At 39.3% G+C, this 127,705-nt stretch overlaps 6 protein-coding genes, 1 long non-coding RNA gene, 3 pseudogenes and 4 gene segments (V, D, J or C); 11 read left to right on the top strand and 3 right to left on the bottom strand.

Annotated features, from left to right (window-relative positions):
- The first annotated feature begins 11,539 nt into the window (after positions 1-11,539).
- On the top strand, positions 11,540-17,555 carry LOC119901611. Its single transcript, XM_038717188.1, has 4 exons — positions 11,540-12,114; positions 12,198-12,357; positions 12,445-12,592; positions 17,379-17,555. Exons 1-4 carry the CDS (start codon positions 11,766-11,768, stop codon positions 17,553-17,555), a joined length of 834 nt encoding a protein of 277 aa, XP_038573116.1. The 5' UTR covers positions 11,540-11,765.
- Positions 17,556-17,939: 384 nt separating this feature from the next.
- On the top strand, positions 17,940-18,988 carry LOC119902657. The gene is made up of 2 exons (XR_005444348.1): positions 17,940-18,175; positions 18,268-18,988. It is a non-coding gene; the product is annotated as an uncharacterized LOC119902657 (long non-coding RNA).
- Positions 18,989-22,653: 3,665 nt separating this feature from the next.
- LOC119901610 lies at positions 22,654-26,318 on the top strand (annotated as a pseudogene).
- Positions 26,319-28,518: 2,200 nt separating this feature from the next.
- Positions 28,519-29,661, bottom strand: LOC119902650 (the record flags this gene model as incomplete). The annotated part of the segment is given in 2 exon segments: positions 28,519-29,282; positions 29,370-29,661. Coding segments are annotated over 2 exon segments (525 nt in total), but the record flags the coding sequence as incomplete, so codon positions are not given.
- A 1,021-nt stretch (positions 29,662-30,682) lies between these two features.
- Positions 30,683-31,698, bottom strand: LOC119902648. The segment is given in 2 exon segments: positions 30,683-31,407; positions 31,500-31,698. Coding segments are annotated over 2 exon segments (381 nt in total).
- Positions 31,699-32,689: 991 nt separating this feature from the next.
- Positions 32,690-41,747, top strand: LOC119902654. Its single transcript, XM_038718980.1, has 5 exons — positions 32,690-33,447; positions 33,540-33,857; positions 39,324-39,377; positions 40,487-40,795; positions 40,879-41,747. The coding sequence occupies exons 1-5, from the start codon at positions 33,405-33,407 to the stop codon at positions 41,142-41,144; spliced, it is 990 nt and encodes a 329-aa protein (XP_038574908.1). The 5' UTR covers positions 32,690-33,404; the 3' UTR covers positions 41,145-41,747.
- Positions 41,748-49,796: 8,049 nt separating this feature from the next.
- On the top strand, positions 49,797-61,659 carry LOC119901609 (annotated as a pseudogene).
- LOC119902647 lies at positions 53,756-54,494 on the top strand. The segment is given in 2 exon segments: positions 53,756-54,009; positions 54,102-54,494. Coding segments are annotated over 2 exon segments (384 nt in total).
- Positions 61,660-67,587: 5,928 nt separating the features above from the next.
- Positions 67,588-75,877, top strand: LOC119902655. The gene is made up of 5 exons (XM_038718981.1): positions 67,588-67,851; positions 67,944-68,261; positions 73,748-73,801; positions 74,918-75,226; positions 75,310-75,877. The coding sequence occupies exons 1-5, from the start codon at positions 67,809-67,811 to the stop codon at positions 75,561-75,563; spliced, it is 978 nt and encodes a 325-aa protein (XP_038574909.1). The 5' UTR covers positions 67,588-67,808; the 3' UTR covers positions 75,564-75,877.
- Positions 75,878-84,278: 8,401 nt separating this feature from the next.
- On the top strand, positions 84,279-93,247 carry LOC119902652. The gene is made up of 5 exons (XM_038718979.1): positions 84,279-84,627; positions 84,720-85,034; positions 90,087-90,125; positions 91,614-91,922; positions 92,031-93,247. The coding sequence occupies exons 1-5, from the start codon at positions 84,585-84,587 to the stop codon at positions 92,282-92,284; spliced, it is 960 nt and encodes a 319-aa protein (XP_038574907.1). The 5' UTR covers positions 84,279-84,584; the 3' UTR covers positions 92,285-93,247.
- Positions 93,248-98,099: 4,852 nt separating this feature from the next.
- On the top strand, positions 98,100-105,620 carry LOC119902651 (immunoglobulin lambda-1 light chain-like). Its single transcript, XM_038718978.1, has 5 exons — positions 98,100-98,336; positions 98,429-98,746; positions 102,524-102,562; positions 104,403-104,711; positions 104,802-105,620. The coding sequence occupies exons 1-5, from the start codon at positions 98,294-98,296 to the stop codon at positions 105,089-105,091; spliced, it is 999 nt and encodes a 332-aa protein (XP_038574906.1). The 5' UTR covers positions 98,100-98,293; the 3' UTR covers positions 105,092-105,620.
- Positions 105,621-107,684: 2,064 nt separating this feature from the next.
- LOC119902656 (immunoglobulin lambda-1 light chain-like) lies at positions 107,685-111,009 on the bottom strand. Its single transcript, XM_038718982.1, has 5 exons — positions 110,820-111,009; positions 110,415-110,727; positions 110,025-110,065; positions 108,689-108,985; positions 107,685-108,601 (listed from the first exon to the last, which is right to left on the bottom strand). Exons 1-5 carry the CDS (start codon positions 110,860-110,862, stop codon positions 108,369-108,371), a joined length of 927 nt encoding a protein of 308 aa, XP_038574910.1. The 5' UTR covers positions 110,863-111,009; the 3' UTR covers positions 107,685-108,368.
- Positions 111,010-112,408: 1,399 nt separating this feature from the next.
- On the top strand, positions 112,409-113,236 carry LOC119902649. The segment is given in 2 exon segments: positions 112,409-112,563; positions 112,656-113,236. Coding segments are annotated over 2 exon segments (378 nt in total).
- Positions 113,237-120,945: 7,709 nt separating this feature from the next.
- LOC119902646 overlaps positions 120,946-127,705 on the top strand; it is a 13,206-nt pseudogene continuing 6,446 nt past the window's right edge.

The following is a 127,705-nucleotide window of genomic DNA, read 5'->3' as shown; positions in this document are numbered from 1 at the left end:
GCCCATCTAAAGGTGACAACAGCAACAAGCAGCACAGACACACATTCACACAGTCATCAGCAGAAACACTAAAAACATTAGTCTTGTAAAATAACAGTATGTTTACCAGAATATATTTTAATATAGACATTAAATATACAGAATGTTTCTACTATTTTGTCTACCCCATGTATTTCAATAAATGTAGATACATATTAATAAAACACAATATATATATATGACTTTCCCATGTTTTTGATCACAAACAATTCACTTTGTAATTGAAATATTTTCCTGTTGCCTTTATATTTTCCACCATATATCATATACAGATAATCTAAAATGTATATCTGGAAATTTAAAAAAGTTATGTAATGTTTCCTGATATATATCTGATATATCATAATTAGTGGTAAAAATGATTTGTATATGATTCCATGATTGTAAAAATATTTTGTAAAATAATGAAATAATAAACCCTCATAAAAACTCATACAATGTTTTTCACAATATAAAATATATTTAGAACACTAAATACAGTTTGAATCATACAAACAATATATCTATTTATCACCATATAATATTTACAATATATTTACTATAAATCAAACATGTTAAAATCATATACCACACAAATAAACAACAGTAAGAAACAAATAACACAGATTCACTGATATTACGAAATACTTGAAATTTGTAACATTAATTCTGCGTTTGAATTTGAAAATTTAGATCATCTCTGGAGAATCGTGCTCGTCTCTTAAATTCACTTTGATTTACTGGAGATTTAAAAAGTCAACTGATTAACAGAAAAATCCTCCACAATCATTCATCCAGAATTTCCTCAATGTAAGTTTGATTAAACAGCAGCTGATGAGAACACAGGGCAGAGTTACAACATCGACCCTGAGTTTATCTCATTACTTTAAGGTTTTAGGATGACCAAGAAAATGATCGACACCAAACTTAATGACCTCTACAATAAAACAACAGAAGGAAAATTTATGTTTAATCTTACATAGAGTTCAGTTCCAGAGCCAAAGATGAGGTGTCTGTTGGATCCTACCACAAAGAAACACACAGAGAAAAACCTGTCTGCTGCTGAATGAGTCAGCTGAGACCAAATTATGAACCAGGAAGCTCGATGATGTGTTTTTTAATGTTCACATGCAGTCTACACTGTTTAAAGATATTATAGAGATGATTCAAATCAGCTTTATGGGCATGAATGTATCAACAGTATTGCCAAAGCTATATATAAATTAGATAAGGACAATTAATTTCATACATTTCATTAATAAGGAACTAAAACAGTAAAGGATGATCACATCATCCTTCAACGGACAGTCAGGACTGCAGAAAAGATCATCACTGCCAACCTGCCTTCCATTCAGGACTTATACATTTCCAGAGTCAGGAAACAGGCAGGAAACATCACTGCAGATCCATCTCACCCCGGACACAACCTGTTCCAGCTTCTCCCCTCTGGTAGGCGCTACAGAGCACTGTACACCAAAACCAACAGACACAGAAGCAGTTTCTTCCCACAAGCCATCTCTCTGATGAACAGCTGATTTCTGACTCACAGTGCAATAACCCAGTAACTCTGTCTCTAATCAGCCACCTGTATACTGGTTACTGGATTATTTATTCATCATTCTCTATTGCACACTGATCAAACTGTTATATTGTCATATTGTATATACTGTTTACCAAACCCACCTACCTCAAGTACATAACACCTGCACATAATACTCATTCATTCCAGTATCCTTTGCTGTATGCTGCATTGCACTGTGTACATGTGTACATGTATGTATGTATGTGTACCTGTATATCACATCCACCTCTGACAAGTCGCTTTGGATAAAAGTGTCTGCCAAATGAGTTAATGTAATGTAGTGTGTAATGCAATTAAATCGAAAAAATAAGTGTATTGTATTATCATGATTTGTCACGCTTTGCTGTGTCTTCAGGCAGGAACAGGTTTTTGGACCCAAACGCAGGACACAGAGGCAGAACAGGTACAGTTTCTGAGTACTTATTAAAGGCAACAAAACTTATGGCAGCGTCCAAAATTCAACAAAGGTAGTCCGCAAACAAGAGTAATCCAAAACGAGCAAGAAAAATACTAAGTCCATGGAACAGAAAGCAAAGTCCAAAACAATCCAGCAGGTCATACTCCACAAGCAATAGGGATCAGGAACAGATAGGTAACAGGCAGACACAGGCAAGAATACACACATTTAAACACTGGCTAACGAGGAGGGCGGGAGCACAAACGGGTGATACTAATAATGACAGCAGACGACACAGGCAGGCAGAGAGACAGCAGGGGAAAACAGACAGACGCTAACAGGTTGCAAAACACAAGGCAAGAATCTAACTGCAGCACAAAACACAGAACAGAGAAGACAGACCAAGTAATTGAGAAACACAGGCAACTCCACAAGACAGAACAGACTAAGATAACTGAACAGAACAGAACAATATAACACAGAATAATCATAAACAAATTTACGACTAATCAGGCAGATATTACAATAAACACAAAGAAACCAAGCATGAAACAAACACTGGATAATAACAGATTAAGACAGGAACTAAGGCAGGCACAGATCAAAACCAAACTAGACAGGAAACAGACCAAACAGCTCTAAAGGCACAGCGTTGACTACAAACTAATACAGATGGACTGCAACATAACAGGGAAAACAGACTGAAACAAGAAAACACAGAACTAGGAACTAAGACACAGAACTAAAATGCAGGGCTAAATTTAAGATACAAGACAGACAAAGTACAAAGTGAGCTAAACAGAACCTGCAAGTGAACAATGAAATAAAGAAGGCTAAACAGAGAACACAGGACAAGGAAGAAAAGCCCAAACCAACTGTAACACAGAACGGGGTAGGAACAGAGACAGGACCAACCAGGAAACTGGACAACACTAAACATGGAACAGAACAGAAATGAGGAAAATACCAAAACACCCTAATCACTAACTGACAGATAATAACCAGATAAATAATAACCAGAATAAATAACAGATAACGAACTGATCATAAGTAAACACAGAACAAACTCAACAGACAGATGACAGGACTAAAATGCCGACACAAAATCAACCTTAGAATCAAGAACCAAAACCCAGAAACAGAGAAACAAGAATCAAGATACAGAACACAGAAAACCTCCGGACAGGATTGTGACATGATTTCTGTTGTGTTATAATTAATATAATTATACTGGAAATAGATAAATGGAAATTAATTGCAGGTCAGTTATAACTGACATAGATATGAATACACCCCTCACATTTTTGTAAATATTTGATTATATCTTTTCATGTGACAACACTGAAAAAATGACACTTTGCTCCAATGTAAATTAGTGAGTGTGCAGCTTGTATAACAGTGTAAATTTGCTGTCCCCTCAAAATAACACATCACACAGCCATTAATGTCTAAACCGCTGGAAACAATTACACCCCTGAGTGAAAATGTCCAAACTGGGCCCCAAAGAATCCATGTTTTGTGTGGCCACCATTATTTTCCAGCACTGCCTTAACCCTCATGGGCATAGAGTTCACCAGAGCTTCACAGTTTACATTACATTACATTTATTCATTTAGCTGACGCTTTTATCTAAAGCGACCTACAATTGCTATACATGTCAGAGATCCCAATAGTACACAGCATTGTATGAGATCTTTCTCAGAAGGAATGGATCATTTGTCAGAACAAGACTGACTAATGATTTTTCTTTGTTTGAAGTTCTTTGTTTCTTGCTGTAATGGAACCCACAACTTCTGATGCTCCACATACTCAACTAGAATAAAGAAAGCCAGTTTTATTGCTTCTTTAATCACAGTTAATAAACAGTTTTCACCTGCTTTACCATGATTGCAAAAGGGTTTTCTAATCATCAATTAGCCTTTAAAAATATAAACTTGGATTAGCAAACGCAACGTGCCATTGGAGCACAGGTCTGATGGTTGCTGATAATGGGCCTCTGTATGTAGATATTTCATTACAAATCAGCTCTTTACATTTACTACATTAACAATGTCTACACTGTATTTCTGATCAATTTCATGTTATTTTAATGGACAAAAACTGTGCTTTTCTTTCAAAAACAAGGACATTTCCAAGTGACCTTTTGACCGGTAGTGTATGTCTCTGGTAAGAAAGTTCATCATGTGGTGGAGTTCTTTTTTTGCTGGTGCTGACATTATCCATCACAGAGAAACACCACCACGCTGTGGTGAGTCAAAGGAAGTGCACAGGTATCCAGATGATGCTGATCATGGTCGTAATAACAACATGATGATGACGCTCTCACCTCTTATTTTACTGGCAAAAAAATACAGTGAGATCTATGTATAAAACACAACAGTAACAGTATTACTGGCATTATTGGTACTATTTGTATTGTACTAGTATTGGAGTAAATAGTGTTAATGCTTCTATAATACTGCATTTGTTCTTTTATATTCCTTTGCGCTGCTATGTCGACTGAAATTTCCCCTGTGGGGGATTAATAAAGTTATATTCATCTTATCTTATCTCACATGTACTATTTCTACTGTAGGTAATACAATACAACTACAGCAGATATTAGGCCTGCCACTACTTCCTCTAGCTCTGATAGAATCCTGAGCCCTCTGGTGGGAGAAATTAACACTTCTTCATCTTCCATTTTGCGCTTCACAGAAACGTAGCTGTGCAGATTGATACTGGACGTTTTGCTGCAACTGGCAGCCTTCCAGATTTGTAGAGTAGATCATGACACAGAACTCTAAGGCAAATATTTTTTATCAACGATAAACCTTTCTACTCCCCAAATACAAAGAGGGTTTTTACAGGCAGAAGCACAGTTGTGGGGCTTTACAAGTCTCTCCCATTGTCGCTTAGCTCTACATGGATGAAGTAGAGAGCAGAGCTCGTCCAGAGAACAACACATAACCACTGCTTCAGATATGAGACTATGTAGTGGAGATCCCAAAGTTTACAAAACTACCAGATTTTTCAGGCTGGATTTTGGGGAAATGTGTCTAAAATGATGCAGCAGACATGTAGAAATGTTCCATCTGATGGAGTTTTGGGTTTGAATATTTCACTCAATGAAACATCATGTAGCTTTAATGAAGAGACTGAACAACAGAACACAAAACGGGTTCTGTTCTGGGTTAAATATGTCTTTGGAAGAGGTTTCATGTGTTATGAAATGAAGAAATGTAATGACCGAAATGTGACAGGACATTTAAGGGTTAAAATCAGTTTGTAGTTTTGTATTTTCATCCCAGCTGTTAAACAACAGATAACAGTCTGTGTTACTGAATTCAGCACCAACCTGAATGTGTTTGTGGTAACAGGAATGTTTGTTTGTATTTCTGCATCATCGTGAGCCAGATTTTTTATCTGCTGTCAGATTCAAATCAAGACGAAGAAACTTCTCAGTGAATCAGTTCAGAGAAACAGAGAAGTCTGGGAAACAAGAAATAATTCAAAAGAGGAGATGAACTATAATGAAAGCAGAATGATCTTTGTTTTCACATTAACACCTGTGTACAAACAGTGATGTGTCACAGATGTGCATCTCTATGGTAACTATGTGCTGCCTTTTGCTCCTTGTCTCCACCTCCACTTTAAAACCTCCGACTCAGCAGAAAACCACACAGCAGCTTCAGCTGAGCTGTCAATCAGCAGCAGCAGCCTTATCTGTCCACCGCAGGGGCTGATGGGAGGTCTGAGGACCCGTTAGAAACCACGCGGCCCTCGTCTGATCTCACAGCTCGTCCTTGTTTGGCCTCAGCTGCATCAGAGCGCCACTTCTCCCCAGGTTCACCAGAGGAAACACCACTGCACACAATGCTTTTCCTCCCAGCTGCTGCTCTGTGCTGTCTGTGTTCAGGTGAGTGTTTCCAGCCAATCAGGAGCCAGCAAACTCCACCTGGAACAAACACTGTCACACTGACCTTCATCTATCTGTCTGTGTCTCTACAGCGCTGGTTGCCATGGCAGCAGACCTGATTCAGGATTTAACATGGACCAGGGAAGCTGGTCAAACTGTTTCCTTCAGCTGTCGAGGAACTGACCAGTGTTACTATGATGATTTATTCTGGTACCAGAAGAAAGACACAGACACATTCAGAGTGATTCTAGATATAAACAGAAATACTGGTAGCATAGATTCAGGTTACAATCATCCTCAGAAAAATGATTTCTCAGCTGTGAGAAAACAGAACGGCTGTGAGTTGCAGCTCAAGAAAGTTACCATCTCTCATTCAGCCACCTACTACTGCTCCTGTTATAAGAGCGGCGGCCACAGTGAGAAATGATCCGTGCAGCCTGAACAAAAACCTTCAGATGTCAAACAGTGTTTGTGACAGGAAGAGAGCAGTAAACCACAGCCCAGGTTCACATATTTCACCTCCATCTCAGCCAGAGTCACAAACATACTGAGCTGAGGGATTTCTTTAATATTCTATTGATTTCTATTTGATCAGATATTCCAGCAGGTTTCTTGTTGTTCCACACAGTGAGGACAGACTAGCAGCACAGAAGCACAATGAGCAAACAAGATAAAGAGAAAACATTAAAAGTACAAAGTAAATCAAAATGTAATACAGATGAAGGCAAAGCAAATTTATTTAGCACAATTCATACAATTCATAAAAGACTCGGGCCGTTCCCCCTCACTTTAAAAAACTTGTCGTCACTTCAAAAATTAGATTAATTTGTTGAACACACTCAAAGTGTTCCAAACATTGTTCTAAATTAACTTCATAAAGCAATGAAATGAAAAATCCATTGATGCCATAAAATGTTCTCAAAGAGTGGCTGAAAGACTGAATCTCAACATTTAGGCTACTGAAAAGTCACTGTCCCACCTTTTGCGCCCACAAGGTGGGGTGGAACATGACTACAGTCTCTGTATATAGGCCTAAGAAAGCTACACTAACCTGAATAGATAGCACACGTTCATACAATATAACATTTAGTATTTCAATATCCCTACCAAACTGCTCATAATATTCAGCCTCACATAAGAAAAATAAAACCTATTTATTTTAACGGCTGCGTCACTGGGAGCAAATGCAAAATATTAAACACATTTCAAAGCAGTAAGTAGGCTGATCCTGCTGTACTGTAAAAACCTGTAGGCAACAATAGCCTGAGGCTTTTAATCAGTCTCTGTATGATTATATCGTTATAGTCAAGAGTTTCTCCACATCACCGCTGCAAACATAAAGCAGCTTATTGGCTAAAACAGTCTGTGGGGTCTCCTACAGATGGTGTTGTCATTTTCCAAGAGAGCTGATTGGTCAGTAGGCGGCCTTTTCACAGAGTTGATCTCTTCTCTGGAACATAACCTGCTCCGGAGCAGGTTAGCCGTTCAGCATAAGTTACCATGGAGATCTATCCCGGTAAGAAGTGAACCACCTTTGTGGTACTGAATATACTGGATAAGCTCAATTTTGAAATACTGGCAGGGATGGCAGGCAGAGGAGGTGGCTGACGAGGTGCAGGTGTTGATTGTCAGCTGGGCTCAGGAGCAGAGAGAGAGGGAGAACACAAGCAAGGGGAGCAGAGGAGACACAGACAGGCCAAAACACGAGGGGAAACAGAATCACAAGAAAAAAGGAAAAATAAACAGGACACTTTCATTCATATTCTATAAACATTTCAGTGATGTATTTTGACCCTAAAGCTTTTAGTCATTTATAGGTGAGCAGCAGTATTTAGATATTAATTCTCTGACCTACTGGGAGCAAGTCCAGGGATATGAGAATTGGTGTAATGTGTTAAAATGTTCAGGCCTTTATTAGAACTCTAGCAGCAGCATTCAGAACATGCTGTGGCTGCCTAAGACCTTTTTAGAGAGACCTGAAAAGAGACCATTACAAGTCTAACCTACTAGTACTTAAGGGATGAACATTTTTTTGTTGTGAAGTTAAATAGAGGTGGCCCTAGGATTGAACCTTGTGGGACTCCACACGTCATGTTAATTAGCTCAGATACATAGTTGCCAATGTAAACAAAGTAATTCATCTCTTCTATGACCTAAACCAACTAAAGGCTGCGCTGGAAAGCCCTACCCTGTAGTATTGGTGTTCTTCCTGGATCTTGTTACTGTTTTCCCAAAGGTCCATTTGGGGTATCCACAGGCTGTAAGTGCCCCCTTCAGGTGGTTCTGTTCCCTCTCTCTGGCTTGAGCACTTCTTGGTATGTTCTCAGCTCCGTGGTGCCGGGGCCTGATGACCCCTAACTTTTGCTCTAGTGGGTGGAGAGAATCCCAAAGTAGGTATTGGTCTGTGTGTGGGGGTTTTCCTGTAAACACCAATTTGCAGGCTCCTGTCCTCTTCAATGTGTACAGCACAGTCCAGGCAGGCCAAAATGTTGTTGTGAACATCATCTCGTGTAAACTTGATGTTACTGTTCACGGAGTTGATGTGTTCTGTGAGGGATTGAACTTCCTGGGTTTTAATTTTGATCCATGTGTCATCCATGTACTTGTACCAATGACTGGTGAGCCCATGGCACAGCCATGCTTCTGTCTGTAGAAACCTGGGAATCTGGGATACTTTACAACCACTACACAAACGCATTGGCTCAACATAGGGCCAACTCCTCAGGTCAACACACTTGTTTGAGGACCCCCAGGTGCACATTTTAGACAGAGAGGATGGATGGTTTGAAAGGTGTCAAAGAATCCATTTACACCCGAGTTGAGAAGCCCTCACTTAACAGAGGAGGTGGTCTGCGCCACCACTTATCCTCCGCTTACAATGCCGTCCTTTCATCACTTCCCAGGAAACGTAACAAGCATTCACTTTGGGCCTCAGGTGAAGATGCCAGCAATGGTTGTTCAGACCTCTAACGACCATAACGACTGTCATTACAGCCAGGAGCACTATCGAACCAGCGGTATCGATGATCTTGGCAAATGACTCCATAGAGGTTAAATAGCTGAGTTTCCCTATCAGTCAGTCAGAACTGAAGAAGTTTCTTGGATGAGGGTGAAACGTCTAGTATCTTCAACCAAGTCCAGTTGCCCTTGATTTTAACCATCCTTGAATAACAGGACAGTCAACACTAAGCATCTCATTCGTATCAGAGGAGTATACCTCATGATCAGGGTCCTCAAACACCTTTGACAAAATTTCATTGACAGAAAACCTTTCCATATAGGTCATTTTCAGTTTAGAGAGAGAACACACAGAGCACGAAGAGAAATGATTTAGAAGACAACTGTGCAAGCTTTTCTACCTATATTTCTTTGCGGACCCATATTTGTGGGGGGCGCGGAAATATGGTTCATTTTGTTTTTGATCGTGCTTCTTCATATCGTTGTTGAACTGCGCGAGCTCGGCCTACGGTAATGTTTTTGGTTCGAAATACCTTGTTTCTATAAACATTCTTGTGACAAGAACAACTTCCTCTTCTTTCAGCAATTTTTTAGAGAGCAAATTTGCTTAGAGGTAGTGCAAAGTCAACTTTAAAAACAGGACACTGAATTTCAGAACAATGGTGTCTTGCAAGGGACAAATGGAAAGAATTGCTGAATTTTCTGGGGAAGAGACCCCTTCGTGGTTTATTCAGGCTACTGCCTTACCTTTCCTAATAAGCACTGAACACAAAGTAAAGCTGAAGCTGATGGGAATGTCAAGTAACCTCAGGAAAAGCAACAGAGGATCGCTCTTCCAGGACGACACATGCTACAAATGTCATGCACCCAATCAACCAAAATAGCAAAGATGTAAGATGTAAGATGTAAAATTAGGATGACAACATTATAGAGAGACTGTAAATAAAAAAACAATATAAATCAGGGAGGACATCGAGCTACTTCAGGTGCCACCAAACAGTCAGAATGTCATTGTTTCTGAAGGTATTTGGTCATGAACCAAAGCACTGGACAAATTAAATGTTTGACTTGATGGTGGTGCTATATGAAAAGTCAGATGATCACCAAAGTTCATTCCGAGGGAACGTCTGAACTACATTAAATAGTAATCCATCTAATATGTTATGAGATATTATAGTCTGACCAAAAACATCATCCTGCTGGTGGCTCTAGATGAGAAGTCAGAATCAACAAAGTCATATAATGAAGTGAATCCTCTGGGGACCAGGAATGTCTGAACAACATGTCAATCCATCTTTTGGTCCAGGTCCAGTCCATCTGGACCAAAGTAGTGGACCAGCAGACATCAGCATCCACAGAGCAACACTGCTAGTGTGTCTAAAAAGACAAAAAAAGAAGAGACAGTCATGTTGATATGAACATTAGAGAAACTCATCATGCAGCTGGATTTTGATCCTGGTTCATCATTTGGACTCGTTCACCTCAGCTGACACATTCAGCAGCAGACAGGTTTTTGTATTACTCTGTTTCACTGTGGGAGCACCTCTTTGGCTCTGGAACTAAACTGTATGTAACAGGTTCTTGCAGCCGTGCAGCTATTGTTACATAAAAAGGTTCATAATTCCTGAAAAGATGTTTAAATCTCACTTCACAACTGAAGTTATTATTTATTTCTGCACGAGATAAAACTGATTCAGAAAGAAAAAGGAAGATATTGACAAAGTTACAAATATATTCGGTCCTCTCAGGGATTCAGCTATGTCTCTTGTATTTTATATAGCATATAACTTTAAACAAGTTTAAAGGATAATTGATGAAAAATGTTTGAACGTTAAAATGTACTGCGTGATATTTGTATTTTATTTGATTATACATGATAGTCTTTTAGTGGAAAATTTATACGTGGAGGCAAATATTCACATTCATATTCAATGAACATGATATTACAATGAACCGAATTCAGGAACAAACTATTGTTTAAAGTTTAACATGATTTAAAATATTTTTAACGGTTTCATTTCATTCCATAACCTTGTGTTACATCAGATACTGCAGATATTACATGAAGAAATTAATAGTCCCTCTAAATAATCTAATCTTAATTTACATTTGACATAACTCAACATATTGGAAGAAAATCCTTGTAGTTGTGTTTAATTGTGTGAAAGTTTAAATTGATCTATTGAATTGTTTCTTTAGTAATTATAGTAAAGATTTGTTGGTAAAATACAATATGCTGCACATATTGTAGTTATTGAAATGACAATTGTATTATATGTCACAGTATGTTTATTATATTACGTATTGTATATTAACCATAACATTGAGACAAGGTACCTTCAGCATCCACAGGAGACGGCTTTTTAACATGTGGTATGAATGCAATTTGCTCAGCTGCTGTCATAAAAACCAAAAGATCATGGTTTGGTTAGGTTTAGTAAAAGATCATGGTTTAAGTTAATGTAATATATGAAGGCAGATGGGTGAGTTACAAGAAAGCTTATCATGCGGACGCCGAAGTGTATGTTGTGTGTCAAAGCCGACACCTTGTTAGGCTTTCTCAAAGCATCAGTATTTGACACCCTGGGATGAGACCAGGCTTTTCTTTCATATCTCATATTTGAACATTACATGTTAATTGGGTTTTTAAATGATCAGATAATTGTTGTGAAACTATAGTAGCTTTTTAAGTTCTAAAAAATAATTGCTAAGAAAGAAATTTTCTATTTTTTCCTCATATAACATATTATTATTAAACATTACATATATAGATATGTGTCTGTGATATGAAGGTGAATCCAGTACATGTAGTGAACTGTGTGCTGTATTGATGAGGAGCTCAGTGATCAGAGTCCATGTAGTTTCCAGGATCAGACTGAATGCAGTGCTGGAAGCTGCTGTTGACTGTGTGAATGTGTGTCTGTGCTGCTTGTTGCTGCTGTCAAACTTCAGATAAGCAGGTAGTGAAGCCCGTGGTGAGCGTGTACCCAGCAGCATCCAGAGAAAACCAGGAGGAGAAGAAATTCCTGCTGTGTGTGGCTGTGGACATGTTTCCACCTCTGGTCCGATTCTCCTGGAAAAGACGAAAGGAGAATGGTCCTCTGGAGGAGCTGCCCCCTACTAAGGAGGAGCAGCAGGAGCTCAAAGATTCGGAATGCATTGCCGCCATCAGAGTGACTGATCAGAACGCTCTCTACACGTATGAACACATCTGTTACGTCCAGCATGAGACGGGCAGAGAGGAGGCCCAACTACAACAAGGTAATGAAGGCTTGGTGACTGTGTTCAGCAGATATTTAGCTTCAGAGGACTGACATTTCTTTCTGACTCCTTTTCTGTTTCAGAGGTTCCAGCAAAAACATCACCTCCACCATCACTTCCACCATCAACTACACCGTCACTTCCACCATCAATTCAACCATCACTTCCAACATCACTTCCAACATCACTTCCACCATCAATGTCCTTCCAGTCTCAGTGCAAGGTGAAGCTGCTCTGCTTGCTGTACACAGTGCTTAATGTGGAGACGCTGTCAAAGAGAGCAGAGGAGCAGAGGACTGACATTTCTTTCTGAATACTTTTCTGTTTCAGAGGTTCCAGCAAAAACATCACCTCCACCATCACTTCCACCATCACGTCCACCATCATGTCCTCCGTCACGTCCACCATCATGTCCACCATCACTTCCACCATCAGTGTCCTTCCAGTCTCAGTGAAGGGTGAAGCTGCTCTGTCTGATGTACACAGTGCTGATAGTGAAGAGTCTGGTGTACTGCTGTGGACCCTCTCTGCTGAGGATCCTCGGATACAAGGGACCGTCCACCTGCTGCACACATGCAGACTGACTGTTTCCTGCTCATCTTTTCTCACCAGCAATCATCTCATCAATTCATCTCACTGATCACTTTGATCAGCAGTCAGAAAAGTTTAGATGTGTAAAATATATCTTTTATGCACAGGTTATAAACAGTCATCCTAAAATCTGTCTTAAGGCACATCAAAAGACTGAAACCAAACATTCTTCCACGGCTGGCTCCATCCACAATTGGCAATAACTTGGCACTGTTACACCGATCACACATAAGTTACTTCTTATTTGCAACCACACATATGCAGGACAAAGACACACACACACACACACACTATTCTTATCACACACACTCATCCCTTTTCCTTCATCTAGTTTTAGTTTAGTGCTTTTTACTTAGTTTGGTCTTGTGTGTTTTGCTTTAATTACCTTGTAAAATAAATGCTTGGGTATATATTTGTTGGTTTGTTTTAATATAGAGTGAATATATTGCCAACCTCCTCCACGTAGAAATCCAGATCTTTCAACCCACGATCTATTAATAGAATGGTCTTTCATGAGACTGAAATAGGTAATTGGCAATCAAGGTATCTCTTATTTAGGAGGGGTGCCCCAAGAATTTTATAGTATTAACTATAAAGTCATGCCATTTAAACCCTGATCCCCAACAACAAACATATGTATCTCTCTCTCTCTCTCTCTCTCTCTCTCTCTCTCTATATATATATATATATATATATATATATATATATATATATATATATATATATATATGTATGTATGTATGTATGTATATATATATATATATATATATATATATATATATATATATATATATATATATGCAGTTACTATGTGTATAGTGTTATTTTGATGCTCTAGTTTATTTCCACTACTTATAATTGTTTGTATAATACTAGAAAATGAAGCTGAATCATTAGCTGTCTGCTAAATATGTTATTGTATACAGTATTCTTCTGTTCTTGTGTCTCTTTTTAATATATTATGCAGAGTGTGGCAGGTGTGTCAAATTCTTTCAGTCTAACTTTCTAAATAAACTGAAAAATCACTGTGTCTGTGTTTTATAAACATCCTTATTTTTGAGATGAGATGAGTAAACATATAGCTGTTATATATAAGTCAGCAGGTGTATGTTTCTCACCAAGTTCTGCTGATGCCGTTTTATAACTCTGTCAGTGTGGATGTAAAGCTTTACGCTGATGACACTGTTGTTTACACACATACACAAACTGCAGAGCTGCCGTGAAACTACAACTGCTATAAAATAATCCCACAGCGGCTCCATCAGTCAGGCTGAAGTCTGAATGTTGGCAACATGATGGCTGTGTTTTTATCTTCTAAACCCATAAAATGTAACTTCACTTTGTATTTTTTATTTTTGCTGTGGTGTTGAAGCGAGACAGTGAGTACTGAGCGCTGAAGTCAAACTTAACTTCCTAGAATGATTCTTTAGCCAGAGTCGACGGTTGTAACTGTCATTGTGTTATTGATGTGAAAAAGTGTAGCTAGCGGTGAGGAGCCTGCAAAGGAGAAACCCACACCGCCCGTCTGCTGCAGGAAGTAGGTGTTGATTGGCTGTCAACAGTCCTAATAACCACTGAGAACAGATTCATATCTGCTGCTGTACACACTCATCAACTCCTCTACCCTCTGAAGCTGGTTGTTTTTTCTCTTGTTGTCAGGAAACCTTTTTTCCACTGAGCCCTCCACCCACACAGAGATGAACTGAGCCCAAAGACCAACAATGTTGACCATACTCGACATAGATTAGACAGCAGCACAGACAGTAAACAAAAGAAATGAGACTAAAGATTGAAATAAAGTCTAATGTTAAACTTGTCCTGAGAACAAAATTCATTCACTCACCACCAGTTCTAAAGATATTGAACAACTCAATCTGACAGTGTTTTTATTAACTCGTTTTTTTCCTCTATTTAATATGTTTTTATATTTAGCGCTATGGCCTCACAGCAAGAAGGTTGTGGGTTCAAACCCCGGTTGCCCCAGCATTTCTGTGTGGAGTTTGCATGTTGTCTGCGTGGGTTCTTTCTGGGCGCTCCAGCGTCCTCCCATCGCCCAAAAACATGTGGCCTAGGTTGATTGGTGACTCTAAATTGTGTGAGTGTGACTGGTTGTTTGTCTATGTGTGGCCACATGATTGGCAACCTGTCCAGGGTGTACGCCGTCTTTCGCCTGATCTCAGCTGGGATTGCCTCCAGCCTCCCGCGACCCTGTACGCAGTATAAGCTTTGACGAAGGATGGATGGCACTGCATTTTTCAGAAAATATTCAGTATAAATGAAGAACAATGCAATATTAGAAAAGACACGGCCTTAAATATTTTGCAATGTTAATCTTGTTTTAAAATGTCTCAAGAAAACAACAATATAATTTTAGGTGAGTTAGGGTAAGGTAAAAAAAAATATATGATCCACTTTTAATAGCCACCACAATCAAGTGATATAAAGCCATTGAAAAGAAAAGTTAAACATAGTCCAAAGTTAAATGTTACTTAAGTTAATAAAACTGTGCGTTAATTCAAAGATTAAGACAAACTGAAAAAATTATAAAAAATTAAAGGAACAGCTGCTATTTATACTACGATTTAAAAAACTGAACTTCATGTATAAAACAAATTTTGCAAGAAAACAGTCAATGAAATAAAAGCAAATCCACCATTTGTATAACAAATCTGTAACCTGAAGACAATCAACGTAAATATTCAGTATTATGTATAAAATAAGCATTATATTAGAAAACCACTGACCGTTGTTGTTGGACTTCTTAGTGAGCTTCTCATCAAAAGTAGATTTTTAATGAATTTATCCTGAGATAACACTTTTCATAATATTATTGGTATCATCAACATTTCTTTTCTCTAGATAATGAAATAATTAAGATGTTATCAACAAGAAATGGATTGAAGGATGATGTTGGAGTTATGGTCTTAGTTTTCTATTTTTTTTCAACAAAATGACTGATTGTTTCTGCTAACCAGTCATTTGGTGAATTTCTGTTTGCTGTTGATGCTGACCATCACAGAAAAACACCACCACCCTGTGTTCAGTCAGATGAAGTTCACAGGTCTGGAGGAAGAGAGGAGAGGCACAGACTCCACGTTGCTTGAAGTCCAGTGTAAAGTTTCCACAGTCAGTGATGGTTTGGGGTGCCATGTCATCTGCTGGTGTTGGTCCACTGTGTTTTCTAAGGTCCAAGGTCAACGCAGCCTTCTACCAGGAAGTTTTAGAGCACTTCATGCTTCCTGCTGCTGACCAACTTTATGGAGATTTTCCAACAGGACTTGGCACCTGCACACAGTGCCAAAGCTACCAGTACCTGGTTTAAGGACCATGGTATCCCTGTTCTTAATTGGCCAGCAAACTGGCCTGACCTTAACCCTATAGAAAATCTATGGGGTATTGTGAAGAGGAAAATGTGATACGCCTGTGTGAAATGAATGAATATAACATCCAAGTTTCACTTTTTGAATGGAATTACTGAAATAAATCAACTTTTTGATGATATTCTAATTATATGACCAGCACATGTAGCTTTAATGAAGAGACTGAACAACAGAACACAAAATAAAGATGTGATGCTGTGTGTGGAAAAGGTTTCATGTGCCGTAGAAATGAAATGATGAAATGTGAGGGGACGTTTAAGGGTTAAAGTCACAGTTTGTAGTTTTGTATTTTCATCCCAGCTGTTAAACAACAGATAACAGTCTGTGTTACTGAATTCAGCACCAACCTGAATGTGTTTGTGGTAACAGGAATGTTTGTTTGTATTTCTGCATCATCGTGAGCCAGATTTTTTATCTGCTGTCAGATTCAAATCAAGACGAAGAAACTTCTCAGTGAATCAGTTCAGAGAAACAGAGAAGTCTGGGAAACAAGAAGCATTTAGAAACAACGTTAAAATAATGAGAAGAACAGAAAGATAAATAGTGTCAGTAAGAAATGAATCTGCTGGCTGACAGTAACCTTCATCTTCTTTTTCAACAACAGATATTTGAAGATTGAACACAAACAGGATTTTGGAGAATGAAGGTCTCAGTGTGACGAACCACACAATGAAAACAAGAAGCTGGTTCGACTTTTTATACTGGAGAGATACAGTATTTTACAAAATGACACTTTGCTACAATGTAAAGTAGTGAGTGTGCAGCTTGTATAACAGTGTAAATTTGCTGTCCACTCAAAATAACACATCACACAGCCATTAATGTCTGAACCGCTGGCAACAAAAGTGAGTGCACCCCTAAGTGAAAATTTCCAAATTGGGCCCAATTAGCCATTTTCCCTCCCCGGTGTCATGTGACTCATTAGTGTTACAAAGTCTCAGGGGTTAAATTTGGTGTTATCGCTGTCACACTCCCTCAAACTGGTCACTGGAAGTTTAACATGGCACCTCATGGCAAAGAACTCTCTGAGGGTCTGAAAAAATTATATTTTATTAATTTCTATACGTAAAGATGGCCGAGGCTATAAGAAGATCTCCAAGACCCTGAAACTGCCCATACAGCAGTACAACAAGACAGGTTCCACTCAGAACAGGTTCCACTCGACCACGTCGACCAAGAAGTTGAGTGCACATGCTCAGACAGCATGATCCCCTCCATTCGTAGACTGGGCCACAGGGCAGCATTCCAACATGATAACGACCCCAAACACACTTCCAAGACACCACTGCCTAGCTAGAGAATCTGATGGTAAAGCTGATGGACTGGCCAAGCATGTCTCCAGACCTGAACCCTATTGAGCATGTGTGGGGCATCCTCAGACGGGAGGTGGAGAAGCACAAGGTCTCTAACATCCACCAGTTCCGTGATGTCATCATGTCACATGGTGAACTTCATGTCAAAGAGGGTTAAGACAGTCCTGGAAAACAACGGCCACATAAAATTCTGACACTATGGGCCAATTTGGACATTTTCACTTAGAGGTGTACTCATTTTTTCCCCCAGTGGTTTAGACATTAACGGCTGTGTGATGTGTTATTCTTAGGGGAAAGCAAATTTACACTGTTATACAAGCTGCACACTCACTATTTTAAATTGTAGCAAAGTGTCATTTCTTCAGTGTTGTCACATGAAAAGATATAATCAAATATTTACAAGCATCTGAGGGTTGTACTCACTTTTCTACTGTAATACTACATGCTCCTGCCTTATGTACCTGTTGTGATTTGAAATAGTTCAATAGAGGAGATAAACTGTAATAAAGCAGAATGAGCTCCGACTCAGCAGAAAACCACACAGCAGCTTCAGCTGAGCTGTCAATCAGCAGCAGCAGCCTTATCTGTCCGCCGCAGGGGCTGATGGGAGGTCTGAGGACCCGTTAGAAACCACGCGGCCCTCGTCTGATCTCACAGCTCGTCCTTGTTTGGCCTCAGCTGCATCAGAGCGCCACTTCTCCCCAGGTTCACCAGAGGAAACACCACTGCACACAATGCTTTTCCTCCCAGCTGCTGCTCTGTGCTGTCTGTGTTCAGGTGAGTGTTTCCAGCCAATCAGGAGCCAGCAAACTCCACCTGGAACAAACACTGTCACACTGACCTTCATCTATCTGTCTGTGTCTCTACAGCGCTGGTTGCCATGGCAGCAGACCTGATTCAGGAGGATTTAACATGGACCAGAGAGAGTTGGTGAAATGGTTTCCTTCAGCTGTCGAGGAACTGACCAGTGTGACAGAGATAATGTATTCTGGTACCAGAAGAAAGACACAGAAACATTCACAAGGATTCTAGATATTAACAGGAGTAATGGTCGAGTTTTTTCAGGTTACAATCATCCTCAGGAAGATGATTTCTCAGCTTTGAGAAAACAGAAAGGCTGTGAGTTGGTGATCACAAATATTAAACTCCTCCATTCAGCCACCTACTACTGCTCCTGTTTGGTCTCCACAGTGAGAAATGATCCGTGCAGCCTGAACAAAAACCAGCAGATGTCAAACAGTGTTTGTGACAGGAAGAGAGCAGTAAACCACAGCCCAGGTTCACATATTTCACCTCCAAAAGCCTTACGGGATGTGTGATTCATAGGTGTGTGTATAGTTAATATTCACCTGTAAGACTTTTCTATCTACTTACATCTCTATAATTTCTATAAACACTGTACACTGTATGTGAACATCATTGAGCTTCCTGGTTCATAAGTTGGTTTCAGCTGACTCATTCAGCAGCAGACAGGTTTTTGTATTAGTGTATTTCACTGTGGGAGGATCCAGTGGGTCCAACAGATACCTGATATTTGGCTCTGGAACTAAACTCTTTGTAACAGGTAAGATTAAACATCAGTTTTCCTTCTGTTGTTTTATTGTAGAGGTCATTAAGTTTTGTTGTAAACCATCTTCTTGGTCATCCTGAAACCTTAAAGTAATGAGAGAAACTCAGGGTTGAGGTTGTAACTCTGCTCTGTGTTCTCATCAGCTGCTGTTTAATCAAACTTCACAGTGGGAAATTCTAGATAAATGATTGACTTTTTAAGTCTCCAGTAAATCAAAATAAATTTAAGAGACGAGCGCGATTCTCCAGAGATGACCTAAATTTTCTAATTCAAAAGCAGAATCGACGTTATAAATATCCAGTATTTCATAATATTAGTGAATATGCGTTATTTGTTTCTTACTGGTTGTTTATTTGTGTGGTATATGATAATAATATATATTAATATATTTTGATGTTTGAGAAATATATTGTAAATATTACATGGTGGTAAATATTTGTCTAATATTGTTAATTTGTATGATTAATATTTAGTGTTCTAAATATTTATTTTATATTGTGAAGAACATATTCTAAGAAATACAAATTGCATCAGGGTTTTTACAAGTTTCACTATTTTACAATCATGGAATCATATACAAATAAATTTTTACCACAATGTATGTACAATATACATTCTACACATCAAGGTACATTCAAAATCTGAAAACATTATATACCGTATATAAATATCTAGATATACATTTTAGATTATCTGTATATGATATATGGCGGCAAATATAAAAACTATATAAAAGATATATTTATTACCAAGTGTATATTTTGTGATTAAGTTTTTTTTTAAATAAGTGAAACATGGGAAAGTAAAATATGTTTAATATATTGTATTTACCTTTATTGAAATGTGTGGGGTAAACACAATATCAGAAACAGAAAGCTGGTCAAACTGTTTCCTTCAGCTGTCGAGAAACTGACCAGTGTAACACTTATGTTTACTGGTACCAGAAGAAAGACACAGAAACATTCAGAGTGATTCTAGATATAACTAAGAGTAATTGTCGCATAGATTCAAGCTACAGCAATCATCCTCAGAAAAATGATTTCTCAGCTGTGAGAAAACAGAACGGCTGTGAGTTACAGCTCAAGAAAGTTAAACCCTCTCATTCAGCCACCTACTACTGCTCCTGTTATAAGTATGTTGCCCACAGTGAGAAATGATCCGTGCAGCCTGAACAAAAACCAGCAGATGTCAAACAGTGTTTGTGACAGGAAGAGAGCAGTAAACCACAGCCCAGGTTCACATATTTCACCTCCATCTCAGCCAGAGTCACAAACATACTGAGCTGAGGGATTTCTTTAATATTCTATTGATTTCTATTTGATCAGATATTCCAGCAGGTTTCTTGTTGTTCCACACAGTGAGGACAAACTAGCAGCACAGAAGCACAATGAGCAAACAAGATAAAGAGGAAACTAAATAAAAATATAATCCTGATTCACTTTATGAAGTAATACTTAAAGTAAATGATATATAATAGATAAAGTTTCCAGCCAGATGTTCCAGATGCAGATTAAAGTCGTCCTCTTTGTTCTGCTGCTGGAATAAAGTCCATTCCTCCCTCACAATACTAATCTGCTCTGAATGAAAACCCTTCCAGCAGCACTTGTTGTTTAACAGCTTTCAGTAGATTTCAGCAGATCATTTCACTTTCTTCCATTTTAAAAGCCAAATCTTGGACACATGTCAGGTCAGGATGTTGCCCTTCTAGCAGCGGCTTATTAGGACGCTGGTTCTGTTGCCAGGTTTGTATGCTGTAAATGTCCTGGGAATGTTTCTCGTTGCATTTATGGTGACCTCCTGACCTTTCCTCGTGCACCACCATCAGGACAAAGAATTTCTGTAAACCACCACTTAAGCAACTTGAAAGTTAATGTCTTGATTTACTTACTGAAACTTTAACGCTCCCTGGAGAATTAAACACTATTACATTTAAAGGTGGAGTAACAGATGATGGAAAAATCCAATTCCATGAAAAATACAAGTTGTCATCAGGGGTGGATTAGTAATCTGGGATACAGGGCAAATGCCAGGGCCCCCCGATGTAACGTAAATTTTTTATTTATTTAACTGTTTTAAAAAATGGACCAACGATTGGACCATAGAGCACGGACAGCGGCCCATTGGGTAATTTTCTATACTGACACCGGGTTGGAGAGGAAAATCTTTTCAGTGTTTTAATGGCTTGATATTATTTCTATGTACATCTTTTTGTTATTTATAACTATTTATATATATATTTCTGTCATAAAGGATAGGAACGTATATTATGTAGGGGATCAATTTGAAGTTATGTAGTCACCAAAATGAGTTGAACAGCATAAGGTACAGTCTAGCCTGCCTTTTTCTGCATTACTGTGCACATGATACATGCACATAAGCTACATAGATCTCAGTGTCGTCCGCATGACTTTGGCAGGCGATATGGTTATTATGCATGATTTGGCCTAGCGGGAGTATGTAGAGTTTGAATAGAGACTCCACACGTCACAATATTTAGCTCAGATACATAGTTGCCAATGGAGATATGTAGTCATGTAGATATGACTTAAACCAACTTAAGAGCTGGAAAGCTCAACCCAAATTTCCAACATGTCTAGCAGTATTGAGTGGTCATCAGTGTCGAATAACACCAGTAATGGAATTTTGCCAGAATCAGTGCCAAGACAAATCTCAGAGCAGTTTTGGTGCTGTGGAGGTGTTGAAATCCTGTTTGGTTGTTATCTAACCTGTTGAGAGTAAGAAGTAGTTCTGCTGCTGCTGGAAGACAGTTTTTCCAATGTTTTTACTAGTAATGGGTAGATTTGATATCGGACTGTAGTTTATAGAAATATTGAGGCTCTGCTTTTTAGTGATAATGTTACAAAGAGCTCATGCAGCGCTAATTCTTCCCTGTCATTTAAGGAGAGGGACCATAATAATTCTATAATATTGGAATGAAACATTTCTGCTGATGGTTGAGAAACAACAGAAGGATCTTTGGATTTGCTTCCTTTTAGATTTATTTTTGTTTGTGAACTGCTTTAGCTGGTTTTGCCTGACTAACCTCCTAAACCTCTGTATATCCCTTGTTTTTCCTGTCTGCCCTTGGCCCTTGTGATGAAAACACCAAAAATTTCCTGTTCTTTCAGCAAGGGCTATGTGATAAATGTCACTGTCAAGCTGGGCCAATCAGAGGCAGAGTATTACAGCTCATGCCTCCAACATAGCAGAATTTGCTAATTCGCTTACGGATAGTGCAGTCAAACATTGTACTTAATTTAGACTATGGCATCCCTGCAAAATTTTTGGGGGAATAGATTTGCATCCTATTCGTGGTTCATTCAGGCTGCTGCTTTAGACTGACATTTGCTGCTTAGCACTAAACACGTGTTACAACCGAGGCTGTGGGAACGTCACGGTAGTTTTATTTATTAAGGCCAATATCACAAATCCCACATTTGCCTTAAGAAGCTTTACAATCTGTACAGCAAACTCCCTCTGTCCTCGATTCAGATCAGGAAAAACATCCCTAAAAGCCCTTTAACCTCTTGATGCCTGAATTAATTTATAATAAAAAATTTTTTAATTATTTCTGTTTTCATTTGCTTTCAGGTTGATGTTAAATTAAGTGGAAATTGTTGATTTGTCTTTAGAAAATATATAAATTCAGGTATGATGTTGTTATGATTCAAATTAACAGGCATAAATGAGAAACCAGTCCAATCCAATAGGTCTGATATTTTGGCCTCAACCAAAAAGACCGACCTGCTGGTGGCACTAGATCAGAAGTCAGAATGAATAATTATAATAATAATAATAATAATGCATTACGTTTATATAGCACTTTATCATGGAAACTCAAGGCACAACAGTGAAGTGGGGGGAGACTCACCTCAACCACCACCAAAGTGTAGCACCCACCTGGGTGATGCATGGCAGCATTTAGCGCCAGAATGCTCACCACACATCAGCTTGAGGCAGAGAGGGCGTGAAACAATAAACAAAGTGAATTAAAGAAGTGAATCCTCTGGGGACCAAGAATATCTGAACAACATGTCAATCCATCTTTTGGTCCAGTCCAGTCCATCTGGACCAAAGTAGTGGACCAGCAGACATCAGCATCCACAGAGCAACACTGCTAGTGTGTCTAAAAAGACAATAAAAGAAGAGACAGTCATGTTGATATGAACTTTAGAGAAACACATCATGCAGCTGAAATATGATCCTGGTTCATCATCTGGACTCGTTCACCTCAGCTGACACATTCAGCAGCTGACAGGTTTTTGTATTACTCTGTTTCACTGTGGGAGAAATCATCTTTGGCTCTGGAACCAAACTGTATGTAACAGGTAAGAATAAACATTTTACTTTTGCAGCTTTTTATTGAACAAGCTGAAAATGTGTTTTAATGAGTCTCTGCTGCTTCAGGCTGCAGATGTTAGTTTTTTCATAATTTGTAGAGAGATTCATTATTCCTGAAAAGATGTTTAAATCTCACTGCACAACTGAAGTTAGTCTTTGTTTCTGCACCAGACAAACTGATTCATATCAAAAAACTAAGATATTGACAAAGTTACAAATACACAGCATTTGATCCTCTCAGCGTCGTCTCTTAAATGTTACAACATATTTTGTATTAAACAAATTGTCAGTAAACATATTTTAAATAGCATAAAACTTTAAACGTGTGTTATAGGATAATTAATGTTTAAAGATTAAAATATACTACATTATAATTGTATTTTATATGATGATACATGTCTTTTAGTAAAAGATATATTTATACATGAAGGCAAACATTCATATTGATATTGAATATTATATTACAATAAACCCATTTTAGAAAAAGTAATATATGATGTTTAACATGATTCAAGATGCATGTATGTAAGATCTATGTTAATAACTTTGATTTAAAACTTTGTTTTATTGTACAACCTTTACTTACTAAAATCTATTTTTATATCAGATACTGAAGCTATTTTATTAAAGAATTATATTATATTTAAATATTTCCTGGGGAATATCTAAAGTTTTACTTTTTACTTATGTTATGAAAGTAATCTTTATTCACACTTGAAATATCCGAACGTTTCAGAACAAACCCATGTAGTTGTGTTAAATTGTATGAAAGTTAAAAAGAGATTTTATTTGTTTCTTTAGTGATTATAGTAAAAGTTTTATTGTAAAATATATAATATGCATATTGTAATATTAAAATGAAATTTTATTTATGTCAAGGTCTGTTTATTAGCCTATGATAAGTAAATTAACTGTGACAATGGGGAAAACCTTCTTTCCACACGTTCTCATCTCAGGGTGTCAAATACCGACGCTTTGAGAAAGCATGACAAAGCGTTGGCATTCGACTCACAAAGTGCCCTTCAGCATCCATATGATATGCCTTAATAGTCTTGATATTCAGACTGTGAAAAACCTAAAAGCATATCAGACACAAGGATAAAGTTAAACAGTTCATTTAACAACAGAAATGTGCTAAGAGGGAGGTTAGGCCAGAGTAGGGCTTTCCCAGTCCCGGGCTGGGGAAAGAGGAGCTTGGGCGGCCCTAACTGGTGAGGCTGAGTTGGAGATTTGTCTGGGCGGCAAGAGGGTAGCAAACGGAGAGGCAGAGGCAGCGGCTCAACAGAGGATGCCTGTGGCTGAAAAGAAGTTTACGCTAGCTTGGCAGAAACAGAGCAAGACACGTCAGACAAAACAAAACACACCAAGCTCCCAGCATGCAACCATAGAAAACAATCAAAAACACAAAGCACTCAATCGCATACTGTGACATTAATATGTATTTATGCAGTTAGGTTACAAAAAACTCCTTCGTGTTTGGGTTGAAATCAGTACATTCTTGATGGCGGAGGGTTACACCAGAGTTACTTAAATGCCCAGTGTCATACAGCTGCTGAAGGCTACCTCCAGGCTTTCATTTCTTTCCCATATAATTCATTAATATTATTAAACATTACATGATACGTTTGTGTGATATGAAGGTGAATCCAGTCCATGTAGTGAACTGTGTGCTGTATTGATGGGAGCTCAGTGATCAGAGTCCATGTAGTTTCCAGGATCAGACTGAATGCAGTGCTGGAAGCTGCTGTTGACTGTGTGAATGTGTGTCTGTGCTGCTTGTTGCTGCTGTCAAACTTCAGATGAGCCGGTAGTGAAGCCCGTGGTGAGCGTGTACCCAGCAGCATCCAGAAAAGGACAGGAGGAGAAGAGCTCCCTAATGTGTGTGGCTGCGGACATGTTTCCTCCTCCGGTCCGGTTCTCCTGGAAAAGAATAAAGGATAATGGTCTTCAGGAGGAGCTTGCACCTGGTGAGGAGGAGCAGCGGGAGTTCAGACAGTTGGGATGCATTGCCGCCATCAGAGTCATTGATCGGACGCTCGCTACGCATATAATTACCGCTGCTACGTCCAGCACGAGGGGGGGGGAGTGGAGGCCAAAATAAATCAAGGTAATGAAGACTTGATGACTGTGTTCAGCTGAGATTCATTCTCATAGAGCTGAGGAATGATTTTTCTTTCTGACTCCTTTTCTGTTTCAGAGGTTTCTGCAAAACATCACCTCCACCATCACTTCCACCATCACCTCCACCATCACTTCCACCATCACGTCCACCATCACTTCCACCATCAACTACACCATCACTTCCACCATCAATTGAACCATCACTTCCACCATCAGTGTCCTTCCAGTCTCAGTGCAGGGTGAAGCTGCTCTGTGTGATGTACACAGTGCTGATAGTGAAGAGTCTGGTGTACTGCTGTGGACTCTCTCTGCTGAGGATCCTCAGAAACAAGGGACCGTCCACCTGCTGCACACATGCTGACTGACTGCATCTGACTGACCTGCTTTTTGTTACCATCAAATCTCATCAGTTCATCTCATGCTTTGATCAGCAGTCAGAAAAGTTCAGATGTGTTGTGGTTAGTCGTAAAATATATCTTTTACGCACAGGTTAGATACAGTCATCCTAAAAACACATATATACAATGTTTGGATCACAGGGAACTCACGATAGAGTTGTTCATATTTGATCAAAAATTTTACTTTTATCATGTGTCATTGAACTCAATTAGCCAGCAGCCAACTCTAAGGAGAACAGACAGAGTGGCCAGACCCTCTCATCTGTAGCACAACACAGTAAAAGACTGCAACTGATCAATTCTTCCACGCCTGGCTCCATACACAAAAGACAATAACAGCACCATTACACAGATCACATAAACATAACTATACTTCTGATTCTGCCATAAACAAAACATCTAGTCTTAGTTTAATGCAGGTTTAATTCAGTTAGTTTGGTCTTGTGTGTTTTGCTTTGTTTACCTTGTTAAATAAATGCTTGAGTATGTACATGCTGGTTTCTTTTAATATAGAGTGAATATATTGCCAACCTCCTCTACATAGAAATTCAAATCCTTCAACCCACTATCTATTATTGGTAATTTTGTTACACTTAATTTAATGTTATATTTTAGTGCATATAATGAGACTGAAATAGGTAATTGGCCATAAATGTATCTCTTATTTAGGAGTGGTGCTCCAAGGAGAAGCTTTAGGTTATATTCTATTATTCATCATTAAATATTACTAATAGTAATCATTAATTTTATTAACTATAAATGTCATGTCATTTAAACCCTAATCCCCAACAACACATACATATTTCCAGTTAGTGAGTGTAAATTTTGTGGTATACTGTTATTTTGATACTCTAGTTTATTTCCACTTTTAATTGTGACTTGTATAATAATAGAAAATTAAGCTGAATCATTATCCATCTACTAAATATGTTATTGTTTACAGTCTCATTTTAATACATTATGCAGAGTGTAACAGGTTTGTCAAATTCTTTCAGTGGATCTATAAATCAATAAACTGAAATATCACAACTTCTGTGTTTTAAAAACTTGTTTCTTGTTCCTTCTTGTTGGATTTCAGTTTGGCTTAATAGTTAAAAATCAGGACCAGAATCAACTTCATTGGCCATGTATGTTAACAGCTACAAATCATTTGACTCTGGTTGTAAGTAGCTCTCAATACACTATCCACAGTGCCAAGAACAAAAGTACAGGAAGATACTGTATGAATAAAAGCAAACAGCTAAACAATAACAACAAAGCTAAACAAAGATGAGCAAACATAAACATGACAGCTGTCAAGTCAGCAGGTGTGGGTGTGCCATCAGGTGACCCCCTTTTATAATTGTGTGTTTTATAATTGTGTCAGTGTGGATGTAAAACTCTACGCTGATGATAATGTTGTTTACAAACATGAACAAACAGAAGCTGCTGTGAAGCTACAACTGCTATCAAATGATCCCACAGCGACTCCATCAGTCAGTCGAGTGTTGGCAACATGATGGCTGTGTTTATTTCTTCTAAACCAACAAAATTCAAAACTTTTATTTTGCCTGCTGCCATTTTGAAGCGTCATTTAATTATTATTAAATATTATTAAATTATAAAGTGGGATCAGATCAGACTGCAGGTGGTTGAACATATCTCCTTTTATTTCAGCTTCTCAGCTCGGAGTTCAGGATTCAAGCTTTTTCTCATATATTAATAACACAGATCAAAGCCATGACATGTGAGTACTGCGCGCTGAAATCTTACTGAACTTCCTGGAACGATTTTTTAACCAGAGTCGACACTTGTAACTGTCATTGTGTTATTAATGTGAAAAAGTGCAACTAGTGGTAAGGTGGCTGCAGAGCAGAAACCCACACAGGCCATCTGCTGCAGGAAAGGAGTGTTGATTGGCTGTCAACATTTTTTTACGAGTTCTATACAATAACCACTGAGAACAGATCATATCTGCTGCTCTTGTTGTCTTGAAGACTTTTTTCCACTGAGCCCTCCACCCACACAGTGTTCATCTGAGCCCACAGACCAATAATGACAACCTTACTCGATATAGATTTAGTTTTCCTGTTTGTTTCCTGTTTGTTAGTTTTCCTGTTTGTTGCAGCAAACTGAGAGAAGTTGACAGAAGGGATACAGTAAACTAAAGAAAAGAGTCTGAAGACTAAAATAAACTCTACTGTTAAACTTGTCATGATAACAAAATTCACTCATCTTTCAAGATTTTAAATTATTGAAGAACACTATTTGACAGTGTTTTTATTGTCTTGTTTTTATATTTAAAGAACAAACGGAGATTTTGCACAAAATATTCAGTATAAAAAAAGAATAATGCAATATTTGAAATGACATGACCTTAAATATTTTGCTAGGTATTTTGCTATCAAATTTTAAAATGTCATCTGAAAACAATATAATTTTAGGTGAGTTTTTAAAGGTAAAAATAATTATATCATCATGTTTTTAATAACCGACACATAGATGTTCAAGCAAGAGATATAAAGTTTGTTTAGAAAAGAAAAGTTAAACATAGTCCAAAGTTAAATGTTTTAGTTTCATTTATTAAAACTGCGCATTCATTCAAAGGTCAAGAAAAACAGACAGTCAAGAAAAATAAAAGAACAGCTGACAACAGACTGATCTATGTATAAAACAGATTTTTCAAAAAAACAATCTGCAACATTGATAAAGAACTGTAACTAAAGCTGATAACATGGATAATATCAACAGACATACTCAGTATTATGTATAAATTACGCATTATATTAGAAAATAACTGAACGTTGTTGCGGGAGTTCTTAGTGAGCTTCTGATCAGATGTAGATTTTTTATGAAGTTATCCTGAGATAACACTTTTCTTGATATTATCTGTATCATCCACATTTATTTTCTCCAGAAAATTTAATAATTTAGATGTTATCAACAAGAAATGGACTGAAGGATGATGTTGGTGTTATCAACAAAATTACTGAATGTATCTGCTAACAAGTCCAGTGTGTGTTGTTTCCACCATTGAAAACAATAAACTACATTGAACCACATTCGTCATAATGAAGGAATGTGTCACCCAAATGATGGACAGTATGTGCAATTCAGATGTTGCCTACACAGACAGAACTTGTTAATCGATCAATTCATTGTTGGTTTTAGAAGAGGGGTCGGCTCTAGACTTTATCTTCAGGCTTTAGCAGACGTTGAGCGTTAAAGCTGCAGTAGGACAGTCAGTCAGTCACTTGTGTGAGGTCGGTGGACGGTCCCTTGTTTCTGAGGATCCTCAGCAGAGAGAGTCCACAGCAGTACACCAGACTCTTCACTATCAGTGCTGTGTACATCAGGCAGAGTAACCTCTCTCTGTGCCAGGACTGGACGGGCGCGGATGGTGGAGGTGATGGTGGAATAAATGGTGGAAGTGTTGGTGGAGGTAATGGTGGAAGTGTTGGTGGTGCAGAAATCTCTGAAACAGAAAAGGAGTCAAAAAGAAATGTCAGTCCTCTGCTCCTCTGCTCTCTTTGACAATGTCTAGTCACCGAGCCTTCTTTACCTTGTTCTGTTTGGGCCTCCACCTTCCCCCCCTCGTGCTGGACATTACAGCGGTATTTATATGTGTAGAGAGCATCCCGATCAATCACTCTGATGGCGGCGGTGCATCCTGAATTTCTCTCTCCCTCAGCTAGGGGCAGCTCCTCCAGAGGACCATTCACCTTTCGTCTTTTCCAGGAGAAGCGGACTACAGGAGGAAACATGTTTGAGGCCACACACAGCAGGGAGCTCTTCCCCTCATGGTGGGCTCTGGATGCTGCTGGGTACACGCTCACCACGGGCTTCACTACCGGTTATCTGAAGTTTGACAGCAGCAACAAGCAGCACAGACACACATTCACACAGTCAACAGCAGCTTCCAGCACTGTTTATTAACCAATCTATCCAATTACTCTGATATAACATATCTTATGCTAAAAACATTTGTTTACCAGCATATATTTTAATATAGACATTAAACATACATATGTTTCTGATATTGTGTTTACCCCACACATTTCAATAAAGGTAAATACAATATTATTAAACATATTTTACTTTCCCATGTTTTACTTATTTAAAAAAAAACTTAATCACAAAATATACACTTGGTAATAAATATATCTTTCTCTTGTTTTTATATTTGCCGCCATATATATACAGATAATCTAAAATGTATATCTAGATATTTATATACGGTATATAATGTTTTTAGATTTTGAATGTACCTTGATGTGTAGAATGTATATTGTACATACATTGTGGTAAAAATTTATTTGTATATGATTCCATGATTGTAAAATAGTGAAACTTGTAAAAACCCTGATGCAATTGTATTTCTTAGAATATGTTTTTCACAATATAAAATAAATATTTAGAACACTAAATATTAATCATACAAATTAACAATATTAGACAAATATATTTACCACCATGTAATATTTACAATATATTTCTCAAACATCAAAATATATTAATATATTATTATCATATACCACACAAATAAACAACCAGTAAGAAACAAATAACGCATATTCACTAATATTATGAAATACTGGATATTTATAACATCGATTCTGCTTTTGAATTTGAAAATTTAGGTCATCTCTGGAGAATCGCGCTCGTCTCTTAAATTTATTTTGATTTACTGGAGACTTAAAAAGTCAATCATTTATCTAGAATTTCCCACTGTGAAGTTTGATTAAACAGCAGCTGATGAGAACACAGAGCAGAGTTACAACATCAACCCTGAGTTTCTCTCATTACTTTAAGGTTTCAGGATGACCAAGAAGATGGTTTACAACAAAACTTAATGACCTCTACAATAAAACAACAGAAGGAAAACTGATGTTTAATCTTACCTGTTACAAAGAGTTTAGTTCCAGAGCCAAATATCAGGTATCTGTTGGACCCACTGGATCCTCCCACAGTGAAATACACTAATACAAAAACCTGTCTGCTGCTGAATGAGTCAGCTGAAACCAACTTATGAACCAGGAAGCTCAATGATGTTCACATACAGTGTACAGTGTTTATAGAAATTATAGAGATGTAAGTAGATAGAAAAGTCTTACAGGTGAATATTAACTATACACACACACCTATCACACATCCCGTAAGGCTTTTGGAGGTGAAATATGTGAACCTGGGCTGTGGTTTACTGCTCTCTTCCTGTCACAAACACTGTTTGACATCTGCTGGTTTTTGTTCAGGCTGCACGGATCATTTCTCACTGTGGAGACCAAACTTCCAACAGGAGCAGTAGTAGGTGGCTGAATGGAGGAGTTTAATATTTGTGATCACCAACTCACAGCCTTTCTGTTTTCTCAAAGCTGAGAAATCATCTTCCTGAGGATGATTGTAACCTGAAAAAACTCGACCATTACTCCTGTTAATATCTAGAATCCTTGTGAATGTTTCTGTGTCTTTCTTCTGGTACCAGAATACATTATCTCTGTCACACTGGTCAGTTCCTCGACAGCTGAAGGAAACAGTTTCACCGACTCTCCTGGTCCATGTTAAATCCTCCTGAATCAGGTCTGCTGCCATGGCAACCAGCGCTGTAGAGACACAGACAGATAGATGAAGGTCAGTGTGACAGTGTTTGTTCCAGGTGGAGTTTGCTGGCTCCTGATTGGCTGGAAACACTCACCTGAACACAGACAGCACAGAGCAGCAGCTGGGAGGAAAAGCATTGTGTGCAGTGGTGTTTCCTCTGGTGAACCTGGGGAGAAGTGGCGCTCTGATGCAGCTGAGGCCAAACAAGGACGAGCTGTGAGATCAGACGAGGGCCGCGTGGTTTCTAACGGGTCCTCAGACCTCCCATCAGCCCCTGCGGTGGACAAACAAGGCTACTGTCTGACAATAGGTCCATTTCACAGCAAACATGTCCCAGTGAAACATGACACCAACAGTCTGAAACTGAAGCAGCTTAATGGAATTCAGCCCTAATTATTTTCTTGTTTACACCCCTAACGTGTCAAAATGTCTCTCTGAAAAGGGCCCATTATAATGACAGTTTTTAACAGTTTAAAGCTAGTGTACAACTTGAATGTTTTAGTTTTGGTACAATCTGAATGCTTTTATTAACTTCATTTGATGCATAACAGCTTAAATTAAATTAATAATAAGTATTATGAAGTACTTTCTCCATCATTCATTTTTTGGAGTTGCTCCTAATTTCATTAATTAAAAGTATAAACACAAGCAGCAGCTTATTTGCTTCTTAAACTCGTTCTGAAAATATTTATTGAAATATTAATGGAATAACACGGTCGAACCAACCTGATAAATGTCTGTTCCTTTGAAAAGCTTAAGGAACGGTTACAATACATTTAATATTATTTTAAGGGATGTTTGTTAATAACTATGATAAAATGACTAATGAATATTTCCTGTCACAAAGGTGTGACATCAATAAATAAGCTCCAAGACCAAGGCTGTGTGATGGATTTCTAACTAAGGTTCATCATTTGGTGAATTTCTGTTGATGCTGACATTAACCAACACAGAGAAACACCACCACCCTGTGTTCAGTCAGATGAAGTGCACAGGTCTCCAGATGCTAAAAATAAAACATAGTGATATCTAGCGGATAAAAAATAAAAATAGAATTTACACTATTTAACAGTATTACTGGCATCATTGTTGTTAGTATTCCCATGATACTAAATGTATCATGCCAATACAACACAGTAAATTTTTTCATGTGTCGCAGAAATGAAATGATAAAATGTGAGGGGACATTTAAGGGTTAAAGTCAGTTTGTAGGTTTTGTATTTTCATCCCAGCTGTTAAACAACAGATAACAGTCTGTGTTACTAAATTCAGCACCAACCTGAATGTGTTTGTGGTAACAGGAATGTTTGTTTGTATTTCTGCATCATCGTGAGCCAGATTTTTTATCTGCTGTCAGATTCAAATCAAGACGAAGAAACTTCTCAGTGAATCAGTTCAGAGAAACAGAGAAGTCTGGGAAACAAGAAGCATTTAGAAACAACGTTAAAAGAATGAGAAGAACAGAAAGATAAATAGTGTCAGTAAGAAATGAATCTGCTGGCTGACAGTAACCTTCATCTTCTTTTTCAACAACAGACATTTGAAGATTGAACACAAACAGGATTTTGGAGAATGAAGGTCTCAGTGTGACGAACCACACAATGAAAACAAGAAGCTGGTTCCACTTTTTATACTAGAGAGACACAACTACATGTTCCTGCCTTGAACTGATGATTTTCACTGTTAGAATCAGCCGAGTTTGTAGTTTTCCTTCTTTCTAATGTAGCTGTAGTGATTTGAAATAGTTCAATAGAGGAGATGAACTGTAATAAAGCAGAATGAGCTCCGACTCAGCAGAAAACCACACAGCAGCTTCAGCTGAGCTGTCAATCAGCAGCAGCAGCCTTATCTGTCCGCCGCAGGGGCTGATGGGAGGTCTGAGGACCCGTTAGAAACCACGCGGCCCTCGTCTGATCTCACAGCTCGTCCTTGTTTGGCCTCAGCTGCATCAGAGCGCCACTTCTCCCCAGGTTCACCAGAGGAAACACCACTGCACACAATGCTTTTCCTCCCAGCTGCTGCTCTGTGCTGTCTGTGTTCAGGTGAGTGTTTCCAGCCAATCAGGAGCCAGCAAACTCCACCTGGAACAAACACTGTCACACTGACCTTCATCTATCTGTCTGTGTCTCTACAGCGCTGGTTGCCATGGCAGCAGACCTGATTCAGGAGGATTTAACATTGACCAGGGGAGTCGATGAAACTGTTTCCTTCAGCTGTCAGAGAACTGACCAGTGTGACCAGGATTATGTATTCTGGTACCAGAAGAAAGACACAGACACATTCACAAGGATCCTTTATATTCAGAGGAGTGATGGTTATGTATACTCAGGTTACAATCATCCTCAGAAAGATGATTTCTCAGTCATGAATAAACAGAACGGCTGTGAGCTGAAGATCCAGAAAGTTAAACCCTCTCATTCAGCCATCTACTACTGCGCCTGTTGGAAGGATGGTGGCCACAGTGAGAAATGATCCGTGCAGCCTGTACAAAAACCTTCAGATGTCAAACAGTGTTTGTGACAGGAAGAGAGCAGTAAACCACAGCCCAGGTTCACATATTTCACCTCCATCTCAGCCAGAGTCACAAACATACTGAGCTGAGGGATTTCTTTAATATTCTATTGATTTCTATTTGATCAGATATTCCAGCAGGTTTCTTGTTGTTCCACACAGTGAGGACAAACTAGCAGCACAGAAGCACAATGAGCAAACAAGACAAAGATGAAACAATAAAAGTGCAACCGTTACAGACAGAAATCATATGTTGTGTCATCAACAACTTACCTGTGTGCTTTATCAATACCAGGTGTTATCTAAAATGTGGAATGACTTCAGATAATTTCACTTTGAAGAAAAGGTGCACATTGTTTCATTCGTCCCCACTGTGTGGGACGGATGAAACACAGGGGTGGGACAGAAGAAACAAAATGATATACATTTAAATAGTTGTTATTCTTGTATTTATTTAGATAGCTTGACACTGCCCTTCTCAATATGTAATTGCAAACTCAATATGTACTTTTTCTTAATAAAAAAATAGTATAAATATAGCTAACTAGAATATTCAACAGCTAATTCGCATTTGGATTAGATATTGGCTGACCTTTTTCTGCACATCTGCAGCCTTTTTTCCTCGTCTACTGTAAAGACAATGTTATTTGGCTGTGAGCATCCTGGTGGTCCAGCCTACAGCTGCCACATCATGGCTTAAAATAAATTTGTCGCGATGTCTGACTTATTTGCCGACCCCTGCTGTACATTCTGATTAAATGATATTTCAGTTTTCAGTCTGACAGCTGGTTGTTAAAGGAAGGACGCTGGTGACCACGGAGGAGCTGAGCCTAGTAAAGTAAATTAGGGATGTAAACTAGTCCTTTCAAGCAATTGAGGAGATGTTTCTTTTGGATTTTAATGCACATATTAAATGCTTAGTAATAATACAGAAATCATATAGAAAAAGAGATGCATCAAGATGGATCGCTCTCTGAATTCTAATCAAATGGTGAGGTGCCAAAAGATTCTCATCCCTACTGCCCAACCAGTATTCCCATTCAATTACTTTAAAATGTTATTTAAAATGTTTTGTGGAGCAGTTGCCACAATGTCTCCAGTTGTCCACTGCATCTGTTAGGGCCTGTCCATAGGCTCGCCATTCATCTGTGACAACATCTGGGCCTCTTCTTACATGATGTTATATTGGTCAGCAACAGGTCTTGAGCCATCTCTCACCACGCCCTGAGAATGAGTTTCCTTGATTTAGCCTAACTAATTTGTGTTTTTTGCTAAATTGCAAAGTGTTCAAAATTCATAAAGATTGTTCATAAAGTGAAGAAACATAAGTAAAGTTTTTTTTCCTGCTTTAAGTCACTTTACTTAAAACAAACAAATACGTGTTATAAGGTCTTATAATTTGTTCATGTGGTATTTGTTACGGTTAGTGGTGTGGTGGCAGGTTGGAGGACCCAAACACAGGACGCAAGGCAGAGGAGGAACAGTTGAATGGAGTTTATTTACAAAGGCGAGCACACTTACAAGCAGAGTGGCTGATCAACAGAGTCCAAAAACAGGTTATCCAAACAGAAATCCAAAAGTACGGGGTGACAAGACAAGCAAGGCTGGTTACAGGAAGGCAGCGAGTATACACACGACAGACTCGGGGGTAACATGAGCAATGACCGGACAAGGGCTGAACAGAAAGACCACATATATAACCAGGGATAACGAGCAGGGCGGGAGCAACACAGGTGGCAGACATGAGGCTAACGAGGGAGGCAGAGAGACAGCAGGAAAACAGAGAGGCAGGCAGGCAGAGACAACAGAGAGAGCACTTTAGACAAGCAGACATGGGGCAGAGTGAATAACCAAGAATGCGACAGAGCTAAACAGAACCAGTAAAAGAACAAGGGAATACACAAGACTAAACAGGGAACACAAGACCAGGAGTAAACACAAAAGATATTAACTAACGTACAGGACTAGGAACTAACTGAACAAGACTACAGAAAAACATAGAAAACAGACTTAAACAGGAAAGACATACACAAATACCACACTCCTAACAGTATTATGTCCACCTATAAACAGGGATGGACATTTTAACACTTTACTTAAAAAAAGAAAAGATAAAAGTACAATACAAATGTATTACCAACAAGTTCAGCTTTAAAGGTCCATTACAAACAACATGTTTTCTAATTTTAATCTAAAGGACTTTTTGGCCCCAGTTTCTGCCTGAATACAGACAATATAACATTAAACATTACTATAAGCTATTATTCCATTTTATATCACTAATTCTAAATTGTGACTAAAGTCTATTTATAACGAGGCAGAGTGGATGGTTATAATGTACTTTAGAACATGGTAGGAGAGTCTTGGTGTACAGTGGTAAAAAGTGATATTACTATTAGTTATAAAACATTAAACCAAAAGGTCATAATGACTTATAAACTTTGCTATAACACCTAATGCATGTTTGTAAGTGATTATAACAATTGTTATAATGTCTTACAGAAGCATTATATCATGTTGTAAACATGCATAAGTCATTATAGAGATGACCTTCATAGAAAGTAAGTCTCTAATCTTCTGGAAGTTTATTCTAGCTATTTGCTGCATAGTAGCTAAATGCTGCTTCTCCATGTTTTGTTATGACTCTGGGGACAGTTAACAGATTGATCTCTGATAACCAGAGGGGACTAGAGGGTTCATATTCTAAAAACATTTCAGTGATTTATAGGTGTGGTCAAATTTTCAGGTCTTTGTTAGAACTCTAGCAGCAGCATTCAGTACAAGCCATTACAAGTCTGACCTCCTAGTACTAAAGGGATGAACAATTTTTTGTGGTGTTTTTTGGACATAAGTCATAGTAGGTGATAGTAGGCTGACTTTATTACTGACTTAATGTGGCTGTTGAAATTTAGGTATATAAGAGTCCATAATAACACCAAGATTTCTAGCTTGGGTTTCATAGACAAGGTGTGAGATGTGAGATAAATTTCACCCTTCCTTCTTTGGCACCAAAGATAATTATCTCAGTTTTTTCTATAGGATGATAGTCATTTGATGATAGAGCTAAATGGATCTGAGTGTTGCCTGCATGACTATGGTAGGTGATATTGTTATTTTGCATGGTTTGGCCTAGCGGGAGCATGAAGAGGTTAAACAGAGGCAGCCCTAGAAATGAACCTTGTGGGACTCCACATGTCATGTTAGTTAGTTCAGATACATAGACGTATTGAGTGGTCAACAACGTTAAATGCTGCACTAAGATTGAATAACACCAGTACTGAAATTTTGCATGAGTCAGTGCTAAGACAAATATAATTTAGAGAGAACAGTTTACTATTTTTGCAGTATGTCTTTGGAGGCAGCAGGGAGATGGCTTAAGTTGTCTTACCATTTCCTCAAGAGTTTTGAAGTCTTTTCTCTTTAAAACAGAACATCATCATCATCATTAGAACATCAGTAGGGAAACATAACAGTTCAAGATGATCAATACTGATGGTTCATTAGTGCTCCTAGCTCATTATGGTTATTAAGCGACCTGAGGCTAAGTTTGAACAACCATCGTTGGCGTTATCAGCTGAGACTCCAAGTGATCGTTTGTTAAATTTCCTGGGAAGTGATGAAAGGACAGCATGATAAGTGGTGGTGCAGTAAGTAACCTCAAGAAAAGCAACAGAGTAGGATCTCTCTTCCAGAACATGCAAAAAATGTCATGTACTGTATCGGCCAAAATAGCAAAACAACATGTAAAATAAGGATGACTATACAGATAGAATCTAAACATATGCTGTGGTGTCACAATTAAAAATCCAAACCTACATGGCCCTGTGAGAAAAAGTGAGAGCCCCCTAAACATAATAACTGGTTGGGCCACCCTTAGCAGCAACAACTGCAATCAAGTTTTTATGATAACTGGCTTTTACGTCGCTGTGGAGGAATTTTGGCCCACTCATCTTTGCAGAATTGTTGTAATTCAGCCACACTGGAGAGTTTTCGAGCCTTAACTGCTTTTTTAAGGTCATGCCACAACATCTCGATTAGATTCAGGTCAGGACTTTGACTAGGCCACTCCAAAGTCTTCATTTTGTTTTTCTCAAGCCATTCAGAGGTGGACTTGCTGGCATGTTTTGGCTCATTGTCCTGCTGCAGAACCCAAGTAATTTTTTGTCTTGGAACTCCATTTTTCATATCATGAACACTGACCCTAACTGAGGCAAGTGAAGCAGTTCTTTGGATGTTGTTGTGTGTTTTTTCTGACATTGGATGAGTGGTTGCTGTGCTCTTGGGGCAATTTTGGTAGGCCGGTCACTCCTGGTAAGGTTCACCACTGTTCCATGTTTTTACCATTTGTGGATAACGGCTCTCACTGTGGTTTGCTGGAGTCCCAAAACTTTGGAAATGGCTGTATAACCTTTTTACTGACTGATAAATCTCAGTTACTCTGTTTCTCATTTGTTCCTGAATTTCTTTAGATTGCAGAATGAAGTCTAGCTTTTGAGGATCTTTTGGTCTACTTCACTTTGTCAGGCAGGCCCTCTTTAAGTGATTTCTTGATTGAGAACAGGTGTGGCAGTAATCAGGCCTGGGTGCGGCTAAGGAAATTGATCTCAGCTTTCCAAAGATGTGATAAACCACAGTGGATTTATGTTTTAACATAGGCCATGTAGGTATGGATTTTTCCACGTAATAATAAAAACCTTTGTTTTTAAAACTGAATTTTGTGTTTACTTTTGTTATCTTTGTCTGATATTTCAATTTGTTTGATGATCTGAAACATTTCAGTGTGAAAAACATGCAAAAAAGTAATAAATCAGAAAGGGGGCAAACACTTTTTCACATCACTGTATAAAGAATATCAATCAGGGAGGACATCGACAAAATTCAGGTGCAACCAAATACACAGTCACAATGTCATTATTTCTGCAGGTATTTGGTCATAAACCAAAGTACTGAACAAATTATAAGTTTGACCTGATGGCGCTAGATGAAAAGTCAGAGGTTCACCAAAGTTATTACCATTCATCCTGAGGGGAACATGAACGTCTGAACTGCATTTAATGGTAATCCATATAAGAGTTGAGATGTTATAGTCTGGACCAAAAACATCAACCTGCTTCTGGTTCTAGAGTCAGAATCAACAAAGTGTTGAATTTCTGAACAACATTTCAGTCCATCCATCTTTAGGTTCAGGTCCAATCCATCCATCTACTAAAGTAGTGGACCAGCAGACAGCAGAATCCACAGAGCAACAATGCTTGAAAATAAAAAAAACACTCATGTTGATATGAACATTAAAGAAACAAATCATGCAGTTGGATTATGATCCTGGTTCATCATTTAGACTCTTTCACCTCAGCTGACACATTCAGCAGCAGACAGGTTTTTGTATTACTCTGTTTCACTGTGGGAGGATACGCATACTCCTACTTGATCTTTGGCTCTGGAATTAAACTGTATGTAACAGGTAAGAATAATCATTAATGTTCCTTCTGTTGTTTTATTGAATAAGAATCAAAAATGGGTTTTTAATTTCTGCTGCTTCAGGCTCCACATGTTAGTTTGTTCATAATTAATAGAGCGTTCTTGCAGGCGTGCAGCTATTGTTACATAAAAACATTCAGAATTCCTGAAAAGATGTTTAAATCTCACTGCACAACTTAAGTTATTCTTTATTTCTGCACCAGATAAAACTGATTCAGATAGAAAAAGGTATTGACAAAATTAGAAATATATTTAGTCCTCTCAGTGATTCAGCTCTATCCCTTGCTTTTTTAAAACTGTGATATGGAACATGATTTAATACATGTCAGCAAATGTATTTTATACAGCATATAACTTTAAAATTTACTGCACGACATTTGTATTTTATATCATGGTACATGATTTTTATATATATATATTCCTCTTTCCAACACGTTCTCATCAAATTGGTATTTGACAGACAAGGTACCCTTCAGCATCCACAGGAGACGCTTTTTAATATGTGGTATAGATGTAATTTGGTTAGCTGCCATCATAAAAACCAAAAGATCACGGTTTGGTTAGGTTTAGTAAAAGATCATGTTTTAGATTAGGTCAAGGAAAAAATCATGGTTTGTGTAATAATGTGAAGGCAGATGGGTGAGTTACAAGAAAGTCCAGGGCTTATCATGCGGACGCCGAAGTGTATGTTGTGTGTCAAACGCCGATGCCTTTTCAGGCTTTCTCAAAGCATCAGTATTTGACACCCTGGGATGAGATCAGGCTTTCCTTTCATTTCTCATATCTGAACATTACATGTTAATTGGGTTTTAAAATGATCAGATAATTGATGTAACTTTTAAGTTCTAAAAAAGAATTGCTAAGTAAGTAACTTTGTATTTTTTCCTCATATAACATATTATTATTAAACATGATACGTGTGTGATATGAAGTTGAATCCAGTACATGCAGTGAACTGTGTGCTGTATTGATGAGGAGCTCAGTGATCAGAGTCCATGTAGTTTCCAGGATCAGACTGAATGCAGTGCTGGAAGCTGCTGTTGACTGTGTGAATGTGTGTCTGTGCTGCTTGTTGCTGCTGTCAAACTTCAGATGAGGAGGTAGTGAAGCCTGTGGTGAGCGTGTACCCAGCAGCATCCAGAGAAAACCAGGAGGAGAAGAGATTCCTGCTGTGTGTGGCTGCGGACATGTTTCCACCTCTGGTTCAGTTTTCCTGGAAAAGACGAAAGGAGAATGGTCCTCTGGAGGAGCTGCCCCCTGCTAAGGAGGAGCAGCAGGAGCTCAAAGAGTCGGAATGCATTGCCGCCATTAGAGTGACCGATCAGAACGCTCTCTACACGTATGAACACGTCTGTTACGTCCAGCACGAGACGGGCAGAGAAGAGGCCCAACTACAACAAGGTAATGAAGACTTGATGACTGTGTTCAGCAGAGATTTAGCTTCAGAGGACTGACATTTCTTTCTGACTCCTTTTCTGTTTCAGAGGTTTCTGCAAAGACATCACCTCCACCATCACGTCCACCATCACGTCCACCATCACGTCCACCATCACGTCCACCATCATGTCCACCATCATGTCCACCATCACGTCCACCATCAGTGTCCTTCCAGTCTCAGTGCAGGGTGAAGCTGCTCTCTTTGATGTACACAGTGCTGATAGTGAAGAGTCTGGTGTACTGCTGTGGACTCTCTCTGCTGAGGATCCGCAGAAACAAGGGGCCGTCCACCTGCTGCACACATGCTGACTGACGTTTTCTGTTGGTTTTTGCTACCATCAAATCTCATCAATTCATCTAATATATCTCTTTGATTTGCAGTCAGAAAAGTTCAGACATATTGTGGTTAGTTGTAAAAGATATCTTTTATGCACAGGTTAGAAACAGAAACATCCTAAAAATATAAACACATATACATTGTTGGGATCACAGGGACCTCACAGATAAAGGTTGTTAATTGGTGAAAATAAGTGAACCATTATCATGTGAGCCATTGAACTCAATTGGCTATCGGCCAACTCTGAGAAGTGTCACCGTCCAGACCCTCTCACCTGTATTATGGCACAACAAAAGACTGAAACTGAACAATTAGTTTAGTTTAGTCTTGAGTGTTTTGATTTGTTTATCTTGTTAAATAAATGCTTTGGTTATATATATAGCAGTTTCTTTTAATATAGAGTGAATATATTGCCAACCTCCTCCACATAGGAATCCAGATCCTTCAACCCACTATCTATTAATGGTTAGTGTATTTCATGAGACTGAAATAAGTAATTGTATGTATCTCTTGTTTAGGAGTGGTGCCCCAAGGAGAATAGCCTTAAGTTATATTTTAATAATTTATTAACTATAAACGTCATTTATATATATATATATATGCAATTACTGACTGTTATTTTTGTAGTATACAGTTATTTTGATGCTCTTATTTCCACTTTTAATCATGACTTTTATAATGCTGAATCATTAGCCGTCTGCTAAATATGCTATTGTATACGATATTTTTCTGTCTCTTTTTAATACATTTTGCAGAGTGTGTCAGGTTTGTCAAATTCTTTCAGTCTAACTTTCTCAATAAACTGAAAAATCACAGCGTCTGTGTTTTATAAACATTCTTATTTTTTATGGATTTCAGTTTGGCTTCACAGCAAATAATTAGACCAAGGATAACAAAGCTAAACAAAGATGAGTAAACAAATAACTGTCAGCAGGTGTGGGTGTGCCATCAGGTTCACTGCTGTCCCCCTTTTATAATTGTGTCAGTGTGGATATAAAACTCTACGCTGATGACACTGTCGTTTACACACATGAACAATCAGTCGGGTTTAAGTCTGAATGTAGGCAACACGATGGCTGTGTGTTTATTTCTTTCAAAACGCAGCTTAACTTTTTATTTTGCCTGCTGTTGTGTTGAAGCGTTGTTTGGTTATTATTACAATGTGATCACTCTGCTGACTGACTGACTGTTACAATCTGTGCGGGGTAATAAAGTAGGATCAGAGAAGACTGCAGCGGGTTCAACATATCTCCTTCTATTTCAGCTTCTGAGTTCAGGGTTTCAAGTTATTTTTCTCACAGATTAATAACACAGATCAAAGCTGAGACAGTGAGTACTCAGTGCTGAAATCAAACTGAACTTCCTGGAATGATTCTTTAACCAAAGTCGACCGTTGTAACTGTCATTGTGTTACTGATGTGAAAAAGTGCAGGTAGCGGTGAGGAGGCTGCAGAGCAGAAACCCACACAGCCTGTCTGCTGCAGGAAAGGAAGTGTTGATTGGCTGTCAACAGTTTTTTTATGAGTCCTAATAACCACTGAGGACAGATTCACATCTGCTGCTGTACACACTCATCAACTCCTCTCCCTCTTTGAAGCTGTTTGTTTTTTCTCTTGTTGTCTGGAAGTCTTTTTTAAACTGAGCCCTCCACCCACACAGAGTTGAACTGAGCCCACAGACCAACAATGACGACCATAATCGATACAGATTCAGAATTCCTGTTTGTTACATTGCACAATACATGATTGCAGAACAAGCACAGACAGTAAACTAAAAGAAATGTGACTAAAGACTGAAATATACTGTAATGTTAAACTTGTATTGAAAACAAAATTTATTGAACAACTTAATCTGTTTTTATTAACTCATTTTTAAGTCTAGTTTATATGTTTTTATGTTTAAAGGAACAAACTGACATTTTGCAGAAAATGTTCAGTATAAATGAAGAAGAATGCAATTTTAGAAATGACAGGGCCTTAAATATTTTGTGATGTTAATGATATTCTAAAATGTCTCAAGAAAACAACAATATAATTGATAAAAAATATATTTAATCAAAAATAAAAATGTGAGTCATTTTTAATCAAGTGATTTATTGACTGTAAAAAATAAAATACCTGTTGTTATTTAAAAAAACTGAACTTTATGTATAAAAAAATAGCAAAAAACTGTCAATAAAATAAGAGCAAAAACCAAACTGCAACATTTGGATAAAAAAATCTGTAACTTAAGCTGAAGACATGAAGAAAATCAAATATTCAGCAAAATATTAGAGTAAAATTTTTAGTATCATGTACAAAATAAGCATTACATTAGAAAACAACTGAACGTTGTTGTGGGAGATGTTATCAACAAGAAATGGATTGAAAGGATTGAAGATTGAAGGATGATGATGATGTTAGTGTTATGGTCTTATTTTTTTGATTTTGTTTCAACAAAATGACTGATTGTTTCCGCTAACAAGTCCAGTGTGTGTAACAAGTATTGTTTACACCAGTCAAAACAAAACTACACTGAACCAGGTTCTTCATAACGAAGGAACGTGTCACCTAAATGCAAAACATCTTTTTTAAATGTTATTGGTCAACAGTTATGTGAAGTTCAGGCTTTGGCCATGCAGACAGGACTTGTTAGTCAGATTGATTCATTGTTTGTTTTTGAAGAGGTAGATAAGATTCTTTACTTCAGAGACCGGCTCTGGACTTTATCTTCAGGCTTTAGCAGCCATGAGAAGTTAAATCTGTTGGGATATAGTCAGTCAGTCTTTTGTGTGATGACGGTGGACGGCCCCGTTTCTGAGGATCTGAGAGAGAGTCCACAGCAGTGCACCAGACTCTTCACTATCAGCACTACAGCAGACAGAGCAGCCGCTCTCTGTGCCAGGACTGGACGGGTGCAGCTGGTGGAGGTGAGACCACACACAGTGGGGAGCTCTTCCCCTCCAGGTGGGCTCTGGATGCTGCTGGGTACACGCTCACCACGGGCTTCACTACCTGCCCATCTAAAGGCTGACAACAGCAACAAGCAGCACAGACACACATTCACACAGTCATCAGCAGAAACACTAAAAACATTAGTCTTGTAAAATAACAGTATGTTTACCAGAATATATTTTAATATAGACATTAAATATACAGAATGTTTCTACTATTTTGTCTACCCCATGTATTTCAATAAATGTAGATACAATATTAATAAAACACAATATATATATATGACTTTCCCATGTTTTTGATCACAAACAATTCACTTTGTAATTGAAATATTTTCCTGTTGCCTTTATATTTTCCACCATATATCATATACAGATAATCTAAAATGTATATCTGGAAATTTAAAAAAGTTATGTAATGTTTCCTGATATATATCTGATATATCATAATTAGTGGTAAAAATGATTTGTATATGATTCCATGATTGTAAAAATATTTTGTAAAATAATGAAATAAGTAAAAACCCTCATACAATGTTTTTCACAATATAAAATATATTTAGAACACTAAATACAGTTTGAATCATACAAACTAACAATATTTATTAACACACAATATTATCTATTTATCACCATATAATATTTACAATATATTTACTATAAATCAAACATGTTAAAATCATATACCACACAAATAAACAACAAGTAAGAAACAAATAACACAGATTCACTGATATTACGAAATACTTGAAATTTGTAACATTAATTCTGTGTTTGAATTTGAAAATTTAGATCATCTCTGGAGAATCGTGCTCGTCTCTTAAATTCACTTTGATTTACTGGAGATTTAAAAAGTCAACTGATTAACAGAAAAATCCTCCACAATCATTCATCCAGAATTTCCTCAATGTAAAGTTTGATTAAACAGCAGCTGATGAGAACACAGGGCAGAGTTACAACATCGACCCTGAGTTTATCTCATTACTTTAAGGTTTTAGGATGACCAAGAAAATGATCGACACCAAAACTTAATGACCTCTACAATAAAACAACAGAAGGAAAATTTATGTTTAATCTTACATAGAGTTCAGTTCCAGAGCCAAAGATGAGGTGTCTGTTGGATCCTACCACAAAGAAACACACAGAGAAAAACCTGTCTGCTGCTGAATGAGTCAGCTGAGACCAAATTATGAACCAGGAAGCTCGATGATGTGTTTCTTTAATGTTCACATGCAGTCTACACTGTTTAAAGATATTATAGAGATGATTCAAATCAGCTTTATGGGCATGAATGTATCAACAGTATTGCCAAAGCTATATATAAATTAGATAAGGACAATTAATTTCATTAAATAAGGAACTAAAACAGTAAAGGATGATCACATCATCCTTCAACGGACAGTCAGGACTGCAGAAAAGATCATCACTGCCAACCTGCCTTCCATTCAGGACTTATACATTTCCAGAGTCAGGAAACAGGCAGGAAACATCACTGCAGATCCATCTCACCCCGGACACAACCTGTTCCAGCTTCTCCCCTCTGGTAGGCGCTACAGAGCACTGTACGCCAAAACCAACAGACACAGAAGCAGTTTCTTCCCACAAGCCATCTCTCTGATGAACAGCTGATTTCTGACTCACAATGTCAGGAACAATTCCTGTGCAATAACCCAGTAACTCTGTCTCTAATCAGCCACCTGTATACTGGTTACTGGATTATTTATTCATCATTCTCTATTGCACACTGATCAAACTGTTATATTGTCATATTGTATATACTGTTTACCAAACCCACCTACTTCAAGTACATAACACCTGCACATAATACTCATTCATTCCAGTATCCTTTGCTGTATGCTGCATCGCACTGTGTACATGTGTACATGTATGTGTACCTGTATATCACATCCACCTCTGACATGTAAGTCGCTTTGGATAAAAGCGTCTGCCAAATGAGTTAATGTAATGTAATGTAATGCAATTAAATCGAAAAAATAAGTGTATTGTATTATCATGATTTGTCACGCTTTGCTGTGTCTTCAGGCAGGAACAGGTTTTTGGACCCAAACGCAGGACACAGAGGCAGAACAGGTACAGTTTCTGAGTACTTATTAAAGGCAACAAAACTTATGGCAGCGTCCAAAATTCAACAAAGGTAGTCCGCAAACAAGAGTAATCCAAAACGAGCAAGAAAAATACTAAGTCCATGGAACAGAAAGCAAAGTCCAAAACAATCCAGCAGGTCATACTCCAACAAGCAATAGGGATCAGGAACAGATAGGTAACAGGCAGACACATGGCAAGAATACACACATTTAAACACTGGCTAACGAGGAGGGCGGGAGCACAAACGGGTGATACTAATAATGACAGCAGACCGACACAGGCAGGCAGAGAGACAGCAGGGGAAAACAGACAGACGCTAACAGGTTGCAAAACACAAGGCAAGAATCTAACTGCAGCACAAAACACAGAACAGAGAAGACAGACCAAGTAATTGAGAAACACAGGCAACTCCACAAGACAGAACAGACTAAGATAACTGAACAGAACAGAACAATATAACACAGAATAATCATAAACAAATTTACGACTAATCAGGCAGATATTACAATAAACACAAAGAAACCAAGCATGAAACAAACACTGGATAATAACAGATTAAGACAGGAACTAAGGCAGGCACAGATCAAAACCAAACTAGACAGGAAACAGACCAAACAGCTCTAAAGGCACAGCGTTGACTACAAACTAATACAGATGGACTGCAACATAACAGGGAAAACAGACTGAAACAAGAAAACACAGAACTAGGAACTAAGACACAGAACTAAAATGCAGGGCTAAATTTAAGATACAAGACAGACAAAGTACAAAGTGAGCTAAACAGAACCTGCAAGTGAACAATGAAATAAAGAAGGCTAAACAGAGAACACAGGACAAGGAAGAAAAGCCCAAACCAACTGTAACACAGAACGGGGTAGGGAACAGAGACAGGACCAACCAGGAAACTGGACAACACTAAACATGGAACAGAACAGAAATGAGGAAAATACCAAAACACCCCTAATCACTAACTGACAGATAATAACCAGATAAATAATAAACCAGAATAAATAACAGATAACGAACTGATCAATAAGTAAACAGAACAGATGACAGGACTAAAATGCAGACACAAAATCAACCTTAGAATCAAGAACCAAAACCCAGAAACAGAGAAACAAGAATCAAGATACAGAACACAGAAAACCTCCGGACAGGATTGTGACATGATTTCTGTTGTGTTATAATTAATATAATTATACTGGAAATAGATAAATGGAAATTAATTGCAGGTCACTTATAACTGACATATATGAATACACCCCTCACATTTTTGTAAATATTTGATTATATCTTTTCATGTGACAACACTGAAGAAATGACACTTTGCTCCAATGTAAATTAGTGAGTGTGCAGCTTGTATAACAGTGTAAATTTGCTGTCCCCTCAAAATAACACATCACACAGCCGTTAATGTCTAAACCGCTGGAAACAATCACACCCCTGAGTGAAAATGTCCAAAACTGGGCCCCAAAGAATCCATGTTTTGTGTGGCCACCATTATTTTCCAGCACTGCCTTAACCCTCATGGGCATAGAGTTCACCAGAGCTTCACAGTTTACATTACATTACATTTATTCACTTAGCTGACGCTTTTATCTAAAGCGACCTACAATTGCTATACATGTCAGAGATCCCAATAGTACACAGCATTGTATGAGATATTTCTCACAAGGAATGGATTCATTTGTCAGAACAAGACTGACTAAAGATTTTTCTTTGTTTGAAGTTCTTTGTTTCTTGCTGTAATGGAACCCACAACTTCTGATGCTCCACATACTCAACTAGTATAAAGAAAGCCAGTTTTATTGCTTCTTTAATCATCACAACAGTTTTCACCTGCTTTACCATGATTGCAAAAGGGTTTTCTAATCATCAATTAGCCTTTAAAAATGATAAACTTGGATTAGCAAACGCAACGTGCCATTGGAGCACAGGTCTGATGGTTGCTGATAATGGGCCTCTGTATGTAGATATTTCATTACAAATCAGCTCTTTACATTTACTACATTAACAATGTCTACACTGTATTTCTGATCAATTTCATGTTATTTTAATGGACAAAAACGGTGCTTTTCTTTCAAAAACAAGGACATTTCCAAGTGACCTTTTGACCGGTAGTGTATGTCTCTTCCAGGTGTTAGAAAGTTCATCATGTGGTGGAGTTCTTTTTTTGCTGGTGCTGACATTATCCATCACAGAGAAACACCACCACGCTGTGGTGAGTCAAAGGAAGTGCACAGGTATCCAGATGATGCTGATCATGGTCGTAATAACAACATGATGATGACGCTCTCACCTCTTATTTTACTGGCAAAAAAATACAGTGAGATCTATGTATAAAAACACAACAGTAACAGTATTACTGGCATTATTGGTACTATTTGTATTGTACTAGTAGTATGGAGTAAATCGTATGTTAATGCTTCTATAATACTGCATCTGTTCTTTTATATTCCTTTGTGCTGCTATGTCGACTGAAATTTCCCCTGTGGGGGATTAATAAAGTTATATCTCATCTTATCTTATCTCACATGTACTATTTCTACTGTAGCTAATACAATACAACTACAGCAGATATTAGGCCTGCCACTACTTCCTCTAGCTCTTCATCTTCCATTTTGTGCTTCACAGAAACGTAGCTGTGCAGATTGATACTGGACGTTTTGCTGCAACTGGCAGCCTTCCAGATTTGTAGAGTAGATCATGACACAGAACTCTAAGGCAAATATTTTTTATCAACTATAAACCTTTCTACTCCCCAAATACAAAGAGGGTTTTTACAGGCAGAAGCACAGTTGTGGGGCCTTACAAGTCTCTCCCATTGTCGCTTAGCTCTACATGGACGAAGTAGAGAGCAGAGCTCGTCCAGAGAACAACACATAACCACTGCTTCAGATATGAGACTATGTAGTGGAGATCCCAAAGTTTACAAAACTACCAGATTTTTCAGGCTGGATTTTTGGGAAATGTGTCTAAAATGATGCAGAAGACATGTAGAAATGTTCCATCTGATGGAGTTTTGGGTTTGAATATTTCACTCAATGAATCATCATGTAGCTTTAATGAAGAGACTGAACAACAGAACACAAAACGGGTTCTGTTCTGGGTTAAATATGTCTTTGGAAGAGGTTTCATATGTTATGAAATGAAGAAATGTAATGACCGAAATGTGACAGGACATTTAAGGGTTAAAGTCACAGTAGTTTTGTATTTTCATCCCAGCTGTTAAACAACAGATAACAGTCTGTGTTACTAAATTCAGCACCAACCTGAATGTGTTTGTGGTAACAGGAATGTTTGTTTGTATTTCTGCATCATCGTGAGCCAGATTTTTTATCTGCTGTCAGATTCAAATCAAGATGAAGAAACTTCTCAGTGAATCAGTTCAGAGAAACAGAGAAGTCTGGGAAACAAGAAATAGTTCAAAAGAGGAGATGAACTATAATTAAAGCAGAATGATCTTTGTTTTCACATTAACATCTGTGTACAAACAGTGATGTGTCACAGATGTGCATCTCTATGGTAACTATGTGCTGCCTGTTGCTCCTGGTCTCCACCTCCTTTCCACTTTAAAACCTCCGACTCAGCAGAAAACCACACAGCAGCTTCAGCTGAGCTGTCAATCAGCAGCAGCAGCCTTATCTGTCCGCCGCAGGGGCTGATGGGAGGTCTGAGGACCCGTTAGAAACCACGCGGCCCTCGTCTGATCTCACAGCTCGTCCTTGTTTGGCCTCAGCTGCATCAGAGCGCCACTTCTCCCCAGGTTCACCAGAGGAAACACCACTGCACACAATGCTTTTCCTCCCAGCTGCTGCTCTGTGCTGTCTGTGTTCAGGTGAGTGTTTCCAGCCAATCAGGAGCCAGCAAACTCCACCTGGAACAAACACTGTCACACTGACCTTCATCTATCTGTCTGTGTCTCTACAGCGCTGGTTGCCATGGCAGCAGACCTGATTCAGGAGGATTTAACATGGACCAGGAGAGCTGGTCAAACTGTTTCCTTCAGCTGTCGAGGAACTGACCAGTGTGGCAGTGATTATGTATTCTGGTACCAGAAGAAAGACACAGAAACATTCAGAGTGATTCTAGATATAAACAAAAATACTGGTTACATAGATTCAGGTTACGATCATCCTCAGAAAGATGATTTCTCTGCTGTGAGAAAACAGAACGGCTGTGAGTTGCAGATCCAGAAAGTTAAACTCTCTCATTCAGCCACCTACTACTGCTCCTGTTATAAGAGCGGCGCCCACAGTGAGAAATGATCCGTGCAGCCTGAACAAAAACCTTGAGATGTCAAACAGTGTTTGTGACAGGAAGAGAGCAGTAAACCACAGCCCAGGTTCACATATTTCACCTCCATCTCAGCCAGAGTCACAAACATACTGAGCTGAGGGATTTCTTTAATATTCTATTGATTTCTATTTGATCAGATATTCCAGCAGGTTTCTTGTTGTTCCACACAGTGAGGACAAACTAGCAGCACAGAAGCACAATGAGCAAACAAGATAAAGAGGAAACAGCTTTCAGTAGATTTCAGCAGATCATTTATTACATTTTAAAAGCTAAATCTTGGCTCTTGTGCATGTGTCAGGAAAGAGGCCTTTTGATCTGCTGGTCTTGTTGCCTCTTGGCATTTTGTGTTATGTTCTTGTGTTTTTAGTGTTCTTAATTTATCGTCTAGTTATGTTAATAAATTCCATTGATTTGGTTGTTTTAAAGGTGTTTATATGTGTCAAGTTTGGGTCAGTGTTGGAGTGTTGTTCGCCCATCATGTAGCCACCAAAGGCTGGGGCGTAACAGCATCCCCTCAGACAAAGCTTTGTCCTCAGGTATTTATTAGTTTCTGACTCGGATGGGGGGAAAACAGCTGTTTGTCTGAACTCTCACACATGTAGACTATTCTATGTGATCTCCTTTTTATAACTAATTCAGTAAGTAATGTAATTGTTTCACTCCCATTCACTGAGACTCCCTGTTAGGAGCCCCCTTATGGAGGCCCGCCTCACACTTTGAAAACCCCAGTTCTAGACCAGCACCTAAGCATCTTGGTTTTCGATAAACATACTGAAGCTTTAACGCTCCTCAGAGAATTTAACACTTTGTAACATTTAAATGTGGAGTAAGTGATTTTGGACAAATCCCGACCCATTGTCACACCAAAGTCGTCACACATGGATGCTTGATCAAGACCCCTGGGTGTCAGTTTTTAAGGCAATGGGGGAAGTCCTGTAGCATCATTTATAAACACTGAAAGCAAGTGTAAGCTATGAACAGAAACATCCAAGTAAGGAGGTGGTTTGGTTGGACGGGTGGGCCAGAAACCGGACTTTCACCCAGGAGACCTATGAAACAAAAAGTCAACATTCATTGTTTTAGGTAAGTTATGTATGTTAACGTTTCCTAAAGGTTCAGTTTGTACGTTTTAGTGGCATCTAGTAGTGAGGATTGCAACTAGCGGCTCATGATGCATTCATGTGCTCCTTGGATAGTTCCAATTCCTGAGTTGTGAAGCAGAAAAGCTCACAAGTGTTTGAGTTAGAGTCCAAATCAAGTCTCAAGTCACTTATCGTTATAATGAATGTTGTATCACCTGCTGCGTTCAATTCAGGCAGCTTATAAAACTGCATAGCTATAAGATATTCTGTAACTGTAACCTGTTTCTCACTTACAGAGCACAACCATGTAATATGCAATGCAATTAATGACAGCTGATTAACTACTGTCAGTCAACAACGCGCTGACCCTCAAACCAGTCGCTCATTAATGAAATCAACACTCTTCAGGGCAGAAACTAGCTTTCAGTCAATAAGTAGAGGCTGCAATCACTTTCTGCCAAGTGAAATAGTGCATGTTATGGGTTGTATTGACCATTTAAATGTATTTTAACAAGTAAAATAGACTGGATTGGTTGGTGGACAGCAAGTTAAATAATGTAGAGTCATAAGGATAATTGCAAAAGAGATCATGTCTTTATTTTATATATAACTCAGCAGTAAGTCATGTTCATTACATGGCTACAGTCTGTTTTCCAAATATAGACAAGGATATTAGACATCCTACCAAACACATAATCCATCAGCAACAACCGGCTTCTATTATTGATAATCACGTAAACGTCATGCCTGATTAACTCATTAAACTGCAAACACTTATTTAAAGACAAACCTTTGTTATTAAACTGGGCGATTCAACTTTAACATTCTGTGCGCGCTCCACACCTGTGTTTGTTGTCCTCTCTCACGTGTGTCCTTGCAGTAGATACGTAATTGTGTTACGTAGGCAGGTTAAAGGTAACACAGGGAGTGAATAACAGCACGCTCATCAGACATTTCCTAAAAATAAACATTGTTCACGAGTCCCGCACCTCGAGTCCGAGTCGAGTCTGAAGTCACTGTGTGTGCGACTTAAGTGCGACTCGAGTCCAAGTCTCAAACTTCAGTCCTCATGTCTGTTGTGAAATCGTTCCTCCGACTTCAGTGTGTGTTCATGTGCTCTGAAGTCTGAATGTAGAATCAACATGGAAGCTACTACAAAGATGTGTAGGATTAGCATTAGAGTGTAAACAACACGCAGACATCTAGTTCACTCTACATGGACAGCAAACTACCCGTTATAACCACAGTACAAATGACATGTTTGCAAAATATATAAATTAAACAAATGAATAAAATTTTTAATACTTGAAAAAGCAACTCTGGACAAAAGACAAGAAGAAGTGAAGATAAGGAGATTACAGAGATAAACACACATTCTTTTAAAACACATTTATTTATTTTTTGTATCAAAGCATGTGGAACAAGTTTAAATTATACCCAGACATTCAGCAGTAAAATATATATTTTTTAACAATACAACTTGCAGAAACATTACTTTATTGTAATACTGAAAATATCCTTAATATATTTTCATAACTAAAATATTTTAGTGACAAAAATATTCAGATTGGACCAAAATAATTTTGAACACACTGAATTGTAATTTTATTGTTATTTATGTCTTATATACTAATACTGAAAGTTTTTTGAAAAGAACAGGGTAAATGTTCCTGATGATTTTTAATGTGCTTGTGGTACATTTTAAAACTAAGTGGAAGCATAAGTGGGATTATTAGATACATTTTTCTGAACCATCTGCTGGCTTCATCTTTACAAACTAAACCTCTGAACTTTATTTTACGTTCTAGCGGAGAGTTTACAAAAGTTTACAAAACTACCAGATCTTTCAGTCTGGATTTTGGGGAAATGTGTCTAAAATGATGCAGCAGACATGTAGAAATGTTCCATGTGATGGAGTCCTGTTGTGTGGTTTTCTGCTAAATATTCAAACCCAGGACTCTTGAATGAAGAGACTGAACAACAGAACACAAAATAAAGATGTGATGCTGTGTGTGGAAAAGGTTTCATGTGTCGTAGAAATGAAATGACTGAAATGTGAGGGGACGTTTAGGGGTTAAAATCACAGTTTGCAGTTGTGGATTTTCATCACAGATGTTAAACAGATAAGAGTCTGAGTTACTAAATTCGTCTCCTCTTTAAAACCTCCGACTCAGCAGAAAACCACACAGCAGCTTCAGCTGAGCTGTCAATCAGCAGCAGCAGCCTTATCTGTCCGCCGCAGGGGCTGATGGGAGGTCTGAGGACCCGTTAGAAACCACGCGGCCCTCGTCTGATCTCACAGCTCGTCCTTGTTTGGCCTCAGCTGCATCAGAGCGCCACTTCTCCCCAGGTTCACCAGAGGAAACACCACTGCACACAATGCTTTTCCTCCCAGCTGCTGCTCTGTGCTGTCTGTGTTCAGGTGAGTGTTTCCAGCCAATCAGGAGCCAGCAAACTCCACCTGGAACAAACACTGTCACACTGACCTTCATCTATCTGTCTGTGTCTCTACAGCGCTGGTTGCCATGGCAGCAGAGCTGATTCAGGAGGATTTAACATTGACCAGGGGAGTCGATGAAACTGTTTCCTTCAGCTGTCAGAGAACTGACCAGTGTGACACTGATTATGTATTCTGGTACCAGAAGAAAGACACAGACACATTCAGAGTGATTCTAGATATAACTAAGAGTAATTGTCGCATAGATTCAAGTTACAGCAATCATCCTCAGAAAAATGATTTCTCTGCTGTGAGAAATCAGAACGGCTGTGAGTTACAGCTCAAGAACGTTAAACTCTTTCATTCAGCCACCTACTACTGCGCCTGTTATAAGAGTGGTACCCACAGTGAGAAATGATCCGTGCAGCCTGAACAAAAAGCAGCAGATGTCAAACAGTGTTTGTGACAGGAAGAGAGCAGTAAACCACAGCCCAGTTCACATATTTCACCTCCATCTCAGCCAGAGTCACAAACATACTGAGCTGAGGGATTTCTTTAATATTCTATTGATTTCTATTTGATCAGATATTCCAAAGCAAACAAGATAAAGAGAAAACATTAAAAGTACAAAGTAAATGAAAATGTTATCCAGATGAAGGCAAAGCAAATTTATATAGCACAATTCATACAATTCATAAAAGACTCGGGCCGTTCCCCCTCACTTTAAAAAACTTGTCGTCACTTCAAAAATTAGATTCATTTGTTTAACATACTCAAAGTGTTCCAAACATTGTTCTAAATTAACTTCATAAAGCAATGAAATGAAAAATCCATTGATGCCATAAAATGTTCTCAAAGAGTGGCTGAAAGACTCAATCTCAACATTTAGGCTACTGAAAAGTCACCGTCCCACCTTTTGCGCCGACAAGGTGTTGTGGAACATGACTACAGTCTCTGTATATAGGCCTAAGAAAGCTACACTAACCTGAATAGATAGCACACGTTCATACAATATAAAATTTAGTATTTCAATATCCCTACCAAACTGCTCATAATATTCAGCCTCACATAAGAAAAATAAAACCTATTTATTTTAACGGCTGCGTCAGGGTGCGTGAAACGAACTGGGAGCAAATGCAAAATATTAAACACATTTCAAAGAAGTAGGCTGATCCTGCTGTACTGTAAAAACCTGTAGGCAACAATAGCCTGAGGCTTTTAATCAGTCTCTGTATGATTATATCGTTATAGTCAAGAGTTTCTCCACATCACCGCTGCAAACATAAAGCAGCTTATTGGCTAAAACAGTCTGTGGGGTCTCCTACAGATGGTGATGTCATTTTCCAAGAGAGCTGATTGGTCAGTAGGCGGCCTTTTCACAGAGTTGATCTCTTCTCTGGAACATAACCTGCTCCGGAGCAGGTTAGCCGTTCAGCATAAGTTACCATGGAGATCTATCCCGGTAAGAAGTGAACCACCTTTGTGGTACTGAATATACTGGATAAGCTCAATTTTGAAATACTGGCAGGGATGGCAGGCAGAGGAGGTGGCTGACGAGGTGCAGGTGTTGATTGTCAGCTGGGCTCAGGAGCAGAGAGAGAGAGGGAGAACACAAGCAAGGGGAGCAGAGGAGACACAGACAGGCCAAAACACGAGGGGAAACAGAATCACAAGAAAAAAGGAAAAATAAACAGGACACTCATTGTCAGCCGGGCTGCCACCACAACACATGGTTTGGGTTTAAATAACTTTGTATATCAGTTAACATGTAAGTTAACTAACGTCACTTGCGTCGTAACCTGCCAAAATAAAATATTTAATGTTGACTTTTTGTTTCACATGAGACACGGACCCCAGTCTCCTGGCTCAAAGTTGTGGTTCTGACTCTCCATCCAACCGGGGGTGGCAATAGCGCAATGGATAAGATTATGCCTTTGGTGTGAGAGACTCGCATTCAATCCCCCACTGTGACCCATCCACCATTGTGTCCCTGAGCAAGACACTTAACCCCTAGTTGCTCCAGAGGCTTGCGACCTCTGACATATATAGCAATTGTAATGTGCTTTGGATGAAACCGTCAGCTAAATGAAAATCCAACCTTACTTTGTCTTTTCTGTTAAATATCATATACCTGCCTTTACCGTTAAAAACTGACGCTGCAGGGCTTCCCCCAATACGTCGCACTATGACAGAAAAGGGATTCCCAGTGCGTCACAAACTAACGACTATGGCTCTTGACCATGCGTCCATATGTGACGACTTGGGAGTGAGAACAGGTTCAGTTTACGCAAGGTTTTTTAGTCTAGAAGAAGGCAATGGGGAACATAAATGTTCTTGGTCTGGATTTAAAAGTAGTCAGATTTGGAGCAAGTCACAAAACTTCTGGATGTTTATTCTAGCTATTTGGTGCATAGTAGCTAAAAACTGCTTCACCATGTTTTGTTTTGACTCTGAAGACAGTCAACAGACCGGTCCCTGATGACCTGAGGGGACTAGAGGATTCATATTCTATAAACATTTCAGTGATGTATTTTGACCCTAAAGCTTTTAGTCATTTATAGGTGAGCAGCAGTATTTAGATATTAATTCTCTGACCTACTGGGAGCAAGTCCAGGGATATGAGAATTGGTGCAATGTGTTAAAATGTTCAGGCCTTTATTAGAACTCTAGCAGCAGCATTCAGAACATGCTGTGGCTGCCTAAGACCTTTTTAGAGAGACCTGAAAAGAGACCATTACAAGTCTAACCTACTAGTACTTAAGGGATGAACATTTTTTTGTTGTGAAGTTAAATAGAGGTGGCCCTAGGATTGAACCTTGTGGGACTCCACACGTCATGTTAATTAGCTCAGATACATAGTTGCCAATGTAAACAAAGTAATTCATCTCTTCTATGACCTAAACCAACTAAAGGCTGCGCTGGAAAGCCCTACCCTGTAGTATTGGTGTTCTTCCTGGATCTTGTTACTGTTTTCCCAAAGGTCCATTTGGGGTATCCACAGGCTGTAAGTGCCCCCTTCAGGTGGTTCTGTTCCTTCTCTCTGGCTTGAGCACTTCTTGGTATGTTCTCAGCTCCATGGTGCCGGGGCCTGATGACCCCTAACTTTTGCTCTAGTGGGTGGAGAGAATCCCAAAGTAGGTATTGGTCTGTGTGTGGGGGTTTTCATGTAAACACCAATTTGCAGGCTCCTGTCCTCTTCAATGTGTACAGCACAGTCCAGGCAGTCCAAAATGTTGTTGTGAACATCATCTCATGTAAACTTGATGTTACTGTTCACGGAGTTGATGTGTTCTTTGAGGGCTTGAACTTCCTGGATTTTGATCCATGTGTCATCCATGTACTTGTACCAATGGCGTGGTGCTGTTCCTCTAAAGAAGTTCAGGGCTTTGCTCTTCACTTCCTCCATGTAGATGTTGCCCACAATGGGGGATACTGGTGAGCCCATGGCACAGCCATGCTTCTGTCTGTAGAAACCTGGGATACTTTACAACCACTACACAAACGCATTGGCTCAACAAAGGGCCAACTCCTCAGGTCAACACACTTGTTTGAGGACCACCAAGTTCACATTTTAGACAGAGAGGATGGATGGTTTGAAAGGTGTCAAAGAATCCATTTACACCCGAGTTGAGAAGCCCTCACTTAACAGAGGAGGTGGTCTGCGCCACCACTTATCCCCCACTTACAATGCTGTCCTTTCATCACTTCCCAGGAAACGTAACAAGCATTCACTTTGGGCCTCAGGTGAAGATGCCAGCAATGGTTGTTCAGACCTCTAACGACCATAACGACTGTCATTACAGCCAGGAGCACTATCGAACCACCGGTATCGATGATCTTGGCAAATGACTCCATAGAGGTTAAATAGCTGAGTTTCCCTATCAGTCAGTCAGAACTGAAGAAGTTTCTTGGATGAGGGTGAAACGTCTAGTATCTTCAACCAAGTCCAGTTGCCCTTGATTTTAACCATCCTTGAATAACAGGACAGTCAACACTAAGCATCTCATTCGTATCAGAGGAGTATACCTCATAATCAGGGTCCTCAAACACCTTTGACAAAATTTCATTGACAGAAAACCTTTCCTTAAAGTTAATTTTCAGTTTAGAGAGAGAACACACAGAGCACGAAGAGAAATGATTTAGAAGACAACTGTGCAAGCTTTTCTACCTATATTTCTTTGCGGACCCATATTTGTGGGGGCGCGGAAATATGGTTCATTTTGTTTTTGATCGTGCTTGTTTATATCTTTGTTGAACTGCGCGAGCTCGGCCTACGGTAATGTTTTTGGGTCGAAATACCTTGTTTCTCCTGTGTCTGCGCTTGGCACTTGTGACAAGAACAACTTCCTCTTCTTTCTGCAATTTTTTAGAGAGCAAATTTGCTTAGAGGTAGTGCAAAGTCAACTTTAAAAACAGGACACTGAATTTCAGAACAATGGTGTCTTGCAAGGGACAAATGGAAAGAATTGCTGAATTTTCTGGGGAAACTTCGTGGTTTATTCAGGCTACTGCCTTACATTTCCTAATAAGCACTGAACACAAAGTAAAGCTGAAGCTGATGGGAATGTCAAGTCAATTTTATCAGTAGTTTACAATCCAAAATCACGAATGGAAAATTCCTCAAGGGGCTTTATAATCTGTACAGCATACGACCTTAGAGCCTCCAGACAGATCAGGAAAAAAAAACCTTCAAAGGGGAACAATTATGAAAGTAACCTCAGGAAACGCAACAGAGGATCGCTCTTCCAGGACGACACATGCTATAAATGTCATGCACCCAATCAACCAAAATAGCAACGATGTAAGATGTAAGTAAAATTAGGATGACAACATTATAGAGAGACTGTAAATAAAAAAGAATATAGACATTGAGCTACTTCAGGTGCCACCAAACAGTCAGAATGTCATTGTTTCTGAAGGTATTTGGTCATGAACCAAAGTACTGGACAAATTAAAAGTTTGACTTGATGGTGGTGCTATATGAAAAGTCAGATGATCACCAAAGTTCATCCCGAGGGAACGTCTGAACTACATTAAATAGTAATCCATCTAATAGGTTATGAGATATTATAGTCTGACCAAAAACATCATCCTGCTGGTGGTTCTAGATGAGAAGTCAGAATCAACAAAGTCAATTAATGAAGTGAATCCTCTGGGGACCAGGAATGTCTGAACAACATGTCAATCCATCTTTTGGTCCAGGTCCAGTCCATCTGGACCAAAGTAGTGGACCAGCAGAGATCAGCATCCACAGAGCAACACTGCTAGTGTGTCTAAAAAGACAATAAAAGAAGAGACAGTCATGTTGATATGAACATTAGAGAAACTCATCATGCAGCTGGATTTTGATCCTGGTTCATCATTTGGACTCGTTCACCTCAGCTGACACATTCAGCAGCTGACAGGTTTTTGTATTACTCTGTTTCACTGTGGGAGGAAACTACTACTACATCTTTGGCTCTGGAACTAAACTGTATGTAACAGGTAAGAATAATCATAAATGTTCCTTCTGTTTTATTGAATAAGTTGGAAATATGTTTTGAATTTCTGCTGCTTCAGGTTTCATGTTAGTTTGTTCATAATTAATAGAGTTCTTGCAGCCGTGCAGCTATTGTTACATAAAAAGGTTCATAATTCCTGAAAAGATGTTTAAATCTCACTTCACAACTGAAGTTATTATTTATTTCTGCACCAGATAAAACTGATTCAGAAAGAAAAAGGAAGATATTGACAAAGTTACAAATATATTCGGTCCTCTCAGGGATTCAGCTCTGTCTCTTGTATTTTATATAGCATATAACTTTAAACAAGTTTAAAGGATAATTGATGAAAAATGTTTGAACGTTAAAATGTACTGCGTGATATTTGTATTTTATTTGATTGTACATGATAGTCTTTAAGTGGAAGATTTATACATGGAGGCAAATATTCACATTCATATTCAATGAACATGATATTACAATGAACCGAATTCAGGAACAAACTATTGTTTAAAGTTTAACATGATTTAAAATATTTTTATCGGTTTCATTTCATTCCATAACCTTCAGATACTGCAGATATTACATGAAGAAATTAATAGTCCCTCTAAATAATCTAATCTTAATTTACATTTGACATAACTCAACATATTGGAAGAAAATCCTTGTAGTTGTGTTTAATTGTGTGAAAGTTTAAATTGATCTATTGAATTGTTTCTTTAGTAATTATAGTAAAGATTTTTGGGTAAAAATACAATATGCTGCACATATTGTAGTTATTGAAATGACAATTGTATTATATGTCACAGTATGTTTATTATATTACGTATTGTATATTAACCATAACATTGAGACAAGATACCTTCAGCATCCACAGGAGACGGCTTTTTAACATGTGGTATGAATGCAATTTGCTCAGCTGCTGTCATAAAAACCAAAAGATCATGGTTTGGTTAGGTTTAGTAAAAGATCATGGTTTAAGTTAATGTAATATATGAAGGCAGATGGGTGAGTTACAAGAAAGCCCAGGGCTTATCATGCGGACACCGAAGTGTATGTTGTGTGTCAAAGCCGACGCCTTGTTAGGCTTTCTCAAAGCATCAGTATTTGACACCCTGGGATGAGACCAGGCTTTTCTTTCATATCTCATATTTGAACATTACATGTTAATTGGGTTTTAAAATGATCAGATAATTGTTGTGAAACTATAGTAGCTTTTTAAGTTCTAAAAAATAATTGCTAAGAAAGAAAATTTCTATTTTTTCCTCATATAACATATTATTATTAAACATTACATATATAGATATGTGTGTGTGATATGCAGGTGAATCCAGTACATGCAGTGAACTGTGTGCTGTATTGATGAGGAGCTCAGTGATCAGAGTCCATGTAGTTTCCAGGATCAGACTGAATGCAGTGCTGGAAGCTGCTGTTGACTGTGTGAATGTGTGTCTGTGCTGCTTGTTGCTGTTGTCAAACTTCAGATAACCCGGTAGTGAAGCCCGTGGTGAGCGTGTACCCAGCAGCATCCAGAGAAAACCAGGAGGAGAAGAAATTCCTGCTGTGTGTGGCTGCGGACATGTTTCCACCTCTGGTCCGATTCTCCTGGAAAAGACGAAAGGAGAATGGTCCTCTGGAGGAGCTGCCCCCTACTAAGGAGGAGCAGCAGGATCTCAAACATTCGGAATGCATTGCCGCCATCAGAGTGACTGATCAGAACGCTTTCTACACGTATGAACACATCTGTTACGTCCAGCATGAGACGGGCAGAGAAGAGGCCCAACTACAACAAGGTAATGAAGGCTTGGTGACTGTGTTCAGCAGAGTTTCAGCTTAATGTGGAGAAGCTGTCAAAGAGAGCAGAGGACTGACATTTCTTTCTGACTACTTTTCTGTTTCAGAGGTTCCAGCAAAAACATCACCTCCACCATCACGTCCACCATCACTTCCACCATCAACTCTACCATCACTTCCACCATCACGTCCACCATCACTTCCACCATCAGTGTCCTTCCAGTTTCAGTGCAGGGTGAAGCTGCTCTGGCTGCTGTACACAGTGCTGATAGTGAAGAGTCTGGTGTACTGCTGTGGACTCCCTCTGCTGTGAATCCTCAGAAACAAGGGACCGTCCACCAGCTGCACACATGCTGACTGACTGTTTTCTGCTCGCCTTTTCTCACCAGCAATCATCTCATCAATTCATCTCACTGATCACTTTGATCAGCAGTCAGAAAAGTTCAGATGTGTAAAATATATCTTTTAGGCACAGGTTATAAACAGTCATCCTAAAATCTGTCTTAAGGCACATCAAAAGACTGAAACTAAACATTCTTCCACGGCTGGCTACATCCACAATTGGCAACAACTTGGCGCTGTTACACCGATCACACATAAGTTACTTCTTATTTGCAACCACACATATGCAGGACAAAGTCACACACACACACACACACACACACACTATTCTTATCACACACACTCATCCCTTTTCCTTCATCTAGTTTTAGTTTAGGTCTTTTTACTTAGTTTGGTCTTGTGTGTTTTGCTTTAATTACCTTGTAAAATAAATGCTTGGGTAAATATTTGTTGGTTTGTTTTAATATAGAGTGAATATATTGCCAACCTCCTCCACGTAGAAATCCAGATCTTTCAACCCACGATCTATTAATAGAATGGTCTTTCATGAGACTGAAATAGGTAATTGGCAATCAATGTATCTCTTATTTAGGAGGGGTGCCCCAAGACGTTTATAGTATTAACGATAAAGTCATGCCATTTAAACCCTGATCCCCAACAACAAACATATATGTATCTCTCTCTCTCTCTCTCTCTCTCTCTCTCTATATATATATATATATATATATATATATATATATATATATATATATATATATATATATATATATATATATATATGCAGTTACTATGTGTATAGTGTTATTTTGATGCTCTAGTTTATTTTCCACTACTTATAATTGTCGCTTGTATAATACTAGAAAATGAAGCTGAATCATTAGCTGTCTGCTAAATATGTTATTGTATACAGTATTCTTCTGTTCTTGTGTCTCTTTTTAAGATATTATGCAAAGTGTGGCAGGTGTGTCAAATTCTTTCAGTCTAACTTTCTGAATAAACTGAAAAATCACTGTCTGTGTTTTATAAACATCCTTATTTTTGAGATGAGATGAGTAAACATGTAGCTTTTATATATAAGTCAGCAGGTGTATGTTTCTCACCAAGTTCTGCTGACGGCGTTTTATAACTCTGTCAGTGTGGATGTAAAGCTTTACGCTGATGAAACTGTTGTTTACACACATACACAAACTGCAGAGCTGCTGTGAAGCTACAACTGCTATAAAATAATCCCACAGCGGCTCCATCAGTCAGGCTGAAGTCTGAATGTTGGCAACATGATGGCTGTGTTTTTGTCTTCTAAACCAATAAAATGTAGCTTCACTTTGTATTTTTTTAATTTTGCTGTTGTGTTGAAGCGAGACAGTGAATACTGAGCGCTGAAGTCAAACTTAACTTCCTAGAATGATTCTTTAGCCAGAGTCGACAGTTGTAACTGTCATTGTGTTATTGATGTGAAAAAGTGTAGCTAGCGGTGAGGAGCCTGCAAAGGAGAAACCCACACCGCCCGTCTGCTGCAGGAAGTAGGTGTTGATTTGCTGTCAACAGTCCTAATAACCACTGAGAACAGATTCATATCTGCTGCTGTACACACTCATCAACTCCTCTACCCCTCTGAAGCTGTTTGTTTTCTCTCAGGAAACCTTTTTTCCACTGAGCCCTCCACCCACACAGAGATGAACTGAGCCCAAAGACCAACAACGTTGACCATACTCGATAAATATCAGAACAACTCAATCTGACAGTGTTTTTATTAACTCGTTTTTTCCTCTATTTAATATGATTTCATATTTAGAGCTATGGCCTCACAGCAAGAAGGTCGTGGGTTCAAACCCCGGTTGCCCCAGCATTTCTGTGTGGAGTTTGCATGTTGTCTGCGTGGGTGCTTTCTGGGTGCTCCAGCGTCCTCCCACCGACCTAAAACATGTGGCCTAGGTTGATTGGTGACTCTAAATTGTGTGAGTGTGACTGGTTGTTTGTCTATGTGTGGCCACATGATTGGCAACCTGTCCAGGGTGTACGCCGTCTTTCGCCTGATCTCAGCTGGGATTGCCTCCAGCCTCCCGCGACCCTGTACGCAGGATAAGCTTTGACGAAGGATGCATGGCACTGCATTTTTCAGAAAATATTCAGTATAAATGAAGAACAATGCAATATTAGAAAAGAGACGGCCTTAAATATTTTGCAATGTTAATCTTGTTTTAAAATGTCTCAAGAAAACAACAATATAATTTTAGGTGAGTTTTTAAAGGTAAAAAAAAATATATGATCCACTTTTAATAGCCACCACAATCAAGTGATATAAAGCCATTGAAAAGAAAAGTTAAACATAGTCCAAAGTTAAATGTTACTTAAGTTAATAAAACTGTGCGTTAATTCAAAGATTAAGACAAACAGAAAAAATTATAAAAAATTAAAGGAACAGCTGCTATTTATACTACGATTTAAAAAACTGAACTTCATGTATAAAACAAATTTTGCAAGAAAACAGTCAATGAAATAAAAGCAAATCCACCATTTGTATAACAAATCTGTAACCTGAAGACAATCAACGTAAATATTCAGTATTATGTATAAAATAAGCATTATATTAGAATACCACTGACCGTTGTTGTTGGACTTCTTAGTGAGCTTCTGATCAAACGTAGATTTTTAATGAATTTATCCTGAGATAACACTTTTCATAATATTATTGGTATCATCAACATTTCTTTTCTCTAGATAATGAAATAATTAAGATGTTATCAACAAGAAATGGATTGAAGGATGATGTTGGAGTTATGGTCTTAGTTTTCTATTTTTTTTTCAACAAAATGACTGATTGTTTCTGCTAACCAGTCCACTGTGTGTAACAAGTATTGTTTACACCACTGAAAACAAACTATACTAAACCAGGTTCGTCATAATGAAGGAATGTGTCACTCAAATGCAAAACGTCTTTTTTAAATGTTATTGGTCAACAATAGACATTTATGTGAAGTTCAGGCTTTGGCCATGCAGACAGGACTTGTTAGTCGAATTGATTCATTGTTTGTTTTTGAAGAGGTAGATAAGATTCTTAACTTCAGGGACCAGCTCTGGACTTTATCTTCAGGCTTTAGCAGCCATGAGAAGTTAAATCTGCTGGGGGACAGTCAGTCAGTCTTTTGTGTGATGACAGTGGACGGTCCCTTGTTTCTGAGGATCCTCAGCAGTGCACCAGGCTCTTCACTATCAGCACTGTGTACATCAGACAGAGCAGCCTCTCTCTGCGCAAGGACTGGACGGGCGCGGCTAGTGGAGGTGATGGTGGAAGTGATGGTGGTGCAGAAACAATCTTATATTATATTAATAATATTTAATATTATAAAAATATATTTACCACCATATAACATTTACAATATCTTTACTATAAATCAAAATATATTAAAATCATATACCACACAAATAGACAACATGTAAGAAACAAATTACATATATTCATTATGAAATACTGGATATTTGTAACATTGATTCTGCTTTTGAATTTGAATGTTCAGATTAATCGTGCACGTCTCTTAAATTTACTTTGATTTACTGGAGATTTAATAAGCCAACTGGCAGAAAAATCCTCCACAGTCATTCATCTAGAATTTCCCACTGTAAAGTTTGTTTAAACAGCAGCTGATGAGAACACAGAGCAGAATTACAACACCAATGAATGTGATGGATTTCTAACTAAGGTTCATCATTTGGTGAATTTCTGTTTGCTGTTGATGCTGACATTAACCACCACAGAAAAACACCACCACCCTGTGTTCAGTCAGATGAAGTTCACAGGTCTGGAGGAAGAGAGGAGAGGCACAGAATCCACGTTGCTTGAAGTCCAGTGTAAAGTTTCCACAGTCAGTGATGGTTTGGGGTGCCATGTCATCTGCTGGTGTTGGTCCACTGTGTTTTCTGAGGTCCAAGGTCAACGCAGCCGTCTACCAGGAAGTTTTAGAGCACTTCATGCTTCCTGATGCTGACCAACTTTATGGAGATTTTCCAACAGGACTTGGCACCTGCACACAGTGCCAAAGCTACCAGCACCTGGTTTAAGGACCATGGTATCCCTGTTCTTAATTGGCCAGCAAACTGGCCTGACCTTAACCCTATAGAAAATCTATGGGGTATTGTGAAGAGGAAGATGCGATACGCCTGTGTGAAATGAATGAATATAATATCCAAGTTTCACTTTTTGAATGGAATTACTGAAATAAATCAACTTTTTGATGATATTCTAATTATATGACCAGCACCTGTAGCTTTAATGAAGAGACTGAACAACAGAACACTAAATAAAGATGTGATGCTGTGTGTGGAAAAGGTTTCATGTGTCGTAGAAATGAAATGATGAAATGTTAGGGGACGTTTAAGGGTTAAAATCATCCCAGCTGTTAAACAACAGATAACAGTCTGTGTTACTAAATTCAGCACCAACCTGAATGTGTTTGTGGTAACAGGAATGTTTGTTTGTATTTCTGCATCATCGTGAGCCAGATTTTTTATCTGCTGTCAGATTCAAATCAAGACGAAGAAACTTCTCAGTGAATCAGTTTAGAGAAACAGAGAAGTCTGGGAAACAAGAAGCATTTAGAAACAACGTTAAAATAATGAGAAGAACAGAAAGATAAATAGTGTCAGTAAGAAATGAATCTGCTGGCTGACAGTAACCTTCATCTTCTTTTTCAACAACAGACATTTGAAGATTGAACACAAACAGGATTTTGGAGAATGAAGGTCTCAGTGTGACGAACCACACAATGAAAACAAGAAGCTGGTTCCACTTTTTATACTGGAGAGATACAGTATTTTACAAAATGACACTTTGCTTCAATGTAAAGTAGTGAGTGTACAGTTTGTATAACAGTGTAAATTTGCTGTCCACTCAAAATAACACATCACACAGCCATTAATGTCTAAACCGCTGGCAACAAAAGTGAGTGCACCCCTAAGTGAAAATTTCCAAATTGGGCCCAATTAGCCATTTTCCCTACCCGGTATCATGTGACTCGTTAGTGTTACAAGGTCTCAGGGGTGAATATGGAGCAGGTGTGTTAAATTTGGTGTTATCGCTGTCACACTCCCTCAAACTGGTCACTGGAAGTTAAACATGGCACCTCATGGCAAAGAACTCTCTGAGGGTCTGAAAAAAGTATATTTTATTAATTTCTATACGTAAAGATGGCCTAGGCTATAAGAAGATCTCCAAGACCCTGAAACTGACCATACAGCGGTTCAACAAGACAGGTTCCACTCAGAACAGGTTCCACTCAGAACATGCTTCGCCACGTCGACCAAGAAGTTGAGTGTACATGCTCAGACAGCATGATCCCCTCCATTCGTAGACTGGGCCACAGGGCAGTATTCCAACATGATAACGACCCCAAACACACTTCCAAGACACCACTGCCTAGCTAGAGAATCTGATGGTAAAGCTGATGGACTGGCCAAGCATGTCTCCAGACCTGAACCCTATTGAGCATGTGTGGGGCATCCTCAAACGGGAGGTGGAGGAGCACAAGGTCTCTAACATCCACCAGTTCCGTGATGTCATCATGTCACATGGTGAACTTCATGTCAAAGAGGGTTAAGACAGTCCTGGAAAACAACGTCCACATAAAATTCTGACACTATGGGCCAATTTGGACATTTTCGCTTAGAGGTTTACTGATTTTTGTTTCCAGTGGTTTAGACATTAAAGGCTGTGTGATGTGTTATTTTTAGGGGACAGCAAATTTACACTGTTATACAAGCTGCACACTCACTACTTTACATTGTAGCAAAGCGTCATTTCTTCAGTGTTGTCACATGAAAAGATATAATCAAATATTTACAAGCAATTGAGGGTTGTACTCACTTTTCTACTGTAATACTACATGCTCCTGCCTTATGTACCTGTTGTGATTTGAAATAGTTCAATAGAGGAGATGTACTGTAATAAAGCAGAATGAGCTCCGACTCAGCAGAAAACCACACAGCAGCTTCAGCTGAGCTGTCAATCAGCAGCAGCAGCCTTATCTGTCCGCCGCAGGGGCTGATGGGAGGTCTGAGGACCCGTTAGAAACCACGCGGCCCTCGTCTGATCTCACAGCTCGTCCTTGTTTGGCCTCTGCTGCATCAGAGCGCCACTTCTCCCCAGGTTCACCAGAGGAAACACCACTGCACACAATGCTTTTCCTCCCAGCTGCTGCTCTGTGCTGTCTGTGTTCAGGTGAGTGTTTCCAGCCAATCAGGAGCCAGCAAACTCCACCTGGAACAAACACTGTCACACTGACCTTCATCTATCTGTCTGTGTCTCTACAGCGCTGGTTGCCATGGCAGCAGAGCTGATTCAGGAGGATTTAACATTGACCAGGAGAGTTGATGAAACTGTTTCCTTCAGCTGTCGAGGAACTAACCAGTGTACTGACAGTGATGTATACTGGTACCAGAAGAAAGACACAGACACATTCACAAGGATCCTTTATATTCAGAGGAGTGATGGTTATGTATACTCAGGTTACGATCATCCTCAGAAAGATGATTTCTCAGCTGTGAATAAACAGAACGGCTGTGAGCTGAAGATCCAGAAAGTTAAACTCTCTCATTCAGCCATCTACTACTGCGCCTGTTGGAAGGATGGTGGCCACAGTGAGAAATGATCCGTGCAGCCTGTACAAAAACCTTCAGATGTCAAACAGTGTTTGTGACAGGAAGAGAGCAGTAAACCACAGCCCAGGTTCACATATTTCACCTCCATCTCAGCCAGAGTCACAAACATACTGAGCTGAGGGATTTCTTTAATATTCTATTGATTTCTATTTGATCAGATATTCCAGCAGGTTTCTTGTTGTTCCACACAGTGAGGACAAACTAGCAGCACAGAAGCACAATGAGCAAACAAGACAAAGATGAAACAATAAAAGTGCAACCGTTACAGACAGAAATCATATGTTGTTGTCATCAACAACTTACCTGTGTGCTTTATCAAAACCAGGTGTTATCTAAAATGTGGAATGACTTCAGTATAATTTCACTTTGAAGAAAAAGTGCACATTGTTTCATTCGTCCCCACTGTGTGGGACGGATGAAACACAGGGGTGGGACAGAAGAAACAAAATGATATACATTTAAATAGTTTGTTATTCTTGTATTTATTTAGATAGCTTGACACTGCCCTTCTCAATATGTAATTGCAAACTCAATATGTACTTTTTCTTAATAAAAAAATAGTATAAATATAGCTAACTAGAATATTCAACAGCTAATTCGCATTTGGATTAGATATTGGCTGACCTTTTTCTGCACATCTGCAGCCTTTTTTCCTCGTCTACTGTAAAGACAATGTTATTTGGCTGTGAGCATCCTGGTGGTCCAGCCTACAGCTGCCACATCATGGCTTAAAATAAATTTGGCGCGATGTCTGACTTATTTGCCGACCCCTGCTGTACATTCTGATTAAATGATATTTCAGTTTTCAGTCTGACAGCTGGTTGTTAAAGGAAGGACGCTGGTGACCACGGAGGAGCTGAGCCTAGTAAAGTAAATTAGGGATGTAAACTAGTCCTTTCAAGCAATTGAGGAGATGTTTCTTTTGGATTTTAATGCACATATTAAATGCTTAGTAATAATACAGAAATCACATAGAAAAAAAGATGCATCAAGATGGATCGCTCTCTGAATTCTAATCAAATGGTGAGGTGCCAAAAGATTCTCATCCCTACTGCCCAACCAGTATTCCCATTCAATTACTTTAAAACGTTATTTAAAATGTTTTGTGGAGCGGGTTGCCACAATGTCTCCAGTTGTCCACTGCATCTGTTAGGGCCTGTCCATAGGCTCGCCATTCATCTGTGACAACATCTGGGCCTCTTCTTACATGATGTTATATTGGTCAGCAACAGGTCTTGAGCCATCTCTCACCACCCTGAGAATGAGTTTCCTTGATTTAGCCTAACTAATTTGTGTTTTTTGCTAAATTGCAAAGTGTTCCAAAATTCATAAAGATTGTTCATAAAGTGAAGAAACATAAGTAAAGTTTTTTTTCCTGCTTTAAGTCACTTTACTTAAAAACAAACAAATACGTGTTATAAGGTCTTATAATTTGTTCATGTGGTATTTGTTACGGTTAGCGGTGGTGTGGTGGCAGGTTGGAGGACCCAAACGCAGGACGCAAGGCAGAGGAGGAACAGTTGAATGGAGTTTAATACAAACTAAAGGCGAGCACACTTACAAGCAGAGTGGCTGATCAACAGAGTCCAAAAACAGGTTATCCAAACAGAAATCCAAAAGTACGGGGTGACAAGACAAGCAAGGCTGGTTACAGGAAGGCAGCGAGTATACACACGACAGACTGGGGGGTAACATGAACAATGACCGGACAAGGGCTGAACAGAAAGACCACATATATAACCAGGGATAACGAGCAGGGCGGGAGCAACACAGGTGGCAGACATGAGGCTAACGAGGGAGGCAGAGAGACAGCAGGAAAACAGAGAGGCAGGCAGGCAGAGACAACAGAGAGAGCACTTTAGACAAGCAGACATGGGGCAGAGTGAATAACCAAGAATGCGACAGAGCTAAACAGAACCAGTAAAAGAACAAGGGAATACACAAGACTAAACAGGGAACACAAGACCAGGAGTAAACACAAAAGATATTAACTAACGTACAGGACTAGGAACTAACTGAACAAGACTACAGAAAAACATAGAACCAAAAACAGACTTAAACAGGAAAGACATACACAAATACCACACTCCTACCAGTATTATGTCCACCTATAAACAGGGATGGACATTTTAACACTTTACTTAAAAAAAGAAAAGATAAAAGTACAATACAAATGTATTACCAACAAGTTCAGCTTGAAAGGTCCGTTACAAACAACATGTTTTCTAATTTTAATCTAAAGGATTTTTTGGCCCCAGTTTCTGCCTGAATACAGACAATATAACATTAAACATTACTATAAGCTATTATTCCATTTTATATCACTAATTCTAAATTGTGACTAAAGTCTATTTATAACGAGGCAGAGTGGATGGTTATAATGTACTTTAGAACATGGTAGGAGAGTCTTGGTGTACAGTGGTAAAAAGTGATATTACTATTAGTTATAAAACATTAAACCAAAAGGTCATAATGACTTATGAACTTTGCTATAACACCTAATGCATGTTTGTAAGTGATTATAACAATTGTTATAATGTCTTATAGAAGCATTATATCATGTTGTAAACATGCATAAGTCATTATAGAGATGACCTTCATAGAAAGTAAGTCTCTAATCTTCTGGAAGTTTATTCTAGCTATTTGCTGCATAGTAGCTAAATGCTGCTTCTCCATGTTTTGTTATGACTCTGGGGACAGTTAACAGATTGATCTCTGATAACCAGAGGGGACTAGAGGGTTCATATTCTAAAAACATTTCAGTGATTTATAGGTGTGGTCAAATTTTCAGGTCTTTGTTAGAACTCTAGCAGCAGCATTCAGTACAAGCCATTACAAGTCTGACCTCCTAGTACTAAATGGATGAACAATTTGTGGTGTTTTTTGGACATAAGTCATAGTAGGTGATAGTAGGCTGACTTTATTACTGACTTAATGTGGCTGTTGAAATTTAGGTATATAAGAGTCCATAATAACACCAAGATTTCTAGCTTGGGTTTCATAGACAAGGTGTGAGATGTGAGATAAATTTCACCCTTCCTTCTTTGGCACCAAAGATAATTATCTCAGTTTTTTCTATAGGATGATAGTCATTTGATGATAGAGCTAAATGGATCTGAGTGTTGCCTGCATGACTATGGTAGGAGATATTGTTATTTTGCATGGTTTGGCCTAGCGGGAGCATGAAGAGGTTAAACAGAGGCAGCCCTAGAAATGAACCTTGTGGGACTCCACATGTCATGTTAGTTAGTTCAGATACATAGACGTATTGAGTGGTCAACAATGTTAAATGCTGCACTAAGATTGAATAACACCAGTACTGAAATTTTGCATGAGTCAGTGCTAAGACAAATATAATTTAGAGAGAACAGTTTACTATTTTTGCAGTATGTCTTTGGAGGCAGCAGGGAGATGGCTTAAGTTGTCTTACCATTTCCTCAAGAGTTTTGAAGTCTTTTCTCTTTAAAACAGAACATCATCATCATCATCATCATCATTAGAACATCAGTAGGGAAACATAACAGTTCAAGATGATCAATACTGATGGTTCATTAGTGCTCCTAGCTCATTATGGTTATTAAGCGACCTGAGGCTAAGTTTGAACAACCATCGTTGGCGTTATCAGCTGAGACTCCAAGTGATCGTTTGTTAAATTTCCTGGGAAGTGATGAAAGGACAGCATGATAAGTGGTGGTGCAGTAAGTAACCTCAAGAAAAGCAACAGAGTAGGATCTCTCTTCCAGAACATGCAAAAAATGTCATGTACTGTATCGGCCAAAATAGCAAAACAACATGTAAAATAAGGATGACTATACAGATAGAATCTAAACATATGCTGTGGTGTCACAATTAAAAATCCAAACCTACATGGCCCTGTGAGAAAAAGTGAGAGCCCCCTAAACGTAATAACTGGTTGGGCCACCCTTAGCAGCAACAACTGCAATCAAGTTTTTATGATAACTGGCTTTTACGTCGCTGTGGAGGAATTTTGGCCCACTCATCTTTGCAGAATTGTTGTAATTCAGCCACATTGGAGAGTTTTCGAGCCTTAACTGCTTTTTTAAGGTCATGCCACAACATCTCGACTAGATTCAGGTCAGGACTTTGACTAGGCCACTCCAAAGTCTTCATTTTGTTTTTCTCAAGCCATTCAGAGGTGGACTTGCTGGCATGTTTTGGCTCATTGTCCTGCTGCAGAACCCAAATAATTTTTTGTCTTGGAACTCCATTTTTCATATCATGAACACTGACCCTAACTGAGGCAAGTGAAGCAGTTCTTTGGATGTTGTTGTGTGTTTTTTCTGACATTGGATGAGTGGTTACTGTGCTCTTGGGGCAATTTTGGTAGGCCGGTCACTCCTGGTAAGGTTCACCACTGTTCCATGTTTTTACCATTTGTGGATAACGGCTCTCACTGTGGTTTGCTGGAGTCCCAAAACTTTGGAAATGGCTGTATAACCTTTTCCAGACTGATAAATCTCAGTTACTCTGTTTCTCATTTGTTCCTGAATTTCTTTAGATTGCAGAATGAAGTCTAGCTTTTGAGGATCTTTTGGTCTACTTCACTTTGTCAGGCAGGCCCTCTTTAAGTGATTTCTTGATTGAGAACAGGTGTGGCAGTAATCAGGCCTGGGTGCGGCTAAGGAAATTGATCTCAGCTTTCCAAAGATGTGATAAACCACAGTGGACTTATGTTTTAACATAGGCCATGTAGGTATGGATTTTTCCACGTAATAATAAAAACCTTTGTTTTTAAAACTGCATTTTGTGTTTGCTTTTGTTATCTTTGTCTGATATTTCAATTTGTTTGATGATCTGAAACATTTCAGTGTGAAAAACATGCAAAAAAGTAATAAATCAGAAAGGGGGCAAACACTTTTTCACATCACTGTATAAAGAATATCAATCAGGGAGGACATCGACAAAATTCAGGTGCAACCAAATACACAGTCACAATGTCATTATTTCTGCAGGTATTTGGTCATAAACAAAGTACTGAACAAATTATAAGTTTGACCTGATGGCGCTAGATGAAAAGTCAGAGGATCACCAAAGTTATTACCATTCATCCTGAGGGGAACATGAACGTCTGAACTGCATTTAATGGTAATCCATGTAAGAGTTGAGATATTATAGTCTGGACCAAAAACATCAACCTGCTTCTGATTCTAGAGTCAGAATCAACAAAGTGTTGAATTTCTGAACAACATTTCAGTCCATCCATCTTTAGGTTCAGGTCCAATCCATCCATCTACTAAAGTAGTGGACCAGCAGACAGCAGAATCCACAGAGCAACAATGCTTGAAAATAAAAAAAACACTCATGTTGATATGAACATTAAAGAAACAAATCATGCAGCTGGATTATGATCCTGGTTCATCATTTAGACTCTTTCACCTCAGCTGACACATTCAGCAGCAGACAGGTTTTTGTATTACTCTGTTTCACTGTGGGAGGATACACATACTCCTACTTGATCTTTGGCTCTGGAATTAAACTGTATGTAACAGGTAAGAATAATCATTAATGTTCCTTCTGTTGTTTTATTGAATAAGAATCAAAAATGGGTTTTTAATTTCTGCTGCTTCAGGCTCCACATGTTAGTTTGTTCATAATTAATAGAGCGTTCTTGCAGGCGTGCAGCTATTACATAAAAACATTCAGAATTCCTGAAAAGATGTTTAAATCTCACTGCACAACTTAAGTTATTCTTTATTTCTGCACCAGATAAAACTGATTCAGATAGAAAAAGGTATTGACAAAATTAGAAATATATTTAGTCCTCTCAGTGATTCAGCTCTATCCCTTGCTTTTTTAAACTGTGATATGAACATGATTTAATTCATGTCAGCAAATGTATTTTATACAGCATATAACTTTAAAATTTACTGCATGACATTTGTATTTATTGTATTTGTATTTTATATCATGGTACATGATTTTTATATATATATTCCTCTTTCCAACACGTTCTCATCAAATTGGTATTTGACAGACAAGGTACCCTTCAGCATCCACAGGAGACGCTTTTTAATATGTGGTATAGATGTAATTTGGTTAGCTGCCATCATAAAAACCAAAAGATCACGGTTTGGTTAGGTTTAGTAAAAGATCATGTTTTAGATTAGGTCAAGGAAAAAATCATGGTTTGTGTAATAATGTGAAGGCAATGGGTGAGTTACAAGAAAGTCCAGGGCTTATCATGCGGACGCCGAAGTGTATGTTGTGTGTCAAACGCCGATGCCTTTTCAGGCTTTCTCAAAGTATCAGTATTTGACACCCTGGGATGAGACCAGGCTTTCCTTTCATTTCTCATATCTGAACATTACATGTTAATTGGGTTTTAAAATGATCAGATAATTGATGTAACTTTTAAGTTCTAAAAAAGAATTGCTAAGTAAGTAACTTTGTATTTTTTCCTCATATAACATATTATTATTAAACATGATACGTGTGTGATATGAAGTTGAATCCAGTACATGCAGTGAACTGTGTGCTGTATTGATGAGGAGCTCAGTGATCAGAGTCCATGTAGTTTCCAGGATCAGACTGAATGCAGTGCTGGAAGCTGCTGTTGACTGTGTGAATGTGTGTCTGTGCTGCTTGTTGCTGCTGTCAAACTTCAGATGAGGAGGTAGTGAAGCCCGTGGTGAGCGTGTACCCAGCAGCATCCAGAGAAAACCAGGAGGAGAAGAGATTCCTGCTGTGTGTGGCTGCGGACATGTTTCCACCTCTGGTTCAGTTTTCCTGGAAAAGACGAAAGGAGAATGGTCCTCTGGAGGAGCTGCCCCCTGCTAAGGAGGAGCAGCAGGAGCTCAAAGAGTCGGAATGCATTGCCGCCATTAGAGTGACCGATCAGAACGCTCTCTACACGTATGAACACGTCTGTTACGTCCAGCACGAGACGGGCAGAGAAGAGGCCCAACTACAACAAGGTAATGAAGACTTGATGACTGTGTTCAGCAGAGATTTAGCTTCAGAGGACTGACATTTCTTTCTGACTCCTTTTCTGTTTCAGAGGTTTCTGCAAAGACATCACCTCCACCATCACGTCCACCATCACGTCCACCATCACGTACACCATCATGTCCACCATCATGTCCACCATCACGTCCACCATCAGTGTCCTTCCAGTCTCAGTGCAGGGTGAAGCTGCTCTCTTTGATGTACACAGTGCTGATAGTGAAGAGTCTGGTGTACTGCTGTGGACTCTCTCTGCTGAGGATCCGCAGAAACAAGGGGCCGTCCACCTGCTGCACACATGCTGACTGACGTTTTCTGTTGGTTTTTGCTACCATCAAATCTCATCAATTCATCTAATATATCTCTTTGATTTGCAGTCAGAAAAGTTCAGACATATTGTGGTTAGTTGTAAAAGATATCTTTTATGCACAGGTTAGAAACAGAAACATCCTAAAAATATAAACACATATACATTGTTGGGATCACAGGGACCTCACAGATAAAGGTTGTTAATTGGTGAAAATAAGTGAACCATTATCATGTGAGCCATTGAACTCAATTAGCTATCGGCCAACTCTGAGAAGTGTCACCGTCCAGACCCTCTCACCTGTATTATGGCACAACAAAAGACTGAAACTGAACAATTAGTTTAGTTTAGTCTTGAGTGTTTTGATTTGTTTATCTTGTTAAATAAATGCTTTGGTTATATATATAGCAGTTTCTTTTAATATAGAGTGAATATATTGCCAACCTCCTCCACATAGGAATCCAGATCCTTCAACCCACTATCTATTAATGGTTAGTGTATTTCATGAGACTGAAATAAGTAATTGTATGTATCTCTTGTTTAGGAGTGGTGCCCCAAGGAGAATAGCCTTAAGTTATATTTTAATAATTTATTAACTATAAACGTCATTTATATATATATATATATATATGCAATTACTGACTGTTATTTTTGTAGTATACAGTTATTTTGATGCTCTTATTTCCACTTTTAATCATGACTTTTATAATGCTGAATCATTAGCCGTCTGCTAAATATGCTATTGTATACGATATTTTTCTGTCTCTTTTTAATACATTTTGCAGAGTGTGTCAGGTTTGTCAAATTCTTTCAGTCTAACTTTCTCAATAAACTGAAAAATCACAGCGTCTGTGTTTTATAAACATTCTTATTTTTTATGGATTTCAGTTTGGCTTCACAGCAAATAATTAGACCAAGGATAACAAAGCTAAACAAAGATGAGTAAACAAATAACTGTCAGCAGGTGTGGGTGTGCCATCAGGTTCACTGCTGTCCCCCTTTTATAATTGTGTCAGTGTGGATATAAAACTCTACGCTGATGACACTGTCGTTTACACACATGAACAATCAGTTGGGTTTAAGTCTGAATGTAGGCAACACGATGGCTGTGTGTTTATTTCTTTCAAAACGCAGCTTAACTTTTTATTTTGCCTGCTGTTGTGTTGAAGCGTTGTTTGGTTATTATTACAATGTGATCACTCTGCTGACTGACTGACTGTTACAATCTGTGCGGGGTAATAAAGTAGGATCAGAGAATACTGCAGCGGGTTCAACATATCTCCTTCTATTTCAGCTTCTGAGTTCAGGGTTTCAAGTTATTTTTCTCACAGATTAATAACACAGATCAAAGCTGAGACAGTGAGTACTCAGTGCTGAAATCAAACTGAACTTCCTGGAATGATTCTTTAACCAAAGTCGACCGTTGTAACTGTCATTGTGTTACTGATGTGAAAAAGTGCAGGTAGCGGTGAGGAGGCTGCAGAGCAGAAACCCACACAGCCCGTCTGCTGCAGGAAAGGAAGTGTTGATTGGCTGTCATCAGTTTTTTTATGAGTCCTAATAACCACTGAGGACAGATTCACATCTGCTGCTGTACACACTCATCAACTCCTCTCCCTCTTTGAAGCTGTTTGTTTTTTCTCTTGTTGTCTGGAAGTCTTTTTTAAACTGAGCCCTCCACCCACACAGAGTTGAACTGAGCCCACAGACCAACAATGACGACCATAATCGATACAGATTCAGAATTCCTGTTTGTTACATTGCACAATACATGATTGCAGAACAAGCACAGACAGTAAACTAAAAGAAATGTGACTAAAGACTGAAATATACTCTAATGTTAAACTTGTATTGAAAACAAAATTCATTCACTCACCACCAGCTCTAAATTTATTGAACAACTTAATCTGTTTTTATTAACTATTTTTAAGTCTAGTTTATATGTTTTTATGTTTAAAGGAACAAACTGACATTTTGCAGAAAATGTTCAGTATAAATGAAGAAGAATGCAATTTTAGAAATGACAGGGCCTTAAATATTTTGTGATGTTAATGATATTCTAAAATGTCTCAAGAAAACAACAATATAATTGATAAAAATATATTTAATCAAAAATAAAAATGTGAGTCATTTTTAATCAAGTGATATAAAGTTTGTCTTTGAAAAGAAAAGTTAAAGTTAAAGTTAAATGTTTTAGTTTATTAAAACTGGCATTAGTTCAAAGATTAACAGTCATAAAATAAATGACTGTAAAAAATAAAACGACTGTAAAAATAAAATACCTGTTGTTATTTAAAAAACTGAACTTTATGTAAAAAATAGCAAAAAACTGTCAATAAAATAAGAGCAAAAACCAAACTGCAACATTTGGATAAAAAAATCTGTAACTTAAGCTGAAGACATGAAGAAAATCAAATATTCAGCAAAATATTAGAGTAAAATTTTTAGTATCATGTACAAAATAAGCATTACATTAGAAAACAACTGAACGTTGTTGTGGGAGATGTTATCAACAAGAAATGGATTGAAAGGATTGAAGATTCAAGGATGATGATGATGTTAGTGTTATGGTCTTATTTTTTTGATTTTGTTTCAACAAAATGACTGATTGTTTCCGCTAACAAGTCCAGTGTGTGTAACAAGTATTGTTTACACCAGTCAAAACAAAACTACACTGAACCAGGTTCTTCATAACGAAGGAACGTGTCACCTAAATGCAAAACATCTTTTTTAAATGTTATTGGTCAACAATAGACAGTTATGTGAAGTTCAGGCTTTGGCCATGCAGACAGGACTTGTTAGTCAGATTGATTCATTGTTTGTTTTTGAAGAGGTAGATAAGATTCTTTACTTCAGAGACCGGCTCTGGACTTTATCTTCAGGCTTTAGCAGCCATGAGAAGTTAAATCTGTTGGGATATAGTCAGTCAGTCTTTTGTGTGATGACGGTGGACGGCCCCGTTTCTGAGGATCTGAGAGAGAGTCCACAGCAGTGCACCAGACTCTTCACTATCAGCACTACAGCAGACAGAGCAGCCACTCTCTGTGCCAGGACTGGACGGGTGCAGCTGGTGGAGGTGAGACCACACACAGCGGGGAGCTCTTCCCCTCCAGGTGGGCTCTGGATGCTGCTGGGTACACGCTCACCACGGGCTTCACTACCTGCCCATCTAAAGGTTGACAACAGCAACAAGCAGCACAGACACACATTCACACAGTCATCAGCAGAAACACTAAAAACATTAGTCTTGTAAAATAACAGTATGTTTACCAGAATATATTTTAATATAGACATTAAATATACAGAATGTTTCTACTATTTTGTCTACCCCATGTATTTCAATAAATGTAGATACAATATTAATAAAACACAATATATATATATATGACTTTCCCATGTTTTTGATCACAAACAATTCACTTTGTAATTGAAATATTTTCCTGTTGCCTTTATATTTTCCACCATATATCATATACAGATAATCTAAAATGTATATCTGGAAATTTAAAAAGTTATGTAATGTTTCCTGATATATATGATATATCATAATTAGTGGTAAAAATGATTTGTATATGATTCCATGATTGTAAAAATATTTTGTAAAATAATGAAATAAGTAAAACCCTCATACAATGTTTTTCACAATATAAAATATATTTAGAACACTAAATACAGTTTGAATCATACAAACTAACAATATTTATCAACACAACAATATTATCTATTTATCACCATATAATATTTACAATATATTTACTATAAATCAAACATGTTAAAATCATATACCACACAAATAAACAACAAGTAAGAAACAAATAACACAGATTCACTGATATTACGAAATACTTGAAATTTGTAACATTAATTCTGCGTTTGAATTTGAAAATTTAGATCATCTCTGGAGAATCGTGCTCGTCTCTTAAATTCACTTTGATTTACTGGAGATTTAAAAAGTCAACTGATTAACAGAAAAATCCTCCACAATCATTCATCCAGAATTTCCTCAATGTAAGGTTTGATTAAACAGCAGCTGATGAGAACACAGGGCAGAGTTACAACATCGACCCTGAGTTTATCTCATTACTTTAAGGTTTTAGGATGACCAAGAAAATGATCGACACCAAAACTTAATGACCTCTACAATAAAACAACAGAAGGAAAATTTATGTTTAATCTTACATAGAGTTCAGTTCCAGAGCCAAAGATGAGGTGTCTGTTGGATCCTACCACAAAGAAACACACAGAGAAAAACCTGTCTGCTGCTGAATGAGTCAGCTGAGACCAAATTATGAACCAGGAAGCTCGATGATGTGTTTCTTTAATGTTCACATGCAGTCTACACTGTTTAAAGATATTATAGAGATGATTCAAATCAGCTTTATGGGCATGAATGTATCAACAGTATTGCCAAAGCTATATATAAATTAGATAAGGACAATTAATTTCATACATTTCATTAAATAAGGAACTAAAACAGTAAAGGATGATCACATCATCCTTCAACGGACAGTCAGGACTGCAGAAAAGATCATCACTGCCAACCTGCCTTCCATTCAGGACTTATACATTTCCAGAGTCAGGAAACAGGCAGGAAACATCACTGCAGATCCATCTCACCCCGGACACAACCTGTTCCAGCTTCTCCCCTCTGGTAGGCGCTACAGAGCACTGTACACCAAAACCAACAGACACAGAAGCAGTTTCTTCCCACAAGCCATCTCTGTGATGAACAGCTGATTTCTGACTCACAGTGTCAGGAACAATTCCTGTGCAATAACCCAGTAACTCTGTCTCTAATCAGCCACCTGTATACTGGTTACTGGATTATTTATTCATCATTCTCTATTGCACACTGATCAAACTGTTATATTGTCATATTGTATATACTGTTTACCAAACCCACCTACCTCAAGTACATAACACCTGCACATAATACTCATAATACTCATACTCAATATTCATTCCAGTATCCTTTGCTGTATGCTGCATCGCACTGTGTACATGTGTACATGTATGTGTACCTGTATATCACATCCACCTCTGACATCTAAGTCGCTTTGGATAAAAGCGTCTGCCAAATGAGTTAATGTAATGTAATGTAATGCAATTAAATCGAAAAAATAAGTGTATTGTATTATCATGATTTGTCACGCTTTGCTGTGTCTTCAGGCAGGAACAGGTTTTTGGACCCAAACGCAGGACACAGAGGCAGAACAGGTACAGTTTCTGAGTACTTATTAAAGGCAACAAAACTTATGGCAGCGTCCAAAATTCAACAAAGGTAGTCCGCAAACAAGAGTAATCCAAAACGAGCAAGAAAAATACTAAGTCCATGGAACAGAAAGCAAAGTCCAAAACAATCCAGCAGGTCATACTCCAACAAGCAATAGGGATCAGGAACAGATAGGTAACAGGCAGACACATGGCAAGAATACACACATTTAAACACTGGCTAACGAGGAGGGCGGGAGCACAAACGGGTGATACTAATAATGACAGCAGACCGACACAGGCAGGCAGAGAGACAGCAGGGGAAAACAGACAGACGCTAACAGGTTGCAAAACACAAGGCAAGAATCTAACTGCAGCACAAAACACAGAACAGAGAAGACAGACCAAGTAATTGAGAAACACAGGCAACTCCACAAGACAGAACAGACTAAGATAACTGAACAGAACAGAACAATATAACACAGAATAATCATAAACAAATTTACGACTAATCAGGCAGATATTACAATAAACACAAAGAAACCAAGCATGAAACAAACACTGGATAATAACAGATTAAGACAGGAACTAAGGCAGGCACAGATCAAAACCAAACTAGACAGGAAACAGACCAAACAGCTCTAAAGGCACAGCGTTGACTACAAACTAATACAGATGGACTGCAACATAACAGGGAAAACAGACTGAAACAAGAAAACACAGAACTAGGAACTAAGACACAGAACTAAAATGCAGGGCTAAATTTAAGATACAAGACAGACAAAGTACAAAGTGAGCTAAACAGAACCTGCAAGTGAACAATGAAATAAAGAAGGCTAAACAGAGAACACAGGACAAGGAAGAAAAGCCCAAACCAACTGTAACACAGAACGGGGTAGGGAACAGAGACAGGACCAACCAGGAAACTGGACAACACTAAACATGGAACAGAACAGAAATGAGGAAAATACCAAAACACCCCTAATCACTAACTGACAGATAATAACCAGATAAATAATAAACCAGAATAAATAACAGATAACGAACTGATCAATAAGTAAACAGAACAGATGACAGGACTAAAATGCAGACACAAAATCAACCTTAGAATCAAGAACCAAAACCCAGAAACAGAGAAACAAGAATCAAGATACAGAACACAGAAAACCTCCGGACAGGATTGTGACATGATTTCTGTTGTGTTATAATTAATATAATTATACTGGAAATAGATAAATGGAAATTAATTGCAGGTCACTTATAACTGACATATATATGAATACACCCCTCACATTTTTGTAAATATTTGATTATATCTTTTCATGTGACAACACTGAAGAAATGACACTTTGCTCCAATGTAAATTAGTGAGTGTGCAGCTTGTATAACAGTGTAAATTTGCTGTCCCCTCAAAATAACACATCACACAGCCGTTAATGTCTAAACCGCTGGAAACAATCACACCCCTGAGTGAAAATGTCCAAACTGGGCCCCAAAGAATCCATGTTTTGTGTGGCCACCATTATTTTCCAGCACTGCCTTAACCCTCATGGGCATAGAGCTCACCAGAGCTTCACAGTTTACATTACATTACATTTATTCATTTAGCTGACGCTTTTATCTAAAGCGACCTACAATTGCTATACATGTCAGAGATCCCAATAGTACACAGCATTGTATGAGATCTTTCTCACAAGGAATGGATTCATTTGTCAGAACAAGACTGACTAATGATTTTTCTTTGTTTGAAGTTCTTTGTTTCTTGCTGTAATGGAACCCACAACTTCTGATGCTCCACATACTCAACTAGTATAAAGAAAGCCAGTTTTATTGCTTCTTTAATCATCACAACAGTTTTCACCTGCTTTACCATGATTGCAAAAGGGTTTTCTAATCATCAATTAGCCTTTAAAAATGATAAACTTGGATTAGCAAACGCAACGTGCCATTGGAGCACAGGTCTGATGGTTGCTGATAATGGGCCTCTGTATGTAGATATTTCATTACAAATCAGCTCTTTACATTTACTACATTAACAATGTCTACACTGTATTTCTGATCAATTTCATGTTATTTTAATGGACAAAAACGTGCTTTTCTTTCAAAAACAAGGACATTTCCAAGTGACCTTTTGACCGGTAGTGTATGTCTCTTCCAGGTGTTAGAAAGTTCATCATGTGGTGGAGTTCTTTTTTTGCTGGTGCTGACATTATCCATCACAGAGAAACACCACCACGCTGTGGTGAGTCAAAGGAAGTGCACAGGTATCCAGATGATGCTGATCATGGTCGTAATAACAACATGATGATGACGCTCTCACCTCTTATTTTACTGGCAAAAAAATACAGTGAGATCTATGTATAAAAACACAACAGTAACAGTATTACTGGCATTATTGGTACTATTTGTATTGTACTAGTAGTATGGAGTAAATCGTATGTTAATGCTTCTATAATACTGCATCTGTTCTTTTATATTCCTTTGTGCTGCTATGTCGACTGAAATTTCCCCTGTGGGGGATTAATAAAGTTATATCTCATCTTATCTTATCTCACATGTACTATTTCTACTGTAGCTAATACAATACAACTACAGCAGATATTAGGCCTGCCACTACTTCCTCTAGCTCTGAAAAAAAAATAAAAATTAACACTTCTTCATCTTCCATTTTCACAGAAACGTAGCTGTGCAGATTGATACTGGACGTTTTGCTGCAACTGACAGCCTTCCAGATTTGTAGAGTAGATCATGACACAGAACTCTAAGGCAAATATTTTTTATCAACTAGAAACCTTTCTACTCCCCAAATACAAAGAGGGTTTTTACAGGCAGAAGCACAGTTGTGGGGCTTTGCAAGTCTCTGCCATTGTCGCATAGCTCTACATGGACGAAGTAGAGAGCAGAGCTCGTCCAGAGAACAACACATAACCACTGCTTCAGATATGAGACTATGTAGTGGAGATCCTAAAGTTTACAAAACTACCAGATCTTTCAGGCTTTTGGGTAAATGTGTCTAAAATGATGCAGAAGACATGTAGAAATGTTCCATCTGATGGAGTTTTGGGTTTGAATATTTCACTAATTGAAACATCATGTAGCTTTAATGAAGAGACTGAACAACAGAACACAAAACGGGTTCTGTTCTGGGTTAAATATGTCTTTGGAAGAGGTTTCATGTGTTATGAAATGAAGAAATGTAATGACCGAAATGTGACAGGACATTTAAGGGTTAAAGTCACAGTAGTTTTGTATTTTCATCCCAGCTGTTAAACAACAGATAACAGTCTGTGTTACTAAATTCAGCACCAACCTGAATGTGTTTGTGGTAACAGGAATGTTTGTTTGCATTTCTGCATCATCGTGAGCCAGATTTTTTATCTGCTGTCAGATTCAAATCAAGACGAAGAAACTTCTCAGTGAATCAGTTCAGAGAAACAGAGAAGTCTGGGAAACAAGAAATAGTTCAAAAGAGGAGATGATCTCTGTTTTCACATTAACACCTGTGTACAAACAGTGATGTGTCAAAGATGTGCATCTCTATGGTAACTATGTGCTGCCTGTTGCTCCTGGTCTCCACCTCCTTTCCACTTTAAAACCTCCGACTCAGCAGAAACCCACACAGCAGCTTCAGCTGAGCTGTCAATCAGCAGCAGCAGCCTTATCTGTCCGCCGCAGGGGCTGATGGGAGGTCTGAGGACCCGTTAGAAACCACGCGGCCCTCGTCTGATCTCACAGCTCGTCCTTGTTTGGCCTCAGCTGCATCAGAGCGCCACTTCTCCCCAGGTTCACCAGAGGAAACACCACTGCACACAATGCTTTTCCTCCCAGCTGCTGCTCTGTGCTGTCTGTGTTCAGGTGAGTGTTTCCAGCCAATCAGGAGCCAGCAAACTCCACCTGGAACAAACACTGTCACACTGACCTTCATCTATCTGTCTATGTCTCTACAGCGCTGGTTGCCATGGCAGCAGAGCTGATTCAGGATGATTTAACATTGACCAGGGAAGCTGATGAAACTGTTTCCTTCAGCTGTCAAGGAACTGACCAGTGTGGCAGTTATATTTTCTGGTACCAGAAGAAAGACACAGACACATTCACAAGGATCCTTTATATTCAGAGGAGTGATGGTTATGTATACTCAGGTTACGATCATCCTCAGAAAGATGATTTCTCAGCTGTGAATAAACAGAACGGCTGTGAGCTGAAGATCCAGAAAGTTAAACTCTCTCATTCAGCCACCTACTACTGCGCCTGTTGGAAGGGTAGTGCCCACAGTGAGAAATGATCCGTGCAGCCTGAACAAAAACCAGCAGATGTCAAACAGTGTTTGTGACAGGAAGAGAGCAGTAAACCACAGCCCAGGTTCACATATTTCACCTCCATCTCAGCCAGAGTCACAAACATACTGAGCTGAGGGATTTCTTTAATATTCTATTGATTTCTATTTGATCAGATATTCCAGCAGGTTTCTTGTTGTTCCACACAGTGAGGACAAACTAGCAGCACAGAAGCACAATGAGCAAACAAGATAAAGAGAAAACTATTAAAGTACAAAGTAAATCAAAATGTAATCCAGATGAAGGCAAAGCAAATTTATATAGCCCCAATTCATACAATTCATAAAAGAGTCGGGCCGTTCACCCTCACTTTAAAAAACTTGGCGTCACTTCAAAAATTAGATTAATTTGTTTGACATACTCAAAGTTTTTCCAAACATTGTTCTAAATTAACTTCATAAAGCAATGAAATGAAAAATCCATTGATGCCATAAAATGTTCTCAAAGAGTGGCTGAAAGACTGAATCTCAACATTTAGGCTACTGAAAAGTCACCGTCCCACCTTTTGCGCCCACAAGGTGGGGTGGAACATGACTACAGTCTCTATATATAGGCCTAAGAAAGCTACACTAACCTGAATAGATAGCACACGTTCATACAATATAAAATTTAGTATTTCAATATCCCTACCAAACTGCTCATAATATTCAGCCTCACATAAGAAAAATAAAGCCTATTTATTTTAACGGCTGCGTCAGGGTGCGTGAAACGAAGTGGGAGCAAATGCAAAATATTAAACACATTTCAAAGCAGTAAGTAGGCTGATCCTGCTGTACTGTAAAAACCTGTAGGCAACAATAGCCTGAGGCTTTTAATCAGTCTCTGTATGATTATATCGTTATAGTCAAGAGTTTCTCCACATCACCGCTGCAAACATAAAGCAGCCTATTGGCTAAAACAGTCTGTGGGGTCTCCTACAGACGGTGATGTCATTTTCCAAGAGAGCTGATTGGTCAGTAGGCGGCCTTTTCACAGAGTTGATCTCTTATCTGGAACATAACCTGCTCCGGAGCAGGTTAGCCGTTCAGCATAAGTTACCATGGAGATCTATCCCGGTAAGAAGTGAACCACCTTTGTGGTACTGAATATACTGGATAAGCTCAATTTTGAAATACTGGCAGGGATGGCAGGCAGAGGAGGTGGCTGACGAGGTGCAGGTGTTGATTGTCAGCTGGGCTCAGGAGCAGAGAGAGAGAGGGAGAACACAAGCAAGGGGAGCAGAGGAGACACAGACAGGCCAAAACACGAGGGAAAACAGAATCACAAGAAAAAAGGAAAAATAAACAGGACACTCACTGTCAGCCGGGCTGCCACCACAACACATGGTTTGGGTTTAAATAACTTTGTATATCAGTTAACATGTAAGTTAACTAACGTCACTTGCGTCGTAACCTGCCAATATAAAATATTTAATGTTGACTTTTTGTTTCACATGAGACACGAACCCCAGTCTCCTGGCTCAAAGTTGTGGTTCTGACTCTCCATCCAACCGGGGGTGGCAATAGCACAATGGATAAGATTATGCCTTTGGTGTGAGAGACTCGCATTCAATCCCCCACTGTGACCCATCCACCATTGTGTCCCTGAGCAAGACACTTAACCCCTAGTTGCTCCAGAGGCTTGCGACCTCTGACATATATAGCAATTGTAATGCGCTTTGGATGAAACCGTCAGCTAAATGAAAATCCAATCTTACTTTGTCTTTTCTGTTAAATATCATATACCTGCCTTTACCGTTAAAAACTGACGCTGCAGGGCTTCCCCCAATACGCCGCACTATGACAGAAAAGGGATTCCCAGTGCGTCACAAACTAACGACTATGGCTCTTGACCATGCGTCCATATGTGACGACTTGGGAGTGAGAACAGGTTCGGTTTACGCAAGGTTTTTTAGTCTAGAAGAAGGTAATGGGGAACATAAATGTTCTTGGTCTGGATTTAAAAGTAGTCAGATTTGGAGCAAGTCTCAAAACTTCTGGATGTTTATTCTAGCTATTTGGTGCATAGTAGCTAAATGCTGCTTCACCATGTTTTGTTTTGACTCTGAAGACAGTCAACAGACCGGTCCCTGATGACCTGAGGTGACTAGAGGATTCATATTCTATAAACCTTTCAGTGATGTATTTTGACCCTAAAGCTTTTAATCATTTATAGGTGAGCAGCAGTATTTAGATATTAATTCTCTGACCTACTGGGAGCAAGTCCAGGGAAATGAGAATTGGTGTAATGTGTTAAAATGTTCAGGCCTTTATTAGAACTCTAGCAGCAGCATTCAGAACATGCTGTGGCTGCCTAAGACCTTTTTAGAGAGACCTGAAAAGAGACCATTACAAGTCTAACCTACTAGTACTTAAGGGATGAACATTTTTTTGTTGTGAAGTTAAATAGAGGTGGCCCTAGGATTGAACCTTGTGGGACTCCACACGTCATGTTAATTAGCTCAGATACATAGTTGCCAATGTAAACAAAGTAATTCATCTCTTCTATGACCTAAACCAACTAAAGGCTGCGCTGGAAAGCCCTACCCTGTAGTATTGGTGTTCTTCCTGGATCTTGTTACTGTTTTCCCAAAGGTCCATTTGGGGTATCCACAGGCTGTAAGTGCCCCCTTCAGGTGGTTCTGTTCCTTCTCTCTGGCTTGAGCACTTCTTGGTATGTTCTCAGCTCCGTGGTGCCGGGGCCTGATGACCCCTAACTTTTGCTCTAGTGGGTGGAGAGAATCCCAAAGTAGGTTTTTGGTCTGTGTGTGGGGGTTTTCCTGTAAACACCAATTTGCAGGCTCCTGTCCTCTTCAATGTGTACAGCACAGTCCAGGCAGGCCAAAATGTTGTTGTGAACATCATCTCGTGTAAACTTGATGTTACTGTTCACGGAGTTGATGTGTTCTGTGAGGGCTTGAACTTCCTGGGTTTTAATTTTGATCCATGTGTCATCCATGTACTTGGACCAATGACTGGTGAGCCCATGGCACAGCCATGCTTCTGTCTGTAGAAACCTGGGAATCTGGGATACTTTACAACCACTACACAAACGCATTGGCTCAACATAGGGCCAACTCCTCAGGTCAACACACTTGTTTGAGGACCCCCCAGGTGCACATTTTAGACAGAGAGGATGGATGGTTTGAAAGGTGTCAAAGAATCCATTTACACCCGAGTTGAGAAGCCCTCACTTAACAGAGGAGGTGGTCTGCGCCACCACTTATCCCCCGCTTACAATGCTGTCCTTTCATCACTTCCCAGGAAACGTAACAAGCATTCACTTTGGGCCTCAAGTGAAGATGCCAGCAATGGTTGTTCAGACCTCTAACGACCATAACAACTGTCATTACAGCCAGGAGCACTATCGAACCAGCGGTATCGATGATCTTGGCAAATGACTCCATAGAGGTTAAATAGCTGAGTTTCCCTATCAGTCAGTCAGAACTGAAGAAGTTTCTTGGATGAGGGTGAAACGTCTAGTATCTTCAACCAAGTCCAGTTGCCCTTGATTTTAACCATCCTTGAATAACAGGACAGTCAACACTAAGCATCTCATTCGTATCAGAGGAGTATACCTCATAATCAGGGTCCTCAAACACCTTTGACAAAATTTCATTGACAGAAAACCTTTCCATATAGGTCATTTTCAGTTTAGAGAGAGAACACACAGAGCACGAAGAGAAATGATTTAGAAGACAACTGTGCAAGCTTTTCTACCTATATTTTCTTTGCGGACCCATATTTGTGGGGGCGCGGAAATATGGTTCATTTTGTTTTTGATCGTGCTTGTTCATATCTTTGTTGAACTGCGCAAGCTCGGCCTACGGTAATGTTTTTGGGTCGAAATACCTTGTTTCTCCTGTGTCTGCGCTTGGCACTTGTGACAAGAACAACTTCCTCTTCTTTCAGCAATTTTTTAGAGAGCAAATTTGCTTAGAGGTAGTGCAAAGTCAACTTTAAAAACAGGACATTGAATTTCAGAACAATGGTGTCTTGCAAGGGACAAATGGAAAGAATTGCTGAATTTTCTGGGGAAGAGACCCCTTCATGGTTTATTCAGGCTACTGCCTTACATTTCCTAATAAGCACTGAACACAAAGTAAAGCTGAAGCTGATGGGAATGTCAAGTCAATTTTATCAGTAGTTTACAATCCAAAATCACGAATGGAAAATTCCTCAAGGGGCTTTATAATCTGTACAGCATACGACCTTAGAGCCTCAAGACAGATCAGGGAAAAAAAACCTTCAAAGGGGAACAATTATGAAAGTAACCTCAGGAAACGCAACAGAGGATCGCTCTTCCAGGACGACACATGCTATAAATGTCATGCGCCAAAATCAACCAAAATAGCAAAGATGTAAGATGTAAAATTAGGATGACAACATTATAGAGAGACTGTAAATAAAAAAGAATATAAATCAGGGAGGACATCGAGCAACTTCAGGTGCCACCAAACAGTCAGAATGTCATTGTTTCTGAAGGTATTTGGTCATGAACCAAAGTACTGGACAAATTAAAAGTTTGACTTGATGGTGGTGCTATATGAAAAGTCAGATGATCACCAAAGTTCATCCCGAGGGAATGTCTGAACTACATTAAATAGTAATCCATCTAATATGTTATGAGATATTATAGTCTGACCAAAAACATCATCCTGCTGGTGGTTCTAGATGAGAAGTCAGAATCAACAAAGTCAATTAATGAAGTGAATCCTCTGGGGACCAGGAATGTCTGAACAACATGTCAATCCATCTTTTGGTCCAGGTCCAGTCCATCTGGACCAAAGTAGTGGACCAGCAGAGATCAGCATCCACAGAGCAACACTGCTAGTGTGTCTAAAAAGACAATAAAAGAAGAGACAGTCATGTTGATATGAACATTAAAGAAACTCATCATGCAGCTGGATTTTGATCCTGGTTCATCATTTGGACTCGTTCACCTCAGCTGACACATTCAGCAGCAGACAGGTTTTTGTATTACTCTGTTTCACTGTGGGAGCATACCTCTTTGGCTCTGGAACTAAACTGTATGTAACAGGTAAGAATAATCATAAATGTTCCTTCTGTTTTATTGAATAAGTTGGAAATATGTTTTGAATTTCTGCTGCTTCAGGTTTCATGTTAGTTTGTTCATAATTAATAGAGTTCTTGCAGCCGTGCAGCTATTGTTACATAAAAAGGTTCATAATTCCTGAAAAGATGTTTAAATCTCACTTCACAACTGAAGTTATTATTTATTTCTGCACCAGATAAAACTGATTCAGAAAGAAAAAGGAAGATATTGACAAAGTTACAAATATATTCGGTCCTCTCAGGGATTCAGCTATGTCTCTTGTATTTTATATAGCATATAACTTTAAACAAGTTTAAAGGATAATTGATGAAAAATGTTTGAACGTTAAAATGTACTGCGTGACATTTGTATATTATTTGATTATACTTGATAGTCTTTTAGTGGAAAATTTATACATGGAGGCAAATATTCACATTCCTATTCAATGAACATGATATAACAATGAACCCAATTCAGGAACAAACTATTGTGTAAAGTTTAACATCATTTAAAATATTTTTAACGGTTTCATTTCATTCCATAACCTTGTGTTACATCAGATACTGCAGATATTACATGAAGAAATTAATAGTCCCTCTAAATAATCTAATCTTAATTTACATTTGACATAACTCAACATATTGGAAGAAAATCCTTGTAGTTGTGTTTAATTGTGTGAAAGTTTAAATTGATCTATTGAATTGTTTCTTTAGTAATTATAGTAAAGATTTTTTGGTAAAATACAATATGCTGCACATATTGTAGTTATTGAAATGACAATTGTATTATATGTCACAGTATGTTTATTATATTACGTATTGTATATTAACCATAACATTGAGACAAGGTACCTTCAGCATCCACAGGAGACGGCTTTTTAACATGTGGTATGAATGCAATTTGCTCAGCTGCTGTCATAAAAACCAAAAGATCATGGTTTGGTTAGGTTTAGTAAAAGATCATGGTTTAAGTTAATGTAATATATGAAGGCAGATGGGTGAGTTACAAGAAAGCCCAGGGCTTATCATGCGGACGCCGAAGTGTAAGTTGTGTGTCAAAGCCGACGCCTTGTTAGGCTTTCTCAAAGCATCAGTATTTGACACCCTGGGATGAGACCAGGCTTTTCTTTCATATCTCATATTTGAACATTACATGTTAATTGGGTTTTAAAATGATCAGATAATTGTTTTGAAACTATAGTAGCTTTTTAAGTTCTAAAAAATAATTGCTAAGAAAGAAAATTTCTATTTTTTCCTCATATAACATATTATTATTAAACATTACATATATAGATATGTGTGTGTGATATGCAGGTGAATCCAGTACATGTAGTGAACTGTGTGCTGTATTGATGAGGAGCTCAGTGATCAGAGTCCATGTAGTTTCCAGGATCAGACTGAATGCATTGCTGGAAGCTGCTGTTGACTGTGTGAATGTGTGTCTGTGCTGCTTGTTGCTGCTGTCAAACTTCAGATGACCCGGTAGTGAAGCCCGTGGTGAGCGTGTACCCAGCAGCATCCAGAGAAAACCAGGAGGAGAAGAAATTCCTGCTGTGTGTGGCTGCGGACATGTTTCCACCTCTGGTCCGATTCTCCTGGAAAAGACGAAAGGAGAATGGTCCTCTGGAGGAGCTGCCCCCTACTAAGGAGGAGCAGCAGGAGCTCAAAGATTCGGAATGCATTGCCGCCATCAGAGTGACTGATCAGAATGCTCTCTACACGTATGAACACATCTGTTACGTCCAGCATGAGACGGGCAGAGAGGAGGCCCAACTACAACAAGGTAATGAAGACTTGGTGACTGTGTTCAGCAGAGTTTCAGCTTAATGTGGAGACGCTGTCAAAGAGAGCAGAGGACTGACATTTCTTTCTGACTACTTTTCTGTTTCAGAGGTTCCAGCAAAAACATCACCTCCACCATCATTTCCACCATCACGTCCACCATCATGTCCTCCGTCACGTCCACCATCATGTCCACCATCACTTCCACCATCAGTGTCCTTCCAGTCTCAGTGCAGGGTGAAGCTGCTCTGGCTGCTGTACACAGTGCTGATAGTGAAGAGTCTGGTGTACTGCTGTGGACTCTCTCTGCTGAGGATCCTCGGATACAAGGGACCGTCCACCTGCTGCACACATGCTGACTGACTGTTTCCTGCTCATCTTTTCTCACCAGCAATCATCTCATCAATTCATCTCACTGATCACTTTGATCAGCAGTCAGAAAAGTTCAGATGTGTAAAATATATCTTTCATGCACAGGTTATAAACAGTCATCCTAAAATCTGTCTTAAGGCACATCAAAAGACTGAAACTAAACATTCTTCCACGGCTGGCTCCATCCACAATTGGCAATAACTTGGCGCTGTTACACCGATCACACATAAGTTACTTCTTATTTGCAACCACACATATGCAGGACAAAGTCACACACACACACACACACACACACACACACACTATTCTTATCACACACACTCATCCCTTTTCCTTCATCTAGTTTTAGTTTAGTGCTTTTTACTTAGTTTGGTCTTGTGTGTTTTGCTTTAATTACCTTGTAAAATAAATGCTTGGGTAAATATTTGTTGGTTTGTTTTAATATAGAGTGAATATATTGCCAACCTCCTCCACGTAGAAATCCAGATCTTTCAACCCACGATCTATTAATGGAATGGTCTTTCATGAGACTGAAATAGGTAATTGGCAATCAATGTATCTCTTATTTAGGAGGGGTGCCCCAAGATGTTTATAGTATTAACTATAAAGTCATGCCATTTAAACCCTGATCCCCAACAACAAACATATATGTATCTCTCTCTCTCTCTCTCTCTGTCTCTCCATATATATATATATATATATATATATATATATATATATGCAGTTACTATGTGTATAGTGTTATTTTGATGCTCTAGTTTATTTTCCACTACTTATAATTGTCGCTTGTATAATACTAGAAAATGAAGCTGAATCATTAGCTGTCTGCTAAATATGTTATTGTATACAGTATTCTTCTGTTCTTGTGTCTCTTTTTAATATATTATGCAAAGTGTGGCAGGTCTGTCAAATTCTTTCAGTCTAACTTTCTGAATAAACTGAAAAATCACTGTGTCTGTGTTTTATAAACATCCTTATTTTTGAGATGAGATGAGTAAACATATAGCTGTTATATATAAGTCAGCAGGTGTATGTTTCTCACCAAGTTCTGCTGACGCCGTTTTATAACTCTGTCAGTGTGGATGTAAAGCTTTACGCTGATGACACTGTTGTTTACACACATACACAAACTGCAGAGCTGCTGTGAAGCTACAACTGCTATAAAATAATCCCACAGCAGCTCCATCAGTCAGGCTGAAGTCTGAATGTTGGCAACATGATGGCTGTGTTTTTATCTTCTAAACCAATAAAATGTAACTTCACTTTGTATTTTTTATTTTTGCTGTGGTGTTGAAGCGAGACAGTGAGTACTGAGCGCTGAAGTCAAACTTAACTTCCTATAATGATTCTTTAGCCAGAGTCGACGGTTGTAACTGTCATTGTGTTATTGATGTGAAAAAGTGTAGCTAGCGGTGAGGAGCCTGCAAAGGAGAAACCCACACCGCCTGTCTGCTGCAGGAAGTAGGTGTTGATTGGCTGTCAACAGTCCTAATAACCACTGAGAACAGATTCATATCTGCTGCTGTACACACTCATCAACTCCTCTACCCTCTGAAGCTGGTTGTTTTTTCTCTTGTTGTCAGGAAACCTTTTTTCCACTGAGCCCTCCACCCACACAGAGATGAACTGAGCCCAAAGACCAACAATGTTGACCATACTCGACATAGATTAGACAGCAGCACAGACAGTAAACAAAAGAAATGAGACTAAAGATTGAAATAAAGTCTAATGTTAAACTTGTCCTGAGAACAAAATTCATTCACTCACCACCAGTTCTAAAGATATTGAACAACTCAATCTGACAGTGTTTTTATTAACTCGTTTTTTCCTCTATTTAATATGTTTTTATATTTAGCGCTATGGCCTCACAGCAAGAAGGTCGTGGGTTCAAACCCCGGTTGCCCCAGCATTTCTGTGTGGAGTTTGCATGTTGTCTGCGTGGGTTCTTTCTGGGTGCTCCAGCGTCCTCCCATCGCCCAAAAACATGTGGCCTAGGTTGATTGGTGACTCTAAATTGTGTGAGTGTGACTGGTTGTTTGTCTATGTGTGGCCACATGATTGGCAACCTGTCCAGGGTGTACGCCGTCTTTCGCCTGATCTCAGCTGGGATTGCCTCCAGCCTCCCGCGACCCTGTACGCAGTATAAGCTTTGACGAAGGATGGATGGCACTGCATTTTTCAGAAAATATTCAGTATAAATGAAGAACAATGCAATATTAGAAAAGACACGGCCTTAAATATTTTGCAATGTTAATCTTGTTTTAAAATGTCTCAAGAAAACAACAATATAATTTTAGGTGAGTTAGGGTAAGGTAAAAAAAAATATATGATCCACTTTTAATAGCCACCACAATCAAGTGATATAAAGCCATTGAAAAGAAAAGTTAAACATAGTCCAAAGTTAAATGTTACTTAAGTTAATAAAACTGTGCGTTAATTCAAAGATTAAGACAAACAGAAAAAATTATAAAAAATTTAAAGGAACAGCTTCTATTTATACTACGATTTAAAAAACTGAACTTCATGTATAAAACAAATTTTGCAAGAAAACAGTCAATGAAATAAAAGCAAATCCACCATTTGTATAACAAATCTGTAACCTGAAGACAATCAACGTAAATATTCAGTATTATGTATAAAATAAGCATTATATTAGAAAACCACTGACCGTTGTTGTTGGACTTGTTGGAGGTTCGTCATAATGAAGGAATGTGTCACTCAAATGCAAAACGTCTTTTTTAAATGTTATTGGTCAACAATAGACATTTATGTGAAGTTCAGGCTTTGGCCATGCAGACAGGACTTGTTAGTCGAATCGATTCATTGTTTGTGTTTGAAGAGGTAGATAAGATTCTTTACTTCAAGGACCGGCTCTGGACTTTATCTTCAGGCTTTAGCAGCCATGAGAAGTTAAATCTGCTGGGGGACAGTCAGTCAGTCTTTTGTGTGAGGACGATGGACGGTCCCTTGTTTCTGAGGATCCTCAGCAGTGCACCAGGCTCTTCACTATCAGCACTGTGTACATCAGACAGAGCAGCCTCTCTCGGCACCAGGACTGGACGGGCGCGGCTGGTGGAGGTGATGGTGGAAGTGATGGTGGTGCAGAAACAATCATTCAAATTAACAATATTTAACAATGTGACAATATTATAAAAATATATTTACCCCCATATAACATTTACAATATATTTACTATAAATCAAAATAATATATAAAATCATATACCACACAAATAGACAACATGTAAGAAACAAATTACATATATTCATTATGAAATACTGGATATTTGTAACATTGATTCTGCTTTTGAATTTGAATGTTCAGATTAATCGTGCACGTCTCTTAAATTTACTTTGATTTACTGGAGATTTAATAAGCCAACTGACAGAAAAATCCTCCACAGTCATTCATCTAGAATTTCCCACTGTAAAGTTTGTTTAAACAGCAGCTGATGAGAACACAGAGCAGAATTACAACACCAATGAATGTGATGGATTTCTAACTAAGGTTCATCATTTGGTGAATTTCTGTTTGCTGTTGATGCTGACATTAACCACCACAGAGAAACACCACCACCCTGTGTTCAGTCAGATGAAGTTCACAGGTCTGGAGGAAGAGAGGAGAGGCACAGAATCCACGTTGCTTGAAGTCCAGTGTAAAGTTTCCACAGTCAGTGATGGTTTGGGGTGCCATGTCATCTGCTGGTGTTGGTCCACTGTGTTTTCTGAGGTCCAAGGTCAACGCAGCCGTCTACCAGGAAGTTTTAGAGCACTTCATGCTTCCCGCTGCTGACCAACTTTATGGAGATTTTCCAACAGGACTTGGCACCTGCACACAGTGCCAAAGCTACCAGCACCTGGTTTAAGGACCATGGTATCCCTGTTCTTAATTGGCCAGCAAACTGGCCTGACCTTAACCCTATAGAAAATCTATGGGGTATTGTGAAGAGGAAGATGCGATACGCCTGTGTGAAATGAATGAATATAATATCCAAGTTTCACTTTTTGAATGGAATTACTGAAATAAATCAACTTTTTGATGATATTCTAATTATATGACCAGCACCTGTAGCTTTAATGAAGAGACTGAACAACAGAACACTAAATAAAGATGTGATGCTGTGTGTGGAAAAGGTTTCATGTGTCGTAGAAATGAAATGATGAAATGTGAGGAGAAGTTTAAGGGTTAAAATCAGTTTGTAGTTTTGTATTTTCATCCCAGCTGTTAAACAACAGATAACAGTCTGTGTTACTAAATTCAGCACCAACCTGAATGTGCTTGTGGTAACAGGAATGTTTGTTTGTATTTCTGCATCATCGTGAGCCAGATTTTTTATCTGCTGTCAGATTCAAACCAAGACGAAGAAACTTCTCAGTGAATCAGTTCAGAGAAACAGAGAAGTCTGGGAAACAAGAAGCATTTAGAAACAACGTTAAAATAATGAGAAGAACAGAAAGATAAATAGTGTCAGTAAGAAATGAATCTGCTGGCTGACAATAACCTTCATCTTCTTTTTCAACAACAGACATTTGAAGATTGAACACAAACAGGATTTTGGAGAATGAAGGTCTCAGTGTGACGAACCACACAATGAAAACAAGAAGCTGGTTCCACTTTTTATACTAGAGAGACACAGTATTTCACAAAATGACACTTTGCTTCAATGTAAAGTAGTGAGTGTACAGTTTGTATAACAGTGTAAATTTGCTGTCCACTCAAAATAACACATCACACAGCCATTAATGTCTAAACCGCTGGCAACAAAAGTGAATGCACCCCTAAGTGAAAATTTCCAAATTGGGCCCAATTAGCCATTTTCCCTCCCCGGTGTCATGTGACTCATTAGTGTTACAAGGTCTCAGGGGTGAATGGGGAGCAGGTGTGTTAAATTTGGTGTTATCGCTGTCACACTCCCTCAAACTGGTCACTGGAAGTTTAACATGGCACCTCATGGCAAAGAACTCTCTGAGGGTCTGAAAAAATTATATTTTATTAATTTCTATACGTAAAGATGGCCGAGGCTATAAGAAGATCTCCAAGACCCTGAAACTGCCCATACAGCGGTTCAACAAGACAGGTTCCACTCAGAACAGGTTCCACTCAGAACATGCTTCGCCACGTCGACCAAGAAGTTGAGTGTACATGCTCAGACAGCATGATCCCCTCCATTCGTAGACTGGGCCACAGGGCAGTATTCCAACATGATAACGACCCCAAACACACTTCCAAGACACCACTGCCTAGCTAGAGAATCTGATGGTAAAGCTGATGGACTGGCCAAGCATGTCTCCAGACCTGAACCCTATTGAGCATGTGTGGGGCATCCTCAAACGGGAGGTGGAGGAGCGCAAGGTCTCTAACATCCACCAGTTCCGTGATGTCATCATGTCACATGGTGAACTTCATGTCAAAGAGGGTTAAGACAGTCCTGGAAAACAACGTCCACATAAAATTCTGACACTATGGGCCAATTTGGACATTTTCACTTAGAGGTGTGTGTACTCATTTTTTCCCCCAGTGGTTTAGACATTAACGGCTGTGTGATGTGTTATTCTTAGGGGACAGCAAATTTACACTGTTATACAAGCTGCACACTCACTACTTTACATTGTAGCAAAGTGTCATTTCTTCAGTGTTGTCACATGAAAAGATAAAATCAAATATTTACGCATCTGAGGGTTGTACTCACTTTTCTACTGTAATACTACATGCTCCTGCCTTATGTACCTGTTGTGATTTGAAATAGTTCAATAGAGGAGATAAACTGTAATAAATCAGAATGAGCTCCGACTCAGCAGAAAACCACACAGCAGCTTCAGCTGAGCTGTCAATCAGCAGCAGCAGCCTTATCTGTCCGCCGCAGGGGCTGATGGGAGGTCTGAGGACCCGTTAGAAACCACGCGGCCCTCGTCTGATCTCACAGCTCGTCCTTGTTTGGCCTCAGCTGCATCAGAGCGCCACTTCTCCCCAGGTTCACCAGAGGAAACACCACTGCACACAATGCTTTTCCTCCCAGCTGCTGCTCTGTGCTGTCTGTGTTCAGGTGAGTGTTTCCAGCCAATCAGGAGCCAGCAAACTCCACCTGGAACAAACACTGTCACACTGACCTTCATCTATCTGTCTGTGTTTCTACAGCGCTGGTTGCCATGGCAGCAGACCTGATTCAGGAGGATTTAACATTGACCAGGAGAGTCGATGAAACTGTTTCATTCAGCTGTCGAGGAACTGACCAGTGTAACACTTATGTTTACTGGTACCAGAAGAAAGACACAGAAACATTCAGATTTATTCTAGATATAACTAAGAGTAATTGTCGCATAGATTCAAGCTACAGCAATCATCCTCAGAAAAATGATTTCTCAGCTTTGAGAAAACAGAACGGCTGTGAGTTACAGCTCAAGAAAGTTAAACCCTCTCATTCAGCCACCTACTACTGCGCCTGTTATAAGAGTGGTACCCACAGTGAGAAATGATCCGTGCAGCCTGAACAAAAACCAGCAGATGTCAAACAGTGTTTGTGACAGGAAGAGAGCAGTAAACCACAGCCCAGGTTCACATATTTCACCTCCATCTCAGCCAGAGTCACAAACATACTGAGCTGAGGGATTTCTTTAATATTCTATTGATTTCTATTTGATCAGATATTCCAGCAGGTTTCTTGTTGTTCCACACAGTGAGGACAAACTAGCAGCACAGAAGCACAATGAGCAAACAAGATAAAGAGGAAACTAAATAAAAATATAATCCTGATTCACTTTTTAAAGTAATCCTTAAAGTAAATGATATATAATAGATAAAGTTTCCAGCCAGATGTTCCAGATGCAGATTAAAGTCGTCCTCTTTGTTCTGCTGCTGGAATAAAGTCCATTCCTCCCTCACAATACTAATCTGCTCTGAATGAAAACCCTTCCAGCAGCACTTGTTGTTTAACAGCTTTCAGTAGATTTCAGCAGATCATTTCACTTTCTTCCATTTTAAAAGCCAAATCTTGGACACATGTCAGGTCAGGATGTTGCCCTTCTAGCAGCGGCTTATTAGGACGCTGGTTCTGTTGCCAGGTTTGTATGCTGTAAATGTCCTGTGAATGTTTCTCGTTGCATTTATGGTGACCTCCTGACCTTTCCTCGTGCACCACCATCAGGACAAAGAATTTCTGTAAACCACCACTTAAGCAACTTGAAAGTTAATGTCTTGATTTACTTACTGAAACTTTAACGCTCCCTGGAGAATTAAACACTATTACATTTAAAGGTGGAGTAACAGATGATGGAAAAATCCAATTCCATGAAAAATACAAGTTGTCATCAGGGGTGGATTAGTAATCTGGCATACAGGGCAAATGCCAGGGCCCCCCGGGTGTAACGTAAATTTTTTATTTATTTAACTGTTTTAAAAAATGGACCAACGATTGGACCATAGAACACGGACAGCGGCCCATTGGGTAATTTTCTATACTGACACCGGGTTGGCCCAGTCACATCTCTTACTGGCCCCCACTCCGTCCCCCAATGGCCTCTGTTTCTTGCGTTGCGGACAAAAAAACAAAAACCCCGATATGTGTGCCACCGGGGCTGCAGTAGCTTCAACATCAGCTGCAGTACCCGACGTAGTGCAGGCACAGAAACTTGAAGGAGTAAAGGAGAGCCGTTGCCACTGCCAGGCAGAGGAGGAGGCGTGTGACTGCGAAGCAGAAGGACAGAGTCACTGTGACAGAGCGAGTGAGCAGGAGGTGAAGTTGTAAGCATGGAATAGCTCAACCTGTAGGAAGGGAGGGTCGTAGATGTCATTTACACTGTGGAAACTGGAGACACGTGCTCAATTGCTCAAAAAGAATGCAATGCATTGTAAATAAAGTAGAAACATCTAACTTACTGTACTGTTTTCTTCAAATTTAGACATTTTATACTTGGGGTAAGTTTGACCCAGCAATTTAAACTTCAGAAAATGATATTTAATTAAAATACACCACACACCCCAGAACCCTTTATAAATCCAGAATACATGTTATGTGACTATAGAAAAATAGGCAAATCTCATCATCATAAAATCTCACCTACTGACTTAAAATTGGAGAGGAAAATCTTTTCAGTGTTTTAATGGCTTGATATTATTTCTATGTACATCTTTTTGTTATTTATAACTATTTATATATATATTTCTGTCATAAAGGATAGGAACGTATATTATGTAGGGGATCAATTTGAAGTTATGTAGTCACCAAAATGAGTTGAACAGCATAAGGTGCAGTCTAGCCTGCACTTTTTCTGCATTACTGTGCACATGATACATGCACATAAGCTACATAGATCTCAGTGTCGTCCGCATGACTTTGGCAGGCGATATGGTTATTATGCATGATTTGGCCTAGCGGGAGTATGTAGAGTTTGAATAGAGACTCCACACGTCACAATATTTAGCTCAGATACATAGTTGCCAATGGAGATATGTAGTCATGTAGATATGACTTTAACCAACTTAAGAGCTGGAAAGCTCAACCCAAATTTCCAACATGTCTAACAGTATTGAGTGGTCATCAGTGTCGAATAACACCAGTAATGGAATTTTGCCAGAATCAGTGCCAAGACAAATCTCATTCAGAACTTTAATAAGAGCAGTTCTGGTGCTGTGGAGGTGTTGAAATCCTGTTTGGTTGTTATCTAACCTGTTGAGAGTAAGAAGTAGTTCTGCTGCTGCTGGAAGACAGTTTTTCCAATGTTTTTACTAGTAATGGGTAGATTTGATATCGGACTGTAGTTTATAGAAATATTGAGGCTCTGCTTTTTAGTGATAATGTTACAAAGAGCTCATGAAGCGCTAATTCTTCCCTGTCATTTAAGGAGAGGGACCATAATAATTCTATAATATTGGAATGAAACATTTCTGCTGATGGTTGAGAAACAACAGAAGGATCTTTGGATTTGCTTCCTTTTAGATTTATTTTTGTTTGTGAACTGCTTTAGCTGGTTTTGCCTGACTAACCTCCTAAACCTCTGTATATCCCTTGTTTTTCCTGTCTGCCCTTGGCCCTTGTGATGAAAACACCAAAAATTTCCTGTTCTTTCAGCAAGGGCTATGTGATAAATGTCACTGTCAAGCTGGGCCAATCAGAGGCAGAGTATTACAGCTCATGCCTCCAACATAGCAGAATTTGCTAATTCGCTTACAGGATAGTGCTAGTCAAACATTGTACTTAATTTTAGACTATGGCATCCCTGCAAAAATTTTTGGGGGAATAGATTTGCATCCTATTCGTGGTTCATTCAGGCTGCTGCTTTAGACTGACATTTGCTGCTTAGCACTAAACACGTGTTACAACCGAGGCTAGTGGGAACGTCACGGTAGTTTTATTTATTAAGGCCAATATCACAAATCCCACATTTGCCTTAAGAAGCTTTACAATCTGTACAGCAAACTCCCTCTGTCCTCGATTCAGATCAGGAAAAACATCCCTAAAAGCCCTTTAACCTCTTGATGCCTGAATTAATTTATAATAAAAAATTTTTTTAATTATTTCTGTTTTCATTTGCTTTCAGGTTGATGTTAAATTAAGTGGAAATTGTTGATTTGTCTTTAGAAAATATATAAATTCAGGTATGATGTTGTTATGATTCAAATTAACAGGCATAAATGAGAAACCAGTCCAATCCAATAGGTCAGATATTTTGGCCTCAACCAAAAAGACCGACCTGCTGGTGGCACTAGATCAGAAGTCAGAATGAATAATTATAATAATAATAATAATGCATTACGTTTATATAGCACTTTATCATGGAAACTCAAGGCACAACAGTGAAGTGGGGGGAGACTCACCTCAACCACCACCAAAGTGTAGCACCCACCTGGGTGATGCATGGCAGCCATTTAGCGCCAGAATGCTCACCACACATCAGCTTGAGGCAGAGAGGGCGTGAAACAATAAACAAAGTGAATTAAAGAAGTGAATCCTCTGGGGACCAAGAATATCTGAACAACATGTCAATCCATCTTTTGGTCCAAGTCCAGTCCATCTGGACCAAAGTAGTGGACCAGCAGACATCAGCATCCACAGAGCAACACTGCTAGTGTGTCTAAAAAGACAATAAAAGAAGAGACAGTCATGTTGATATGAACTTTAGAGAAACACATCATGCAGCTGAAATATGATCCTGGTTCATCATCTGGACTCGTTCACCTCAGCTGACACATTCAGCAGCTGACAGGTTTTTGTATTACTCTGTTTCACTGTGGGAGAAATCATCTTTGGCTCTGGAACCAAACTGTATGTAACAGGTAAGAATAAACATTTTACTTTTGCAGCTTTTTATTGAACAAGCTGAAAATGTGTTTTAATGAGTCTCTGCTGCTTCAGGCTGCAGATGTTAGTTTTTTCATAATTTGTAGAGAGATTCATTATTCCTGAAAAGATGTTTAAATCTCACTGCACAACTGAAGTTAGTCTTTGTTTCTGCACCAGACAAACTGATTCATATCAAAAAACTAAGATATTGACAAAGTTACAAATACACAGCATTTGATCCTCTCAGCGTCGTCTCTTAAATGTTACAACATATTTTGTATTAAACAAATTATGTCAGTAAACATATTTTAAATAGCATAAAACTTTAAACGTGTGTTATAGGATAATTAATGAGTGATGTTTAAAGATTAAAATATACTACATTATAATTGTATTTTATATGATGATACATGTCTTTTAGTAAAAGATATATTTATACATGAAGGCAAACATTCATATTGATATTGAATATTATATTACAATAAACCCATTTTAGAAAAAGTAATATATGATGTTTAACATGATTCAAGATGCATGTATGTAAGATCTATGTTAATAACTTTGATTTAAAACTTTGTTTTATTGTACAACCTTTACTTACTAAAATCTATTTTTATATCAGATACTGAAGCTATTTTATTAAAGAATTATATTATATTTAAATATTTCCTGGGGAATATCTAAAGTTTTACTTTTTACTTATGTTATGAAAGTAATCTTTATTCACACTTGAAATATCCGAACGTTTCAGAACAAACCCATGTACTGTAGTTGTGTTAAATTGTATGAAAGTTAAAAAGAGATTTTATTTGTTTCTTTAGTGATTATAGTAAAAGTTTTATTGTAAAATATATAATATGCATATTGTAATATTAAAATGAAATTTTATTTATGTCAAGGTCTGTTTATTAGCCTATGATAAGTAAATTAACTGTGACAATGGGGAAAACCTTCTTTCCACACGTTCTCATCTCAGGGTGTCAAATACCGACGCTTTGAGAAAGCATGACAAAGCGTTGGCATTCGACTCACAAAGTGCCCTTCAGCATCCATATGATATGCCTTAATAGTCTTGATATTCAGACTGTGAAAAACCTAAAAGCATATCAGACACAAGGATAAAGTTAAACAGTTCATTTAACAACAGAAATGTGCTAAGAGGGAGGTTAGGCCAGAGTAGGGCTTTCCCAGTCCCGGGCTGGGGAAAGAGGAGCTTGGGCGGCCCTAACTGGTGAGGCTGAGTTGGAGATTTGTCTGGGCGGCAAGAGGGTAGCAAACGGAGAGGCAGAGGCAGCGGCTCAACAGAGGATGCCTGTGGCTGAAAAGAAGTTTACGCTAGCTTGGCAGAAACAGAGCAAGACACGTCAGACAAAACAAAACACACCAAGCTCCCAGCATGCAACCATAGAAAACAATCAAAAACACAAAGCACTCAATCGCATACTTGTGACACCAATATGTATTATGCTATTTATGCAGTTAGGTTACAAAAAACTCCTTCGTGTTTGGGTTGAAATCAGTACATTTCTTGATGGCGGAGGGGTTACACCAGAGTTACTTAAATGCCCAGTGTCATACAGCTGCTGAAGGCTACCTCCAGGCTTTCATTTCTTTCCTCATATAACTTCATTAATATTATTAAACATTACATGATACGTTTGTGTGATATGAAGGTGAATCCAGTCCATGTAGTGAACTGTGTGCTGTATTGATGTGGAGCTCAGTGATCAGAGTCCATGTAGTTTCCAGGATCAGACTGAATGCAGTGCTGGAAGCTGCTGTTGACTGTGTGAATGTGTGTCTGTGCTGCTTGTTGCTGCTGTCAAACTTCAGATGAGCCGGTAGTGAAGCCCGTGGTGAGCGTGTACCCAGCAGCATCCAGAAAAGGACAGGAGGAGAAGAGCTCCCTAATGTGTGTGGCTGCGGACATGTTTCCTCCTCCGGTCCGGTTCTCCTGGAAAAGAATAAAGGATAATGGTCTTCAGGAGGAGCTTACACCTGGTGAGGAGGAGCAGCGGGAGCTCAGACAGTTGGGATGCATTGCCGCCATCAGAGTCATTGATCGGGACGCTCGCTACGCATATAATTACCGCTGCTACGTCCAGCACGAGGGGGGGGGAGTGGAGGCCAAAATAAATCAAGGTAATGAAGACTTGATGACTGTGTTCAGCTGAGATTCATTCTCATAGAGCTGAGGAATGATTTTTCTTTCTGACTCCTTTTCTGTTTCAGAGGTTTCTGCAAAGACATCACCTCCACCATCACTTCCACCATCACCTCCACCATCACTTCCACCATCACGTCCACCATCACTTCCACCATCAACTACACCATCACTTCCACCATCAATTGAACCATCACTTCCACCATCAGTGTCCTTCCAGTCTCAGTGCAGGGTGAAGCTGCTCTGTGTGATGTACACAGTGCTGATAGTGAAGAGTCTGGTGTACTGCTGTGGACTCTCTCTGCTGAGGATCCTCAGAAACAAGGGACCGTCCACCTGCTGCACACATGCTGACTGACTGCATCTGACTGACCTGCTTTTTGTTACCATCAAATCTCATCAGTTCATCTCATGCTTTGATCAGCAGTCAGAAAAGTTCAGATGTGTTGTGGTTAGTCGTAAAATATATCTTTTACGCACAGGTTAGATACAGTCATCCTAAAAATATAAACACATATATACAATGGTTTGGATCACAGGGAACTCACGATAGAGTTGTTCATATTTGATCAAAAATTAACTTTTATCATGTGTCATTGAACTCAATTAGCCAGCAGCCAACTCTAAGGAGAACAGACAGAGTGGCCAGACCCTCTCATCTGTAGCACAACACAGCAAAAGACTGCAACTGATCAATTCTTCGCCTCGCCTAGCTCCATCCACAAAAGACAATAACAGCACCATTACACAGATCACATAAACATAACTATACTTCTGATTCTGCCATAAACAACATCTAGTCTTAGTTTAATGCAGGTTTAATTCAGTTAGTTTGGTCTTGTGTGTTTTGCTTTGTTTACCTTGTTAAATAAATGCTTGAGTATGTACATGCTGGTTTCTTTTAATATAGAGTGAATATATTGCCAACCTCCTCTACGTAGAAATCCAAATCCTTCAACCCACTATCTATTATTGATAATTTTGTTACACTTAATTTAATGTTATATTTTAGTGCATATAATGAGACTGAAATAGGTAATTGGCCATAAATGTATCTCTTATTTAGGAGTGGTGCTCCAAGGAGAATAAAGCTTTAGGTTATATTCTATTATTCATCATTAAATATTACTAATAGTAATCATTAATTTTATTAACTATAAATGTCATGTCATTTAAACCCTAATCCCCAACAACACATACATATTTCCAGTTAGTGAGTGTAAATTTTGTGGTATACTGTTATTTTGATACTCTAGTTTATTTCCACTTTTAATTGTGACTTGTATAATAATAGAAAATTAAGCTGAATCATTATCCATCTACTAAATATGTTATTGTTTACAGTCTCATTTTAATACATTATGCAGAGTGTAACAGGTTTGTCAAATTCTTTCAGTGGATCTATAAATCAATAAACTGAAATATCACAACTTCTGTGTTTTAAAAACTTGTTTCTTGTTCCTTCTTGTTGGAGTTCAGTTTGGCTTAATAGTTAAAAATCAGGACCAGAATCAACTTCATTGGCCATGTATGTTAACAGCTACAAATCATTTGACTCTGGTTGTAAGTAGCTCTCAATACACTATCCCACAGTGCCAAGAACAAAAGTACAGGAAGATACTGTATGAATAAAAGCAAACAGCTAAACAATAACAACAAAGCTAAACAAAGATGAGCAAACATAAACATGACAGCTGTCAAGTCAGCAGGTGTGGGTGTGCCATCAGGTGACCCCCTTTTATAATTGTGTGTTTTATAATTGTGTCAGTGTGGATGTAAAACTCTACGCTGATGATAATGTTGTTTACAAACATGAACAAACAGAAGCTGCTGTGAAGCTACAACTGCTATCAAATGATCCCACAGCGACTCCATCAGTCAGTCGAGTGTTGGCAACATGATGGCTGTGTTTATTTCTTCTAAACCAACAAAATTCAAAACATTTTATTTTGCCTGCTGCCATTTTGAAGCGTCATTTAATTATTATTAAATATTATTAAATTATAAAGTGGGATCAGATCAGACTGCAGGTGGTTGAACATATCTCCTTTTATTTCAGCTTCTCAGCTCGGAGTTCAGGATTCAAGCTTTTTCTCATATATTAATAACACAGATCAAAGCCATGACATGTGAGTACTGCGCGCTGAAATCTTACTGAACTTCCTGGAACGATTTTTTAACCAGAGTCGACACTTGTAACTGTCATTGTGTTATTAATGTGAAAAAGTGCAACTAGTGGTAAGGTGGCTGCAGAGCAGAAACCCACACAGGCCATCTGCTGCAGGAAAGGATGTGTTGATTGGCTGTCAACATTTTTTTACGAGTTCTATACAATAACCACTGAGAACAGATTCATATCTGCTGCTCTTGTTGTCTTGAAGACTTTTTTCCACTGAGCCCTCCACCCACACAGAGTTCATCTGAGCCCACAGACCAATAATGACAACCTTACTCGATATAGATTTAGTTTTCCTGTTTGTTTCCTGTTTGTTAGTTTTCCTGTTTGTTGCAGCAAACTGAGAGAAGTTGACAGAAGGAGCACATACAGTAAACTAAAAGAAAAGAGTCTGAAGACTAAAATAAACTCTACTGTTAAACTTGTCATGATAACAAAATTCACTCATCTTTCAAGATTTTAAATTATTGAAGAACACTATTTGACAGTGTTTTTATTGTCTTGTTTTTATATTTAAAGAACAAACGGAGATTTTGCACAAAATATTCAGTATAAAAAAAGAATAATGCAATATTTGAAATGACATGACCTTAAATATTTTGCTAGGTATTTTGCTATCAAATTTTAAAATGTCATCTGAAAACAATATAATTTTAGGTGAGTTTTTAAAGGTAAAAATAATTATATCATCATGTTTTTAATAACCGACACATAGATGTTCAAGCAAGAGATATAAAGTTTGTTTTAGAAAAGAAAAGTTAAACATAGTCCAAAGTTAAATGTTTTAGTTTCATTTATTAAAACTGCGCATTCATTCAAAGGTCAAGAAAAACAGACAGTCAAGAAAAATAAAAGAACAGCTGACAACAGACTGATCTATGTATAAAACAGATTTTTCAAAAAAACAATCTGCAACATTAAGATAAAGAACTGTAACTAAAGCTGATAACATGGATAATATCAACAGACATACTCAGTATTATGTATAAATTACGCATTATATTAGAAAATAACTGAACGTTGTTGCGGGAGTTCTTAGTGAGCTTCTGATCAGATGTAGATTTTTTATGAAGTTATCCTGAGATAACACTTTTCTTAATATTATCTGTATCATCCACATTTATTTTCTCCAGAAAATTTAATAATTTAGATGTTATCAACAAGAAATGGACTGAAGGATGATGTTGGTGTTATCAACAAAATTACTGAATGTATCTGCTAACAAGTCCAGTGTGTGTTGTTTCCACCATTGAAAACAATAAACTACATTGAACCACGTTCGTCATAATGAAGGAATGTGTCACCCAAATGATGGACAGTATGTGCAATTCAGATGTTGCCTACACAGACAGAACTTGTTAATCAGATCAATTCATTGTTGGTTTTAGAAGAGGGGTCGGCTCTGGACTTTATCTTCAGGCTTTAGCAGACGTTGAGCGTTAAAGCTGCAGTAGGACAGTCAGTCAGTCACTTGTGTGAGGTCGGTGGACGGTCCCTTGTTTCTGAGGATCCTCAGCAGAGAGAGTCCACAGCAGTACACCAGACTCTTCACTATCAGTGCTGTGTACATCAGGCAGAGTAACCTCTCTCTGTGCCAGGACTGGACGGGCGCGGCTGGTGGAGGTGATGGTGGAATAAATGGTGGAAGTGTTGGTGGAGGTAATGGTGGAAGTGTTGGTGGTGCAGAAATCTCTGAAACAGAAAAGGAGTCAAAAAGAAATGTCAGTCCTCTGCTCCTCTGCTCTCTTTGACAGTGTCTAGTCACCGAGCCTTCTTTACCTTGTTCTGTTTGGGCCTCCACCTTCCCCCCCTCGTGCTGGACATTACAGAGGTATTTATATGTGTAGAGAGCATCCCGATCAATCACTCTGATGGCGGCGGTGCATCCTGAATTTCTCTCTCCCTCAGCTAGGGGCAGCTCCTCCAGAGGACCATTCACCTTTCGTCTTTTCCAGGAGAAGCGGACCACAGGAGGAAACATGTTTGAGGCCACACACAGCAGGGAGCTCTTCCCCTCATGGTTTTCTCTGGATGCTGCTGGGTACACGCTCACCACGGGCTTCACTACCTGCTTATCTGAAGTTTGACAGCAGCAACAAGCAGCACAGACACACATTCACACAGTCAACAGCAGCTTCCAGCACTGTTTATTAACCAATCTATCCAATTACTCTGATATAACATATCTTATGCTAAAGAACATTTGTTTACCAGCATATATTTTAATATAGACATTAAACATACATATGTTTCTGATATTGTGTTTACCCCACACATTTCAATAAAGGTAAATACAATATTATTAAACATATTTTACTTTCCCATGTTTTACTTATTTAAAAAAAACTTAATCACAAAATATACACTTGGTAATAAATATATCTTTCTCTTGTTTTTATATTTGCCGCCATATATATACAGATAATCTAAAATGTATATCTAGATATTTATATACGGTATATAATGTTTTTAGATTTTGAATGTACCTTGATATGTAGAATGTATATTGTACATACATTGTGGTAAAAATTTATTTGTATATGATTCCATGATTGTAAAATAGTGAAACTTGTAAAAACCCTGATGCGATTTGTATTTCTTAGAATATGTTTTTCACAATATAAAATAAATATTTAGAACACTAAATATTAATCATACAAATTAACAATATTAGACAAATATATTTACCACCATGTAATATTTACAATATATTTCTCAAACATCAAAATATATTATATATTATCATATACCACACAAATAAACAACCAGTAAGAAACAAATAACGCATATTCACTAATATTATGAAATACTGGATATTTATAACGTCGATTCTGCTTTTGAATTTGAAAATTTAGGTATCTCTGGAGAATCGCGCTCGTCTCTTAAATTTATTTTGATTTACTGGAGACTTAAAAAGTCAATCATTTATCTAGAATTTCCCACTGTGAAGTTTGATTAAACAGCAGCTGATGAGAACACAGAGCAGAGTTACAACATCAACCCTGAGTTTCTCTCATTACTTTAAGGTTTCAGGATGACCAAGAAGATGGTTGGCAACAAAACTTAATGACCTCTACAATAAAACAACAGAAGGAAAACTGATGTTTAATCTTACCTGTTACAAAGAGTTTAGTTCCAGAGCCAAATATCAGGTATCTGTTGGACCCACTGGATCCTCCCACAGTGAAATACACTAATACAAAAACCTGTCTGCTGCTGAATGAGTCAGCTGAGACCAACTTATGAACCAGGAAGCTCAATGATGTTCACATACAGTGTACAGTGTTTATAGAAATTATAGAGATGTAAGTAGATAGAAAAGTCTTACAGGTGAATATTAACTATACACACACACATATGAATCACACATCCCGTAAGGCTTTTGGAGGTGAAATATGTGAACCTGGGCTGTGGTTTACTGCTCTCTTCCTGTCACAAACACTGTTTGACATCTGCTGGTTTTTGTTCAGGCTGCACGGATCATTTCTCACTGTGGAGACCAAACTTCCAACAGGAGCAGTAGTAGGTGGCTGAATGGAGGAGTTTAATATTTGTGATCACCAACTCACAGCCTTTCTGTTTTCTCAAAGCTGAGAAATCATCTTCCTGAGGATGATTGTAACCTGAAAAAACTCGACCATTACTCCTGTTAATATCTAGAATCCTTGTGAATGTTTCTGTGTCTTTCTTCTGGTACCAGAATACATTATCTCTGTCACACTGGTCAGTTCCTCGACAGCTGAAGGAAACAGTTTCACCGACTCTCCTGGTCCATGTTAAATCCTCCTGAATCAGGTCTGCTGCCATGGCAACCAGCGCTGTAGAGACACAGACAGATAGATGAAGGTCAGTGTGACAGTGTTTGTTCCAGGTGGAGTTTGCTGGCTCCTGATTGGCTGGAAACACTCACCTGAACACAGACAGCACAGAGCAGCAGCTGGGAGGAAAAGCATTGTGTGCAGTGGTGTTTCCTCTGGTGAACCTGGGGAGAAGTGGCGCTCTGATGCAGCTGAGGCCAAACAAGGACGAGCTGTGAGATCAGACGAGGGCCGCGTGGTTTCTAACGGGTCCTCAGACCTCCCATCAGCCCCTGCAAAACAAGGCTACTGTCTGACAATAGGTCCATTTCACAGCAAACATGTCCCAGTGAAACATGACACCAACAGTCTGAAACTGAAGCAGCTTAATGGAATTCAGCCCTAATTATTTTCTTGTTTACACCCCTAACGTGTCAAAATGTCTCTCTGAAAAGGGCCCATTATAATGACAGTTTTTAACAGTTTAAAGCTAGTGTACAACTTGAATGTTTTAGTTTTGGTACAATCTGAATGCTTTTATTAACTTCATTTGATGCATAACAGCTTAAATTAAATTAATAATAAGTATTATGAAGTACTTTCTCCATCATTCATTTTTTGGAGTTGCTCCTAATTTCATTAATTAAAAGTATAAACACAAGCAGCAGCTTATTTGCTTCTTAAACTCGTTCTGAAAATATTTATTGAAATGTTAATGGAATAACACGGTCGAACCAACCTGATAAATGTCTGTTCCTTTGAAAAGCTTAAGGAACGGTTACAATACATTTAATATTATTTTAAGGGATGTTTGTTAATAACTATGATAAAATGACTAATGAATATTTCCTGTCACAAAGGTGTGACATCAATAAATAAGCTCCAAGACCAAGGCTGTGTGATGGATTTCTAACTAAGGTTCATCATGTGGTGAATTTCTGTTGATGCTGACATTAACCAACACAGAGAAACACCACCACCCTGTGTTCAGTCAGATGAAGTGCACAGGTCTCCAGATGCTAAAAATAAAACATAGTGATATCTAGCGGATAAAAAATAAAAATAGAATTGACACTATTTAACAGTATTACTGGCATCATTGTTGTTAGTATTCCCATTATACTAAATGTATCATGTCAATACAACACAGTAAATTGTTTCATGTGTCGCAGAAATGAAATGATGAAATGTGAGGGGACGTTTAAGGGTTAAAGTCACAGTTTGTACTTTTGTATTTTCATCCCAGCTGTTAAACAACAGATAACAGTCTGTGTTACTAAATTCAGCACCAACCTGAATGTGTTTGTGGTAACAGGAATGTTTGTTTGTATTTCTGCATCATCGTGAGCCAGATTTTTTATCTGCTGTCAGATTCAAATCAAGACGAAGAAACTTCTCAGTGAATCAGTTCAGAGAAACAGAGAAGTCTGGGAAACAAGAAATAGTTCAAAAGAGGAGATGAATTATAATGAAAGCAGAATGATCTTTGTTTTCACATTAACACCTGTGTACAAACAGTGATGTGTCACAGATGTGCATCTCTATGGTAACTATGTGCTGCCTGTTGCTCCTGGTCTCCACCTCCACTTTAAAACCTCCGACTCAGCAGAAACCCACACAGCAGCTTCAGCTGAGCTGTCAATCAGCAACAGCAGCAGCCTTATCTGTCCGCCGCAGGGGCTGATGGGAGGTCTGAGGACCCATTAGAAACCACGCGGCCCTCGTCTGATCTCACAGCTCGTCCTTGTTTGGCCTCAGCTGCATCAGAGCGCCACTTCTCCCCAGGTTCACCAGAGGAAACACCACTGCACACAATGCTTTTCCTCCCAGCTGCTGCTCTGTGCTGTCTGTGTTCAGGTGAGTGTTTCCAGCCAATCAGGAGCCAGCAAACTCCACCTGGAACAAACACTGTCACACTGACCTTCATCTATCTGTCTGTGTCTCTACAGCGCTGGTTGCCATGGCAGCAGAGCTGATTCAGGATTTAACATTGACCAGGAGAGTCGATGAAACTGTTTCCTTCAGCTGTCGAGGAACTGACCAGTGTGACTATGATTATGTATTCTGGTACCAGAAGAAAGCTAAAGAAACATTCACAAGGATTCTAGATATTAACAGAAATACTGGTAGCATAGATTCAGGTTACGATCATCCTCAGAAAGATGATTTCTCTGCTGTGAGAAAACAGAACGGCTGTGAGTTGCAGCTCAAGAAAGTTAAACCCTCTCATTCAGCCACCTACTACTGCTCCTGTTATAAGAGCGGCGCCCACAGTGAGAAATGATCCGTGCAGCCTGAACAAAAACCAGCAGATGTCAAACAGTGTTTGTGACAGGAAGAGAGCAGTAAACCACAGCCCAGGTTCACATATTTCACCTCCATCTCAGCCAGAGTCACAAACATACTGAGCTGAGGGATTTCTTTAATATTCTATTGATTTCTATTTGATCAGATATTCCAGCAGGTTTCTTGTTGTTCCACACAGTGAGGACAAACTAGCAGCACAGAAGCTCAATGATCAAACAAGATAAAGAGAAAACTATTAAAGTACAAACTGAATAAAAGTGTAATCCAGATGAAGGCCACCTGCCTGTACACACCCATTTTACAGAAGAGAAGACCTGTGAGGAAGGCCAACCAACAGAGCAAGAGAGAGGCTGAGTCCTATAAACCAACTAGCAGCAAATGCAGCAGCTCATCCACGAGCACTGCAGGTCTCATGATTTCACACTGTACTATTATTGATTACATCACATGCCACACGTTCTCTGTTGGTGATTGGCTAACGACCTGTTTCTAAATTTTACATCAACCACATGGTTTCGTTCTGCAGTCCATCACAAGAAGCACGCTGAGAGGACACACACGAGGCTAGTCTGTCTGAACTGCAATTCAAAGGATAAACCTGGGATCTGGGATCAAAACGGGGAGTAAATCTCTCTCTCTCAATGCACACAAGCCTTTTTCCATCTATTCCAAAACCAATCACTATCAATAAGGAGATGGTGATTTTGTAGACAAGGGATCCTAATTACTAAAAAATATGAATAGAGTGATAAATCTCTTTTCCCAGATTCATAGTGAAAAACAGTGCACTTGAACTGACTAAGCTTGGCTGATGGAGCCTTACTGGCTCTTTACAGTCTGCCAAGGACTTCCAAGACTGAACCCTGACCTGACCTCCTACTTAGGTTGTTGACCAAAATAAGATTACAGTACCAGTTTTAATACTACATCTTGGGGGAAACCAGATGCCTGGTGCTTTGTTGTCCTGTTGCTGTCAGGTCAATGTGGAGCCCAAAGGCAAGACACGGAGCAGAGCAGGTACAGTTCTTGATATTTATTACCAACTAAGAGAGAGCAAACTTACAAGGAGTGGCTGAGTCCAGTGAATCCAAAATAATAAACCATCCAAACGAACTGAATCTGCTTTAATGGAAGACTTAACAGCCACTCAGGGTCAGAGAGGGAATGTAGACAGTCTGTGTTATCAGACACTTCTCTTTCATCCCTGTGTCGTCACAGGGTTTGTGTTTGTGTATGAACATCTGTGCCTCTCCAGTCCCATGGGAAGTGGAGTTTTCATCACCTCTGTGTGAGGAAGCAGTCTCCCTGCTTTAGAAGTTATATTTGTCCTCTGCTCCAGGCCAGATGTCTGATACTGCTCTAGGTGGAGGACCTCTCTTCGATATATTTTTCATGTAGCCTACTTCTGTTTTTTCTTCTTTAAAAAGTAAAAAAAGACAACGGTTTGTTGTAATTCATTTATTTGTTCAATTCTCCCAAGAAAATAGACACATTTCCACATCAAGGACCAGACCTGGATTTAACTCTTCTGAACCCTCCGCTGGTTTCAACTTTACAAACTCACCCTTTGAACCTTTGTCTAAAATGATGCAGCAGACATGTACAAATGTTCCATCTGATGGAGTCCTGGGTCTGAAAATTTCACTCAGTCAAACATCATGCAGCTTTAATGAAGAGGCTGAACAAGAAAATACAAATTTTGTGTTTTATTGTATTTTCACCACAGCTGTTAAACAACAAATGACAAAAGTCTGTGTCATTAAATTCCTCTCCTATTTAAAACTTCTGAATCAGAGAAAAAGACATAACAGCTTCAGCTGCTAGTTTGTCCTCACTGTGTGAGCAGCAGCCTTATCTGTCCGCCGCAGGGGCTGATGGGAGGTCTGAGGACCCGTTAGAAACCACGCGGCCCTCGTCTGATCTCACAGCTCGTCCTTGTTTGGCCTCAGCTGCATCAGAGCGCCACTTCTCCCCAGGTTCACCAGAGGAAACACCACTGCACACAATGCTTTTCCTCCCAGCTGCTGCTCTGTGCTGTCTGTGTTCAGGTGAGTGTTTCCAGCCAATCAGGAGCCAGCAAACTCCACCTGGAACAAACACTGTCACACTGACCTTCATCTATCTGTCTCTGTCTCTACAGCGCTGGTTGCCATGGCAGCAGACCTGATTCAGGAGGATTTAACATTGACCAGGAGAGCTGGTCAAACTGTTTCCTTCAGCTGTCGAGGAACTGACCAGTGTGACAATGATTACTTATACTGGTACCAGAAGGAAGACATAGAAACATTCACAAGGATTCTGCGGATTGCTAGGAGTAGTTGTAACATAGCTAACAGGTACAATCATCCTCAGAAAGATGATTTCTCAGCTGTGAATAAACAGAACGGCTGTGAGCTGCAGATCCAGAAAGTTGAACTCTCTCATTCAGCCACCTACTACTGCGCCTGTTATAAGAGTGGTACCCACAGTGAGAAATGATCCGTGCAGCCTGAACAAAAACCAGCAGATGTCAAACAGTGTTTGTGACAGGAAGAGAGCAGTAAACCACAGCCCAGGTTCACATATTTCACCTCCATCTCAGCCAGAGTCACAAACATACTGAGCTGAGGGATTTCTTTATTATTCTAGTTATTTATATTAAATCAGATATTGGGCGGCACGGTACTGCAGTGGTTAGCACTGTCCCCACACAGCAAGAAGGTCATGGGTTCAAACCTTGGTCATCCCTGGCCTTTCTATGTAGAGTCTGCATGTTCTCTCTGCGTCTGTGTGGTTTCTCTCCGGATGATCCGGCTTCCTCCCAGTGTCCAAAGACATGCAGGCTATGTTAACTGATGTATATGTGTGGCCCTGTGATGGACGGACAACCTGTCCAGGGTGTACCACATCTTTCGCCCCGTGTCAGCTGGAATTGGCTCCTCTACACAGGATATGAGCTTGTAAATGCAGCAGGTCATCTGCGAGCACTACAGGTCTCAAATTTTCACACTATACTATTATTGATTACATTTGGGCTGGATTGGGACGAAAAATCTGCCATGGCATTTTTGGCCCAGGTGGCCCACCAAAATCGGTCCGACACCCCTCACCAATACAATATGCTTCTGTTTCCCCATTGCTCTGTGGAAACCTAAGGCTGCCGGTGATGCTGAAACCCATAAGAATCCGCAAAGAAAATTAAAGCTTGTCCAGAAAACTGAGGCCCGTTGTCCAACATCAGGACCTCTTTGACTTTAGATAGACGATGACGTCAGTGGACCTGGTGCGACATAGCTTTCCGATCTCTACATACCTGGAAAAATAGTCAACAACGAGCAGGTATATTTTTCCTCAGAAGACAAACAAGTCCACCCCAACTTCTGCCATGGTGTATAGGGATGATTGATTCTGATGGGATCAATGGCTCTTTGTGGTTTTGTCGTTCTTGTATGCATGTTCTGCAGTTGAGAACCATTTCGTTCACTTGCTGACCAAGCCCCCGCCACCAAAATAACTGTCAAGCTCGTTTTTTGCACTTCACCACACCTTGGTGTCTTTCATGTAGTTTGGCTAGAACATTGTTCCGCATTGCCGAAGGTATCACAAGTCGTGTGTCTTTCAGCAGTAAACCATCTTTAACAGTAAGTGTAGCTCGCTCACACCAATTGCTTTTCAGCACAGGTTCTTGTTTTGCATACACCGGCCATCCGTCTGTGCTTAGGGCCATAACACGAGAACAGACACAGTCAGCTTTAAGTTGCTCTTTCAGGTTTTCCATACATGTAGGACAGACAGATACACTCTCCATGACACAGTCCACATAGATATTGGTGCTCTCCATCAGCTCCTGTTCCTCAGTGGACATGCGTGATGTTACAGGCGAGCGTGACAGTGTATCTGCTGTCCAAAGCGACTTCCCTGGCAAATGCACGATAGAGTACGTGTAGCGCATCAGTCTCATCCCGAAGCGTTGGATCCTTGGTGGTAGTAAATCCAGTGCTTGAGCTCCAAATTGTTGTGGGCTACAGAATCTCCCCACTACCTTGTGTTCTTTTGTTCCCCACTTCCCTGTGTTTTCTGTCTGTCCTCCCTGTCTGTGTTTGTCTGGGCGTGGCTACACTAATCGAGCTCCTGCAGTATTTCAATCCCAGTCATCCTCACATTCTTCGCCAGATCTTCAGTTAACCACATGTGGTACATGCGTCAAGGCCAACTATCTTCTCCAGTAAGATTCCTTGTCATTTCTGTCTCTCCCTGGATTAACCTGTTTTTCTCTGCGCCCAGGATCACACTACCTCCGGGAACCCTGCTGAACGCCACACCCCGCTCTGCTCCTATCTTGCCTGGACTAACTCCCCGCCTCTGTGTTCTCCATTCTGCCCTGTTGGAACCAACCACCCAGTCCTCCGTTGCACCTTTCAATAAAACCCCTTTGTTACCCCTTCAAACTGTTCCGAGTCTGCCTTTGAGTCCTCAAGTTTTTGCATTATGACAGAAATAGGCTGATGAGGGGTTTATGATCGGTTTCCAGGCAAAAGTGTTTCCCTATAAGGATCCGTTCGCAAGCCCATGTGAGACCCAGGGCCTCCTTTTTCACCTGTGCATAGCGTTGTTCGGTTAGGGTAAGTGACCGAGATGCATAAGCCAAAGGCTTCCATTCTTCCTCCCATCTCTGGAAAAGGACTCCTCCCAGGCCGTATGATAATGCATCAGCTGACACTTTGGTGTCCTTGTTCACGTCATACATGACTAGCACTGGAGGAGAGGACAGGGCTTTCTTCAGTGTTTCAGACACACCAGCTGTTCTACGCCCCAGACCCAGCAGTATTTCTAAGAGAGGAGGTCACGGAGCGGCTTGTCTTTTTCCACCAGTTGGGGAATGAACCTACCCAGCTGATTAACCACCCCAAGGAAACTTCTCAACCAAACCGATGTCTGTGGCGGAAGCTGCTGGCTGAAATGTTGTGACCCAAGAAGACCACCTCAGACATGGAGATTTTACACTTGTCCACATTTAGTGTGATTCCCGCTTTTTCCAGCCTTTGTAGCACAGCATGGAGACGTATGCCGTGCTCATCCTGGCTGCATCCCCATACCAACAGGTCATCAATGTGGCAGATCACACCTTCGAGCCGCTCTGTGACCTCTGCCATCATGCACTGAAAGTGCTCAGGAGCAGAGGCGATTCCAAATGGAAGACGGTTGAAGTGAAACCGCCCAAAGGGTGTAATGAAGGTTGTGTACTTGGCTGATTCCTCTGACAGGGGCATTTGCCAGAACCCCATGTTGGCATCCAGTTTGCTGGAGATTTTTTGCGCCAGCTAGCATTCCAAAGCTCTGCTCGACTGATGGCAGAATGTACTTTTCACGGCACACATATTGATTCAAACCAGTCAGATCCACACATAGACTCACCCTGGAACTGTCTCTCTTTGGCACATCCACCATACCAGCACACCAGTCAGTGGACCCCTCCACACGACTGATGACACCGAGGCTTTCCATTCGCTGGAGTTCTTCCTTGACTTTCCCCACCAGTGATAACGGGATCCTCCTGGGGGTTTTCAGGTAAACAGGTACCGCATCTGGTTTAGGCTTAATGGTGTATGTTTGATGCACAACCCCTAGACCGCTGCACAGCTTGGGGTAATTTGCCTTGAAGGCCTCCATGTCTGTGCTGTCGACACGTTGGAGTAAACCAAGGGCTACGATAGCTGGCAGCCCGAGCAACGGCATGCTCAGGTTTTTGACCACATAGACCTTCTCCTCGGTCTGCTTAGCTCCTCTCCTCAGCTGCTGTCTCGAGAAACCCAACACATGCAGTGGCACCTGTCCTGGACCAAGCAAGGGTTTCTCTGCTTTCTGGAGATGGGACTGCAGTGAACTGGAAAAAATGTTGTTAACAGTATGTGGCACCACACTGACATCTGCTCCTGTGTCAAGTTTGAATGTAATGGTTTTGTTCATTATCTTAACATCAAGAAACTTTCCTCCTGTTTCTCTATGCCATGCACAGCTTTACCAGCAAAACACACACGCTGGTAGTGACCTTTCTTTCCACACGAACGACACTTTGCATCTTTGGCTGAGCAGTCATGCTTAGGGTGTGGTGAGCCTCCACATTTGTTGCATTGGGAATCTTTTGGTGTTTTGCTCTGAAAGTTGGGTGTCTGGGGTCCCTTGTTTATGCCTTTAGCAAATTTAGACTTTTCTTTGTGCTGTCAGGTGGCTGGATGCTAAACATAGCGCCGGGCGTGTTAGCCATTCTGCTAACTGCCTACCCGCTCTGCTCGTCTCCACTGTTACTCATTTGTATTTACTCAATCTGTCCGTATTCTTTGTTTCTCTTCCCAAGCCGACAAACGTTACAGTCTTCACAGAACTTCTGACACCATGTCGTGTTCTTAAAAGAATATATATGCGTGAGACAAACTGTGAGCTGAACGTGAACTCTTTATTGATATTTCCCCGCCCGGGAACACCTTCCGCTTCCTGCCCTCACATATCCCATAATGCCCTGCATCCAGGCCCGCTTCCTATCGTCTAAGGTCAGGCTTTACACATCAACAATAACAACACCAAAAAGATGTGAGCTAACTTGTAACCTTTTTTTTGCACAATAACTCAGTTTTAAACTTATTGTAGAAGGAAATTCTGGCACATCCAGTCATTGACTTGTTCAGTGCACTGGCTCAGCAAATCTACAGGACAAGGAGAGAGCTGATTACTATCTACAGTATGTGTATCGCCAGGCAGTCAAAAATGTCCTTAAAGAAAATCGTAGGTAGGCAGCAGGTGGATGGCCTAAGTTGTCTCAACATTTCCTCAAGAGTCTTGAAGTCTATTGCATTAAACCGGTCATCCTTACCACATTACTTTTATATACACATGGCTGTGATCTGACATTTTTGGTTGAAAGGGAAGTATAGATGGCAAACTCATTGTATTTATTGGCGGACAGGAGTTCAGTGGGTGTTTGTGTTGGGGGATTTGTCAGCATATCAATGTTTGCAAATAATGTTTTAGCATTTTTAATGTTCTTGTTAATTATGTTGGCAGTCCAGTCCTTAAGTAAAAAAAAAAAGTAAAAAATTGTCATTGTCATGATGCGTGTGTTTGATATGAAGGTGAATCCAGTCCATGTAGTGAACTGTGTGCTGTATTGATGAGGAGCTCAGTGATCAGAGTCCATGTAGTTTCCAGGATCAGACTGAATGCAGTGCTGGAAGCTGCTGTTGACTGTGTGAATGTGTGTCTGTGCTGCTTGTTGCTGCTGTCAAACTTCAGTTAACCCGGTAGTGAAGCCCGTGGTGAGCGTGTACCCAGCAGCATCCAGAGCCCACCTGGAGGGGAAGAGCTCCCTGCTGTGTGTGGCCTCAGGCATGTTTCCTCCTCTGGTCCGGTTCTCCTGGAAAAGACAAAAGGTTAATGGTCCTCTGGAGGAGCTGCACCTGCTCACCAAAAATGTTTGTCATCACTATCGTACCATGTTTGTTATATGGTCTGATAGTACGGCTTGTGTGTGTGTGCTGGTGTTGATGTTGATAATGACCCACTGGTCTTGTTTCTATGTTTTCCCCCTCTCTTTTAGTATAGTCATTTTTTATTGTAATGGGCTTGATCTGTATGTACTATTTCAAGCCTTTTATCTTTTTAGGTGTGACATATTAACACCTGTCCAGGGACAGCAGATATAAAAATAGCCTTTTGGATAATTCTGTCATATTATTACATTTATTGATGTATTAGTAATGTGCATTATCTATGTTCTATAAATCTGAAATTAAGAAAGAAAATTAAAGTTAAATCATTGACACGTGACTGGATGTTTAAGGGTTAAAACCACAGTGGAGGTAGTTTGTATCTTCATTACAGCTGTTGAAAAACAGATGACAATCTGAGTTACTAAATTCGTCTCCTCTTTAAAACCTCAGACTCAACAGAAAACCACACAGCAGCTTCAGCTGAGCTGTCAATCAGCAGCAGCAGCCTTATCTGTCCGCCGCAGGGGCTGATGGGAGGTCTGAGGACCCGTTAGAAACCACGCGGCCCTCGTCTGATCTCACAGCTCGTCCTTGTTTGGCCTCAGCTGCATCAGAGCGCCACTTCTCCCCAGGTTCACCAGAGGAAACACCACTGCACACAATGCTTTTCCTCCCAGCTGCTGCTCTGTGCTGTCTGTGTTCAGGTGAGTGTTTCCAGCCAATCAGGAGCCAGCAAACTCCACCTGGAACAAACACTGTCACACTGACCTTCATCTATCTGTCTGTGTCTCTACAGCGCTGGTTGCCATGGCAGCAGACCTGATTCAGGAGGATTTAACATTGACCAGGAGAGTCGATGAAACTGTTTCCTTCAGCTGTCGAGAAACTGACCAGTGTGACAGTGATTATGTATTCTGGTACCAGAAGAAAGACACAGACACATTCACAAGGATCCTGCGTATTGATAGGAGTAATAATAAAGTTTATTCAGGTTACAATCATCCTCAGAAAGATGATTTCTCAGCTGTGAATAAACAGAACGGCTGTGAGCTGCAGATCCAGACAGTTAAACCCTCTCATTCAGCCACCTACTACTGCTCCTGTTATAAGAGCGGCGCCCACAGTGAGAAATGATCCGTGCAGCCTGAACAAAAACCAGCAGATGTCAAACAGTGTTTGTGACAGGAAGAGAGCAGTAAACCACAGCCCAGGGTCACATATTTCACCTCCATCTCAGCCAGAGTCACAAACATACTGAGCTGAGGGATTTCTTTAAGATTTATTTATTTGATCAGATATTCCAGCAGTGGCCTGCACTATGAAGGGAGTTCAACCTACTCAGAATTAACTCAGGCTTGACAAACTCTGACCGCCTACACTGCTGTTAATCGGTACTACAACGGTGGATAAGATGTTAGTTAGTTGAGTTGGTGTTAACTTTATTCGGGTTTGTGCGCGTTCTCATAAAAGGGGTGTGTTCGGCCGTGTCAAGATATGAGAAGTTTTAAATCTAATATTGTGCAGCCAGCCACATTTCTGCCGAAAATTAAATTAGACTTCACAATCGGATTTAGCAGTGAGGAAAAACTTGTGAGTTTAGCCCACAATCACTATATTATCATTCACTATACAGACTTTGCAGTGGATTGGGCGTATTCAGAAGAAAACACCAGAGTGATTTGGATTTTTTGTGACTTTAATTTTTTGAGTTGAGTTTGAGTTTTATTCTTGTAAATGTACAACTTTCATCTAGGATTTTTCCCTCAGCTATTAGGTAACCCCACTCTGGCTCCATATTTCTTGGACATGTGAAATAGTCAATCTAAATATTTGAAAACAGTTGGGATATTTTAATTACATCCTACAGATGGGCTACATCTATGAAACTGTACCGTTAATTAAGTTAGAGCTCCTCCTTTAAATCACAGAGGCTGCAGGGCTCGCTGTATGAACGTAATGCTGTTGTGTTAAGAACAACTTAATTTCAGCTGCAATCTAAATATACTTTATCAAGTAGTGTGTATTAATAGCCTACTTCTCACTGAGTACAGATGTGGTGTGTAGTCCACGTATACAGGGTAACCTCGAGTTAACCACAAAGATAACCTACTTGGAGCACTTTACAGATGCAGCGTAAATTGCCATGGCAACAGACCTCGGGTAACACCTATCCATCTTGCATACGGGTTAATCACAAAGTTACACCCAACGTAGCAAAGTTACTCCCGAAGTTATCTGGATAAGCCAGTTAGCCCGCTTCATAGCAGGCCACTGGTTTCTTGTTGTTCCACACAGTGAGGACAAACTAGCAGCACAGAAGCACAATGAGAAAACAAGATAAAGAGGAAACTATTAAAGTACAAACTGAATAAAAGTGTAATCCAGATGAAGGCCACCTGCCTGTACACACCCATTTTACAGAAGAGAAGACCTGTGAGGAAGGCCAACCAACAGAGCAAGAGAGAGGCTGAGTCCTATAGACCAACTAGCAGCAAATGCAGCAGCTCATCCACGAGCACTGCAGGTCTCATGATTTCACACTGTACTATTATTGATTACATCACATGCCACACATTCTCTGTTGGTGATTGGCTAACGACCTGTTTCAAAATTTTACATCAACCACATGGTTTCGTTCTGCAGTCCATCACAAGAAGCACGCTGAGAGGACACACACGAGGCTAGTCTGTCTGAACTGCAATTCAAAGGATAAACCTGGGATCTGGGATCAAAACAGGTGTCAGGATTTTCGGGGTGAGTGAGAAGCAGGAGTGAGAGCCCAAACACAAGACACTAAGAGCAGAGATTCAGTTCCAGGGTTTAATCCAAACATGGAAAAACTAAGCTTACAGATAACGGTGGCTAACAAGATCCAACACGACTGTACACGTAACTCCAAAGCAAGCAGAACACTCTTCAAACGACACATGACAATGACCGAACAGAGACTGAACAGAAACAGCAAACATTTAACACCAGGGACTAACGATCTGGGAGGGGATACACAGGTGAAAGACATGAGGGACTAATCAAGCACACAGACCGGTAGAGTGACAGCAGGGGACAACAGACAGATACTTACAGATGCAAAACACAAGACCATACATTAACTGGAACCCAAAGTGTTTAGTGGACATGCAATCAGAGAGCAGACAGATCACGAATACACTAACAAGGAACACAGACTGAAGCAAAGATAAAGCAGAACTCAGATTAGACATGGGCAAAATACAGAAGTACAAAGACCAGGAGTGAACACTAAGACATGAACTAAGGCACAGGACTAAGAACTATTAATCAATGAAACTGGCAGAGAACATAAATGACATCTAGCAGACCGACAGAACTGAAGCACGATGGTACAGAAACAACTAATACATGAGATTGGAACAGAACTGAGATCAGAAAATACCAAAACAACACTAAACACCAGCTGACGGATAATAACCAGACAAACAACAACATAGACTACGTAACAGATTCAGAAGAGACTGAAATAACAAAACTAAGAACTAAACAAGGCAGGCACACGACGTGACAATGGGAAGTAAATCTCTCTCTCTCAATGCACACAAGCTTTTTCCATCTATTCCAAAACCAATCACTATCAACAAGGGAGATGGTGATTTTGTAGACAAGGGATCCTAATTACTAAAAAATATGAATAGAGTGATAAATCTCTTTTCCCTGATTCATAGTGAAAAACAGTGCACTTGAACTGACTAAGCTTGGCTGATGGAGCCTTACTGGCTCTTTACAGTCTGCCAAGGACTTCCAAGACTGAACCCTGACCTGACCTCCTACTTAGGTTGTTGACCAAAAGAAGATTACAGTACCAGTTTTAATACTACATCTTGGGGGAAACCAGACGCCTGGTGCTTTGTTGTCCTGTTGCTGTCAGGTCAATGTGGAGCCCAAAGGCAAGACACGGAGCAGAGCAGGTACAGTTCTTGATATTTATTACCAACTAAGAGAGAGCAAACTTACAAGGAGTGGCTGAGTCCAGTGAATCCAAAACAATAAACCATCCAAACGAACTGAATCTGCTTTAATGGAAGACTTAACAGCCACTCAGGGTCAGAGAGGGAATGTAGACAGTCTGTGTTATCAGACACTGTGAGCTCCAAGGTTAATTCTGATTCAGAGGGAGAGACCGATTTAGGACATGCTACTGTTCAGCCAACAAAACCACTACAGACCAAACCCAAAGCTCATGCTGTAGAAGTGATCTGATAATGGACAGAAATAAAGCCTCGTTTTTATTTTTATTTAACGACAATGTTTTTTCACATCCAGTTGTTATTTCGTTCATCTTTGTTAAAGATTATGTCACGGTCTATCCGTCACCAGTCTTGTGAGTGTGGTTTTGTCTGTCTCTCTGTGTGTGGTGTGGGTGTGGTCTTCCCAGGTTCCTGGCTCTCCGGCACAGCTGCTGACAATCTGCCAATCAAGCCTTGGCTTAAATACTCTGTACTCCTGACTGTCAGCGCCAGATTGTTCTCACCCTTGTGGTAACTACGCACGGTCATGAAGATGTCTAGTGATTTACCTTGTTTTCATGAAAGAACCTAGAGTAACGTGTTTATGTTTGCTTCAGTGCCTGGGATTTCCGTTTGCCACGCCAAGGCCTCCATAACTGGACCTCAGTTCAACCACGCTATCTTTGACCCCGCAGACCAGCTCTGGATAATTCATCAGCACTGTTCCACTCACCGTCTATGTTATCATTAAAACCCTCTTTTGAACCTCAACTCGCTGTCTCTGTCTGCTCTTGAGTCCAAACGTCACCTGACGTAAGATTATAACCTCACCACTAGGCCGTACCAGGGTTTGTGTTTGTGTATGAACATCTGTGCCTCTCCAGTCCCATGGGAAGTGGAGTTTTCATCACCTCTGTGTGAGGAAGCAGTCTCCCTGCTTTAGAAGTTATATTTGTCCTCTGCTCCAGGCCAGATGTCTGATACTGCTCTAGGTGGAGGACCTGTCGTCCAGCTGATATTTTTTTCATGTACTTCTCTTTTTTCTCCTTGACAGTGGTTTGTCTTAATTCATTTATTTGTTCAATTTTCCCCAAGGACAATTGTTTCAGCTTTCCGCAACAAGGACCAGACCTGGATTAAAACTCTTCTGAACCCTCCGCTGGTTTTTACTTTACAAATTAATCCTTTCAACTTTATTTTATTTTCTAGTAGAGATCCCAAAGTTTACAAAAATAGCAAATGTGTCTAAAATGATTCATGACATGACTGCAGTCCTAAGGTTGAACATTTCCCTCAGTGAAATATTATATAGCTTTAATGAAGACACTGAGCAACAGAACAGAAATTTTGAATTGTATTTTAACCACAACAGTTAAAAAACATATAACAGTCTGAGTTACTAAATTCCTCTCCACTTTAAAACCTCCGACTCAGCAGAAAACCACACAGCAGCTTCAGCTGAGCTGTCAATCAGCAGCAGCAGCCTTATCTGTCCGCCGCAGGGGCTGATGGGAGGTCTGAGGACCCGTTAGAAACCACGCGGCCCTCGTCTGATCTCACAGCTCGTCCTTGTTTGGCCTCAGCTGCATCAGAGCGCCACTTCTCCCCAGGTTCACCAGAGGAAACACCACTGCACACAATGCTTTTCCTCCCAGCTGCTGCTCTGTGCTGTCTGTGTTCAGGTGAGTGTTTCCAGCCAATCAGGAGCCAGCAAACTCCACCTGGAACAAACACTGTCACACTGACCTTCATCTATCTGTCTGTGTCTCTACAGCGCTGGTTGCCACGGCAGCAGACCTGATTCAGAAGGATTTAACATTGACCAGGAGAGCTGGTCAAACTGTTTCCTTCAGCTGTCAGAGAACTGACCAGTGTGACACTGATTATGTATACTGGTACCAGAAGAAAGCTAAAGAAACATTGAGTAGGATTTTCTCGATTGGTAGGAGTAGTTGTAACGTAGGCTCACGTTACAGTCATCCTCAGGAAGATGATTTCTCAGCTTTGAGAAAACAGAATGGCTGTGAGTTGCAGATCCAGAAAGTTAAACTCTCTCATTCAGCCACCTACTACTGCGCCTGTTGGAAGAGAGGTACCCACAGTGAGAAATGATCCTTGCAGCCTGAACAAAAACCAGCAGATGTCAAACAGTGTTTGTGACAGGAAGAGAGCAGTAAACCACAGTCCAGGTTCACATATTTCACCTCCATCTCAGCCAGAGTCACAAACATACTGAGCTGAGGGATTTCTTTAATATTCTATTGATTTCTATTTGATCAGATATTCCAGCAGGTTTCTTGTTGTTCCACACAGTGAGGACAAACTAGCAGCACAGAAGCACAATGAGCAAACAAGATAAAGAGGAAACATTACAAGTACAAACTACACATAATCCAGATGAAGGCAAGGCAACTTTATTTAAATAGCACAATTCATACAGACAGACTTGGTGTTTTTCACATAACATCACGTTACCCAATTAATAAAATATGAAATAATATAATATAATAATAAAATTAGTGTTGTAGTCAAGACCGCCCTAACCGAGACCAAGTCAAGACCAAGACCAGAGTTTAACGAGCCCGAGACAAGACCAAGACTTTTAGGGGCTCAGACCAAGTTGACACCAAGACTGTGGGAGACCGGTACTCCATCTTACATGACACAGTAAAATGTGGAATGGGATCACCGGTACTTCTCATATTTATCTGAAAAATCCTCATTCCCATTAACACACCCAGATACAAACAGTAAGAGCTGAAATCAACATAAGCATCTTTATTCAACACTCATTTTCCATGCCTACCATAGTGAGGAGGGGGGACAGTCTTTACGGTAACAACACATTTTTAATTAGGGTTATTGGTTTCATTTGAAGCAATACGTGTTAAATCCTATCAAAGTTAGGATTTTAACAAATAAATCAGTCAATGCAAAAGCAATTTATTGTTATTTCCAAAGTTAGAGTCTAAAATCCTGATTCCTCAATGTCCAAGACCGAGACAAGACCGAGTACAAATGCAGTCGAGTCGAAAATGAGACCAAGACCATCAAAAAGTGGTCTTAAGACCAAGACCGGTCTCAAGTACTACAACACTACATAAAATATATTTAAATTAAAGAAGAAGAATATAATCAAAACTTATTTGATAATTTAACAACAATAAAAATCTAGTTCCCCTCCAGTCATCACAATGCTACAATTATTTGACAGGTCTCTTTCTCTCTTAGATTTGTAGTCTAACAGAA

Source organism: Micropterus salmoides, unplaced genomic scaffold, assembly GCF_014851395.1.
Source record: "Micropterus salmoides isolate LMB-PRFRI ecotype aquatic unplaced genomic scaffold, ASM1485139v1 Ms_hic_scaffold_14, whole genome shotgun sequence".
Lineage (NCBI taxonomy): Eukaryota > Metazoa > Chordata > Actinopteri > Centrarchiformes > Centrarchidae > Micropterus > Micropterus salmoides.
The sequence above is the reverse complement of the archived record's forward strand: the minus strand, read 5'-3'. Positions and strand labels throughout refer to the sequence as shown.

Excerpts from the sequence above, each read along its gene's own strand:
- LOC119902655 (XM_038718981.1), top strand. The coding sequence starts at position 67,809 with ATGCTTTTCCTCCCAGCTGCTGCTCTGTGCTGTCTGTGTTCAG. Across the intron at positions 68,262-73,747 it reads CTGCGCCTGTTGGAAGGATG|GATACACATACTCCTACTTG; the intron begins GTGGCCACAGTG and ends TCACTGTGGGAG. Across the intron at positions 75,227-75,309 it reads AGAGGCCCAACTACAACAAG|AGGTTTCTGCAAAGACATCA; the intron begins GTAATGAAGACT and ends TTTCTGTTTCAG.
- LOC119902654 (XM_038718980.1), top strand. The coding sequence starts at position 33,405 with ATGCTTTTCCTCCCAGCTGCTGCTCTGTGCTGTCTGTGTTCAG. Across the intron at positions 33,858-39,323 it reads CTGCGCCTGTTGGAAGGATG|GATACGCATACTCCTACTTG; the intron begins GTGGCCACAGTG and ends TCACTGTGGGAG. Across the intron at positions 40,796-40,878 it reads AGAGGCCCAACTACAACAAG|AGGTTTCTGCAAAGACATCA; the intron begins GTAATGAAGACT and ends TTTCTGTTTCAG.
- LOC119901611 (XM_038717188.1), top strand. The coding sequence starts at position 11,766 with ATGTGTGTCTGTGCTGCTTGTTGCTGCTGTCAAACTTCAGATAAGCAG. Across the intron at positions 12,115-12,197 it reads GGAGGCCCAACTACAACAAG|AGGTTCCAGCAAAAACATCA; the intron begins GTAATGAAGGCT and ends TTTCTGTTTCAG. Across the intron at positions 12,358-12,444 it reads GTGAAGCTGCTCTGCTTGCT|AGGTTCCAGCAAAAACATCA; the intron begins GTACACAGTGCT and ends TTTCTGTTTCAG.
- LOC119902652 (XM_038718979.1), top strand. The coding sequence starts at position 84,585 with ATGCTTTTCCTCCCAGCTGCTGCTCTGTGCTGTCTGTGTTCAG. Across the intron at positions 85,035-90,086 it reads CTGCGCCTGTTGGAAGGGTA|CATACCTCTTTGGCTCTGGA; the intron begins GTGCCCACAGTG and ends TCACTGTGGGAG. Across the intron at positions 90,126-91,613 it reads AACTAAACTGTATGTAACAG|ATGACCCGGTAGTGAAGCCC; the intron begins GTAAGAATAATC and ends GTCAAACTTCAG.
- LOC119902651 (XM_038718978.1), top strand. The coding sequence starts at position 98,294 with ATGCTTTTCCTCCCAGCTGCTGCTCTGTGCTGTCTGTGTTCAG. Across the intron at positions 98,337-98,428 it reads TCTGTGCTGTCTGTGTTCAG|CGCTGGTTGCCATGGCAGCA; the intron begins GTGAGTGTTTCC and ends GTGTTTCTACAG. Across the intron at positions 104,712-104,801 it reads GGAGGCCAAAATAAATCAAG|AGGTTTCTGCAAAGACATCA; the intron begins GTAATGAAGACT and ends TTTCTGTTTCAG.
- LOC119902656 (XM_038718982.1), bottom strand. The coding sequence starts at position 110,862 with ATGCTTTTCCTCCCAGCTGCTGCTCTGTGCTGTCTGTGTTCAG. Across the intron at positions 110,728-110,819 it reads TCTGTGCTGTCTGTGTTCAG|CGCTGGTTGCCATGGCAGCA; the intron begins GTGAGTGTTTCC and ends GTGTCTCTACAG. Across the intron at positions 110,066-110,414 it reads TACTACTGCTCCTGTTGGAA|ATACCTGATATTTGGCTCTG; the intron begins GTTTGGTCTCCA and ends TGGGTCCAACAG.